The following is a 144179-nucleotide window of genomic DNA, read 5'->3' on the forward strand; positions in this document are numbered from 1 at the left end:
TGCATGGAACATTCTACTACAGAAACATTGAACATTCTACTACACAGAAATATTATGCATGGAACATTCTACTACAGAAACATTGAACATTCTACTACACAGAAATATTTTGCATAGAACATTTCACTACTACTACACAAATGAGCCAAGAGAACCTTGTGGAAGATTCTAAAACAGTAACTGCGCATGATTTGGGTTACCTGGTGCAATGGAGCAATTGGAATAGTCCCCAAAATAAATAAAGCGGGGGAAAACCAGACAGCCAATACTCCTACGGTGAATCAATCAATCAAATTAATTTACAAAGTGCTGTACAGAAACCCAGCCTAAACCTCAAACAGCAAACAATGCAGATGTAGAAGCATGCAGATGTAGAAGCAATGCAGACTCCCAAATGAAAATACATGTACATTTACATTCCATTTTTTGTCTAGTTCTTAAACATGTATTTCTAATTGAAAATGTTCTTATATTGCTTTACTAAGTCAATACATACGTATAGCAAACACAGACACAGTATATAGAGACAACTATTGATTCTAAGTGGGTGAGTTATTTTTCTCCATCAGAAAACCAACCAACCCAGCCCAGACATGTGTCAATCTCAGCCAGACGGCTCCCTGGAAGTGTTGCATAATAGTAGGATGTTTGCTGTGCAGTAGGTTATTGGGCAGGTCTGTGTGAACCACCCAGCACAATGAGATGTTTGAGTTTTATATCACAAACCTCACTTCCGACAAGGAAAATAAACGGTTGCCATCCCAAGGTTTGGCTTAGGTTCCTTGTTTTGAGAGCCAGCGAGTCAAGAATGACCTAATAAGAAACAAGCACTTGAGAAGGAGGAAGACACAGGCACAATTTTACCGTGTGCTTGGCAGGCACAGAACATGAACAGGGCAATATCCGTAGCAGTACAGCATTTTCTACTGTCAATATTTCACACCTCAAAGATGATAGGGCTATTATTCTCAAAGATGATAGGGCTATTATTCTCAAAGATGATAGGGCTATTATTCTCAAAGATGATAGGGCTATTATTCTCAAAGATGATAGGGCTATTATTCTCAAAGATGATAGGGCTATTATTCTCAAAGATGATAGGGCTATTATTCTCAAAGATGATAGGGCTATTATTCTCAAAGATGATAGGGCTATTATTCTCAAAGATGATAGGGCTATTATTCTCAAAGATGATAGGGCTATTATTCTCAAAGATGATAGGGCTATTATTCTCAAAGATGATAGGGCTATTATTCTCAAAGATGATAGGGCTATTATTCTCAAAGATGATAGGGCTATTATTCTCAAAGATGATAGGGCTATTATTCTCAAAGAAACAATCAACAATTGTGAAAAATGTACACTACAAAGTGCTCTGTAAACCCAAATTATGGCCGTGTTTGAGGGCATCAAAACCATGATGTATCATGTGTAAATTGTGACTGACTGATCTAAAAGTAATAATGAGTCGTTATTTATGATGCAAGGTGATTTATAGATTAGTCAGTAGCAGTGGTGATTTTAGCATGTAAAATCTAAGTGGGGCAAAAAACAAAAACATGTTTGCTGCATGCCAGCAAAGCCACGACACAACACTAAACAATATATATTCATTGCACTATAACGGTGACAAACGGTGACAACAAACTGTAAGGGAAAACCTAAAGCCGTCCCAACAGCAGAGCTTTCTTTTCAGCACCATTAAATGAATCCTTACCACTGCTACACTTGGCTGCCAGCAAAGCCTTGTCTGGACGGGAAACAGTTAATTAATCCTCATTTACTGCCTTTTTTAAAAACATAGCTGATATGGCTGACTTACTTAAACAAATGTGGTTTCTAATGACAATTCTGACAATTGAGATGTACAAACTATGGCATAAGGGAACAACGAGCAGATAAAAGGCAATCGTAATTTTGATTAAGATATTAATGAGCAAGCTAGGAAGGACGTAGTCAGTATAACTATTTGTTCAGAACTTTTGAAATGTACAGCTCAGTATTCTCCCTGTACACCAAATCAGAACCGTAGGCTAAATAAAGGGGGCATAGAAGCAGACAATGAAAGCTCTTACAATATTTGATGATTACATTTCTCTAAAACAGGCTATATGTGCACCATCAAGTCAGAACAGTAGGCTAAGTTATGAGGGAGGAAAGAGACCAAATTATTAGGGTGATGCACATGGGCTACTAACAGCTTACTACACAACATACACTTAGTATTACTTTCTTAGAGACAGTATATCCCTGGCATATTACATAATTTATGCAGCAGCATACGATAGATTTTTGGACTCACCTTGTTGTGCTGTGCTCACTTGAACAGGAAGGTAGTGAAGCGGTCCTTCCTGTGGGCTCTAGAAAGAGTCCCACCTTGGAATTCTGAGTTGAATGAGCGCTCAAAATTATTTTACGTATTTTCCCAGTCGGAGCTAGTTTTATCCGAGTTCCCAGTTGTCTTGAACTCACCTCTTGTTTTACCACCTCTTGTTTTACCAGACACCGCTGTTCTATCCTGCCGGTACATCGTATAACCAGCCAGGTATGTTGATATTGTTGTCGTTCAGCAACGAGTCCATGAAGCATAAGATGTTACTGTTTTTAATGTCCGGTTGGTAGTTTAATCTTCCACGTAACTCAGCGATTTTATTCTCCAAGGATTGCACGTTTTCTAGCAGAATGGAGGGAAGGGGGGGTTTATTCGATCGCTTACGAATTCTCAGAAGGCAGCCCTCTCTTCGGCCCCTCTTTCTCCACTTCCTCTTCATGCAGATCACGGGGATCGGGGCCTGTTCCCGAGGAAGCAGTATATCCTTCGCGTCGGGCTCGTCAGAGTTGCAAATAAAACGAAAAAAAAATACAATCACGTAAAACATCTGCCTTCTTCTCCAGCGCTATCTTAACACTGTCGAACTGACAATCGGGGTCAGCTTGCAGGCACCCAGCTCGCCACAATGAGTTGGTAGAGCCCGATGAGATAAGGACATCCCTGCCAGCCAAACCCTCTCCTAACCCCGATGACGCTGGGCTAGCATAGACCTAGGGCTTGTTTGACATTGCAGCCGAGAGTGCATGGGACTGCCGACTGTGGTGACACGTAATTCAGGGCAGGTGTAGCAGAGACTCTGTTGAGCTATTTTTTTAAAATTATTTTAGCTAAACAGGTGGGTCTCAATGACACGTCGCCACTGGTCCGTCGGCAGCTGCAATGCCTAACGTTACTTCTTAGTCCAAGGACATTCATTACATGTTCTGTTTAAAGGGCAAATATGATCTGGAAGCCAAAACAGCCAAATACTCTAAACGTGAATCGATTCTTAATTGCGGTACGGTTCTAGAAATATAAATCCTTCTACTTTCTATCACATCAATGCAAAATAAACACTGTCTTAACAGTTGCAGCAGACAGTATGTTTCAGTGACAACATGTTTGTGCCGTCTGTCTTCCGCAGATAGGTATTAGCACAGGTTGTCTACTCTGTCTTCGGGCTGTTTTCCGTAAACAAGCTCCGTAACATGTAAATATGGCCGCATGGAAACACTAACTCTATAAAGAATGTATCAATTTACAGTTTTGTTTTATTTCTAACCGATATGTTAGATAAGGTCCTTATGCTTCCAAAACCGTAGCGCATGCAATGCGTATTGATGTTCTGACCGAGCCGCGACGGCTCTTAACAAAACTCCCCCTTACAGTAGACGCCTTCGTCCAATGACTTATGTGTCATGTAATGGTACTATGGGCTATGTCTATGATCAAAATAAAACATCATGGCAGAGATGAATACAGAATGGTTTAAAGATATTCCAGGTTATAGAATTTTTGGTAAAATAAAGTAGGCTATGTTTGTGCGAACTGGGCCCAGGCCAACACTGCTATTAGTGGCAAGATGGAGAGGTTGACAGTTCACAAACCAACATGTTTATATTATTTTCATGTTCATATATATATATATATATATATATATATATATATATATATATATATTATACTCACTCAACTCAGCTATTGTGAGCTTATGCTTTGAGGGGATGCAAAGTAGAGTGCGTGATGATATCGTCACTGGTCGTTGCAGGAAGTGGCAACCTGGAAGTTGATTTCGGAAAAGGTTAGCTGGGATTTTTCTTTCAACAGCACTTAATTGTAAGTTACCCTATTTTATCTATGTATTTAACTAAATGTGACACAAATATGAACTATTTGTCATGGTCTTAGTTCGTATCGCTTCAGAGAGAGTTCAGAAGATTGTTTCCATTTCCAGCTAGCTAACGTTAGACAACTCGATAGTTCGCTAACAGTGTCCAGCTTCATATTGAAATACGGTCTCACGTTACTATGTATGTTTGTCTGATGGTTGTTAAGAGTCTATGTATTTTGGCTGACAGCGAACGAACTTGAGAAATGTTTAGCTATTAACGTTAGTTGCCCTAGCTAGCTCATGTGTCAATTGACCTGTCAAAAAAAACAACCCTGCTCATCTTTAACTGTTGACATGCTCATATGAATGTAATCATTAGTCGATTTTGCAAGTAAAACGAGAATTTATATTCGACAAATTGAGATAGGACCCTCCCTGTTTCGTATGCTCCCGAAACAGAGTCGGATTTCGCAGATTTCGCATTCAAGGGGTCATTGACTCATCTACCTGCCTACTGGGAGTGAAAACGTTTGGGAATCCCTGCTCTAACATGTTGGCTTCAGCATTCCCGAACAGTCCAATTACAAGTCAGAATGTTGAATAAACGTAATTTTAACTTACTTTACCTGTCGTCAGCTGTTTTTGTCCTCGTGTCGTGTTATTAACCCGACTTTCAGTACGGCGGTTTGAATTTCCGGTTTTGTGTTTACTATTCTGAAGTGATTCGCATGCGACAAAACACTTGCCCGAGCTTAACCGTACTACAGACCAAACGTTGTTGCATGCAATCAGCTGGCAAATATCACAAGTACTTTCAGCTGATTGCGAGGGAAAGTGCTTTGGTCACAACTTTCGGTTATATTCGACTATTGTTTACATATTGTGCATCACGTGCAATGCGTCAAGAGATTGAATACAAAGATTGATACAAACCGGTGCCGCAAAAACTCAGGTAAACAATACTTTACTGTGGATATTGTATCTCCACTTCCTACCGTCAAAAGGACCAACAGCACAGACAATAGGTAAAGTAAGTGTCAATATCATTTTATTCAACATTCTGGATTGTAGTCTTTTTTAGGGCGACTTCTTTCAGACAGAATTTCCATGGGGTAACCACGGTAACAGTCTGATGTTTATGCATAGGCCTATGTAATGCCAATCTCATGAAATATACACTGTTTGGGCTATACGTGTAAATTTGACTCTGCAGAGGCAGATGTAGAGGAGCTCTGCAGGATAGAATGGAAACAGTGGCTTGTCAAACCAATAGCCATTTCCCCTTGTTGTTTTGTTTTATTGACCTCAATAAGCCATCGGGAGCCCGGCATTGCCACCAGCCATTGAGGGAATGCTTCCTTTGAAATTAATGACAGCTGCTATACTGCTTGCTTTACGCCGAATAATGAGAAATAAAGTTGAATTTGGTGGGTTACTATGTAGCAGATAGAACGTCACATTGATGGCAACGCGTGTAGTGTAGCTGAAGTGTTACTGTTTGTGTGTGTGTTCTCCAAGCTTACTTGTATGATTTGCTATTCATGGAAATGACAACAATAGAAGTATGTTGAGAATGTGAAATTATCATTATAAAAATGTTTGCTTGCATCAGAGTGTAGTTAGGCTGAGCCCACACTGTAGAGCTGTTTGTCTTTCATTATGGCCAGTTACTGCATGATTACACCCCATCAGATAGGGCAGGCGAATCATGTCAGGCTCTTAGGCACTGTCCTGGCCTCTGCACAGCCACCAACCCTGATTGGCATGATTTTAGTGATTGACATTTGGTAGATGATCCTTCTGCACTGATACAGCAGCATATTTCTGTGTTCTCAATCATCCATAATTGGTAGCTAGAAGGTCAGTGTTTTGAAACTATAGCATACAGAGCCTAGCGCTAACATAACAATTATGTCTTTAGTCTCCTTGGATCAATTTTTAACTACTTTAACAGACTTCTGATCTAAATGAGACTTGGCAGAAGCCTACATTTATGTAAGTTACTGGTAAGTTTAAAAAAAAAAGTTTTGTTGTAAGATTTTAAGCTTAGATATCATCTAAATGATGTAGGCCTAAGCGTGTCAAATAGGCAAGCAGCTGCCTTAATATATCAGAGCGCCACATTTTTCATGTTGGATCAGTGTTGAGGGGTCTTCTTATTGGTAGAGGAACATTACCTCTGCTGTGTCACCCTCAGAAATGAAAGGTCAAAGCACAGACCCTTGTTGCTGTGTGTGTGTCCTCGCGTGTTGTACACTGTGTGCTGTTTCAGCTGGAGCATTGGGGGGAGAGAGAGAGAGGGGGAGGGAGGGAGGGAGAGAGACTGCACAGGCAGCTCTTTCCCTTGCTGGTCGACAGCTTAAGGTATCACAAACTTAATGAGACTCAAGCCATGTCCTGTTATCACACCTAGGAATACAGTATGTTTAACATCAACTGGAAAATGAAGACTAACAGTAATATAGGTATGGTATTCTTGTGGTTCTCCTTTCAGCTTTGTTAAAGGATCTGAATTATTGCGTTGTGTGGGTGGGTGTGCAGGCCTCTCAGTTAATGTATTATTTTTGTAATGATTTTTTGAAATTCCCCCAAAATGTAAAACCTTTCTTAGTAATTACTGAATATTTTCTAAACCTTTACGCTGTGTGTGTAACATTCTGTGGTTGACACTAGTGATGCACTGATATTACATTTTTGGCTGATACCGATATTCAATATTTTCATTGCCAAAAATACCTATACAGATTTTAACGGTCTTTTAAGTATTCTAGTACAGTTAAATAATTAACACACACACATGGATGCAGCGGTCTAAGGCACTGCATCTCAGTGCAAGAGGCATCACTACAGTCCCTGGTTCGAATCCAGACTTTATCACATCCAGCTGTGATTAGGAGTCCCATAGGGCGGCGCACAATTGGCCCAGCGTCGTCCGCACCTTCATTGTAAATAAGAATTTGTTCTTAACTGACTTGCCTAGTTAAATAAAGGTTACACCCACACACACCACAATGACCAAAAAGTTATTTTGTTGGCATTTACGTATGTCCCCATTACCAGTAAAACCTAATCAAAACCTATTTCTTTCACTTACTTGCTTTCACTCACTTACTTACTTACTGCAGTTTTGTTGTTCATTTGTTCAGTCGTTTCATTCTCAACCAGGATTATTATGGAACGCCGTTTGGGTCTTTGCGTGTCAAATAACACTATAACGTGTCAAATAAGCTTGTTGATCAATCAGGATCTGACTATGACTGCATGTCAAATAATAAATTAACGCGTTCATACATTTAATGTAGTTGTTACACATTGATTACACTATCACTCGTATTTCATATGCTATGATGCTGGTAAAGTCGTCTCGCGCACCTACAGTGCTGGTCATTAAAAAAGCTAGCTAGCTCATGGATGCAAACAATGTTTTTCTACAAAAATATAGCAAAACGTCATAATCTATTTCAGTTGCTATAGTTAGCTAGCTCACTATCTCGCTAGGTGTCATCATGTAAAATAACCCTAATTTATAAGACAGTTCAATTGTCAATGTCATACTTTTATTTTGAAGGCAAACCGCAAATTCCACTATTGTGCCTAATCCTTATTGTGGCTAGCTTCACAACACATAACCCGGTCCGGTCGAGCCTCACGAGCAGAAGGAAGCTAGCTGGTTGCTTATAACGTTAGCTTTGGGCAACAGGGTTAAGTAGCTGGATAGCTATTTATTTTCATGAACTGAAGGTCAATTTCAATAGGCGAACAACAAGTGGCAACCTAGCTAGTACTTACTCACAAGGATTCCTAAATCATTGCTAAGAATAATGAAAATGACTGCAGTTTCTACTGGTCATGGTTTTCAGGCTGGTTGAATTGGTGCTAGCTAGGTACCAAGCTAAATCTAGCTACCCCTGAAGTTGCAGTCAAACAAATGTATGGTTTATTACCAACGTGATATTGTAAACACATCATTCATGGGCGGTGTTTGCTTGTTTGTAGAAGTTTTGACAGTGCAACTGTATCTTTTTTGACATGCAAAAACCCAAACAGCGTTCTATAGTATGTATGTTGTGAAGCAAATAGCAGTGACGGTATTACTGTGTAACATCTGGAAAAATAGCGCACTTGGTAGTGTGTACCAGTGCTCGACCAGTCTGCGAAAGCCAACATCACCTATGACAGAGAACGGCTGAAATGTTTGTACTCTTTCAAATGACTGCTCGACTTGTTGACTGCTCGATCCACACAGCAGACATTGTGGGCTAGGTTAGGAATGCTGTGTTGCCCGTGTAGCGCTAAATTTTACGTGGCGTCATTACTTCCTGTACCTTCGATATAGGTATGCACTGTAGCTTTGACATTGGTTTTTAACATCGGCGTTAAACTTGACATCGGGCCGATACCGATGTTGTCATTTGTAGCTAATATCGGCCGATTCACCAATATATCGTGCATCCCTAGTTGACACATAGCATGTCACAGGAAATCAGTGCTAAGCTGTCTCTGTCTCTCTGTGGTTGGATAATTTAGGACCCCCGTACCTCACCCTTGACCCCCACCCTGCTCCCTGGGGAGAACACAGGGACGTTTCCTGCCCCCTCACAGGGCTCTAATTGGAAATGTTGGGTGGGCCGGACGGCCCCTGTTTGTTTGTTTTGGTGGAATGCTCGACAGCGGGTTATATTTTTGTGGCATTTTCTCAGCAGTGGTTGCTGCTTTAGGATTAAGCCAGGGGTGGTTGAAGCAGAGCGGTTACAGCAGGGGTGGGTGGGTTGATGGGGGCAATGTTTTTGGAGTGGCACTTCTCTCTCCTCTCTCTCCACTCCCCCCCACCTGCTGGCCAGCCCCTCTCATACAGTCTTTTTGAGTAGTTACGCTGAGTGTGAGTGAAGGGTTATGTTTTTGGAGTCAGTGGCACTTCTGTCTCACCTCTGTCATTCCTTTTCTCCCCCTCTTCCCCACCTGGCTGGTAGCCACTCTTTCCCCTCTTTCAGTCCCCCCTGCTGACAGACTTGTTTGTTGGCCATTGGTTTTCACAGTCCTTGGGTCAGTTCCCAGACCCATTCAGACTACAGGGTAGTCCAGGACAGACCACACTGGATTCTGGGAGAGGGATGGGTGATAACACAGTAATAACCCTTTAAAAACCTCTAAAACAGTAATAACACAGTAATAAGGGATAATAACGAGGGGCTATGCGTTCTATGGAAAATAATTGAATCAAATTGTATTCGTCACATGTGCCGAATACAATAGGTGTAGTAGACCTTACAGTGAAATGCTTACTTACGAGCCCCTAACCAACAATGCAGTTTAAAAAAAATATATGAATAAGAAATAAAAGTAACAAGTAGTTAAAGAGCAGCAGTAAAATAACAATAGTGAGACTATATGCAGGGGGGTACCGGTACAGAGTCAATGTGCGGGGGCACCGGTTAGTTGAGGTAATATGTAGAGGGGAGGGGGAGGGGGGGGGGGGGGGGGCAGCAATGCAAATAGTCTGGGTAGCCATTAGAGGTCGACCGATTATGATTTATAAACGCTGATACCGATTATTGGAGGACCAAAAAAAGCCGATACCGATCGTCCGATTTTTATATATATATATGACAATTACAACAACACTGAATGGACACTTTTATTTGAACTTAATATAATACATCAATTAAATAAATGTAGTCACAAATAAATAATGAAACATGTTCAATTTGGTTTAAATCATGCAATACAAAGTGTTGGAGAAGAAAGTGAAAGTGCAATATTTGCCATGTAAAAAAGCTAACGTTTAAGTTCCTTGCTCAGAACATGAGAACATATGAAAGCTGGTGGTTCCTTTTAACGTGAGTCTTCAATATTCCCAGGTAAGAAGGTTTACGTTGTAGTTATAGGAATTATAGGACTATTTCTCTCTATACCATTTGTATTTCATATACCTTTGACTATTGGATGTTCTTATAGGCACTATAGTTTTGCCAGTCTAATCTCGGGAGTTGATAGGCTTGAAGTCATAAACAGCGCAATGCTTGAAGCACAGCGAAGAGCTGCTGGCAAATGCAGGAAAGTGCTGTTTGAATGAATGCTTACGATCCTGCTGCTGCCTACCACCGCTCAGTCAGATTGCTCTGTCAAATATCAAATCATATACTTAATTATAATATTAGAACACACAGAAATACGAGCCTTAGGTCATTAATATGGTCAAATCCGGAAACTATCATTTCGAAAACAAAACGTTTATTCTTTCAGTGAAATACGGAACTGTTCCGTATTTTATCTAACGGGTGGCATCCCTAAGTCTAAATATTGCTGTTACATTGTACATCCTTCAATGTTATGTCATAATTATGTACAATTCTGGGAAATTAATTACGGTCTTTGTTAGGAAGAAATGGTCTTCACACAGATCGCAACGAGCCAGGCGGCCCAAACTGCTGCATATACCCTGACTCTGCTTGCACGCAAGAGAAGTGACACAATTTCCCTAGTTAGAAGTCATTCATGTTAGCAGGTAATATTAACTAAATATGCAGGTTTAAAAATATATACTTGTGTATTGATTTTAAGAAAGGCATTGATGTTTATGGTTAGGTACATTGGTGCAACGACAGTGCTTTTTTTGCGAATGCACTTGTTAAATCATCACCCGTTTGGTGAAGTAGGCTGTGATTCAATGATAAATTAACAGGCACCGCATCGATTATATGCAACGCAGGACAAGGTAGATAAACTAGTAGTATCATCAACCATGTGTAGTTAACTAGTGATTATGTTAAGATTGTTTTTTAGAAGATACATTTAATGCTAGCTAGCAACTTACCTTGGCTTCTTGCTACACTCGCGTATCAGGTAGTTAGCCTGCCACGCAGTCTCCTCGTGGAGTGCAATGTAATCTGCCATAATCGATGTTCAAAAATGCAGATTACCGATTGTAAAATCGGCCCTAATTAATCGGCCATTCTAATTAATCGGCCATTCTAATTAATCGGTTGACCTCTAGTAGCCATTTGATTCGGTGTTCAGGAGTCTTATGGCTTGGGGGTAGAAGCCTCTTGGGCCTAGACTTGGCGCTCCGGTACCGCTTGCGTGCGGTAGTACAGAGAACAGTCTATGACTAGGGTGGCTGGAGTCTTTAACAATTTTTAGGACCTTCCACTGACACTGCCTGGTATAGATGTCCTGGATGGCAGAGATCTTAGCCCCAGTGATGCACTGGGCCGTTCGCCCTACCCTCTGTAGTGCCTTGCGGTTGGAGGCCGAGCAGTTGCCATACCAGTCAGTGATGCAACCAGTCAGGATGCTCTCGATGGTGCAGTTGTAGAACCTTTTGAGGATCTGAGGACCCATGCCAAATCTTTTCAGTTTCCTGAGAGGGAATAGGTTTTGTTGTGCCCTCTTCACGACTGTCTTGGTGTGTTTGGACTATGGTAGTTTGTTGGTGATGTGGACACCAAGGAACTTGACACTCTCAACCTGCTCCACTGCAGCCCCGTCGATGAGAATGGAGGCATGCTCGGTCCTCTTTTTTTCCTGTAGTCCACAATCATCTCCTTTGTTTTGATCACGTTAAGGGAGAGGTTGTTGTCCTGGCACCACACGGCCAGGTCTCTGACCTCCTCCCTATAGGCTGTCTCGACATTGTCGATGATCAGGCCTACCACTCATCGGCAAACTTAATGATAATAATGAACGACTTGGAAGGTGTGTTCCAGGACAGGTACTAGCGGAGTGGGAATGACCTTTCACGGCGTTGCATTATTTTCTAGAGAACTTATAGAACCTCGAGTTGATTATCCCTTTTATACCATGGCTATAATTTAACACATTTTCCACTAGAATGTGTTCATTTGCCGGTAGAAATGTGTTCAACAAGTAGCTAGCAAGTTTACTATAGCTACAGTAGTTGCTGTGGTAACCAAACAAACAGACTTGCAGTCCTAGCTTGCTATTATAAAAATCTAATTCAACGATCTCAATAATGTTTTCAATTCGACTTTTGCTTTCAAAAGCAGCTCAAACAAAACATGTAAGAATGAACTATAGCCATTGAATTCTACCGTGCCTATTTACCGTGCATTATCGGGAAATAATGCACACTCTAGAATGCCCTTCAAGCCAATCAGAAACAGTGTTTATCAATGCCATGGTACAACTCTGTAACCACCCTGTAATAACCCTTTAATAACATGATACACTAGCAGAAGGAACCACTCAATTCACTGTTTGTTTGCAATTTAGGCTAAAGGAGCTGTTTTGGTATTGTCCAGTTTAATAGGTCTAGTCTGTGGTTTGCTGTGAGGAACATTTTTTTCTCACGCTCATCGTGATGATCCATGTTTTTGTATGTAAACAAAGTTACTGTACTTATGACACTGCATTACCAAGGTTTAAACCCTGTCTCCCCATAGCATCTCATTATGTAGCTTTCTGTCTCCACATCTTAAACCCTCTACAAACATCAGCCTGCATTCATACGCCCACATATCACTGTTCTGTTTATTTATCCATGATTCTGAGAGGAGAAATTGGTGCCTATGCTTAAGTTAGATCTTAAAAATATCATTTCAGACCAACAAACAGACAAACAGAGCCAGCCAAAGGATAACAAACGGGAGAGGAGACAGAGGGGATGGAGAGAGCCAAACCCAGACGCCTGATGGCTCTGGTCTAGTCCTCTCCGGGACCCTCTTACTGTCCTGTGTTGGGATTGGCTGAGAAGTGCTGACTCATTGTGGAAGGCTTGACTGGCCAACATATTCGATAACAAAAAATGTCTGTCTGCCCAAAAACATAAATGGCACTGCAATGACAACATATTACGAGTCAGATTATTTGGTTGTTTGTTTTACACAATAGTGCTGATTTAAAGTTGTCTATTTGTAATCGATTCCTGCCTTATCAAAATGTAACATTTGATTCAAAATAAAACTAGCCTATGTATGAGCCTTGTTGTCAGTCTTCTGAAACTTATTTGATCCCATTATTTTTTTCTTTAATGCACACATCAGAGAGAGTGTAGCCTAACTGATGCTGTCTGTGAAATACTTGGCAGTGTTCTATCTGTCCCCTGCCAGTCTGCCACTGAGGGCCAGTTCAAAGCAATCTGTATGAGTTCTGGTGTGAGTTTTGAGTGAGGAATGGTTTCTTAAATCGCTGGCCTGTCAGATCAGAGATCAGAGCCGGTCATACCAGGGCCAGGATGTTTGGCCAGCTCTGTGCATTCAGACTGAGGGGAATCTTTGATGGAATCTGGTGTTTGTGTAATGTTGGGGGGCTGAGGAGAGTGTTAGTATGGGGTACTGGGGAGGCTTAGTGGTAGCAGCGCTGATGGGGAGGCAGGCAGGGGTGACGGTGTGGTGGGCAGGCATGGCGGTGTGGGGGGCAGACGGAGATGTCTGAAAGGGTTCCTTTGTGCCCCTAGTCCAGACCATCACACAGAACATACACCTAACCCCCTCTCACCTGTCAATCACTCCTACTTGGGGATATGAGAAACAGTACAATACATAGAGCTCAGATCAGAGCGAAGTGGACCACTATACTACATACTATCTGTCTAATTCAGAATAGGCAGGCCAGTTGTGTGTAACATGAGCTAACATCAGGATTTCCTTAACAAGCTCAGTTCGTAAACTCAGCCCATTGCCGTCTCCAGTAGGGATATCACCCCTGACAACCAAGGGGACATCTCTCTGACCACCCTCTCTACCCCCCAGGTTCTTCTCACAGTGACTCAGTCCTTCTGTAGCAGTAGAGAGAGATGAGGAGGGATGAAAGGGACACATGCTGGAAGTAGTAAGTCAAAGTTTAGTAATAAGATGACTTAAATAAACCACTTAAGGTCTACGTTTGGGAGCAGTAAGTGAAATCACCCCCCTGTCAAGCTGCTGCTATCCCCCTCTCGGCCCTCTGCTCTCCCCAGAACCTTTCCTCCTGTCCAGTTCATTAACCTAAACAGCAGGGGAAAATCAGCCAAACCCCTAAAACCCAGACAAACTCTCAGAGGGGGGACCATATGACAGACAGATGATCAACACTCACACTGCCTGGGAAGTGTGTGTGTGGGCATGCTGTGTGTGCTTAAATGCTGGCTTGTGTGTGGGTTTGTTAGTGCATGCATCCTAGGTTGTGTTAAATATATATATATCACAATACACTTATTTGCTCTCCTTAGCGTCTTTCTAAAACAGAACAGTGTCCTGGGATCGTGTGTGGGTGTGGGGTATATTATTTGAAGTGTGCAAATGTCCTAGGGCATAGTCCTATATGGTTTTCATCTGTTCTTAAATATAAATATACCGTATAAAATACTTCCTATGAAAAAAGCTATTTCTCATATTCAGACCATACAACGGTTGTGTCACAAATGGCACCCAACTCACTATATGCTAGTGCACTACCATAGAGATCTGGTCAATAGTAGTCCACTCTATTAGGAATATGGTGCCATTTGGGACATTACTTGGGCTACATGCAGTCTTCCCTAACCAGAGAGCTCCTTTCTCCCTGGGCTTGTTAGCTCTGTTTCTGTTGCTTATCAAGACCTAGTAGGATCTAGTGTGACAGAGCTACCAAATATAGGGGCAGTCACTCTGTTTATAAGTCCCTTTCCAAGTAAAACAAACCTGCCATTTTAGCCCAATTAGAACAACGGCACTGAGGGAGAGAGAGCGAGACGTAGACTGGGAGGTGTTGCCTAGGGCGGCAGGTAGCCTAGCGGTTAAGAGCATTGGGCCAGTAACTGAATGGTTGCTGGTTCTAATCCCTGAGCCGACTAGGTAAAACATCTTTCTATGTGGATTAGAGCATCTGCTATATGACTTAAATGTAAACAATGTCAATGTATAGCGAGACAATGCTTCTGGATCCGTAATGTGGTCAATGAGTAGGAAGATGTTTGATAATTAATTGATGATACCCTAGCAGCCGGTGTTTGGAGGATATTGGGCACGGGTGTTGATTATCACTTAATTATCAAACATCTTCCTACTCATTGGCCACATTATGGATGTTTTACCAACATATTCAAATATTGATTTACATATTTTCATTAACTTTATTTTGATTAATTTATTCATACTATTTCATCCTTCCACAAGATATAGTCCCGACACAAATCTAAGGTTGCTACCCAAGTCAGCTCGTTCGTTTTATCGGTTCTGTATCTATAAACGCGACCCAGTTGTTCATTCTAAATGTTCTATTGCCATACTACTGGCTGGCAACGTTCTTATGCCTTGCTTGCTAGCTAGCCAACTACAGCTAACTTACAGTCACGTCAAACAGTGCAGCCAGAATAACAACAAAGTATCTACATTTGCATTTGTTTAAGCTGTTTTCTAGTGACATTGTAGTTGGCTACATCCATAAATGAGCTAATGATGCGTGATTTCACCTGGCATAGAAAATGTGCTCTTTCATCAGGACACTGTTGTTCAGAGGAGCTAGCCAACAACACAGCTAACACAACACCAACACAGCTAACACAACACCAACACAGTTAACATGGTCACTTCAATCTGAAGTGGGAAAGACTGCAAACTAGCATTTTGTTTCCTTTGACGGGTTTTCTATTGACATTTCTTTTTATATGTCCATAAAAATGATGCTGATTCATGATTTCGACTGTCTGAGAAACGCTGCCTGTCTGTCTCCTCCCGACTCCGTACACGTTCATTACTATGGGACTGCTGGAGATTGTTTCGGTATTGAAATTCAATGTTGCAAATGTCAGAGAGACAGATGGCAAGGTTTATACAAATCTCCGTTATTGAAACCAAATGCTAGTCTAAAAGAAATGGGAGATAATGTCTAGATGCTTTTTACATTAGAGATCACGTTTATAAATTGTCTGGCTGGGCTGCTGAGACAGTGGATTGCGCAGTGAGATGGAACCGAGTAAATAGGCATTTCAACGTAAACTTGTGGAATAGATATCGGTTGGAATGCGTTTTTAACGAATCAGCTTCCAGGATTAGACCCACCCGTTGTATAAACACAGGATAAACCACGAGAATGTTAAGAAGAAACCGGCAGAGAGAACAGGAGAGAGCAGTCCTTAACTGCCTTTTTATATGACTTTAATTGTTATTAATGTACTGTGTGCAGTCTCTAGCCTACTTGATTTTCAGGTGGTTTATTGTAGGCTTTCCAAAGAGGGTCCTTTAGTGCCCCCTAGAGGATTTTTGTAGAACTAATAAACACACAATGCTGTAAAACAATCTGCAGTGCAGTCATGCAAATACTGTTGCTTAGCTTACCTGTTTTTTTTTTCCCCACATTTTTTCAGTAACAGTATGACTCATGGCAATGAACAATAACCTAGTGAAACCTGAATAGGCATTCCTATTCTGGAGTTCATTTTGATACAGCTTAGTTTTGTTTCTGCTCCTGTCATATCTAAGAGCTTGGTCAATATAATGGACGTAGTCCTACATAAAATGTTTATTCAAAATGTAACATCTATGCCTCAATTGTCACTGACAGGGTTGTTCCACTAGCTTGTGACGTGTGGCTCGTGCAAGAGCCTCCGTGCTCTGTCTGTGTGTGTGTGTGTTACAGAGTGGAGGGGTCTGGGCACTGTTCCCGTGTCCATGCATGGCCCCCAGAGTAAAGTAAACACAGCGCTCTTTTCTCATCCCAGCCGTCAGCATGCTCTCCCCAGGCCCGAGCCAGAGACCACACAGCCAGACCACACACACACACACACTGCCCAGACCCCTCCACTCCGCAGCACAGATCCCTCAGCACAGATCTCACACACTCTCTCACATACACAGAGACCACACAGCGCCAGCTCGGGCCCCTCGCATGCAACCGAGCAGAGCTGTCATTCTTCCTAGCCTGTGTGTGTGTGTACACAAGATGGGGATAGAACCACTCCTGTTGAGGAAACACAACAGTTGTAGACATTTTGTGCAGAAGAAGACAGACTAACCCCTATATTCCCCACTGCCCCCTCCATTCAAACTCCCCTTCTAAAGATATGGGCTTGATGAACGACATACGAGGCGCTTGTTTAAGGCCTGTTAGCCTCTTATCTTCTCCATGTCAGATCCCCTGCCCCTAGATAACCTCTGACAAGCACACTGCAGCGGAGGTTAGATTAGGCTGCATGAGTTAGTCCTACATCCCCTTTGAGTTATCAGACCGCCATCTCTGTAGTGTGTGTGTGTGTGTGTGTGAACTCAGATTATAGCCTAGTAGAACTGCTGTTCTATCATTCTGTGTGTGTAGCTAGCTAGGTGCCACCCTGTAGTGTGTGTCAACTCCGATTATAGCCTAGTAGAACTGCTGTTCTATCATTCTGTGTGTGTAGCTAGCTAGGTGCCACTCTGGAGTGGTTGGATGTGTGCTTTTGTGAATGTGCTGATTAATTTTGAAGGAGTGTTTTTAAACATTTTTTACATGTTGTATTTTTTGTAAACTTCGCCTTATTAAACTTGTTGAGTTTATCAAAAAATGTACACTGAGATGATGATGCTGCGTCACCGTTGGTTCCCTTGTTGCTGCTGTGTTCCGTGTGAGCTCCTGCCTTGTTTGTAGAGAACGTGTTTTGGCTTTAGTGTTAGAAAGCAAAGTGGTTACAGAGAGGTAAGGTTGTTCAACCTCAACCAGACCTGGCACCTATTTATTAACACACATCTGTGATGAAAAATGTATTGGACACCACTTGTTCTACAGGCTTTTTAGACCTCCTCAAGTATATTTTCCTCCATTTTAATTTATAAAATTCTAAACAGTTTCACATTTTATGAAGATTTTATTTTTTTAGCTGTTTCTCTTCCACGCTGGCATATCATCTCTACGGTGATGATTGGTGTTTGTTCTGTGAGTGACAGTGGGGGGAAAAGGTTGCGGAGGGGTGTTAAAGGTGGGGGGGATTGAGAAGCTCAGTTCTGGTGACTTTTTAAAGGGACATTCTACTCCAAAATGACTGAAAATATGTATGCTGACACCATCTAATATATAATTTCCAACTCCAGAAATGAGCCCAATAGCACATTGATAAAATTATTTGTTTAAATTATTTTAACAAATTGGGCCATGTATATAGCCTATGCATGGTCCATATGAACAGGTAAGCTTTTAGCAATAAACATTATAACCTGTTGCCCAACTGATGCAGCAAAGTGCAAATAAATAGGCTGGAGCATTGACCCAATTGGGCTAATCATTAGCCAGATCCCAAATGTGATATTGTAACTAGATATTGTCCTATTGATACATTTTATGTCCCCAAAAACTTGCACAGTGATTATAATGTAGGCCTACCTGTTGGTGTAACTTTCCACCCGGGGTAACACGCACCCAGCCTGTACTTCTCACAGAAACCACTTCATGTCACAAGTTTTCCCCCCAACACTTTCTCTGGTTGCCACTACTCTTGATCTACAAAAAATATTATCTAAGTCACTTCCAAAAAATGATTTTGAGGTAGTTGCGTTCTACCCCAAGTTACCCTACAATTGACCGGTGTTACATTCAGCCCCACTCTCCCCTATGCACTCACTGTGAATTGCAGAGCAATAACATGCTTAACCATGTTTAGCAGTTACACTGGTGGGCACCGAAGGCAATCAGTTAATAAAACCTTGGAAGAGTTCAGTGTTGGATAGCCATAGCTAGCTAGCATCCCTCTCTGTTTGAGCCGGGTGTTTGAGTAGGCTAAACTAACTAGCTGCGTTCGCTAGCTAAGTAAATGAAATTGAAAAAAAGACACTGAAATATAGCTAGCTGCCTCTCTGCCTCTTTCCCGCGTCTTCAGGGACGCGGGAAACAAATTCATTTGTTAATTGTTCAACTACTCACCAGATGTTATGCACTGCAGTGCTAGCTAGCTGTAGTTTATGCTTTCAGTACAATATTAATTATTTGATATTTTGATTGGGTGGAAAACATGCCAGTTCATGCTGCAAGAGCTTTGATACGTTGGAGGACGTCCTTCCGGAAGTTATCATAATTACTGTGTAAGAGGGTGAGAACCATGAGCCTCCTAGGTTTTGTATTGAAGAATGTACTCAGAGGAAGACGGAAACGATCTGTCCTCCGGCTACACCATGGTGCTACCCTACAGAGTGCTGTTGAGGGTACTGTAGACCTTCATTGCAAAACATTGTGTTTTAATCAGTTATTTTGTGACGTGAATATACTGAACAAAAAATTTAAATGCATCATGTAAAGTGTTGGTCCAATGTTTCATGAACTGAATTAAAAGATCCATAGGCACTAAGAGCTTATTTCTCTCACATTTTGTGCACATCCTTGTTATGAATATTTCTTCTTTACCAAGATAATCCATCCACCTGACAGGTATGGAATATCAAGAAGCTGATTAAACAGCATGATCATTACACAGGTGCACCTTGTGCTGGGGACAATAAAAGGCCTCTATAAAATGTGCAGCTTTGTCACGTAACACAATGCCACAGATGGCTCAAGATTTGAGGGAGTGTGCAATTGGCATGCTGACTGCAGAAATGTCCACCAGAGCTGTTGTCATAGAATTGAATGTTCATTTCTATACCATAAGCCACTTCCAATGTCGTTTTAGAGGATTTGGCAGTACGTCCAACTGGCCTCAACCGCAGACCATGTGTTACAGCAGCCCAGAACCTCCACATCCAGCTTCTTCATTTGCAGGATCATATGAGGCCAGCCATCCAGACAGCTGATTAAACTGAGTAATATTTCTGTCTGTAATAAAGCCCTTTTGTGGGAAAAAACTCATTCTGATTGGCTGGGCCTGGCTCCACAGTAGGTGGAACTGGCTCCCAAGTGGGTGGGCCTATGCCCTCCCAGGCTGCGTTCCTGCACAGTCATGTGAAATCCATAGATTTGGACCTATTGAATTTATTTCAGTTGACTGATGTCCTTATATGAACTGTAACTCGGTAAAATCATTGAAATTGTTGCGTTTTATATTTTTGTTCAGTAAAGTTTTATCTAAAAATGATTAAATAAATGATTCAAATTCACTGAAGAGGATGGTCCTCCCCTTCGTCCTCTGAGGAGCCTCCACTGCGGTTACATGGCCTACACACACACATGCACCCTCTAGATATATTAGGGTAGGGCTAGCTATTCGGTGTCTTACACAAACACACACGTTGTGTAGGTTAGGCTATGTGGAATCGATGAGGGAGAGCAGCTTTATTTATCCTGCTCTCTGAGGTTTACATTCCTCCTTTCCTCCCCCCCTTTCTCTCTCTCTTAGTCCGGTCAGAGCTCCTACCAGCACCCTCATGTCCTCCTGTGTTTGTAGACATTATAGCCTTCACTGTGAAACTCTTTTAAATATAAGCCTTTTAAGATATTCTAGTCTGCATAATAAAACATTATAAAGGTTCATACATGCTTATAAATAATAACACATGAGCCTATAGCTGTGCTGTACATATTACAGCTGTTTTTATGTCTCTTGGTTTCTGTATTAGACTAATATCCGTGTTACGTGTCCTTCTGTCTTTCCCTTTCCCCTGCCGTGTTCACAGGTTACTGACTGACTTTGTGTTCCTGCACACACGTGACCACCACCATGTCTCGTGCCCACCAGCCCCCCCTGGTGACGGGCATCTCACCCAACGAGGGCACTTCATGGACCAAGGTCACCATCCGAGGAGAGAACCTGGGTACTGGCCCCGCAGACCTCGTTGGTACGAGTATGATACACACATTCACATGCAAGCACAAACTTACACACGCACAGGCACGAATGTACACACACACACTTGTTATTTTGCATTCGACTTCTGACAGTCAATTCACTTCCATTTTTTTTTAATAGATTGCCCACCTTTCTGCAATGTAATTCATTGCTGCGGTTGTTTTTGATACGCACTAAACTGAATAATTTTATGCAAGTGTTTTCACTGGCATTGTCGATAATTGTTTGTGTGTGTTTGTGTATGAGAGAGAGTGTGGTATGGCTCTTCCCAGTGAGGTAGGGTTCATGCCGTTATGACCCTTCATCAGAGTCAGACTGAGTGACTTTTATTAATTTACCCAGAGCCTGGATAGCCTACAGTCTACCACAGAACACACTGGACCTTAGTCAGCCGTGGTCAGGCTCTGCTTACATTACACAGTGTTTGTTGCTGTTTATCAAATGAAAGGTTTTCATTACTTTTTGAAGGGGAAAATACTTTTTTATGATTCTAGATTAAATTACTTTTCGTTTCTTTCAACTGAGTGAAACCTCTGCCTAATTCACAATCTTTTATACCCGGCCAAGATTATGAATTTTAACCCATATTAATTTTGTTTAAAAATAAGACTGTATGTAAAGGTATTAGAACATAATTCAACAATAATTTTAGGCCTACATTTAAAAGATGTGATTTAAATGCTCAAACAAATTATGTCTGAATAATATGTTATTTTAGGTTTTTGGTATGTGTTAATTGAATTTAGACCTAAAATAATATTTTCTAACCTTTGTGGTAAAGATGTATTTGTCAAAATGTTGAATTTAAAATGTAAAGATTATTATAGCATTGATGGGAGTCTTTTATTAATATGGTAGTCAATATGTAGGGATATTAGTTATGATGATTTATTGTTAAAAAGGAGACATTTTGTTACCACAAAAAAATATACATTAGATACTCTAACTAAATACTGTATGTACTGTTTTTATTCAATTTGATCAAAATGTAATTGACCAAAGTTATTCAATTATTTAGAATGATGGGTTAATTGTTTTCACATAATTACAATAATTGTTTTGTTTTAAATATATACAGAATCAGTCAAAAGTTTGGACACACCTACTCATTCAAGGGTTTTTCTTTATTTTACTATTTTCTACATTCAAGAATAATAGTGAAGACGTCAAACACCCAAAAAAGTGTTAAACAAATCAAAATATATTTTATATTTGAGATTCTTCAAAGTAGCCACCCTTTGCCTTGATGACAGCTTTGTACACTCTTGGCATTCTCTCAACCAGCTTCATGAGGCAGTCACCTGGAATGCATTTCCATTAACAGGTGTGCCTTGCTAAAAGTTCATTTGTGGAATGTCTTTCCTTAATGTGTTTGAGTCAATCATTTGTGTTGTGACAAGGTAGGGGTGGTATACAGAAAATAGCCCTATTTGGTAAAATACCAAGTCCTAATTATGGCAAGAACAGCTCCAATAAGCAAAGAGAAATGACAGTCCATTCTTACTTTGACTGACCTTCATGGTCTTAATGTGGAACATTTCAAGAACTTTGAACTTTTCTTCAAGTTCAGTCACAAAAACCATCAAGCGCTATGATGAAACTGGCTCTCATGAGGACCGCTAGAGGAAAGGAAGACCCAGAGTTACCTCTGCTGCAGAGGATAAGTTCAAAACAGTTACCAGCCTCAGAAATTGCAGCTCAAATAAATGCAACAGACACATTTTAACATCAACTGTTCAGAGGAGACTGCGTGAATCAGGCCTTCATGGTCAAATTGCTGCAAATTAACCACTACTAAAGACACCAATGAGAAGAAGAGACTTGCTTGGGCCAAGAAACACGAGCAATGGACATTAGACCGGTGGAAATCTGTCCTTTGGTCTGATGAGTACCAATTTTTTTATTTTTGGTTACAACCGCCATGAGACGCAGAGTAGGTGAACGGATGATCTCCGCATGTGTGGTTTCCACCGTGAAGCATGGAGGAGGAGGTGTGATGGTGTGGGGGTGCTTTGCTGGTGACACTCAGTGATTTATTTAGAATTCAAGGCACACTTAACCAGCATGGCTACCACAGCATTCTGCAGCGATACGCCATCTCATCTGGTGTGCGTTTAGTGGGACTATAATTTGTTTTTCAACAGGAAAATGATCCAAAACACACCTCCAGGCTGTGTAAGGGCTATTTGATCAAGAAGAAGAGTGATGGAGTGCTGCATCAGTTGACCTGGCCTCCACAATCACCCAACCTCAACCCAATTGAGATGGTTTTGGATGGGTTGGATTGCAGAGTGAAGGAAAAGCAGTGCTCAGAATATGTGGGAACTCCTTCAAGACTGTTGGAAAAGCATTCCAGGTGAAGCTGGTTGAGAAAATGCCAAGTGTGTAAAACTGTCATCAAGACAAAGAGTGCTACTTTGAAGAATCTCAAATATATTATAACTTTTTGGGTTGCTACATGATTCCATATGTGTTATTTCATAGTGTTGATGTCTTCACTATCATTCTACAATGTAGAAAATAGTAAAAATAAAGAAACACCCTTGAATGAGTAGGTGTGTCCAAACATTTTTGGTATGACTGGTACTGCATATATATTTTTGGGTTTGACATTTCACATTTTTGGCAAATTTAAGTTGTGCTAATGTAAAGAAAATAACTTGTACTTCCACAATTCCTTTAGCTGCTATTTCAAAATGCCTTATTTTTTTATTTAATTATTTTTATTTTACCTTTATTTAACCAGGTAGGATAGTTGAGAACAAGTTCTCATTTGCAACTGCGACCTGGCCAAGATAAAGCAAAACAGTGTGACACAGACAACACAGTTACACATGGAGTAAACAATAAACAAGCCAATAACACAATAAACAAGTCAATGACACAGTAGAAAAAAGAAAGTTGACATACAGTGTGTGCAAAAGGCATGAGGAAGTAGGCAATAAATAGGCCATAGGAGCGAATAATTACAATTTAGCAGATTAACACTGGAGTGATAAATGAGCAGATGATGTGCAAGTGCAGATACTGGTGTGCAAAAGAGCAGAAAAGTAAATAAAATAAAAACTGTATGGGGATGAGGTTGGTAGATTGGGTGGGCTATTTACAGATGGACTATGTACAGCTGCAGCGATCAGTTAGCTGCTCAGGTAGTTGATGTTTAAGTTGGTGAGGGAAATGAATGTCTCCAACTTCAGCAAAAATTTTTTTTTGCAATTCGTTCCAGTCACTGGCAGCAGAGAACTGGAAGGAAAGGCGGCCAAATGAGGTGTTGGCTTTGGGGATGATCAGTGAGATATGCCTGCTGGAACGTGTGCTACGGGTGGGTGTTGTTATCGTGACCAGTGAACTGAGATAAGGCAGAGCTATACCTAGACTTATAGATGACCTGGAGCCAGTGGGTTGTGAAACATCTGTTGCTTAAAATTAAACTCTGTGGATAGTCTACATTTATTTTGATGTAAATGCCCTGAATTTGTGGCATTGTCAAAATGCCACCACTCATTTCCCTAGAATTTCAGTATTATATACAAAAGTATGTGGACACCCCTTCAAATTAGTGGATCGTAAGTGCTGTTATTGTGAAGTGAAAATGTCTAGGAGCAACAACGGCTCAGCCGCGAAGTGGTAGGCCACACAAGCTCACAGAAGGGGACCGCCACTGAAGCGCATACAAATTGTCTGTCCTCGGTTGCAACACTCACTGCTGAGTTCCAAACTGCCTCTGGAAGCAACGTCAGCAGAACTGTTTGTCGGGAGATTCATGAAATGGGTTCCCATGGATGAGCAGCTCCAGACAAGCCTAAGTTCACCATGCGCAATGCCAAGCATCGGCTGGTGTGCTGTAAAGTTTGGACTCAGTGGAAGCAGTGGAAACACGTTCTCTGGAGTGATGAATCACGCTTCATCATCTGGCGGTCTGACGGACGAATCTGGGTTTGCCGGATGCCAGGAGAACGCTACCTGCCCCAATGCATAGTGCAAACTGTAAAGTTTTGTGGAGAAGGAATAATGGTCTGGGGCTGTTCTTCGTAGTTCGGGCTAGGCTGTTTAGTTCCAGTGAAGGGAAATCTTACCGTGATTCTGTGCTTCCAAAGTTGTGGCAACAGTTTGAGGAAGGCCTGTTTCAGCATGTTGCTCCTGTGCACAAAGTGAGGTCCATAATACAGAAATGGTTTGTCAAAATCTGTGTGGAAGAACTTGACTGGCCTGCACAGAGCCCTGACCTCAACCCCATCGAACACCTTTTGGATGAATTGGAACGCCGACTGCGAAGCCAGGCCTAATCGCCCAACAACAGTGCCCGACCTCGCTAATACTATTGTGGCTGAATTAAATCAAATCCCTGCAGCAATGTTCCAACATCTAGTGGAAAACCTCAGAAGAGTGGAGGCTGTTATAGCAGCAAAGGGGGGACCAACTCCATGTTAATGCCCATGATTTTGGAATGAGATGTTTGACAAACTTTTGGTCATGTAGTGCATTTCTGACCACTAATATCCCTGGAGCCTGAAATTAGCCTATTAGATGTTGGATAGCAACAGGTGTGTGTTAGTTAGTTAGTGCATCTACTGTATATTCAAACAAAACAACCAGTACAGAACAAAGGCAGGAAATGTCCTTTGTTACTGTTTTATTATTTACAGTTTGTTTCAGTGGTTATTTGTTGATCATCTCTCACAGGATTTTATGATGTTTAAGTGCAGTCATCTGTAGCTCTCTGTTCAGTTCCCTTTGGTCAGATAAATCAAATGGGGGGGGGTTTCACTTTCTCTCTTTTTAGTCACTCTCTTTCTTTTCTCTCGATCACTTTCTTTCTCTCTAAACTTCTCTTTACTCCATGAGAAGGGTCAGATAGAAAGATAAATAAAAGAGAAAGTGTAGAAGTAGAGTAAATAGATCTGTAATGAGCCACTTAACAGTGAAGTGACAGCACTCTCAGTGTGGAGAGAATGATGAAGCTGTGGCAGACTTGCCAGGGCTACACAGGACTGACTGGACCCTGGGCTGAACTTTGACCCCCTAATGACAGGTTTATTAAACTGCTGTTTGTGTCATGCCTCTTCTCTCAATGTGTCTCTGTGTTATTACTTGTCCTGTTGCTGTAAGCGTGCCTATATATTTCTCTCTCTCTAAGGTCTCTTCATCTGTGGTCACAACTGCCTGCTGACGGCTGAGTGGATGTCAGCCAGTAAGATAGTGTGTCATGTGGGCCCAGCCAAAGACGATAAGGGAGAGATCATCGTCAGCACCAAGTCAGGAGGACACGGCACCTCCACCGTCTCCTTCAAGCTGCTCAAGGCTGAGAAGATCGGTAAGATGGCTGCTGTCTGTAAGCACTCCAGTTCTAATACAAGTCTCTCTGTCAATCATCAGAGGAACTCTAGAATGACTACTCAGTGGCACAAGTACAGACAATCTTCCTCGGTATTACCAAGCAGAGGCAGCGGGGAACTACAGTATGGATACTCATACTGTTTTGTCCTGTGTTGCTGTACAAACTGTATAGTAGCTCTGTCAGGTACTATTATTGTGTGTGTGTGTGTGTGATCTTGGTGGTCCCTCAGTGATGATGTGTGTCTGTGCTCTAGGTATCCTGGACCAGTCTGCTGTGTGGGTGGATGAGATGAACTATTACGACATGAGAACCGACCGCAACAAGGGCATCTCTCCCCTCTCCCTACGCCCCAGCAATCCATTGGGCATCGACGTAGACAAGTAGGGACATACACACGCACGCACGCACGCACACTACACATACACACACGCGCGCATGCTACACACACACAAGACACGCATGCATGCACACACTACACACACACCACACACACATACATAAACACACAGGTTCTAGTCTTTGAGTCATGGTTTAGGTCTGTAAACAGAAACAAAGGATCCCCATGTGGAGGTGTTTGAAATGTTATGCCAACACAGCAATGGCTCAACTGGATTTAACCGCTGAACAATGCACTGGAGACAAAATCATTGTGTTTAAAGGAGAGAGAAGAAAAGAAGAAGGGAAATAGTTGAAAAGAAAGAGTGCAGCCCACCACACATGGTCATAGGAGGCGTGTGGTGTGGTCTCAGCCTCCCACGCGCCTGGCAGAGAAAGCACAGCCTGTAATGTATAGTTGAGTTTGTATAGTTCTGGTATGTCTGTGCTCTAGGCCCTCTGGTGTTTGTTTGGTTTAGAGGGGGCAGGGGCCAAGTGACCACTCGTGGCCAGGGAGGTTAGCCCCTGACTGAGCCGCAAACCCTCCATGTCCAGGGTCACTTTCCTGGGCCTACTGGTAGGCTGCAACCCATAGAACGAGTTATCCCGAACTGAGAAACCACGGTTTCTTCTCTTCATGTTATTAGCCACATTAAAGACTTTCTCTGGTACTTTGGCGACTAGTAAGTTTGTTTTTTTAAACCTCCCAATTTGGGCTGGATGTGTCTATGTGTAGTTCACACATGCATAATCTTTGAGCAAAGTTGCTCTCTTACCTTAATTAGCTATGAAATCCCTAGTTTGAAAGCAACTGCTTTCTGGAAGCTGTGCGGCGCCATTTCCCCCCACTTGGGCCAGCCCCCTAGCAATTCGAGTTTCAGCCAATGAGCTTCAGCCCTTCGCCATTTTAGTGACTGTTAGCAAGACGTACACACAGTAGAGAGCGATCAATGACGTAACGTAGTAAGCAATTTTTGTGGATCGCTTTTGGCTCATGGATGCTACTTTCAGAGCTGCTGGCTAAAAAGTATGCAAAAAGATGGGAGAATATCTAGTAAAAACACTCGTCCATTAAAATGGACACACACACACTGCACAGTACACACACACACACACTGCACAGTACACACACACACTGCACAGTACACACACACACACACACACACACACACACACACTGCACAGTACACACACACACACACACACACATCACATGAATGAATGTAGCCAATGCTGTTTATTGAAGAGACAGTGGCTAGCTGTCCAACCAGACACAGTTGACCAGGAGAAGTGGAGTGGACGGAGTCGGACAGCCTTTTAGTGAATCGTTTAGTAATTCAATAACTTTCAACCCATGATTATCATTACGAGGTCTTGAACCAGTTTGAACAAGTTTGTCTGGTGGTGATGTCACTGGCTGGTTATTATTGCCGAGAGGTCAGACAGGAAGTCATCTTGTCGGTCTGCAAAACACTTCCTGGGGATGTCATCATCAACCTGTTCCTTTTTATTTTGGTCCACACGCTACAGAGTAACAAACCTCGTCCGAGCCGCAATGCTCCAGTAATAATGTCCCAACTGTAACTGCTTGTTTTGAGTTCGCCTACTGAACTGCATGAATAGTAAGAGCAAAGTTTCTCTCAGCGTATACGTATGTGCTTCCTGTCTGTAGAGCAAAGCAGCGGATCTGTAACATGTGAGAGCAGGCTTTGATAACGTGCCAGGTATGGAGATGAGGGAATAACTTAACGGACTGAGAAAGTTGTTTCTCTCTCTTTTGCTTCCTGACTCTCTCTCTGTCTCTGTCTCTTTCGAGATACATGTGTAAATTGAATATGCCACTTTGTAGAAGCTTTGTAAAGTGACCTACAGTGCATCCGTTTTTAGTATGTTCACTTGATCTTTGCGCAAATTCAATCTGTAAACTTTGTTGTTCACGCCACACTCTTACCAACTGAGCAATAAAGTTACACGGTCGTTAGAAGAGCATGGGTACTTTGAATGGAAAGTGTGGGGAGTTCTATGGTGATCAAACCCCCTCTCTCTCCCACTTCTTTCCCATGACAACCCATCGTTACATCTTTTCTGAGATAATTCTGCTCTATGATGTTTGTGTGTGTGCATGCATGCGTGTGTGTGTAATCACTCCCTGAAGGCTCAGTGGGCTCCAGTACATTACAGTGGAGGCTGGATGGGGGGGGGGGGTTAGGGTTTAGTTTGTGTAGCCCACGGGTCATTACCACAGATCAAACCTTCCTAATGAGCTCTAGGTCCTCAAGGGGCACCCAGGCGTCACACACTGCTCTTCCCACGCCCGGGCCTCCCTCCTTGGGCACAGCCTGGCCTCACACTGACCCCTGCTGGATGACTTTATACAAACACCCCAACTCACCTTTCACCTCATTACATTATAAGAAGGACATTCTTGTTATTTTGTACAATGTCATGGATATGTTATTTCTTATTTGTGAAACTATGTACAGTTGTAAGCATTACCTATTATGTGTTGTTTGTGTAGGGGCGGCAGGGTAGCCTAGTGGTTAGAGCGTTGGACTAGTAACCGGAAGGTTGCGAGTTCAAACCCCCGAGCTGACAAGGTACAAATCTGTCGTTCTGCCCCTGAACAGGCAGTTAACCCACTGTTCCCAGGCCGTCATTGAAAATAAGAATTTGTTCTTAACTGACTTGCCTGGTTAAATAAAGGTAAAATAAAAATAAAAAAAAATAAAAAAAAGATTGTGTTCAATTTTCAACTTCATTGTCAAAGAGAGAAATGGGCTAAGCAGTATAATCTATTCTATGTTTGCTTTTAACCAAATGTGCCTGAATACATTATCCGTATGGGTGATCAAGAGAAATCCAACCCACAATCACTCTACCAACTGACCCAAACAGGACCACAGCATGACCGTACAGGACCACAGCATGACCGTACAGGACCACAGCATGACCGTACAGTACCACAGCATGACCGTACAGGACCACAGCATGACCGTACAGGACCACAGCATGACCGTACAGGACCACAGCATGACCGTACAGGACCACAGCATGACCGTACAGGACCACAGCATGACCGTACAGGACCACAGCATGACCGTACAGGACCACAGCATGACCGTACAGGACCACAGCATGACCGTACAGGACCACAGCATGACCGTACAGGACCACAGCATGACCGTACAGGACCACAACATGACCGTACAGGACCACAGCATGACCGTCCATAGAAGATATAAAACATAAATTTCACAGGGTTTCTTAGTAATCCATTTTCTCCCCCAGGGGTAAGGTCCCTCTGAAAGATCTGGAGGCCATGTTCCCAGGGGTGAGTGGGGATTTCACCAGCGAGAACTTCTCAGCCACCTGGTACCTAATCGAGAACCACTCTGTCACCAGGTAGGTCAGGCCGACCTACCTATCTATTTTCTACGACCTCTGGGTCAGACACACAGCCAATCACAAGGGTATTTCTCCTGTACCAGCCAGCGCACCATCCCAACTAATATGTTGATGAACGTCAGCCCTCTAGCCAAGCGATCAGTCAGAAACACTGTTGGAAGTAATGCAGTGACTTGGCACAAAACTTTTGAATGTTGTCTTTATCATCAAATCACAATTTATTTCAAATGCATTTAACAAAAGCTTCAATACAGTTTACAAAAAAAAACATTTTTATTTTTAATTTTTTTACGTGGTTCTCAGTCCATCCAATCAATCCACTGACCCAGAAACAGAGCTAGTCTGTAAATAAATACAATCTAGCTCCAATCCCTGTTGATCCCTGACCCCTGACTTGGCACAAGAAAACTTTGGACATGTGGAGGAATTGTCCTTTCTCTTGTTGACTTCTGACCCCTGGTCTCTGTCATACTAGGACAGTGTTTGTCAGCATGTCTGTCAGGTTATTATTAGTCTCTCCTGGTTTCCTCCCTGTCATCCATCATGGTTCCCCTCCATCTAACCCCCCAGTCTAGCGGATGGATCCTGTCTGCTCCTGGCCAGCAACTGCAGGGCTGCAGACTCCACTGGGTTGGGCTGTTTTGGGTTGACAGGGCCTGTGTTTCTTCCTCCAGAGGAAACTTACATTCACTCCCAAAGTACACACACGCATGCTTGTGCGGACTCTCACTTGTGTGCCTTACACATAGAAAATCGTACGCACACACACACTCCTCTGACTGATGGGATGGTGTCACACTTGGAAGTAAACAGAGTTTTTAACTTTCACATCCCACTTTTCTTTCTCATCTCGCTCTCTCTTTCCCTCCCTCCCCCTCTCAGTTTTGACCAGTTGCGTATGGCAGCCAGTAACCTGAAGAAGCAGGCCACTAGGAAGAACGAGGGCAGTCTGGCCTACGTGAAGGGAGGCCTCAGCACTTTCTTTGAGGCACAGGACGCTCTCGCAGGTAAAGATACAGTACACGTTACACACAGACTATACACAGAGTATGTGTTTTTTACACTGTACATCAATACTACACAGAGAGTGTGTGGTATACACATTATATGTGTGTTATTACACAGGTAGATGATAACCGTATAAAGACAATGAATGTAAACATGTTTCAGGGTTGACGGTACTTGGCTCTCATGATGCAAGTAAGAGTTTGTGAGGCTCTGGTCTATTGCAGTGTGTGTTTGACTAATATCCTTTACAGACATAGAACACTTCTACAGTAACGCGTCGATAGCGACAGTAGATAACCTTTCAGAAATTCTTTAAAAGTGCCGCATCAGGAGCATCTGTACCTTTTCTGACAGTAGAATTCTGCTCTGGCATATAATGAAATGTATTGTGTCCCTGACAACAATAAACCTTACTGATTGATGTGCTGCTGTGTTTTTTTAAATGGCGTTTTATTTTATGATAGTTTTCTTTCTACTAAATTTCTTGGTAAGTCAGTGTTTAATGAACTTTTTTTAGGAGAGAGTGGGCTGCTGGCAGGCAGGGCGCAGGCAGCTCGAGATTATTTGATTGACAGTTCTTGTCCCATAGTGATGGACGTCAATCCTGCTTCAGAGGAGGTATTCCATTATAGACAAGTAAAATGCCTGTTCAGTGTTAGAATAAGACAGGTATGATTTGGGATATCATTAGTGTGGTGTTTAACAGTGGGAGTTAGAATAAGACAGGTATGGTTTGAGATATCATTAGTGTGGTGTTTTACAGTGGGAGTTAGAATAAGACAGGTATGGTTTGAGATATCATTAGTGTGGTGTTTTATAGTGAGAGTTAGAATAAGACAGGTATGGTTTGGGATATCATTAGTGTGGTGTATTACAGTGGGAGTTAGAATAAGACAGGTATGGTTTGGGATATCATTAGTGTGGTGTATTACAGTGGGAGTTAGAATAAGACAGGTATGGTTTGGTATATCATTAGTGTGGTGTATTACAGTGGGAGTTAGAATAAGACAGGAGTTAGAATAAGACAGGTATGGTTTGGGATATCATTAGTGTGGTGTTTAACAGTGGGAGTTAGAATAAGACAGGTATGGTTTGAGATATCATTAGTGTGGTGTATTACAGTGGGAGTTAGAATAAGACAGGTATGGTTTGAGATATCATTAGTGTGGTGTTTTACAGTGGGAGTTAGAATAAGACAGGAGTTAGAATAAGACAGGTATGGTTTGAGATATCATTAGTGTGGTGTTTTATAGTGGGAGTTAGAATAAGACAGGAGTTAGAATAAGACAGGTATAGTTTGGGATATCATTAGTGTGGTGTATTACAGTGGGAGTTAGAATAAGACAGGTATGGTTTGAGATATCATTAGTGTGGTGTATTACAGTGGGAGTTAGAATAAGACAGGTATGGTTTGAGATATCATTAGTGTGGTGTATTACAGTGGGAGTTAGAATAAGACAGGTATGGTTTGAGATATCATTAGTGTGGTGTATTACAGTGGGAGTTAGAATAAGACAGGTATGGTTTGAGATATCATTAGTGTGGTGTATTACAGTGGGAGTTAGAATAAGACAGGTATGGTTTGAGATATCATTAGTGTGGTGTTTTATAGTGGGAGTTAGAATAAGACAGGTATGGTTTGGGATATCATTAGTGTGGTGTATTACAGTGGGAGTTAGAATAAGACAGGTATGGTTTGAGATATCATTAGTGTGGTGTATTACAGTGGGAGTTAGAATAAGACAGGAGTTAGAATAAGACAGGTATGGTTTGGGATATCATTAGTGTGGTGTATTACAGTGGGAGTTAGAATAAGACAGGTATGGTTTGAGATATCATTAGTGTGGTGTATTACAGTGGGAGTTAGAATAAGACAGGTATGGTTTGGGATATCATTAGTGTGGTGTATTACAGTGGGAGTTAGAATAAGACAGGTATGGTTTGAGATATCATTAGTGTGGTGTATTACAGTGGGAGTTAGAATAAGACAGGTATGGTTTGAGATATCATTAGTGTGGTGTATTACAGTGGGAGTTAGAATAAGACAGGTATGGTTTGGGATATCATTAGTGTGGTGTTTTATAGTGGGAGTTAGAATAAGACAGGTATGGTTTGAGATATCATTAGTGTGGTGTTTTACAGTGGGAGTTAGAATAAGACAGGTGTGGTTTGGGATATCATTAGTGTGGTGTATTATAGTGGGAGTTAGAATAAGACAGGAGTTAGAATAAGACCGGTATGGTTTGAGATATCATTAGTGTGGTGTATTACATTGGGAGTTAGAATAAGACAGGTATGGTTTGGGATATCATTAGTGTGGTGTATTACAGTGGGAGTTAGAATAAGACAGGTATGGTTTGGGATATCATTAGTGTGGTGTATTACAGTGGGAGTTAGAATAAGACAGGTATGGTTTGGGATATCATTAGTGTGGTGTATTACAGTGGGAGTTAGAATAAGACAGGTATGGTTTGGGATATCATTAGTGTGGTGTATTACAGTGGGAGTTAGAATAAGACAGGTATGGTTTGGGATATCATTAGTGTGGTGTATTACAGTGGGAGTTAGAATAAGACAGGTATGGTTTGGGATATCATTAGTGTGGTGTATTACAGTGGGAGTTAGAATAAGACAGGTATGGTTTGGGATATCATTAGTGTGGTGTTTTACAGTGGGAGTTAGAATAAGACAGGTATGGTTTGGGATATCATTAGTGTGGTGTATTACAGTGGGAGTTAGAATAAGACAGGTATGGTTTGGGATATCATTAGTGTGGTGTATTACAGTGGGAGTTAGAATAAGACAGGAGTTAGAATAAGACAGATATGGTTTGGGATATCATTAGTGTGGTGTTTTACAGTGGGAGTTAGAATAAGACAGGTATGGTTTGAGATATCATTAGTGTGGTGTATTACAGTGGGAGTTAGAATAAGACAGGTATGGTTTGAGATATCATTAGTGTGGTGTATTACAGTGGGAGTTAGAATAAGACCGGTATGGTTTGAGATATCATTAGTGTGGTGTATTACAGTGGGAGTTAGAATAAGACAGGTATGGTTTGAGATATCATTAGTGTGGTGTATTACAGTGGGAGTTAGAATAAGACAGGTATGGTTTGGGATATCATTAGTGTGGTGTTTTATAGTGGGAGTTAGAATAAGACAGGTATGGTTTGAGATATCATTAGTGTGGTGTTTTACAGTGGGAGTTAGAATAAGACAGGTGTGGTTTGGGATATCATTAGTGTGGTGTATTATAGTGGGAGTTAGAATAAGACAGGAGTTAGAATAAGACCGGTATGGTTTGAGATATCATTAGTGTGGTGTATTACATTGGGAGTTAGAATAAGACAGGTATGGTTTGGGATATCATTAGTGTGGTGTATTACAGTGGGAGTTAGAATAAGACAGGAGTTAGAATAAGACAGGTATGGTTTGGGATATCATTAGTGTGGTGTTTTACAGTGGGAGTTAGAATAAGACAGGTATGGTTTGGGATATCATTAGTGTGGTGTATTACAGTGGGAGTTAGAATAAGACAGGTATGGTTTGGGATATCATTAGTGTGGTGTATTACAGTGGGAGTTAGAATAAGACAGGTATGGTTTGAGATATCATTAGTGTGGTGTTTTACAGTGGGAGTTAGAATAAGACAGGTATGGTTTGGGATATCATTAGTGTGGTGTATTACAGTGGGAGTTAGAATAAGACAGGTATGGTTTGGGATATCATTAGTGTGGTGTATTACAGTGGGAGTTAGAATAAGACAGGTATGGTTTGGGATATCATTAGTGTGGTGTATTACAGTGGGAGTTAGAATAAGACAGGTATGGTTTGGGATATCATTAGTGTGGTGTATTACAGTGGGAGTTAGAATAAGACAGGTATAGTTTGGGATATCATTAGTGTGGTGTATTACAGTGGGAGTTAGAATAAGACAGGTATGGTTTGGGATATCATTAGTGTGGTGTATTACAGTGGGAGTTAGAATAAGACAGGTATGGTTTGAGATATCATTAGTGTGGTGTATTACAGTGGGAGTTAGAATAAGACAGGTATGGTTTGGGATATCATTAGTGTGGTGTTTTACAGTGGGAGTTAGAATAAGACAGGTATGGTTTGGGATATCATTAGTGTGGTGTATTACAGTGGGAGTTAGAATAAGACAGGTATGGTTTGGGATATCATTAGTGTGGTGTATTACAGTGGGAGTTAGAATAAGACAGGTATGGTTTGGGATATCATTAGTGTGGTGTATTACAGTGGGAGTTAGAATAAGACAGGTATGGTTTGAGATATCATTAGTGTGGTGTTTTACAGTGGGAGTTAGAATAAGACAGGAGTTAGAATAAGACAGGTATGGTTTGAGATATCATTAGTGTGGTGTTTTATAGTGGGAGTTAGAATAAGACAGGTGTGGTTTGGGATATCATTAGTGTGGTGTATTATAGTGGGAGTTAGAATAAGACAGGAGTTAGAATAAGACCGGTATGGTTTGAGATATCATTAGTGTGGTGTATTACAGTGGGAGTTAGAATAAGACAGGTATGGTTTGGGATATCATTAGTGTGGTGTATTACAGTGGGAGTTAGAATAAGACAGGTATGGTTTGGTATATCATTAGTGTGGTGTATTACAGTGGGAGTTAGAATAAGACAGGTATGGTTTGGGATATCATTAGTCTGGTGTTTTATAGTGGGAGTTAGAATAAGACAGGTATGGTTTGGGATATCATTAGTGTGGTGTATTACAGTGGGAGTTAGAATAAGACAGGTATGGTTTGGTATATCATTAGTGTGGTGTATTACAGTGGGAGTTAGAATAAGACAGGTATGGTTTGGGATATCATTAGTGTGGTGTTTTACAGTGGGAGTTAGAATAAGACAGGTATGGTTTGGGATATCATTAGTGTGGTGTATTACAGTGGAGTTAGAATAAGACAGGTATGATTTGAGATATCATTAGTGTGGTGTTTTACAGTGGGAGTTAGAATAAGACAGGTGTGGTTTGGGATATCATTAGTGTGGTGTATTATAGTGGGAGTTAGAATAAGACAGGAGTTAGAATAAGACCGGTATGGTTTGAGATATCATTAGTGTGGTGTATTACAGTGGGAGTTAGAATAAGACAGGTATGGTTTGGTATATCATTAGTGTGGTGTATTACAGTGGGAGTTAGAATAAGACAGGAGTTAGAATAAGACAGGTATGGTTTGGTATATCATTAGTGTGGTGTTTTATAGTGGGAGTTAGAATAAGACAGGTATGGTTTGGGATATCATTAGTGTGGTGTATTACAGTGGGAGTTAGAATAAGACAGGTATGGTTTGGGATATCATTAGTGTGGTGTATTACAGTGGGAGTTAGAATAAGACAGGTATGGTTTGGGATATCATTAGTGTGGTGTTTTACAGTGGGAGTTAGAATAAGACAGGTATGGTTTGAGATATCATTAGTGTGGTGTATTACAGTGGGAGTTAGAATAAGACAGGTATGGTTTGAGATATCATTAGTGTGGTGTATTACAGTGGGAGTTAGAATAAGACAGGTATGGTTTGGGATATCATTAGTGTGGTGTATTACAGTGGGAGTTAGAATAAGACAGGTGTGGTTTGGGATATCATTAGTGTGGTGTATTATAGTGGGAGTTAGAATAAGACAGGAGTTAGAATAAGACCGGTATGGTTTGAGATATCATTAGTGTGGTGTATTACAGTGGGAGTTAGAATAAGACAGGTATGGTTTGGTATATCATTAGTGTGGTGTATTACAGTGGGAGTTAGAATAAGACAGGTGTGGTTTGGGATATCATTAGTGTGGTGTTTTACAGTGGGAGTTAGAATAAGACAGGTATGGTTTGAGATATCATTAGTGTGGTGTTTAACAGTGGGAGTTAGAATAAGACAGGTATGGTTTGGGATATCATTAGTGTGGTGTTTTACAGTGGGAGTTAGAATAAGACAGGTATGGTTTGAGATATCATTAGTGTGGTGTATTACAGTGGGAGTTAGAATAAGACAGGAGTTAGAATAAGACCGGTATGGTTTGAGATATCATTAGTGTGGTGTATTACAGTGGGAGTTAGAATAAGACAGGTATGGTTTGGGATATCATTAGTGTGGTGTATTACAGTGGGAGTTAGAATAAGACAGGTATGGTTTGGGATATCATTAGTGTGGTGTATTACAGTGGGAGTTAGAATAAGACAGGTATGGTTTGGGATATCATTAGTGTGGTGTATTACAGTGGGAGTTAGAATAAGACAGGTATGGTTTGGGATATCATTAGTGTGGTGTATTACAGTGGGAGTTAGAATAAGACAGGTATGGTTTGGGATATCATTAGTGTGGTGTATTACAGTGGGAGTTAGAATAAGACAGGTATGGTTTGAGATATCATTAGTGTGGTGTATTACAGTGGGAGTTAGAATAAGACAGGTATGGTTTGGGATATCATTAGTGTGGTGTATTACAGTGGGAGTTAGGATAAGACAGGTATGGTTTGGGATATCATTAGTGTGGTGTTTTACAGTGGGAGTTAGAATAAGACAGGTATGGTTTGGGATATCATTAGTCTGGTGTTTTATAGTGGGAGTTAGAATAAGACAGGTATGGTTTGGGATATCATTAGTGTGGTGTATTACAGTGGGAGTTAGAATAAGACAGGAGTTAGAATAAGACAGGTATGGTTTGGTATATCATTAGTGTGGTGTTTTATAGTGGGAGTTAGAATAAGATAGGTATGGTTTGGGATATCATTAGTGTGGTGTATTACAGTGGGAGTTAGAATAAGACAGGTATGGTTTGGTATATCATTAGTGTGGTGTATTACAGTGGGAGTTAGAATAAGACAGGAGTTAGAATAAGACAGGTATGGTTTGGGATATCATTAGTGTGGTGTATTACAGTGGGAGTTAGAATAAGACAGGTATGGTTTGGGATATCATTAGTGTGGTGTATTACAGTGGGAGTTAGAATAAGACAGGTATGGTTTGGGATATCATTAGTGTGGTGTTTTACAGTGGGAGTTAGAATAAGACAGGTATGGTTTGGGATATCATTAGTGTGGTGTATTACAGTGGGAGTTAGAATAAGACAGGAGTTAGAATAAGACAGGTATGGTTTGAGATATCATTAGTGTGGTGTATTACAGTGGGAGTTAGAATAAGACAGGAGTTAGAATAAGACAGGTATGGTTTGGGATATCATTAGTGTGGTGTTTTACAGTGGGAGTTAGAATAAGACAGGAGTTAGAATAAGACAGGTATGGTTTGGGATATCATTAGTGTGGTGTATTACAGTGGGAGTTAGAATAAGACAGGAGTTAGAATAAGACAGGTATGGTTTGGGATATCATTAGTGTGGTGTATTACAGTGGGAGTTAGAATAAGACAGGTATGGTTTGAGATATCATTAGTGTGGTGTATTACAGTGGGAGTTAGAATAAGACAGGTATGGTTTGAGATATCATTAGTGTGGTGTTTTACAGTGGGAGTTAGAATAAGACAGGAGTTAGAATAAGACAGGTATGGTTTGGGATATCATTAGTGTGGTGTATTACAGTGGGAGTTAGAATAAGACAGGAGTTAGAATAAGACAGGTATGGTTTGGGATATCATTAGTGTGGTGTATTACAGTGGGAGTTAGAATAAGACAGGAGTTAGAATAAGACAGGTATGGTTTGGGATATCATTAGTGTGGTGTATTACAGTGGGAGTTAGAATAAGACAGGTATGGTTTGAGATATCATTAGTGTGGTGTATTACAGTGGGAGTTAGAATAAGACAGGTATGGTTTGGGATATCATTAGTGTGGTGTATTATAGTGGGAGTTAGAATAAGACATGTATGGTTTGAGATATCATTAGTGTGGTGTTTTACAGTGTGAGTTAGAATAAGACAGGTATGGTTTGGGATATCATTAGTGTGGTGTATTACAGTGGGAGTTAGAATAAGACAGGTATGGTTTGGGATATCATTAGTGTGGTGTATTACAGTGGGAGTTAGAATAAGACAGGTATGGTTTGGGATATCATTAGTGTGGTGTTTAACAGTGAGCATGTAATCTAAGGACTTCCTGACCATTCCTCAGAACTCTGATGGACGTGTGGAAGCTGGCCTCTAGGTTTGTGTGTATGTGGGTGTTTATTGCCTGGTGTGTTTTCTGAAAAGTGTGTGTGATTCTGGGGTGTGTTTGTGTGCCTATGACCACGTCTCTGCAGCTCCTGGGTTTTCCTGTTGTGTGTGTAAATCAAATCCAATTTTATTTGTCACATATGCCGAACACAGCAGGGAAATGCTTACTTATACAAGCCCTTAACCAACAATGCAGTTTTAAGAAAAATAAGTGTTAATGTATTTGCTTAAATAAAATATTACAAATAGAAAATAGAAAAATATCAAATAATGAAAGTTAACAGTAAAATAACAGTAATGAGGCTATATGCAGGGGATACCGGTGCAGAGTCAATGTGCTGGGGCACAGGATTTGGGCATGCACACGGTCACGCAGTGTGGTCTAGCAGTGGTTGATTAAAGAGGCATGTGTGTGTGAGCAGAGCACCACTCCACCACAGTGTACCACAGTTGCGCTAGCCAACCACAACATCTTCATTAAAACGGCATCAGCTCTCACATGTCAATCACAGTGCTGCCTGTAGCAGGGCCATCTAGTTCTGTACTGCTTTCCTATTAGAACCGTTCATTACACAAATACACACACACCAACTAACATACACACTGAGACATATGCACACGCATACACACACATGTATACCCAAACAGACGCACACACACTCCCATGGCCTTTCTGATTCACTCTCTGATAACTCTGAGGTAACATTTTGACTGCTGTCGCTCTGCCAGGTAGCTCAGTCAAATCAATTGTTCAACTTTATCAGTCATATTTTTGTCTGTTTACTCTAATTCCCCTCATAGCCACTCAGTTACTTCCCCTGACTATTTATATGTTTCAGTCATTATTATGATTGCTTTCCGTATGTAATGTTTGTGCCCGGGTGGAGCAGGGGGGTCCGAATCCGAGGCAATGTTTTCATTGTTAGCGTCTGAATCTAAATAAACGGAGCAGGGCAACACAATGCAGGCCAGAGCAATAGGGATGATAACGGCCCTAATATGACCGAGGGGAACAATACAGTCCCTTTCTCACGTTCACTCTGCTGAGCGTGCCCATTATGAGCCAAAATGGGAAGAGCAGGTGTCCTCAGTGACCCAGGAAATAATGCACCCTCAGATGGACTCATGGCCTGTGAACCAGGAAGCAATAGACCATAAGATGACAAGTCAATTGACCTGTGTCATTAGGCTGTACTTCACTGTAAAGGTTTGAGAGTATATTCTGCCTCCTTACAGCACGGCTGTCAAGCTCATTCCACGGAGGGCCGAGTGTCTGCAGGTTTTACATTTTTACTTTCAATTAAGACCTAGACAACCAGGTAAGGGGAGTTCCTTACTAATTAGTGACCTTAATTCATCAATCAAGTACGAGGGTGGAGCGAAAACCCGCAGAACCTCGGCCCTCCGTGGAATGAGTATGACGTACCTTACAGCACATAGTCCTGTGATTATGTCTGTTTTTAGGGAGATGAATCTGAGGCCCTTGTTTGTTTTGGTTATTGAGAATGTCTCAGTGCTAGTTCTGGTATGGATAGTAAGCTTGATGTATGGTTCAAGTTACATACAATAGTCAGGTATGGTCAGGGTAAGCTTTAGTAATGTGCCAGCCATCTTGTTCTGAACCAGACGGCACTTGGCGGCTCCAGCAGTTGCTCACTGCCAGGTCCAGTTAGCACAGCTGTCCGCAAAACTGTGAATCCTTTCTTTGTCTGTCTCTCTCCATGTTTGGCAAGTCGTCTGAGTCATTCTAAATTAGCTCTACTTCAGGTGTTGCTGTACACATTTAAAGGAAATTAAAAATGAAGGGTCTGTGTGTCTGAGCGTGTGTGTGTGTGTGTGTCTGTGTCTGTGTCTGTGCTTCTGAGCGTGTGTGTCTGCGTCTGAGCGTGTGTGCTCTGTGTTCAGCATGTGTTACATTAAAAGTGGCACGGTACTAATAGCTGTTTAGCCTGTGGTGCTTCCAGCTCACTTAATCACCATTTAATGGCTTTTATTTTTAGTCTCCTCAGTTTATTTTCTCTTCTGGCTGCATGTGAGAATTTTATTGATGGCTCTCGTAAAAGCCACTGGTGTTTTATTATTAAGAGAGAGCAGGGGAGTGGGGATCGCAGTGTGGAAATAAGGAAGGAATGTCTCTGCATGGACCAAATCTGGAAAATGAAATTAGTTCTGTTCTACCAGAAATGTTTTAAACAAGTGGTGTGTTTTGAGAATCCATGAGGTTCTTCTCTTTCTCCTCTTCTCTCTCCTGTTATCATCACTCTCTACTTTGTCTCTTTTGTCTTGCCCTCTTCATTCCTTCCTCTCTTCTCATTTCATCTCCTCCAACAGAAATGTGTGTGTGCGCGTGTGCACTTGCCTCTGACGTCTCAGTAATAATGTCGGTGTGTGTTTCCCTGCTGGGTTTAAACACACAGTTTAGCACCAGGCACTAACTGGCTAACCCCACCCATCCTCATCCCACAGCACTATTTATGGCTAGTTTGGTTAGTGCAGTGGCTAGGCCAAATGCTAACCTCAGTGCGTGTAGTGTTGTGGACAGTGATAAGCTCTCTCCATTTAGGGAATGGAAACTACAGCCAACTGTTGCTCCCTAAACATGCTTACTACACCCTTCCTACACGGCTCCCCTTCTCTATTAGACTGAGACTTGTAGATACATAGTGACAGAGAAGAGGAGGGTAGATCGAGGGGTTACTTGAGGTCAAAGGTCAGACGACCTCGGTGTCTAGGGTCACCCACCCAGTGGACCAGGGACTGGGTAAAACAGGAAGTGAAGGAATAGTTCTCTAAACTCTCTGTTTGACCCTGAGCAGACAGGCTGTTGAAAGGCATGAGGGGGTTCATAGTTCATAGTCATAGTTGGGAACTGTTTGGTTAGGCTGATCCGCTGACAAACTGAACCATGTTTCACAGGGGTCTTCTGAGACCTGGCTGACTGACTAACTGGCTCACTGATTGACAGAGAGGCCGGGTTCCTTCTTTTTGCAGGGGGGCCTCAGAAGAATTATGAAATTTGATGTCTTTCATTGTTGTGTGAAAAGGAAGTGGCCCTGCGATACAGGAAACGGACCACCGCTACCGTGTTCCAAAATCCCATATTTCCCAGGGCCGTATTCCCGACGCTCTGAACCTCCAACTCCGGTGCATAGTCAGGAGTCAAAACATCTCCAACTTCAGAACCCAGGGAGGCTGTATTTTTATTTTGGATCCATTCTTTTCAATGGGTTCCAGGAAGCTGAGTGGGGGCTGCCTGTGTCTCTTCCTCCGCTCGCGTGTGTGTGTGTGTGGTGTGTGTTATCTGGAGGCTGTTGGGGTGTTTAGGTTAGCCGTGACGTCATGACCGCGGCAGCGAGTATGTGTGACAGACAGAGAGGACACACAGCTGGCAGGGGGCACGGGGGTCTCCGCAGAGACAAAAACCAGGACCCTGGGGGTGTGTGTTTGTACAATACACTAGACTTCCCTCTACTCTATACTTTTCAGAGCAGATGGCATTATTCTTCCATAAAACCTCTGGTCTCCCTGTTTCTGTCTGTAGGCTAAGTAATTATATGGTTCCTGCCCTGGCTCTCTGAATGTCCTCTGGCCATTCTGCTTGCGTTGGTTCAGTGATGTCCGTGTCAATTTAGGCAGCCATGATATGATGGCATGTTTGATTAGTGAGGTTCAGGAATACCTCAGCCTCTCTGCCTCAAGGCTCCCGTCTTTCAGAACAGGACCCACATTTATTTACAGAACTCTCTCTCCCCTTTCTCTTTTTCCTTCCTTCGTTCCTTTTCTCTCGCTTTGTTCTGTTTTAGCTGACAGTCGTTGTGTTCAGTGGAGCGAATGAGGGTGAGTGGTGAAAAGCAGAGAATAAGGAAAGGGGGCTTGAAAGGGGGATGACATCCCTTTTCTCTTGTGTCAGTGTTTCTCGTCTCGTACCCTAGCCTCCCCTCTTTCTTCTCTCCCCCTCCATCCTGTCCTCTAATCCTACTCCCCCCCCCCTCCATCCTCTCCTCTCAACCTACTCTCTCCCCAACTCCTCTCCTCTATCTTCTCTCCCACCCTCCATCTTCTCCTCTTCTCTCTCCCCCTCTCCATCTCCCCCCCCCCCCCTCGCCATCTTCTCTCTGCCCCTCTCCTCTCCCCCCTCAATCAACGCTCACTGCCCCTCTCAGCACCCAGCTGCCCCACTACAGTCATTTGAGCAGCTCTGATACTCACTCACTCTCACACACACACATGAATTACTCCAGACCAATTCTCTCTTCTATCTCCTTTTCTTCTCCTTTTCTCACCTTTTACACTCTACCTTTCATCTACTTCTCCTTGCCTTACCACACCAGCACTATTTCCTACTCAGTGTTGATGTTGGACTGTGGACCCCCCCAGATCTTTATTCATTAGTGTTGTATAGTCAACCTGACACAAGCAGCATCCCTCTCAGCAGTAGAAATAGTGCCTTTCAGTCAGCTCTCCTCACCCAAATATTATTCCCCCAACTGATAAAACATTTTGATTTACATTTCCTCTGGGAGTCTCTTGGTCTTTGGGTGCACAGTATCTACAGTCTATGTTCAAAATGGATCACCTAGATTATTTTCCAGGCATGTTACAAAGGCCCCCAATGGAACATCAAATGCTGATCTGGAGTGGATGTTGATTGGGGGTACCAATTCAGTCAGGTTAGGTCAAGTGGATCAGTTACAGTAGCTGTGGTCAGGTCAGTGGTTGGCGTGGGAACGGTTGAGAGGGGCGTGGTCAGAGTCCGACAGAAGCCACTGGGGCAGAGAGGCTGTTTATTGTTTTAACTTCAGTTCCTCAAATTGGAATCTCATAATTACGCATGTTAGATTGAGCAGTAGAGGCACTCTGGGATTACAGAACACACAGAGACCTTAAAATAAGTTGAATAACTCTATCTCTCTTTATCTTTCTCAATGTGTCTCTATATCTGAGTCTGTGCTGCTTTAATTCAGTGATTTGATACTGAATTCAGAGCTCAGATTTTTTTCTTGTCTCCTTTGATTGAACAGAATAATTGTAGCATTCATGACAGCTAGTCACGGTGTTGAATAAAACACTATTGTTATTTTACAGCGATCCACCAGAGATTGGAGTCTGATGGGACAGAGAAGGTGGAGGGCTCCATGACACAGCGCCTGGAGAATGTCCTCAACAGTAAGCCTTCCATCTTTCTATCCATCCATACATCTTCAATATGCATCCGTCCACCCATCTGTTCATTCATCCATCATCCATCCATCTATTCACTCTCTGTTAATATCTCTACCTCTCAGTTGGAACATACACCAATTCATAGGTCAAGTCAAATCAGTAGTATGTATTGTAATCTGAAGGCAGACATCATCCCAGCTGACATTGTTTAGACTACCTTCTATCTCTATAGGAAGTCCACTTAGCAGGAAGTTTCTTCAGAAAACACCACCTACTTAACTATCAATCTGTTTCGCCTCCTCGCCACCCACCAATTATCTCACACACACCACGTTGTGTGTGTTCGTTTTTCCCTTTCTGTAGAGCGTCTCTTCCAGCTAGATCCTCTGTCCCTGTCTCCCATCTCATACATGATAATGTGACTCTTATAATGGAGCATCAATAAACATGTCCTCAGGGTTGAAGGTAAATATACCTCCCTCCCGGACGCTGCTTTCATCCCCACAGCCTCAGACAGACATACATGTGGGCCCACAACCCCAGACAGACACGCATGTGGGCCCACAGCCCCAGACAGACACGCATGTGGGCCCACAGCCCCAGACAGACACGCATGTGGGCCCACAGCCCCAGACAGACACGCATGTGGGCCCACAGCCCCAGACAGACATACATGTGGGCCCACAGCCCCAGACAGACATACATGTGGGCCCACAGCCCCAGACAGACATACATGTGGGCCCACAGCCCCAGACAGACATACATGTGGGCCCACAGCCCCAGACAGACATACATGTGGGCCCACAGCCCCAGACAGACATACATGTGGGCCCACAGCCCCAGACAGACATACATGTGGGCCCACAGCCCCAGACAGACATACATGTGGGCCCACAGCCCCAGACAGACATACATGTGGGCCCACAGCCCCAGACAGACATACATGTGGGCCCACAGCCGAGAGCTCAGCAACCGCACACCTCCATAACTCCCTACATGTGGGCCTTCAGCCCGAGAGTAACCGAGCCACCCCTCCCCCACCCTCCAGTCACCACACACACCAGTGGGTCTACACAATCACAAACATCCCCCCGAAATATCAAAACAGCATGACAACTCGTCAGTCAGAGCCCAGAGTGGGGAGTGAAAAATGTGAAATATTTCTCTGTTCGCTGTTTCAATGTTTTTCCTTTTGAGATTTGGTGTGGTGGGGGCGAGAGGGCTAACCCCTTTTTCTGATTAAAATCATTTTAGCGAGTCCTTGTTTTTTCTTTTTTTGCCGGCACATCCGAGGCCACCCACAAAGCCGGAGAGTAGTGTGTGAATGGCCCTGGGAGGGAGAGAGAAGGAAAGACTGAGAGATAGCTGTCATGCTCTCCTTACTGACTCTCTCTCTCTACCTCTGCCTAGTTCAGGTAGCTTCCTGGCACACAGCTTCCTGGCACACAGCTTCCTGGCACACAGGCCACAGAGGGAAATCAGATTCTCGCCTGAAAGATAATATGTATTAGTAGAAAAAAAAATCTTGATTTTTTTTTTGATACTCGCCCTTTCTCTCTCTTTCCTTCCTTCTCTCTACCCCCCTCCCCCCATCTCAGGAGCCAGTGATACAGCAGACACTCTGTTCCAGGAGGTTTTGGGGAGGAAGGATAAAGCTGACTCAACACGTAACGCCCTCAATGTTCTGCAGCGCTTCAAGTTCCTCTTTAACCTGCCGCTCAACATTGAACGAAACACACACAAGGTATACAGAACAGACACACACACACACCTGCCCCTCAACAAAGAGTGCAACATACACAAGGTGCCCATCATACACACACAGATAGACAGATACACTAACACACACACACACACACATTTCTATGTACACACACAGCATACACACCTCTCTCTATCTGTCGCTCATCATTAAGTACAGTATCCAGAAGGTGGTGCTACAGAGGCCTGAATGTGTGTATGGTGTATTCAGTTTACAATGCTAGAGTCTCATCTTGACATGTTCTTGTCCACTGTAGCTTTTTCTCTGTGTTACAAAATTCAACAAATGTGATATTGTTACAGTGAGAGTTTAATGTTGTTGTGTTCTCTCTACATGTTATAATCATAAAGTATTATGTTGTTGTGTTCTCTACATGTTATAATCATAAAGTATTATGTTGTTGTGTTCTCTCTACATGTTATAATCATAAAGTATTATGTTGTTGTTCTCTACATGTTATAATCATAAAGTATTATGTTGTTGTGTTCTCTACATGTTATAATCATAAAGTATTATGTTGTTTTGTTCTCTACATGTTATAATCATAAAGTATTATGTTGTTGTGTTCTCTCTACATGTTATAATCATAAAGTATTATGTTGTTGTGTTCTCTACATGTTATAATCATAAAGTATTATGTTGTTGTGTTCTCTACATGTTATAATCATAAAGTATTATGTTGTTGTGTTCTCTACATGTTATAATCATAAAGTATTATGTTGTTGTGTTCTCTACATGTTATAATCATAAAGTATTATGTTGTTGTGTTCTCTACATGTTATAATCATAAAGTATTATGTTGTTTTGTTCTCTACATGTTATAATCATAAAGTATTATGTTGTTGTGTTCTCTACATGTTATAATCATAAAGTATTATGTTGTTGTGTTCTCTACATGTTATAATCATAAAGTATTATGTTGTTGTGTTCTCTCTACATGTTATAATCATAAAGTATTATGTTGTTGTGTTCTCTACATGTTATAATCATAAAGTATTATGTTGTTGTGTTCTCTACATGTTATAATCATAAAGTATTATGTTGTTCTGTTCTCTACATGTTATAATCATAAAGTATTATGTTGTTGTGTTCTCTACATGTTATAATCATAAAGTATTATGTTGTTGTGTTCTCTACATGTTATAATCATAAAGTATTATGTTGTTGTGTTCTCTACATGTTATATTCATAAAGTATTATGTTGTTGTGTTCTCTCTACATGTTATAATCATAAAGTATTATGTTGTTGTTCTCTACATGTTATAATCATAAAGTATTATGTTGTTGTGTTCTCTCTACATGTTATAATCATAAAGTATTATGTTGTTGTGTTCTCTCTACATGTTATAATCATAAAGTATTATGTTGTTGTGTTCTCTACATGTTATAATCATAAAGTATTATGTTGTTGTGTTCTCTACATGTTATAATCATAAAGTATTATGTTGTTGTGTTCTCTCTACATGTTATAATCATAAAGTATTATGTTGTTTTGTTCTCTACATGTTATATTCATAAAGTATTATGTTGTTGTGTTCTTTCTACATGTTATAATCATAAAGTATTATGTTGTTGTGTTCTCTACATGTTATAATCATAAAGTATTATGTTGTTGTGTTCTCTACATGTTATAATCATAAAGTATTATGTTGTTGTGTTCTCTACATGTTATAATCATAAAGTATTATGTTGTTGTGTTCTCTCTACATGTTATAATCATAAAGTATTATGTTGTTGTGTTCTCTCTACATGTTATAATCATAAAGTATTATGTTGTTGTGTTCTCTACATGTTATAATCATAAAGTATTATGTTGTTGTGTTCTCTACATGTTATAATCATAAAGTATTATGTTGTTGTGTTCTCTCTACATGTTATAATCATAAAGTATTATGTTGTTGTGTTCTCTCTACATGTTATAATCATAAAGTATTATGTTGTTGTGTTCTCTCTACATGTTATAATCATAAAGTATTATGTTGTTGTGTTCTCTACATGTTATAATCATAAAGTATTATGTTGTTGTGTTCTCTACATGTTATAATCATAAAGTATTATGTTGTTGTGTTCTCTACATGTTATAATCATAAAGTATTATGTTGTTGTGTTCTCTCTACATGTTATAATCATAAAGTATTATGTTGTTGTGTTCTCTCTACATGTTATAATCATAAAGTATTATGTTGTTGTTCTCTACATGTTATAATCATAAAGTATTATGTTGTTGTGTTCTCTACATGTTATAATCATAAAGTATTATGTTGTTGTGTTCTCTACATGTTATAATCATAAAGTATTATGTTGTTGTGTTCTCTACATGTTATAATCATAAAGTATTATGTTGTTGTGTTCTCTCTACATGTTATAATCATAAAGTATTATGTTGTTGTGTTCTCTACATGTTATAATCATAAAGTATTATGTTGTTGTGTTCTCTACATGTTATAATCATAAAGTATTATGTTGTTGTGTTCTCTACATGTTATAATCATAAAGTATTATGTTGTTGTGTTCTCTACATGTTATAATCATAAAGTATTATGTTGTTGTGTTCTCTACATGTTATAATCATAAAGTATTATGTTGTTGTGTTCTCTACATGTTATAATCATAAAGTATTATGTTGTTGTGTTCTCTACATGTTATATTCATAAAGTATTATGTTGTTGTGTTCTCTACATGTTATAATCATAAAGTATTATGTTGTTGTGTTCTCTACATGTTATAATCATAAAGTATTATGTTGTTGTGTTCTCTACATGTTATAATCATAAAGTATTATGTTGTTGTGTTCTCTACATGTTATAATCATAAAGTATTATGTTGTTGTGTTCTCTACATGTTATAATCATAAAGTATTATGTTGTTGTGTTCTCTACATGTTATAATCATAAAGTATTATGTTGTTGTGTTCTCTACATGTTATATTCATAAAGTATTATGTTGTTGTGTTCTCTACATGTTATAATCATAAAGTATTATGTTGTTGTGTTCTCTACATGTTATAATCATAAAGTATTATGTTGTTGTGTTCTTTCTACATGTTATAATCATAAAGTATTATGTTGTTGTGTTCTCTACATGTTATAATCATAAAGTATTATGTTGTTGTGTTCTCTCTACATGTTATAATCATAAAGTATTATGTTGTTGTGTTCTCTCTACATGTTATAATCATAAAGTATTATGTTGTTGTGTTCTCTACATGTTATAATCATAAAGTATTATGTTGTTGTGTTCTCTACATGTTATAATCATAAAGTATTATGTTGTTGTGTTCTCTACATGTTATAATCATAAAGTATTATGTTGTTGTGTTCTCTACATGTTATAATCATAAAGTATTATGTTGTTGTGTTCTCTACATGTTATAATCATAAAGTATTATGTTGTTGTTCTCTACATGTTATAATCATAAAGTATTATGTTGTTGTGTTCTCTACATGTTATATTCATAAAGTATTATGTTGTTGTGTTCTCTCTACATGTTATAATCATAAAGTATTATGTTGTTGTGTTCTCTACATGTTATAATCATAAAGTATTATGTTGTTGTGTTCTCTACATGTTATATTCATAAAGTATTATGTTGTTGTTCTCTACATGTTATAATCATAAAGTATTATGTTGTTGTGTTCTCTACATGTTATAATCATAAACTATTATGTTGTTGTGTTCTCTCTACATGTTATAATCATAAAGTATTATGTTGTTGTGTTCTCTCTACATGTTATAATCATAAAGTCTTATGTTGTTGTGTTCTCTACATGTTATAATCATAAAGTATTATGTTGTTGTGTTCTCTACATGTTATAATCATAAAGTATTATGTTGTTGTGTTCTCTCTACATGTTATAATCATAAAGTATTATGTTGTTGTGTTCTCTACATGTTATAATCATAAAGTATTATGTTGTTGTGTTCTCTACATGTTATAATCATAAAGTATTATGTTGTTGTGTTCTCTACATGTTATATTCATAAAGTATTATGTTGTTGTGTTCTCTCTACATGTTATAATCATAAAGTATTATGTTGTTGTGTTCTCTACATGTTATAATCATAAAGTATTATGTTGTTGTGTTCTCTACATGTTATAATCATAAAGTATTATGTTGTTGTGTTCTCTACATGTTATAATCATAAAGTATTATGTTGTTGTGTTCTCTACATGTTATAATCATAAAGTATTATGTTGTTGTGTTCTCTACATGTTATAATCATAAAGTATTATGTTGTTGTGTTCTCTCTCAGGGAGATTATGATGTGGTGATCAACGACTATGAGAAAGCCAAGTCTCTGTTTGGGAACACTGAGGTCCCCGTCTTTAAAAAAGGTAGGATAAAGTGAAGAGATCGGTGAATTTTTTTTTTAACCTTTATTTAACCAGGTAGGCTAGTTGAGAACAAGTTCTCATTTGCAATTGCGACCTGGCCAAGATAAAGCGAAGCAGTTCGACACAAACAACAACACAGTTACACATGGAATAAACAAACATACAGTCAATAATACAGTAGAAAAGGTCTATGTACAAATGAGGAAAGATAAGGGAGGTAAGGCAATAAATAGGCCATAGTGGCAAAGTAGTTCCAATATAGCAATTAAACACTGGAATGGTAGATGTGCAGAAGATGAATGTGCAAGTAGAGATACTGAGGTGCAAAGGTGCAAGATAATTAAATAAATACAGTATGGAGATGAGGTAGTTGGATGGGCTATTTACAGGAGCAGTGATCTGTGATCTGTGCTTAAAGCTAGTGAGGGAGATATGAGTCTCCAGCTTCAGTGATTTTTGCAGTTTGTTCCAGTCATTGGCAGCAGAGAACTGGAAGGAAAGGCGGCCAAAGGAGGAATTGGCTTTGGTGGGTGGGTGCTGCTATGGTGACCAGTGAGCTGAGATAAGGCTGGGCTTTACCTAGCAGAGACTTGTAGATGACCTGGAGCCAGTGGGTCATATACTGTACTGCAACCGAGTAAGTGTGATCCTCTCCTCCTGTGTGTCTGTCTATAGTGTATGCCGAGGTGGAGACTAGGATCGGGGCTCTGAGGAGTCTGCTACTGGACAAACTACTGGAGACGCCATCTACCTTGCATGACCAGAAGAGATACATCAGGTGTCAGTAAACTTCATGTATATGTACTGTAGCCAGGAAGACGGTGTGTTACATTCTCCCCATTCTCACTGCCTCTCTCCCTTTCTATATGTTTATCTCTCGTTGTATACCTGTCTACAAAGCCTTGCTTGCTCTTTCGCTTTCTCTCTTACTTCCCTGTCTCTCCTTAAATACCATCTGTCTGTCGCTCTTTCTCTCCTTATTACTCTATTTCCCTCTCCCTCGCTCTCCTTTTTCCTCTTTTCCGCTCTCCATCTTTCTCTCTTCCCCCTTCTACTGCTCCCTCGTTCTCTTCTACTCCTCTCCCTCCTCTCCCTCCATCCTCATAGTTGTGGTCTGTGATAGTTTATTATTACTCAGAACGACCCGTCAGAACCAGAGAGAGCAGCTCACGATCACAGCAGCCATCTTTCATCCTGCTACATTACATTAGAGCTAGCTGGCTTTAAACATCCACCATGCCAAACCTCCTGTTTACCTTACACCCATTAGGGGGAACCTAGGGGGTCTCTGGTGGGGGTTGTGGTGGAGTAAAGTCAGACATGGTTTCAAATAGTTTCATACAGTATTTGTTTCCCTTCAAATATTTTAGTTGCTCTTGATAGAAATTGCCTGATTTAAAAATGGAACCAACAGAATAGTCCCAAATGGGCAAACCGTGCCCATCTGGAAATCCAGGCTGACTTAATCGAATGCTAAAAACTATTTGAAAGGAAAAGAATAATGTTTGAATCCAAATAGTTGGCTTGTTGTGTCTTGTAGGGGTTTGGGGGCTGGAGGTTCCCTTGTAATGAGGAACAAATGATTCTAGTCTGGTCGGGTCTGCCTGTTATGTGATGGTGTCAGCCCACAATGAGAGAGTAGAGAGTATCTCACTCATTTGAGATTATCCCACACAGTACTGAGTGATGTACAGGGAATGTAGTGGGGAAGAGGACTGTGGGTAGGGGATGAGGGTTTTGGGGATGAGTTGGGGAGGGGATGCGGGTTTTGGGGATGAGTTGGGGAGGGGATGAGGGTTTTGGGGATGAGTTGGGGAGGGGATGAGTTGGGGAGGGGATGAGGGTTTTGGGGATGAGTTTGGGAGAGGATGAGGGTTTTGGGGATGAGTTTGGGAGGGGATGAGGGTTTTGGGGATGAGTTTGGGAGGGTTTGGGGGATGAGTTGGGGCGGGGATGAGGGTTTGGGGATGTTTTGGAGATGAGGTTAAGGCAAAGGCTACAGGAGATGGAGGTTGCTGGGTTTAGACTTAAATCTGAAGTGTCATGTTGAAGTGTTTGTTTTAAATCCATTTCTTACCTGAGTGTGTCAGCATTGACAACATCACCTGTGAAGTGCTGTGCCCACATTCTAATTCTTACCTGTGTGTGTTCCTTCCAGGTATCTGTCTGACCTGCATGCACCAGGGGACCCTGCCTGGCAGTGTATCTACGCCCAGCACAAGTGGATCCTCGGACTGATGCAGAACTGCAAGGAGGAGTTTATCAATGACCAGAGAGGTGAGTTACAGACACACACACACACACACACACACACACACACACACACACACACACACATAGTCACACACACACGCAATACAGAAAGAAAAGCCCTTATTTCCCCATTTCAGTCAGACTGGTTAGGTTGACTAAGAGAATTCTTGCATTCTCTTTGCCATATCCCGACACACTCCCCCTTTCCTCTCTTGCTCTTTTTCTCCACGTCCCTCTCTCCCCTTTTCCATCTCTCATTCTGACAGAGTCAGTGTGTTTATTTTTTCATGAGCGTATGAAACAGATGAAAGAGGGGGACTCTTGGTGTTGGACTTGGGTTTCAGGGCCCGAGACACACCGCGTGCGGCCGCACAGATGGATTGGAACAATTAACCCCAATTAAGCTGTTTCTCTGTTAAATCAGCCAGCAGGAAAATGTGGATGTGAAACCATCCTCTCAGGAAGAATAGTACAGCAACGCATGAACACACACACACACACACACACACACACACACACACACACACACACACACACTCAAAACACACATGCTAACCTCTCACCATTACAATAAAGAGAGGTTAACATGTCTTGGGGTATGATATTTTTGCATCTGTAACTTTCTCACTCATTATTCATGATTCATTCAGGACTACACTCTTAGAAAGGTGCAATCTAGGACCTAAATGGGATCTTCGGCTGTCCCCATAGGATTACCCTTTGAAGAACCCTTTTGGGTTCCATGTAAAACCCTTACCACAGAGGGTTCTACATGGAACCCAAAAGAGTTCTCCACAAGACATTATTTACCATTCATTTCTATTGGGCATAAAATAATCGGAAACACAACCAAAGCAAATACATCCAACAAGCTTGATGTAGTCATTGCATGCTATGAATATGGGACCAAATACTAAACTTTTGACTACTTTAATACACATATAAGGGAATTTGTCCTAATACTTTTGGTTCCCTAAAATAGGGGGAACTATGAACATAAAGTGCTTTAATTTCTAAACGGTTTACCAGATATGGATGAAAATACCGTCAAAGCTGACAGTCTGAACTTTAACCTCATAGTCATTCTATCATTTCAAATGCAAGGTGTTGTATGTAGTACAGAGCCAAAACAACAACAAAATGTCACTGTCCCAATACTTTTGGAGCTCACTGTTTACACACAGTATGCTCATAGACAGACGCTCACACGTACTATGCTCATATTCACAAGCCCAGACACACACATACACAGAACACTGCGTGGGTGGTGACTGCCGTACGCAGTGGAGTCCGAGTATAAACAGGGCTAATGATAAGGGGAACAGTGGTTTCCGGGGCTCAGGGTGATGAATATGGGGGCTCTACCACTCCGCTCACACGGAGCTGCTTCTCTCATATCTGGGATGGAGTTAGTTACACATCACAACAGACATGGACACCTGTCAGTCAGCTGTTAGTCTACACAGAGTCAGGAAGTCAGATGTGTGAATTTAGTGAGGGCTCAGAGTATATAGGCCTACTGTATGTAAGTACATGGATGACACCAGTCACTCAGTTTCATTTAGGGAATTATTTAAAGAAAACATTGAATATCAAAAGCACACACAGACACACACTATGCAGCAGCAGCTGTCTCCTGGCCCCCTGTCTTGTCTTGTGAGCTCAGCCACTCTACATATACCTGGCAGCCATTTACACCTGTAGACCACATCCCTGCTTCCCTCACCCTCACCATCCAACCCCAGCCCCCGAAACCAGTGCTTCCCAAAAACAACCCCTCCCACCCGCGGCCAGTATCTCTCAAACCTTTCCTCCACCAGCTCCACTCTCACTTCTGACATCCATCATCACACACACACACACCCTATTGTCAGAGTCACACCTGGCAGGGCAGGCCTATTAACTCTGTGATTGATTGGTTGTGTCTACAGTAACTGATGTAATTTTCCTCTTTCATTCCTGGGGTAGCGGAATGCTCCGGAATGTTCCGGTCTAGAACGTGACGGTTCCGAAGCCCATTCTAGGGTGTTATAATTAGCTCAGAAAATGATCCTAAAACGTGAATTAGCTGTATTTTCCCTTGGTTGAAACTAATTAATCACATGTTGATGTGTGGTTAGTTGGTTTGTAAGCACAGCAGCGATCAGTGCAGCGCTGGCAGTCAAATCAAATCAAATTTTATTGGTCACATACACGTGTTTAGTAGATGTTTAGTAGATGTAGTGAAATGCTTGTGTTTCTATCTCCGACAGTGCAGTAATATCTAACAAGTAATATCTAAAAATTTCACAACATATACCCAATACACACAAATCTAAAGAAAGGAATTAAGAATATATAAATATATGGACGACCAATGTCAGAGCGGCATAGACTAAGATACAGTAGAATAGTATAGAATACAGTATATACATATGAGATGAGTAATGCAAGATATGTAAAGTTTATTAAAGTGACTAGTGTTCCATTTATTAAAGTGGCCTCTAATGTGTTAGTGATGTCTATTTAACAGTCTGATGACCTTGAGATAGAAGCTGTTTTTCAGTCTCTCAGTTCCAGCTTTGATGCACCTGTACTGACCTGACAATGAGACCTATACAATCGCAATGGCCAATGCGCAATTCTCTCACTCCGTACCTCAAATCCATATGAAATATCCTTGTAAAATAGTTGCTGTGGAACTTATAATTGAGAGTTGAGAAATACCTACAGAAAGCTGAGAACATCCTCTCTCCATCTGTGACAACAAGATAACTGTGTTTTCCCAGCAATACGATTTTAAAATGTTATACAATCAGAAAACTTTCTTTCTCCCAGAGCATTTTTTCACCCCGGGAAAGGGAGAGTGGCTCGCTCGACACAAAAACAGGACCCAGCAAAACAGGTACAGGGGCCGGCAGACACTTTCATTACAGGAATCATGAGGATAATGTAGCCTACTTTAATGTTTGACCAACATAGGAAGTTTTTAGTGAGGTGAATAATTGTGCAGCCAACACCGACGCGACCAATACATATTTTTTAACTCGCACAGCAAAGTCAAAGGGTCACAAAAGGCAACTAAAAGGTTGCAGTCTGGAGCCCTGCCTTGTAGGGCGTTTCGCTATAGGCATACTCTCTAACTTTTGTTTTACTTCAATGAAAAAGGCCTCCATCTTCGCAATCAACAGTAGCCTAGGTCAAGGCTCCTCTTTCACTTTCTCTCTCTCCTCAGCAGCAGGGCAGCCCCGAACAATTTGGCTACAAATTAATTTATCAGCTTTAAAAAATATATATATATGTTTTTTATTTTTATTAACCCATCCACCACCCCCCTTCTTCAGAGGACACATCTTGTTTGGTTTTTACAGCTTTTCTGCTACATTTTACAAATACATTTTACGTACACATATTGCATACTTTTATATAAAGCAAACGCATAACAATAATACATGACCAAACATGAGCTCTTTAATCCCGCCCCTCAGCCACTCACAGCCCATCCACCTATCACCATAGACCTCAGCTCTTTAATCTCAACCCTCAGCCACTCTCAGCCCATCCCACCTATCACCATAGACCTCAGCTCTTTAATCCCGCCCCTCAGCCACTCACAGCCCATCCACCTATCACCATAGACCTCAGCTCTTTAATCTCAACCCTCAGCCACTCTCAGCCCATCCCACCTATCACCATAGACCTCAGCTCTTTAATCCCGCCCCTCAGCCACTCACAGCCCATCCCACCTATCACCATAGACCTCAGCTCTTTAATCTCAACCCTCAGCCACTCTCAGCCCATCCCACCTATCACCATAGACCTCAGCTCTTTAATCTCAACCCTCAGCCACTCTCAGCCCATCCCACCTATCACCATAGACCTCAGCTCTTTAATCTCAACCCTCAGCCACTCTCAGCCCATCCCACCTATCACTATAGACCATCATCGTTTTGTTTCCATGTGCCATATATTTTTCAATTTTGTGATGTTTTACGTACATTTTGAACCTTTCTAATCATATAGAATCGCTCAACACTGCTATTTGTAGAGTTCATTTTAAGTGAATGTTGTAATTTTTTAACCATTCCCGAACCTGTGACCAGAAACATGCTACATATGGCCAATACCAGAATAAATAGCAGCAAAATCTACAGTGCTGAGATTGTTGTATGCCCCGTATATATAGCATTCTGTTGGTGACATGAATTTTGTATAATCATTTAAATGTAAAAACTCAGTGTTGAATCAAGTGTTGTTTTTTGTACTAGTTCATAAACCATGTGCCATGGAATTGGTACATCAAAATTCTCTTCCCATTTATTTTGCAACCTGTACGGCGCAGAAACTGTATCAACATTTTTGTCCTCAAATGAAACTGGTATATTTTTCTATTTATGCCAGTTCCTTTCAGCCAATTTGTATCTTTAATACAGTGGGGCAAAAAAGTATTTAGTCAGCCACCAATTGTGCAAGTTCTCCCACTTAAAAAGATGAGAGGCCTAATTTTCATCATAGGTACACTTCAACTATGACAGACAAAATGAGAGAAAAAAAAATCCAGAAAATGACATTGTAGGATTTTTAATGAATTTATTTGCAAATTATGGTGGAAAATAAGTATTTGGTCAATAACAGAAGTTTATCTCAATACTTTGTTATATACCCTTTGTTGGCAATGACCGAGGTCAAAAGTCTTCACAAGGTTTTCACACACTGTTGCTGGTATTTTGGCCCATTCCTCCATGCAGATCTCCTGTAGAGCAGTGATGTTTTGGGGCTGTTGCTGGGCAACACGGACTTTCAACTCCCTCCAAAGATTTTCTTTGGGGTTGAGATCTGGAGACTGGCTAGGCCACTTCAGGACCTTGAAATGCTTCTTACGAAGCCACTCCTTCATTGCCCGGGCGGTGTGTTTGGGATCATTGTCATGCTGGAAGACCCAGCCACGTTTCATCTTCAATGCCCTTGCTGATGGAAGGAGGTTTTCACTCAAAATCTCACGATACATGGCCCCATTCATTCTTTCCTTTACACGGATCAGTCGTCCTGGTCCCTTTGCAGAAAAACAGTCCCAAAGCATGATGTTTCCACCCCCATGCTTCACAGTAGGTATGGTGTTCTTTGGATGCAACTCAGCATTCTTTGTCCTCCAAACATGACCAGTTGAGTTTTTACCAAAAAGTTATATTTTGGTTGCATCTGACCATATGACATCCTCCCAATCTTCTTCTGGATCATCCAAATGCTCTCTAGCAAACTTCAGATGGGCCTGGACATGTACTGGTTTAAGCAGGGGGACACGTCTGGCACTGCAGGATTTGAGTCCCTGGCGGCGTAGTGTATTACTGATGGTAGGCTTTGTTACTTTGGTCCCAGCTCTCTGCAGGTCATTCACTAGGTCCCCCCGTGTGGTTCTGGGATTTTTGCTTACTGTTCTTGTGATCATTTTGACCCCACGGGGTGAGATCTTGCGTGGAGCCCCAGATCGAGGGAGATTATCAGTGGTCTTGTATGTCTTCCATTTCCTAATAATTGCTCCCACAGTTGATTTCTTCAAACCAAGCTGCTTACCTATTGCAGATTCAGTCTTCCCAGCCTGGTGCAGGTCTACAATTTTGTTTCTGGTGTCCTTTGACAGATCTTTGGTCTTGGCCATAGTGGAGTTTGGAGTGTGACTGTTTGAGGTTGTGGACAGGTGTCTTTTATACTGATAACAAGTTCAAACAGGTGCCATTAATACAGGTAATGAGTGGAGGACAGAGGAGCCTCTGAAAGAAGAAGTTTACAGGTCTGTGAGAGCCAGAAATCTTGCTTGTTTGTAGGTGATCAAATACTTGTTTTCCACCATAATTTGCAAATAAATAAATAAAAAATCCTACAATGTGATTTTCTGGATTTTTTTTCTCATTTTGTCTGTCATAGTTGAAGTGTACCTATGATGAAAATTACAGGCCTCTCTCATCTTTTTAAGTGGGAGAACTTGCACAGTTGGTGGCTGACTAAATACTTTTTTGCCCCACTGTATATGGCAGTTCCTTACCTTCTCCCTTTTCTACTTGCCTCCATTTTTGTGGTAATGCTACAATCAGTTGGTTCTAAGTTTCTTTTGAGCAGACATTCTCATATATTTTCGATAGCTGCATATGTGAAAAGTCCACCGTTTATATTCATTATATTGTTAATAAATATTATAAAAATGTTCCATACGGAATGTGTTTTTATTAATGAGTATATTTGAGTTTAACCATAACATTTGTTGTAGTATTTGTTCTATCTTTTCTGGAGGGTAAAATTGTAACCAGATTTGTATGGCTTGTTCAAGAAAGGGCGATCATTAAAACAAAATTAAATGTTCAATTAGAGAGAAGTTGTAATCTGTATAAAGGCAAAAATGTAGTTTTTGAACAACAGATGAGCCTTTCTTAATAATGTACTGGAGAACCATTTGGGGTTTAAGTATAATTTATGTATGAGTGAGGCTTTTAGTGAGAGGTTTAAAGCTTTAATGTTTCGTCATTTTAGCCCCCCCAAACTCATATTCATTATATAAGTAGGCACACCCACACACTGGACACCATGGGAAAGGGTTCACCCAACACCTGTATCAACAGCAACAGCTCTGATCCCTCTTTCTAAGAGAGAGAGAGAGAGAGAGAGAGAGAGAGAGAGAGAGAGAGAGAGAGAGAGAGAGAGAGAGAGAGAGAGAGAGAGAGAGAGAGAGAGAGAGAGAGAGAGAGAGAGAGAGAGAGAGAGAGAGAGAGAGAGAGAGAGAGAGAGAGAGAGAGAGAGAGAGAGAGAGAGAGAGAGAGAGAGAGAGAGAGAGAGAGAGAGAGAGAGAGAGAGAGAGAGACTCCATATGTGCAGAATCTCTGTCTGTGTGCCCATTGCTTTGCGTCTTTGTGCGTGTGGGTTGTGTGCATGCTTAAATATGTACTTCCAAACATACAGTGCCTTCAGAAAGTAATCACCTCTCTCCACCTTTTTCCAGATGTTGTTGTATTACAAATTGGGATTAAAATGGATTTGTCATCTTTTGTCAACGATCTACACAAAATATTATGTAATGCCAAAGTGGAAGAAAATTCCCGAGCAGACTAGATGAAAAATCTGTTGATGTGCCCTTGAGCAAGGTACTTAACCTTAATTGCTCTGCATAAGAGCGTCTGCTAAATCAGTTATGCGCTGGGTATTTGAATCAGCGGTGTAGTACTAGGACGAAAACTAAAACGTACACCCAGGGTGGCCCCAGGACCGAGTTTGGCAAATGCTGTGCTAAATGACTGAAGAGTAAAAATGCAAGTTGGTTGTTCATCATTGCTAGACAGCTATTTTCAAGTCTTTCCATAGATTTTCAAGCCGATTTAAGTCAAAACTCCCTAGTCCTTGCCGATGACAAGCGTACCCATACCATAATACAGCCACCACCATGCTTGAAAATATGAAGAGTGTGTTATGTTACTATTGTGGAGTAACTACAATGTTGTTTAGTCCATCCTCAGTTATCTCCTCTGACAGCCATTAAACTCTGTTACTGTTCTAAAGTTACCATTGGCCTCATGGTGAAATCCCTGAGCGGTTTCCTTCCTCTCCGGCAACTGAGTCCACCTGTATCTTTGTAGTGACTGGGTGTATTGATACACCATCCAAAGTGTAATTAATAACTTCACCATGCTCTAAGGGATATTCAATGCCATCTACCAGTAGGTCTCCTTCTTTGCGAAACATTGGAAAACCTCCCTGGTCTTTGAGGTTGAATTTGTACTTGAAATTCACTGCTCGACAGAGAGACCTTATAGCTAATTGTTTGTGTGGAGTACAGAGATGGGGTAGTAATTTAAAACAGGTTAAACACTACTATTGCACACAGAGTCCATGCAACTTATTCTGTGACTTGTTAAGCACATTTTTACTCCTGAACTAATTTAGGCTTGCCATAACAAGTGTTGAATACTTATTGACTGAAGACATTTTAGCTTTTCATTTTTTATTAATTCATTTCTAAAAAACATAATTCCACTTTGACGTTATGGGGTATTTTGTGTAGATCATTGACACAAAATCTAAATGTAATCCATTTTAAATTCGGCTGTAACACAACAAAATGTGCAAAAGTACAGGGTGAATACTTTCTGAAGGCCCTGTATGTGTGTATAAATGTGTGTGTATGAAAGATTGTGTGCTTCTCTGAAGGGTGCTTATGGTCTCTTTCCTGGTTTATCTGACTCACCTTGTAGTTTACTAACATTTGTAGATGGAAGGGTTTGGTTAGTGCTTGTGCACAGTCAGCCTGCAGCCCTTCAATCTGGGGGATTCACCAAGCTCACTGACCACAACAGAGCGAGTGTGTCATGTTTTGGAAATAAGTCAGCTCTTTTTCTTACTGCATTTACAGTAAAGGATCTGTAGGCGTTCTAGTGGTGTTGTTTCTATCAGTACTTTACCCTGACTTTCATTTTGTCTACTCCCTTCACAGAACAGCGCAAACTGGCTCTAACCAGTATAGAAAGAGGAGTGGGAGGCCCCGGTGCACAACTGAGCAAGTAGACAAGTACATTAGGTGACTCCGGGATGCTGGCCTTCTAGGCAAAGTTGCAAAGAAAAAACATATCTCAGACTGGCCAATAAAAAAGACTAAGATGGGTTAAAGAACACAGACACTGGACAGAGGAACTCTGCCTAAAAGGCCAGCTTCCCGGGGTGGCCTCTTCACTGTTGACGTTGAGGCTGGTGTTTTGTGGGTACTATATAATGAAGCTGCCAGTTGAGGACTTGTGAGGCATCTGCTTCTCAAACTAGACACTCTAATGTACTTGTCCTCTTGCTCAGTTGTGCACCGGGGCCTCCCACTCCTCTTTCTATTCTGTTTAGAGCCAGTTTTCTCTGATCTGTGAAGGGAGTAGTACACAGCGTTGTATGGGATCTTCAGTTTCTGGGCAATTTCTCGCAAGGAATAGCTTTCATTTCTCAGAACAAGAATAGACTGACGAGTTTCAGAAGAAAGTACTTTTGTTTCTGGACATTTTGAGCCTGTCATCGAACCCACAAATGCTGAGAGACCTCGCTACTGTTATTTTTCACTGTATTTTTACTGTTGTTTTTATTTCGTTACTTATATTGTTCACCTAATACCTTTTTTTACACTGTTGGTTAGAGCCTGTAAGTAAGCATTCCACTGTAAGGTCTACCTACACCTGTTGTATTCGGCGCACGTAACAAATAAACTTTGATGCTCCAGATACTCAACTAGTTTAAAGGTCAGTTTTATAGCTTCTTTAATCAGAACAACAGTTTTCAGCTGTGCTAAAATAATTGCAAAAGGGTTTTCTAATGATCAATTAGCCTTTTAAAATGATAAACTTGAATTAGCTAACACAACGTGCCATTAGATCACAGGAGAGATGGTTGCTGATAATTGGCCTCTGTACGCCTATGTAGATGTTCCATTAAAATCAGCCGTTTCCAGCTACAATAGTAATTTACAACATTAACAATGTCTACGCTGTATTTCTGATCAAATTAATGTTATTTTAATGGACAAAAAAAATTGCTTTTCTTTCAAAAACGAGGACATTTCTAAGTGACCCCAAACTTTTGAACGGTAGTGTGTGTGTGTATATACAGTGCCTTGCGAAAGTATTCGGCCCCCTTGAACTTTGCGACCTTTTGCCACATTTCAGGCTTCAAACATAAAGATATAAAACTGTATTTTTTTTGTGAAGAATCAACAACAAGTGGGACACAATCATGAAGTGGAATGACATTTATTGGATATTTCAAACTTTTTTAACAAATCAAAAACTGAAGAATTGGCCGTGCAAAATTATTCAGCCCCTTTACTTTCAGTGCAGCAAACTCTCTCCAGAAGTTCAGTGAGGATCTCTGAATGATCCAATGTTGACCTAAATGACTAATGATGATAAATACAATCCACCTGTGTGTAATCAAGTCTCTGTATAAATGCACCTGCACTGTGATAGTCTCAGAGGTCCGTTAAAAGCGCAGAGAGCATCATGAAGAACAAGGAACACACCAGGCAGGTCCGAGATACTGTTGTGAAGAAGTTTAAAGCCGGATTTGGATACAAAAAGATTCCCCAAGCTTTAAACATCCCAAGGAGCACTGTGCAAGCGATAATATTGAAATGGAAGGAGTATCAGACCACTGCAAATCTACCAAGACCTGGCCGTCCCTCTAAACTTTCAGCTCATACAAGGAGAAGACTGATCAGAGATGCAGCCAAGAGGCCCATGATCACTCTGGATGAACTGCAGAGATCTACAGCTGAGGTGGGAGACTCTGTCCATAGGACAACAATCAGTCGTATATTGCACAAATCTGGCCTTTATGGAAGAGTGGCAAGAAGAAAGCCATTTCTTAAAGATATCCATAAAAAGTGTTGTTTAAAGTTTGCCACAAGCCACCTGGGAGACACACCAAACATGTGGAAGAAGGTGCTCTGGTCAGATGAAACCAAAATTGAACTTTTTGGCAACAATGCAAAACGTTATGTTTGGCGTAAAAGCAACACAGCTGAACACACCATCCCCACTGTCAAACATGGTGGTGGCAGCATCATGGTTTGGGCCTGCTTTTCTTCAGCAGGGACAGGGAAGATGGTTACAATTGATGGGAAGATGGATGGAGCCAAATACAGGACCATTCTGGAAGAAAACCTGATGGAGTCTGCAAAAGACCTGAGACTGGGACGGAGATTTGTCTTCCAACAAGACAATGATCCAAAACATAAAGCAAAATCTACAATGGAATGGTTTAAAAATAAACATATCCAGGTGTTAGAATGGCCAAGTCAAAGTCCAGACCTGAATCCAATCGAGAATCTGTGGAAAGAACTGAAAACTGCTGTTCACAAATGCTCTCCATCCAACCTCACTGAGCTCGAGCTGTTTTGCAAGGAGGAATGGGAAAAAATGTCAGTCTCTCGATGTGCAAAACTGATAGAGACATACCCCAAGCGACTTACAGCTGTAATCGCAGCAAAAGGTGGCGCTACAAAGTATTAACATAAGGGGGCTGAATAATTTTGCACGCCCAATTTTTCAGTTTTTGATTTGTTAAAAAAGTTTGAAATATCCAATAAATGTCGTTCCACTTCATAATTGTGTCCCACTTGTTGTTGATTCTTCACAAAAAAAATCAGTTTAATATCTTTATGTTTGAAGCCTGAAATGTGGCAAAAGGTCGCAAAGTTCAAGGGGTTCGAATACTTTCGCAAGGCACTGTGTATATATATATATATATATATATATATATATATATATATACACACACACAGTACCAGTCATAAGTTTGGACACAAATACTCATTCAAGGGTTTTTCTTTATTTGTACTATTTCCTACATTGTAGAATAATAGTGAAGACATCAAAACTATGAAATAACACATATGGAGTCATATAGTAACCCGAAAAGTGTCAATGGAAGCAAGTCCCTGCAGCAATGTTCCAACTTCTAGTGAAAAGCCTTCCCAGAAGAGTGGAGGCTGTTATAGCAGCAAAGGGAGGACCAACTCCATATTAGTGCACAGGATTTTGGAATGAGATATTCGATGAACATGTGTCCACATACTAATGGTCATATAGTGTATTTTTCTATTTGGTCCTCAAACTTGAACTCGACTCTTAGGCGAAAATGAAGCCTTTTCCGCAATCCGGAATACGCAACGTCACTCTCCCTCATCTGATTGGTCAGGTAGGCGGGCTTTCTGAGCCAGCATACACTGCCTCATCTGATTGATTGAGTTGGCGGGCTTTCTGACTTTGTGGCTGTGGTAACTAGTAATGTCCCATCTCGTGGAGAGCAGCACTGTAGCTCTCTTTCCCCATCTAGTGGAGACTGGAGCGCAGTAAGTGGCCTGATCAGGCCAGCGTAATCTGTCCCAGATCCAACAGACATCACTCTGCCCAGCTAAACTGAATTCACCTCTGCCTTGTACAAACCCACTGCCCTCTCTTCAGCTCCCCTTTGCTCCCTTCTCCTCCTCCTCTCTCGCTCATCACTCTGAAACAACGGGGCATTCTCTGCATCGCCGGCAAGGGGAGAGATGGATCAGAAGACAAATAAAGAAAGGAGGAGGGGATTGTTTGGTGTGAAAGCCTGCTGAGATTATTGAGGAATGTGGAGTTATTATGAAAACGGTTGATTTAATCTCTCAAGTATTTGATCCTGTGGGTTCTCTCTCACTCTCTCTCTCTCTTTCTCTCTCTCTCTCTGTCTCTCCCTACCCCTCTCCCTCTATTTCGCCATCTCAGTGGGGTTGGGGGCCATAGCCCTGGATCTAGAGGGGGACCCTCGCCCGTCGGCCCTCAGCAGGATCAGGGACACAGCTTCTCTGAAGAGGGGGTGCAGTCTGCGTACCCCCCGCCCCAGCAGTGAGTAACACTAGCTACACTATATAAACTGAGCAAAAAAAGAAATGTCCTCTCACTGTCAACTGCGTTTATTTTCAGCAAACGTAATGTGTAAATATTTGTATGAAAAAAACATGATTCAACAACTGAGGCATTAACTGAACAAGTTCCACAGACATGTGACTAACAGAAATTGAATAATGTGTCCCTGAACAAAAAAGGGGGGTCAAAATCAAAAGTAACAGTCAATATCTGGTGTGGCCACCAGCTGCATTAAGTACTGCAGTGCATCTCCTCCTCATGGACTGCGCCAGATTTGCCAGTTCTTGCTGTGAGATGTTACCCCACTCTTCCACCAAGGCACCTGCAAGTTCCCAGACATTTCTGGGGGGAATGGCCCTAGCCCTCACCCTCCGATCCAACAGGTCCCAGACGTGCTCAATGGGATTGAGATCCGGGCTCTTTGCTGGCCATGGCAGAACACTGACATTCCTGTCTTGCAGGAAATCACGCACAGAACAAGCAGTATGGCTGGTGGCATTGTCATGCTGGAGGGTCATGTCAGGATCATCCTGCAGGAAGGGTACCACATGAGGGAGGAGGATGTCTTCCCTGTAAATGCACAGCGTTGAGATTACCTGCAATTACAACAAGCTCAGTCCGATGATGCTGTGACACACCGCCCCAGACCATGACGGACCCTCCACCTCCAAATCGATCCCGCTCCAGAGTAAAGGCCTCGGTGTAATGCACTTTCCTTCGACGATAAACGCAAATCCGACCATCACCCCTGGTGAGACAAAACTGCGACTCGTCAGTGAAGAGCACTTTTTGCCAGTCCTGTCTGGTCCAGCGACGGTGGGTATGTGCCCATAGGCGACTTTGTTGCCATTGATGTCTGGTGAGGACCTGCCTTACAACAGGCCTACAAGCCCTCAGTCCAGCCTCTCTCAGCCTACAGTCTGAGCACTGATGGAGGGATTGTGCGTTCCTGGTGTAACTCAGGCAGTTGTTGTTGCCATCCTGTAACTGTCCCACAGGTTTGATTTTCAGATGTACCGATCCTGTGCAGGTGTTATTACACGTGGTGTGCCACTGCGAGAACGATCAGCTGTCTGTCCTGTCTCCCTGTTGCGCTGTCTTAGGCGTCTCACATCTGCAGTCCTCATGCCTCCTTGCAGCATGCCTAAGGCACATTCACGCAGATTAGCAGGGACCCTGGGCATCTTTCTTTTGGTATTTTTCCATCAGTAGAAAGGCCTCTTTAGTGTCCTAACTTTCATAACTGTAACCTAAATTGCCTACCGTCTGTAAGCTGTTAGTGTCTTAATGACCGTTCCACAGGTGCATGTTCATTAAATGTTTGTTTCATTGAACAAGCATGGGAAACAGTGTTTAAACCCTTTACAATGAAGATCTGTGAAGTTATTTGGATTTTTACGAATTATCTTTGAAAGACAGGGTCCTGAAAAAGGGCCGTTTATTTTTTTGCTGAGTTTATATATATATATATATATATATAGATAGGTGTTTTTATTTAACCTTTATTTAACTAGGCAAGTCAGTGAAGAACAAATTCTTATTTACAATGACGGCCTACACCGGCAAAACCCTGGACGACGCTGGGATTGGGAGTCCTATGGGCCTCCCAATCACGGTCGGTTGTGATACAGCCTTAGAATGCTGCGCCACTCGGGAGCTCAATTTGTCTAGGATCAAAAGGCTCCTTAACAGCTTCTACCCCAAGCCATAAGACTGCTGAACAATTAATCAAATGGCCACCGGAATATTTACATTGAACCCCCCCCCCCCCCCATTTGTTTTGTACACTGCTGCTACTCGCAGTTTATTATCTATGCATAGTCACTTCACCCCTACCTATATGTACAAATTACCTCGACTAACCTGTACCCCCGCAAATTGACTCGGTACCGGTACCCTGTGTATATAGCCTCGTTATTGTTATTTTATTGTGTCACTTACATTTTTTTAAACTTTAGTTTATTTGGTCAATATTTTCTCAACTCTTCTTGAACTGCGCTGTTGGTTAAGGGCTTGTAAGTAAGCATTTCACGGTAAGGTCTACACTTGTTGTATTCTGCACACGTGTCAAATAAAGTTTGATTTGATTACAGTACAGTATAACAATATATCAAGTCAAATGTGTCACATACACATTTTTAGCAGATGTTATTGCGGTTGTAGCGAAATGCTTGTGTTTCTAGCTCCAACAGTGCAGTAATATCTAACAATTCACAACAATACATACAAAGTAAAATAATGGAATTAAGGAATATTTAAATATTAGGATGAGCAATGTCAGAGTGGCATAGACTAAAATACAGTAGAACAGAATACATTATATGAGATGAGTATAAAGGCAAAATATGCAAACATTATTAAAGTGACTAGTGTTCCATTATTAAGTGGCTGGTGATTTCAAGTCTATGTAAGTGGGGAAGCAGCCCCTAAGGTGCAGGGTTACGTAACCGTGTGGAAGCCGCCTAGTGATGGCTATTTCACAGTCTGCTGGCCTTGAGATAGAAGCTGTCTGTCGGTCCCAGCTTTGATGTACCTGTACTGATCTCGCCTTCTGGATGATGGCTCGGGTGGTTGTTGTCCTTGTTGATTTTTGTTGGCCTTCCTGTGACATCGGGTGCTGTAGGTGTCATGGAGGGCAGGTAGTTTACGCCCAGTGATACGTTGGGCAGAACGCACTACCGCCTGGAGAGCCCTGCGGTTGCGGGCGGTGCAGTTGCCGTACCAGGCGGTAATACAGCCCGAGGGTGTGCTCTCAATTGTGCATCTGTAAAGGTTTGTGAGGGTTTTAGGTGCCAAGCCAAATTTCTTCAGCCTCCTGATGTTGAAGAGGCCCTGTTGCGCCTTCTTCGCCACACTGTCTGTGTGGGTGGACCATTTCAGATCGTCAGTGATGTGTACGCCAAGGAACTTGAAGCTTTCCACCTGCTACACTGCGGTCCCGTCCCACTGCTGGCCCGTATGACAGTGTGCAGTGCGATGGCGATTGCATCGTCTGTGGATCTATTGGGGTGGTAAGCAAATTGAAGTGGGTCTAGGGTGTCCGGTAAGGTAGATATTAACCTTAACTAGCCCCTCAAAGCACTTCATGATGACATAAGTGAATGCTACGGGGCGATAGTAATTTAATTCAGTTACCTTTGCTTTCTTGGGTACAGGAACAATGTTAGACATCTTGAAGCAAGTGGGGACAGCAGACTGGATAGGGAGAGATTGAATATGTCCGTAAACACTCCAGCCAGCTGGTCTGTGTATACTCTGAGGACGTGGCGAGGGATGCCGTCTATACACACACTACCAGCGATTCTCAACCTGTGTTGTGGACAATGTAGATTTGTAACGCTTCATCGTGAACTATACTTTATGTACAACACTATATTACTCCACTCCATTCTCTTGTCCCTCTGTAACCTGTCTGCCTGTAACCTGTCTACCTGTGGTCTGTCTCCTGTTTGTGTTGTAGCCTGGCGTTATGAGACGCCCCAGCAGGTGCAGTTTGTGGAGAAGCTGTCGGACGTGGTGATTGGCCAGCTGCCCAACTTCTGGAAGCTCTGGATCTCTTACGTCAATGGCAGCCTCTTCAGCGAGGTACACACACACAAACATATACACATACTCTCTGTACACACCTATATCAGTCCTCAAGCACTGTGTCTGTTGTTTTTTAAACAGACTGGTGAGAAATCTGGCCAGGTGGAGAAATCGAAGAAGAATGCCAGACAGAGACAGAACGACTTTAAGGTACGTTTTGTTGAGTTAGATATACTTTTGGTAAACCTCAGAAGACTCTCTTTCTGTGTGTAGTTTTACTTCCTGAAATGGTTTGTGTTATATATTTGATATGTCTGTAGAAAATGATTGAGGAGGTGACCCATCGCCTGGTGAAGCTGGTGAGAGGTGCTCTCCTCCCCTCTACTCTGACTGAGCTGGAGCTGAGGCTGTATGGTGGCTGGGAGAGTAAGACTGAACTCACTGGACCCTGGCTCACACAGGTCATACACACTGTCAGGTACACCTCGCTCTAGTGTATTGACAATGGCGCCAGAGAGAATGGCTGCAGTTTTAAGGTCTCCTAACCAATTGTGCTATTGTGTGTGTTTTTTCATATTATTTGTAACTTTTTTTGAACATATTGTTTCTGCCACCGTCTCTTATGACCAAAAAAAGTTTATAGAAATCAGGACAGCGATTACTCACCTCGTATTGAAAGACGATTTGTTCTTTAACTAGTCGGACGAGAGGTATTTACTCCAGACACCCGACAAGTCCCTCATCCCCGTCATTCGCTGGAGAAAGAGTCAGGGATATCGAGGATGAAGGTCGGGGTGCCTTGTAAGGGTCCGGCAGCGAATGGGTAATTTGCATTTACCATTGGTCCTATCAGCCAACGTACATTGGATAATAAAATAGACAAACTACAAGCACGTATATCCTACCAACAGGACATTAAAAACTGCAATATCCTATGTTTCATTGAGTCGTGACTGAACGACAACATGAATAACATACAGCTGGCGGGACACACTGAACTTGCACAATTGGTGGCTGACTAAATACTCTTTTGCCCCACTGTATACTAAGTTGACTGTGCCTTTAAACAGCTTGGAAAATTCCAGAAAAGGATGTCATGGCTTTAGAAGCTTCTGATAGGCTAATTGACATAACTTGAGTCAATTGGAGGTGTACCTGTGGATGTGTTTCAAGGCCTACCTTCAAACTCAGTGCCTCTTTGCTTGACATCATGAGAAATTAAAAATAAATCAGCCAAAACCTCAGGAAAAAAAATGGTAGATCTCCACAAGTCTGGTTCATCCTTGGGAACAATTTTAAAATGCATGAAGGTACCACGTTCATCTGTACAAACAATAGTGCGCAAGTATAAACACCATGGGACCACGCAGCCATCATACCACTCAGGAAGGTGACATGTTCTGTCTCCTAGAGATGAACGTACTTTGGTGCGAAAAACGCAAATCAATCCCAGAACAACAGCAAAGGACCTTGTGAAGATGCTGGAGAAAACATGTACAAAAGTATCTATATCCACAGTAAAACAAGTCCTATATCGATATAACCTGAAAGGCCGCTCAGCAAGGAAGACGCCACTCCTCCAAAACCGCCATAAAAAAGCCAGACTGCGGTTTGCAACTGCACATGGGGACAACGATCGTACTTTTTTTTAGAAATGTCCTCTGGTCTGATGTAACAAAAATAGAAATGTTTGGCCATAATGACCATTGTTATGTTTGGAGGAAAAAGGGGGAGGCTTGCAAGCTGAAGAACACCATCCCAACTGTGAAGCACAGGGGTGGCAGCATCATATTGTGTGGGTGCTTTGCTGCAGGAGGAACTGGTGCACTTCACAAAATAGATGGCATCATGAGGCGGAAAATTATGTGGATATATTGAAGCAACATCTCAAGACATCAGTCAAGAAATTACGCTTGGTCGCAAATGGGTCTTCCAAATGGACAATGACCCCAAGCATACTTCCAAAGCTGTGGCAAAATGGCTTAAGGACAACAAAGTCAAGGTATTTGTGTGGCCATCACAAAGCCCTGACCTCAATCCCATAGAAAATGTGTGGGCAGAACTGAAAAAGCATGTGCGAGCAAGGAGGCCTGACTCAGTTACACCAGCTCTGTCAGGAGGAATGGGCCAAAATTCACCCAACTTATTGTGGGAAGCTTGTGGAAGGTTACCCAAAACGTTTCACCCAAGTTAAACAATTTAAAGGCAATGCTACGAAATACTAATTAAGTGTATGTAAACTTCTGACCCACTGGGAATGTGATGTCAGAATAATAGTAGAGAGAATGATTTATTTCAGCTTTTATTTCTTTCATTTCCCATTCTTAAAATGATGTGGTGATCCTAACTGACCTAAGACAGGTACTTTTTACTGGAGTTAAATATCAGGAATTGTGAAACTAAGTTTAAATGTATTTGGCTAAGGTGTATGTATACTTCCGACTTCAACTTGTTATCTCGACTAATAGGTGCACATTGACTCTGTAACGGTAGCCCCTGTATATAGCCTTGCTATTGTTATTTTACTGCTGCTCTACAATTATTTGTTGTTTTTATTTCTTATTTTTTTACTCTTCTATTTTTTTTTTTTTTGCACTGTTGGTCAAGGGCTTGTAAGAAAGCATTTCACTGTAAGGTCTACACCTTGTATTGTATTCGGCGCATTTGACAAATACATTTTTATTTTATTTGATACACGCTGTCAGGTATGCACACCTCACTCTAGTGTCGTACACACTGTCAGATATGGACACCTCACTCTTGTGTCGTACACACTGTCAGATATGGACACCTCACTCTTGTGTCGTACACACTGTCAGGTATGGACACCTCACTCTTGTGTCGTACACACTGTCAGGTATGGACACCTCACTCTAATGTGTGTTTGTGCGAGCATGTGTGTGTCAATGACTTTATCCCCCATATTCTAGACCCTCAATCCCTCCTCCACTAAAACTTTCTCGCTCTTGCCTCTCTCCTCTCTCGTCTCTCCTCTCTCTCGTCTCTCTCGTCTCTCAGAATCATTTTTGAAGCTCTGGTTGCTCTGGAGATCCCTAATGATCTGCTGCAGGTGATCCAGGATCTACTGTTGGAGCTGAGACATCACTGTCTACTGGTCACCCTGCACCACACCGCAGGGGGTGAGGGAGGAGGGGAGGGAGGGGAGGGAGGGGATGGGAACTGAGACATCACTGTCTACAGGTCTCCCTGCACCACACCGCAAAGAGTAAGAGAGAAGGAGATATGGGAGGGAGGGAGGAGATCGGAGGAAGGAAGGAAGAGGAAAGGGGACCTGAGACATCACTGTCTGGAAGAAAGGGGCAGAAGGAGGAAAGAGATGGAGAAAGGGGCAGAGGTGGGTTAGGTAAGGTGAGGTTAGTGAAAGAAAGTGAAAGAAAGTGTTTGTGAAAGGGGGTTTTGTGGTTAAACTCTGTTGGTCATTCTGACTGTGGCCCTAGATCTATAGAAACTCAGGTTGATAGTAACAGCTCATGTGGTTTTGAAGGTAGTCATTCACTAGTTTAGAGGGTCATTTCACTTTCTTTTGTGGTCTTCTACCAAACAGTTCTATTTAAAATGTCATGTGAACTGATCATGGCTCTTCACTTGTTCATGAGTATGTAATATCATTATTTAATTTGATAGTGATCAAAAATAATGGGAAATGGCAAAAGCACACATTTGTTGCCCCTACAGTGATTTATGTTGGTGTGTGCATTTTGTCAGATGTCAAAAGGCTTGCAGAGAAAGAGGACTGGGTTGTAGACAATGAAGGAATCACCAGCTTGGTAAAGTTATATTTACTATACTTTGTGATATATCATTATTTATTTTATAGTAAGATATGATGAAAAATATGACATGGTAAAATCTATATATCTGATTTGTGTGTTGTGTCGTGTGCAGCCAGCCCAGTTTGAGCAGTGCATGGTGCAGATGCTGCAGTCACTCAAAGAACCCATGGAGACCAAACCTGGAGAGGTCAATGTAAGGAACACACACTATAACAGAACCTCATTCATCTATGTGAACTACTCTTTTTATGTATGTGAATTGCACTGAACAATCATATAAATGCAACATGCAACAATTTCAAAGATTTTACTGAGTTACAGTTCATATAAGGACATGAATACATTCATTAGGCTCTAATATATGGATTTCACATGACTGGGATTACAGATATGCATCTGGTGGTCACGAATACCTTAATAAATATGGTAGGGGCGTGGATCAGAGAACCAGTCCGTATCTGGTGTGAACACCTTTTGCCTCATGCAGCACGACACGTCTCCTTTGCGTGGAGTTGATCAGGCTGTTGATTGTGGCCTGTGGATTGTGGGAACTGGAACACGCTGTCGTGCACATCGATCCAGAGCATCCAAAACATGCTCAATGTCTGGTGAGAATGCAGGCCATGGAAGAACTGGGAGATGTTCAACTTCCAGGAATTGTGTAGAGATCCTTGCGACATGGGGCCGTGCATTATCATGCTGATAATGCACGGTTGATGGCAGTGGATGAATGACAAGACAATGGGCCTCAGGATCTCATCACGGTATCTTTGTGCATTCAAATTGCCATCGATAAAATGCAATTGTGTTCATTGTCCATAGCTTATGTCTGCACATACCATAACCCAACCACCACCATGGGGCACTCTGTTCACAACATTGACATCAGCAAACCGCTCGCCCACACGACACCATACACACTGTCTGCCATCTGCCCGGTACAGTTGAAACCGGATTAATCCGCGAAGAGCACACTTCTCCAGCATGCCAGTGGCAAGGTGAGCATTTGCCCACTGAAGTCGGTTATGACGCCAAACTGCAGTCAAGTCAAGACCCTGGTGAGGACGACGAACATGCAGATGAGCTTCCCTGAGACAGTTTCTGACAGTTTGTGCAGATATGATTCGGTTGTACAAACCAACAATTTCATCAGCTGTCCTGGTGGCTGGTCTCAGACGAACCCGCAGATGAAGAAGCCATATGTGGAGGTACTATGCTGGCGTGGTTACACGTGGTCTGCGGTTGTGAGGCCTGTTGGATGTACTGACAAATTCTTTAAAACGATGTTGGAGGCGGCTTATGGTAGAGAAATTAACATGAAATTCTCTGGCAACAGCTCGGGTGGACATTCCTGCAGTCAGCATGCCAATTGCATGCTCCCTCAACTTGAGACATCTGTGACAAAACTGCATATTTTAGAGTGGCCTTTTATTGTCCACATCACAAGGTGTGTGTAATGATCATGCTGTTTATTCAGCTTCTTGATATGCCACACCTGTCAGGTGGATAGATTATCTTGGCAAAGGAGAAATGCTCATTAACAGGGATGTAAACAAATTTGTGCACAAAATTGGAGAGAAATAAGCTTTTTGTGCGCAAGGGACATTTTTGGGGATTTTGTTTTTTCAGCTCATGAAACGTGGGACCAACACCTTACATGTTGTATTTATATTTTTGTTCAGTATGAATGGTGGTGTATTGGACCACAATACTGCGTGATAATTGGTTGTGTGCAGTGTGCTGTCTCACCTTCCCCTCCTGTCTTCAGATCCTCCAGTTGGATCAGGCCCAAGATCAAGCCTCAGAGCTCTGTGTGCACATCATGAGGGTACTGTACAGTCACTACAGACTAGGTTTACACAATATTTCACCACAATAATACAGAGTAGAGATTAAGATTACAGTATAGTTCAACATAGGTATCCCTTCAGTTTACTGGTACTGTAGTTAGCATGAATTTATGGTACTACTGTCACAAGAGAATAGGTTTACAGTATATTTCACTCTAGTGAAGGGTCACAGATAGTTTATTGCTACAATGCTCAAATTCAGTAGGCATTTAGGAATGGTTTCCAGGACACAGATTAAGACTAGTCCTGGACTGAAAAGGCACCTTCAATGGAGAATCTCCATTAAGAATGCTTTTTAGTACTGGATTAGGCTTCATCTATGTCCGGGACACCGGCCCTTAGATTATTGTAGCCTTTTACATTTGTAGCAGGAATGGACCCGGAAGCACTGTGAGAGGATCATGAAGGTATAGTACTATAGAGTAAAGATAAGGATTACATCATATTTCGCCATAGGAATATCTACAGTTTACTAGTAGTTTACTGTAGGTCTACAGTGCACAAATTCAGTTGAAATGTATTAATTATTGTAGACTTGTACTTTCTGAGCAGGTTCAAGAGCAGGTGAAAAAGCTCTAAGGATAAGGTACTTTATGGTACAGAGTAGATACGCGACTAGGATTACACCATAGGAATCCCTACAGATTATAGGTCAGGGGTAGACAACTACATTCAGCCGCGTGCTGATTTTTGACTGAGTGGATGGTCAGCGGGATAGAATATAATTCAAATCATTTGAACACTGAAAATTGACCACAACTAAGCCCAAAAATAGATTGTATTTAAAATGAAAAATATAATTTTATACCTTGATTACATTGAGGCATGATCACATGACTATTTTTTTTACAACAAACCATTTCTTTGCAGGGTGGTTTTGGCCCACAGGCCTGTTTCCGACACGTTATATGTAGTTTACTGTAGGTTTACAGTGCAGTCCATTCACCCCACTCCTTTTTAATATAGTCGACTGTTACTGTTGTCTGAGTGACTGACCTGTCTCTGTGACGCCGACCTGTCTCTGTGACGCCGACCTGTCTCTGTGACGCCGACCTGTCTCTGTGACGCTGACCTGTCTCTGTGACGCTGACCTGTCTCTGTGACGCTGACCTGTCTCTGTGACACTGACCTGTCTCTGTGATGCTGACCTGTAACATCTATTCCAGGTGTTTGTCAACTGCCTGGAGCAGCTGAGCAATAAAACAGATGGAGACATCAACACTTCACAGTGAGTACAGGCAGGGACTTTACATCCAGTGTCATTTTGTGTGTGTCTGCCTTAGTGTGTTTTTGAACTCCTTATGTGTGTGTATTCTTAGTATATCAGTGGACCTTGCCTCTCCAGACCCATTCAGTGGCCTTCAGGAAGACTTCTGTGCAACACCGGTAAGAAGATCTGAATTTTCTCAGACTGAGACTACAGGCCTCAATTGAACTCAATCTACCTCAATCTCACGCTACAGGATTGCCAATGTCAATGAGCATTCTCAATTAAGGTTATTTTTCTTACAATCTAACCCCCCTACACACCCACACACACACGTGTATCTCCTTCACTGGTAAACCAAACCAATCTGTTATGATACTGTTTCCTGGTTGTGGACAGGAAGCAGACACAACCTAATTTATTGTATATGTGTCCAGATGAGAGTGAATGGGCCTGGGTGTGTAGTGAAGGGGAGAGGAGGAAGAGGAAGGGGAGTTTTTGGTAAAGGGAAATAGAGCAGGGTGCAGATGGGGTTTCCCCTGATCTCTGATCTCTAGCAGGGCTGAGTCGATGAGACAGCCAGACAATATTCAGGGCACATGCCAGAGTTCAGGCCTACAGAACCACCTTAAGACATTATCATATGGAGTAGCAGACATCTCACTGAAATACAGTAAGGCCTCAGAGAAACGGTGGGCTGGTAGGCCATAGATTGACATGGTCTACAGAGACTGGAAGTGTTGAAAAATAATAGAAGAAGACTAGAATTCTTATAATAAAAGGAGTTGCCAAAGTAACCAAATTATTTGAGATTGTCTATTAAGACCAGGACCTCTCCTCTTTTAGGAGTGAACACTACCTGTTACACTAATCCTGTCAGTGAGGTTGTCAGTGAGGTAACTGTTATAATTGACCTTGTATCATTGAAGAAAACCCGGTGTGTAGTGTGGCGTCAAACAGCATTTTAGTCAATTCCAGTAAAACAGGGATGGAGTCGATGATGAGATTAACTGACAGATGCTCAGAAACAATCGCTCAACATAACAAATCCAACATCCTGAACTTTCTACGGGTGTGTGTGGGTGTGTGTGCATCTCTTTCTCTCTATAGGAGCAGCGTCTGCTGATAATCCTGAGTAACTGTCAGTACCTGGAGAAACACACCTTCCTTAACATGGCTGAACACTTTGAGAAACACGGTTTCACCGGGACTGACAAGATCACACAGGTTAGTCGAGAGGACACACACAAACACAGACACAAACAGACACACACACAGTTAACTGTCAGAAACAGCAAACAGTTAACTGGCTCCTTAGATGTTTTGGTGTTTAGTTTTTGGTGTTCTTTGAAGAAGAAGATTTGTCACCAAAGAACTGATGAGAAATGATGTTTTGGGGCAGAACTATTACTCGCTCTTTCTCTTTAAACAGCTAAAGGTCAGATCTCTGAGTCAAGTCTCCTTCTCTCTCACACACACACTCATACAGACAGATATTGGTTGGCTGTTCCTGTAAAAACAGGTAAACGGCTTGTGTTTTTTAGAAACATGGCCTGTAAGCAGTTGGTTCAAAACCAGGATCTATATTGTGACTATAAGAACATAAATCAAGTTCCTGTAAAAGCAATTTGTGACAGCTGCTGATGTAAGAATAGATTTCTAAGTACTTTTCATTGAAATTTGATTGATGTCTCTCTCCTCTGCTCCCAGGTGTTGATTAGGTTTGTCTCTACCTCTGTTTCCAGGTGAGTGTCCATGCAGTGAAGGAGCTGGATGAGAGTCTGTTTGATGCCTACATCGAGAGGAAGTCAGATCCCATCGTAGGATCCCTAGAACCAGGCATCTACGCTGGATACTTCGACTGGAGGGACTGTAGTACACCTACAGGTACACACACACACACACATACACACACACACACACACAGATATACGCTGCTACTTTGAGTTATTTTATATAACCTTTATTTAACTAGGCAAGTCAGTTAAGAACAAACTCGTATTTACAGTACACCAGCAGGTACACAGAAATGTATTTCTAGAATTTTTATAATTTTCTCTCTGCATTGTTGGGAAGGGCCCGTAAGTAAGCGTTTCACTGTTAGTCTACACCTGTTGTTTACCAAGCATGTGACAAATGTGATTTGATTTGATCTGCCCTGTCTACGTCCATTGGCGCGACTGCACACCTTTTACATACCTTAATCACAGGACATTATGGACTGAGGCCAGTATTCAAACCAACACAGATTAACCACCTGTACACGGCGATAGACTTTTAAATGCAATTTCCCAAACGTTTGTGGAGATTGTATTCGCAATGTCGAGTTCTTCCACCAAGCAGAGAGAGTGGGGTTTACCCATAATAACCCTTGGCCTATCTAGCCTCTTGGGCTTATCTCCAAAAGCAATAAACCTTACGGCTGTCTGGGGAACATTATGGCAGAGGTTTTCAAACTGGGGTCTGCAGCCCCCTAAGGTTCCATAGAGGCACTGCAGGGGTTCTGCCAAATTATTTTATGAATATCGCTAGCTTCAACAGCATACCATATGTCTCTGCCCCCAGTATGAAGGAAGTTAGTGGTAGTTTCACGAGCCAATGCTAAAGGTTCAAGTTTGATTAGTCGTATGTACGTACAGTGCCTTGCGAAAGTATTCGGCCCCCTTGAACTTTGCGACCTTTTGCCACATTTCAGGCTTCAAACATAAAGATATAAAACTGTATTTTTTTGTGAAGAATCAACAACAAGTGGGACACAATCATGAAGTGGAACGACATTTATTGGATATTTCAAACTTTTTTAACAAATCACAAACTGAAAAATTGGGCGTGCAAAATTATTCAGCCCCTTTACTTTCAGTGCAGCAAACTCTCTCCAGAAGTTCAGTGAGGATCTCTGAATGATCCAATGCTGACCTAAATGACTAATGATGATAAATACAATCCACCTGTGTGTAATCAAGTCTTCGTATAAATGCACCTGCACTGTGATAGTCTCAGAGGTCCGTTAAAAGCGCAGAGAGCATCATGAAGAACAAGGAACACACCAGGCAGGTCCGAGATACTGTTGTGAAGAAGTTTAAAGCCGGATTTGGATACAAAAAGATTTCCCAAGCTTTAAACATCCCAAGGAGCACTGTGCAAGCGATAATATTGAAATGGAAGGAGTATCAGACCACTGCAAATCTACCAAGACCTGGCCGTCCCTCTAAACTTTCAGCTCATACAAGGAGAAGACTGATCAGAGATGCAGCCAAGAGGCCCATGATCACTCTGGATGAACTGCAGAGATCTACAGCTGAGGTGGGAGACTCTGTCCATAGGACAACAATCAGTCGTATATTGCACAAATCTGGCCTTTATGGAAGAGTGGCAAGAAGAAAGCCATTTCTTAAAGATATCCATAAAAAGTGTTGTTTAAAGTTTGCCACAAGCCACCTGGGAGACACACCAAACATGTGGAAGAAGGTGCTCTGGTCAGATGAAACCAAAATTGAACTTTTTGGCAACAATGCAAAACGTTATGTTTGGCGTAAAAGCAACACAGCTGAACACACCATCCCCACTGTCATACATGGTGGTGGCAGCATCATGGTTTGGGCCTGCTTTTCTTCAGCAGGGACAGGGAAGATGGTTAAAATTGATGGGAAGATGGATGGAGCCAAATACAGGACCATTCTGGAAGAAAACCTGATGGAGTCTGCAACATACCTGAGACTGGGATGGAGATTTGTCTTCCAACAAGACAATGATCCAAAACATAAAGCAAAATCTACAATGGAATGGTTCAAAAATAAACATATCCAGGTGTTAGAATGGCCAAGTCAAAGTCCAGACCTGAATCCAATCGAGAATCTGTGGAAAGAACTGAAAACTGCTGTTCACAAATGCTCTCCATCCAACCTCACTGAGCTCGAGCTGTTTTGCAAGGAGGAATGGGAAAAAATGTCAGTCTCTCGATGTGCAAAACTGATAGAGACATACCCCAAGCGACTTACAGCTGTAATCGCAGCAAAAGGTGGCGCTACAAAGTATTAACTTAAGGGGGCTGAATAATTTTGCACGCCCAATTTTTCAGTTTTTGATTTGTTAAAAAAGTTTGAAATATCCAATAAATGTCGTTCCACTTCATGATTGTGTCCCACTTGTTGTTGATTCTTCACAAAAAAATACAGTTTTATATCTTTATGTTTGAAGCCTGAAATGTGGCAAAAGGTCGCAAAGTTCAAGGGGGCCAAATACTTTCGCAAGGCACTGTATACACATGGTATACACAGTCCAATGAAATACTTACTTGCAGGTTCCAACAACAATAAGAAATGATAAAAGATAAGAATATGAACATAAAATAAATGGCTCAGTAGAATATAATAACATTTTAGCATCAGTATAATACATGAAGGCACAATTCATAGTCCAGGATTTACACTTGTTTTGGAAAAGCTGGGATTGTTTAAATTGTGCAGTATTTAGCAATCATAATAAGAGTTTGGCAGCAGCAGTTGTGATGTGTGTGTTGCGTGAATGTACAGTACCAGTCAAAAGTGTGGACAACCTACTCATTCAAAGGTTTTTCTTTATTTGTACTATTTCCTACATTGTAGAATAATAGTGAAGACATCAAAACTATGAAATAACACATATGGAATCATATACAAACCAAAAAAGTGTTAAACAATTCTTCAAAGTAGCCACCTTTTGCATTGATGACAGCTTTGTACACTCTTGGCATTCTCTGAACCAGCTTCATGAGGTAGTCACCTGAAATGTAGTTCCATTAACATGTGTGCCTTATTAAAAGTTAATTTGTAGAATTTATTTCCTTAATGTGTTTGAGCCAATCAGTTGTGTTGTGACAAGGTGTGGGGGGGGGGGGGGGGGGGGGGTACAGAAGATAGCCCAATTGGTAAAAGGCCAAGTCCATATTATGGCAAGAACAGCTCAAATAAGCATAGAGAAGTGACGATAGTCCATCATTACTTTAAGACATGAAGGTCAGTCAATCCGGAAAATTTCAAAAACTTTGAAAGTTTCTTCAGTCGCAAAAACCATCAAGCACTATGATGAAACTGGCTCTCATGAGGACCACCACAGGACAGGAAGACCCAGAGTTACCTCTGCTGCAGAGGATAAGTTCATTAGAGGTAACTAAAAACCAAATAAATGCTTCACAGAGTTCAAGTAACAGACACATCTCAACATCAACTTTTCAGAAGAGACTGCGTGAATCAGGCCTTCATGATCTAAGTGCTGCAAAGAAACCACTACTAAAGGACATGAAATAAGAATAAGAGACTTACTTGAGCCAAAAAACACGAGCAATGGACATTAGACCGGTGAAAATCTGTCCTTTCGAGTCCAAATTTGAGATTTTTGGTTCCAACCGCTTTGTCTTTGTGAGATGCAGAGTAGGTGAACAGATGATATCCAAACAGTGCTCAGCATATGTGGGAACTCATTCAAGACTGTTGGAAAAGCATTCCTCATGAAACTGGTTGAGAGAATGCCAAGTATGCAAAACTGTCAAGGCAAAGGGTGGCTAATTTGAATAATCTAAAATATGTTTAGATTTGTTTATCATTTTTTGTTACTTATGTGTTATTGATTCCATATGTATTATTTCATAGTTTGGATGTTTTCCCTATTATTCTACAATATAGAAAATAGTAAAAAAATCTGAAAAACACTTGAATGAGCAGGTGTGTCCAAACTTTTGACCGGTAGTGTATATGTATGTGTGTGAGTGAGTGGATGAGTTAGCAAGTTAGCGAGTGAGCGCACGTGTGCTAAGGTGCGGAGAATCCGAGCAGGTGGTCAGTCCAGTTCAAGTGTTCAGCAGTCTGATGGCTTGTAGATACCAACAGACTCAGAGACTGTTTCTATCAGACCTCATGCTCCGATGCCTGCCCGACAGACAGTAAGGGAGTGAACTGCTCATGGCTGGGGTGTATGGGGTCATTGATGATGCTGAGGGACTTCCTCATGCACCGTTTCAAGTAGATGTCCCAGATGGATGGGAGCATGGTCCCAGTGATGCATTGGACCTTCTTCACCACACACTGGACGGACTTGTGGTCGTGGACAGAGCGATTCCTGTACCAGGCTGTGATGCAACCGGTCAGGACGCTCTCGATGGTGCAGAGGTAGTATTTGGAGAAGACCCAGGGTGACTTGCCCGATTTTCTTCAGCTGCCTTAGGAAGTAGAGACGCTGTTGCACCCTCTTGACAAGAGTGGTGGTGTTGTTGGTCCATGACAAATCCTCTGTGATGTGGGTGCAGTGAAACTTAAAACTGCTGACTCTCTCTACTGCAGTCCCCTTGATGTGGATCAGGGCATGTTCCCTCCTCTGCTTCCTGAAGTCAACAACTCCTTTGCTTTGCTGATGTTGACGGAGAGTTTGTTGTCCTGGCACCACAATACCAGTTCACTTACCTCCTCCCTGGGGTCTGCCCGTCAGTATAATAGTAAAATAGTGATTTAGTCAGACATCATAGGCAGAAGCTCTATAGAGATGGCGACTTGGAATGAAATAGTAAAGTCATCAAATAAAACAAATATTTTATTAAAGTAAATTAATGTGAATAAATTATGGTTAATAAGCGATTAACAGAAATGGGCAGTCACTACCATCATGACATTCAACCCACATAATCCATAGTGCATTTAATGAAAAAAATAATAATTAAGGAAATTGAAAACTGTGATTTTATTTTTTCATAATCGAACCGAAACTGAACCAACCTCAAAAAGCACTAATCTCTCGGCACTAACTACATTTCTGTGTGTCCTGAAGTTTTACGATGAACAGTGCTTGGATGTGCTTAGCCTGATGTTCACAACTTCACATACAGTCTACTCTTAGTCTACTCTGTATTAGGGCAGTGACGATACCAGTATCACAATATTTTTACCTTGGCAAATTAAATCACGAAGCAGATCAAACTTTTTTGTCCTTTAAAAATCTGCTGTATGTAAAATATAGTGTGCTATAGCTGGGAGAATAAATACATGTCACTCTGGATGACAACATGTTTGTTTCCAACATTAGGGCTGTTTTGATAAAGAAGTTAAATCCGCTTCCTGTTTTCTTTCATTGCCACGATACTGACGAGTATCGCAGTACTGGTATCGCCCCGGCCCTGTTGTTGTGGGTGGGGGAGCTCCTTGTAGGAAATGTCAAACCCTGAATCTTCAGGGAATTCTTCATACAATCATACACACACACTCTAAATTGAAGTGATGTTAGCAGTGACATGGACATATATCATTCTGGTCTGTGGTTTTGTGTGTATGCGCACACACACACACATACACACAGATGTGCTATGAGGCTGTGCACAGGTGACACTTGTGTGTGTTTTACGTACCTTAAAACAGGGAGTGTGTGTGTGCGCTCAGAGGAGAATAGCCCCACTCCCCTATGCTCCTCAATGTTCCAAGGAGAAAAGGTGGTGCCTTTTATGATTTTGTGTGTTTCCGCTAATAGTGAAACAGGAACATTTGGGCTTTTTAACCACAGCTATAAGGAATAGGATATGATACCTTCACTGGCTAAACATGTGGGTAATTGGTGTGTGTATGCTGAGGCCTGCATTGCCAGCGGAAACAGAGAAAGACAACCTTCACTGGTTTTGGTCTTTTGTTTTCTCGTGGTAACACTCTTGCCCCCTGGAAGTATTAATCTTTAAAGCACCAGACACCAGACAATCATCTCATTTATATTTATTATATTGTCTTCTCAACATGACATTGGGGATATGACAAGTGGAAAAGTTTTCTTAACATTTAAACGGCCATTTGTTAAAATGCTAAGAATTTTTACTAAAATTCCATGTGAATTCACAATGCAGCTGTGCTGCTGCCAGCAACGGTGTGGGTATTATAGTGCATCCCTTTCAGATGGTTACGCATTGCACCTGTACTACCATTAAGGTACCTCAATTCCACCTTGCAAAGTTTGCATTTTACTTCTCATTTAACTTCTCAAAGTATTGCCATACAGGACTTCACTGCTGTTGCTTGCCTTTCTCTGAAATGTTTCCAACTGTTAACCATGATGACGTAGTGGTAGAGAGTCGACTCCAAAATGATTTCTCCACTCGTTGCATGTCGACTCCAGTGTTAACTCTCATTTCTAAGTGTCAAGATTTAATATTTTTGGAACGGAGGAGACTGACTTGTTACTGTACTTCCGAGAATACAAACAGTCACATCTTTCATAGCGAGGGACAGAGACAGAATTTAATTGAATTGACAGAGGAGATGGACACAGTATAGGCAGTATAGACTATAACATGGAAACTGGGATTCAAATGTTGTTGTTAGGGATTTTTCTTAACGTCAAGGATCCCAACTTTGTTTATACATTTAAATGTTCACACTCCTACTTAGGGGTGCCAATACACGTTATACACCCACCATGGAGAATACATACATTATATGGCTCATCTCAACCTCTACCAATAGAAATATCTACTTTCAATCTTTCCTCGCCCACTGCATTTCAGTCTAGTCTTATAGTAAAAGAGAACTGATAAATGTGTTAGGTCTGGGATCAGTTTCATATGATCGGTTTCGGGTTTTGACGTTATTTTGGAACTACCTTCTTTCCAAGGTGTGAGGAACTACCTGAAAGAAGCCTTGGTCAACATCATCACTGTTCATGCTGAGGTAAGGCATTGGCTTTTCTGTATAATGAAGAGATGCATGACAAAAATTATTGGGCCTTCTGTAATGAGTAGAGCAGTCAGTCAGTAGTCACAGAGAGAGTTTGATCTCTCTCGTTATCCCCCTGCCCCTCTCTCTCTCTCCACCTCTTTCTCTCTCAGGTCTTCACAGTGTCAAAGGAGCTAGTTCCCAGGGTTCTGACTAGAATCGTTGATGGTGTGGCGGAGGAGATGAGCCGTCTCATGCAGTGTGTGTCATCCTTCAGCATGAACGGAGCCATACAGGTACACCACACACGCGCGCACGCGCGCACACACACACACTTTCAGATGCCACTCTCTCGAGTGAGTCAAATGAAGAGCCACCAACTGGGGGGATTTACCCTCTTTTACTGATGATTCTAAACCCCAGCACCTCTATCAGACCAGCTACTGGTATACTACACTCTACAGCCCAAACTGAGGATACTTTAAATTACCCTAAAGTACTCTATTAAATGCCCAGTGCAGTCACTGTTTTATACAGTATATTTTTCCACACTATAAAGTTGGAATTACACTGAAATTATGAAAATGATGATAACTGCTCTTTTAGTGTAAGAGCTGTTTGAAAAGACTGCCAGAAATGTCAGCTTGTTTTGGTGGGATGGAGTTTTGACCTGCCTGGTGACATCATCAGGCCAATAACAGGTAGTGTTGTTCAGTTTTCCTTTCCCCACTCAGACCACTCCCAGACAGTCGGAGCAAAATTCTTGCTTGAGAAAGTGCTCTTTGCGAAGAAGCTTTTGTTTCTTTTTTTACCATTTTTAATTACAGTAAGGTACTTAATTGTTACCTTGAAAAAGATTTGATATTGAAATAAAAACTGCTGCACTGGACCTTTTAACCTCATTTACCCATTATTTATTTTTTCTTTATCCATCTCACTCACTCACTCACTCACTCACTCACTCACTCACTCACTCACTCACTCAATTTCAATTTAAGGGCTTTTTTAAATTAATTTTTATTTAACCTTTATTTAACCAGGTAAGCTAGTTGAGAACAAGTTCTCATTTACAACTGCGACCTGGCCAAGATAAAGCAAAGCAGTGCGACACAAACAACAACAGAGATACATGGAATAAACAAGCGTACAGTCAATAACACAATAGGGAAAAAATTAAGTCTATATACAGTGTGTGCAAATGCCATGAGCAGGTATGGTAGGGAGGGTGCGGGGAGCGAACTGTTAAAAAGCATTCATTTGGTTTTGCTAGCGTTTAAGAGCAGTTGGAGGCCACGGAAGGAGTGTTGTATGGCATTGAAGCTCGTTTGGAAGTTAGTTAACACAGTGTCCAAGAAAGGGTCAGATGTATACAGAATGGTGTCGTCTGCGTAGGTGGATCAGGGAATCACCCGCAGAAAGAGCGACATCGTTGATTTATACAGAGAAAAGAGTCGGCAGGAGAATTGAACCCTGTGGCACCCCCATAGAGACTGCCAGAGGTCCGGACAACAGGCTCTCCTATTTTACACACTGAACTATATCTGCGAAGTAGCTGGGGAACCAGGCGAGGCAGTCATTTGAGAAACCTATTTGACGCTATTGCGTCTGCCAATAAGAATACGTTGATTGACCGAGTCGAAAGCCTTGGTCAGGTCGATGAAGACGGCTGCACAGTACTGTCTTTTATCGATGGTGGTTATGATATCGTTTAGTACCTTGAGCTTGGCTGAGGTGCACCCGTGACCAGCTCGGAAACCGGAGAAGGTACGGTGAGATTCGAAATGGTCAGTGATATGTTTATTAACTTGGCTTTCGAAGACTTTAGAAAGGCAGGGTAGGATAGAAATAGGTCTGTAACAGTTTGGGTCTAGAGTGTCACCCCCTTTGAAGAGGGGGATGACCGCGGCAGCTTTCCAATCTTTAGGCATCTTGGACGAAATGAAAGAGAGGTTGAACAGACTGGTAATAGGGGCTGCAACAATGGCGGCAGATAATTTTAGAAAGAGAGGGTCCAGATTGTCTAGCCCAGCTGATTTGTACAGGTCCAGGTTTTGCAGCTCTGTCAGAACATCTGCGATCTGGATTTGGGTGAAGGGGAAGCTAGTGAGGCTTGGGCAAGTAGCTGCGAGTGGTGCGGAGCTGTTGGTTTGGGTTGGGGTAGCCAGGAAGAAAGTTTGGCCAGCCGTAGAGAAATGCCTTTTGAAATGTTCAATTATCATAGATTTATCGGTGGTGACCTTGTCGCCAAGCCTCAGTGCAGTGGGCAGCTGGGAGGAGATGCTCTTGTTCTCCATGGACTTTACAGTGTCCCAAAACTTTTGGGAGTTAGAGCTACAGGATGCAAATTTCTGTTTGAAAAAGCTAGCCTTTGCTTTCCTGACTGACTGTGTATTGGTTCCTGACTTCCCTGAACAGTTGCATATCGCGGGGACTATTCGATGCTATTGCAGTCCGCCACAGGATGTTTTTGTGCTGGTCAAGGGCAGCCAGGTCTGGAGTGAACCAAGGGTTATATCTGTTCTTAGTTCTACATTTTTTGAAAGGGGCATGCTTATTTAAGATGGTTAGGAAATTACTTTTAAAGAACGACCAGGCATCCTCGACTGACGGGATGAGGTCAATATCCTTCCAGGATACCCGGGCCAGATTGATTAGAAAGGCCTGCTCGCAGCAGTGTTTTAGGGAGCGTTTGACAGTGATGAGGGGTGGTCGTTTGACCGGGGACCCATAGCGGATACAGGCAATGAGGCAGTGATCGCTGAGATCCTGATTGAAAACAGCAGAGGGGTATTTGGAGGGCATGTTGGTCAGGATAATATCTATGAGGGTGACCATGTTTACAGATTTAGGGTTGTACCTGGTGGTTTCCTTGATTATTTGTGTGAGATTGAGGGCATCTAGCTTAGATTGTAGGTCTGCTGGGGTGTTAAGCATATCCCAGTTTAGGTCACCTACCAGAATGAACTCTGAAGATAGATGGGGGGCAATCAATTCACATATGGTGTCCAGGGCACAGCTATATATGTATCCAGGGCACAGCTATATATGTGTCCAGGGCACAGCTATATATGTGTCCAGGGCAAGACGGTATATGTCTATATACAGTGTTGTAATGATGTGCAAATAGTTAAAGTACAAAAGCTAAAATAAATAAAACATAAATATGGGTTGTATTTACAATGGGGTTTGTTATTCACTGGTTGCCCTTTTCTTGTGGCAACAGGTCACACATATTACTGCTGTGATTGTACACTGTGGTATTTCACCCAATAGATTTTGGAGTTTATCAAAATTGGATTTGTTTTCGAATTCTTTGTGGGTCTGTGTAATCTGAGGGAAATATGTGTCTCCTATATGGTCATACATTTGGCAGGGGGTTAGGAAGTGCAGCTGTTTCCACCTCATTTCACTCTCTCTCTCTCACTCTCTCCAGGCCCGTTTGGAGATCAATGCTCTGAGAGATGTTGTAGCCTCCTACCTGTCATCTGAGAGCCAGTAAGACCCCAAAAACACTCCCTGATACTGTACTGTACTACATCACTACACACCTATGTATCACACGCACACCTACACTTCACACACACACTGTGCATACTACTGTATACATGTACATATGTTACAGAAACTACACAGTACTCTCACTGTCATTCCTGTAAGTCACATTAATCTTACCCACGCCTTCTACCAGCCACTCTAGTCTACATTACCTGGGGGTACTGTATATTGAAAAGGAAGCGAAAGCAGCACTCCAGCTAGTTTAATCTGTTTTTGTGTGATGGTATGTCTCCTCCTTTGTGTAGTAGAATGTTGGTGTGTGTTGTGTGGTGTGGTGTCAACTGTTTGTATCTTGTTTCAGCGCCAACTTCAAGCAGGCTCTGGAGGCCCTCCCCCAGTTACACAGTGGAGCAGACCAAAAGTAAGTCATTCATCAAGGGTAATACCGGTTCCATTTAAAATATGGAGCGAATTCAGTGCCAACTTCAAGCAGGCTCTGGAGGCCCTCCCCCAGTTACACAGTGGAGCAGACCAAAAGTAAGTCATTCATCAAGGGTAATACCTGTTCCATTTAAAATATGGAGAGATTTCAGTTCCATTTAAAATATGGAGAGATTTCAGTTCCATTTAAAATATGGAGAGATTTCAGTTCCATTTAAAATATGGAGAGATTTCACTTCCATTTAAAATATGGAGAGATTTCAGTTCCATTTAAAATATGGAGAGATTTCACTTCCATTTAAAATATGGAGAGATTTCACTTCCATTTAAAATATGGAGAGATTTCACTTCCATTTAAAATATGGAGAGATTTCACTTCCATTTAAAATATGGAGAGATTTCACTTCCATTTAAAATATGGAGAGATTTCACTGCCATTTAAAATATGGAGAGATTTCAGTTCCATTTAAAATATGGAGAGATTTCAGTTCCATTTAAAATATGGAGAGATTTCAGTTCCATTTAAAATATGGAGAGATTTCAGTTCCATTTAAAATATGGAGAGATTTCAGTTCCATTTAAAATATGGAGAGATTTCAGTTCCATTTAAAATATGGAGAGATTTCACTTCCATTTAAAATATGGAGAGATTTCACTTCCATTTAAAATATGGAGAGATTTCACTTCCATTTAAAATATGGAGAGATTTCACTTCCATTTAAAATATGGAGAGATTTCACTTCCATTTAAAATATGGAGAGATTTCACTTCCATTTAAAATATGGAGAGATTTCACTTCCATTTAAAATATGGAGAGATTTCACTTCCATTTAAAATATGGAGAGATTTCACTTCCATTTAAAATATGGAGAGAATTCAGTGTCAGCAGAAACTGTATTTGATTTCATTATTTTTGGATTTGTATTTAGATATTGAATTCATTATTTTTGAGTTTGTAATGGACAAATTGAGTCATTGAAATTCATAAATTGAACTTGAAACCGATTTAATTAATATTGCATTCAGTTTTAAAATTCAATTTAATTGAATATTAAAATTCTATATTTATATATTCAGTTTCAATATGGTAAATATTACATTCATTGCCCTGGTATCAAGTTTATAAACTAATTTCAAGTGTACCAAAGTTTCAAACATTCAACTTCTTAAATGCGTTTGGATTCAGTCTTCAAATTCAGTTCTCTACATTCAGATTCAAAACCAGAGATAACATCCTGGTCAGCAAGGAATGGTAGAAGAGAACAGATAGAATCTTTGTGTTAAACAGATTTCTGAAGTCAATGTGGCATTTTGAATACATTTTCTTCCTATGATTTTGGCTCTAGCGTTTGAACCGTTTGGGCTATGAGATATTATGACCCAATTCCTGAAAGCTCTCTGGAACACGGTTGTGTATTGCGTTCCCCTCTATGATGCTCAAAGGACTCGTTAGAAGGGAGTGTGACAAAAAATGCAATTTGGCCACAATAACAATATAATTGAATAGCCATGTCATAGCCCTTTGAAGTATAGCTTTTTCACTTTCTAATTAATCTTGCTCTTGTGACTGACTGGATTCGAACCGGGTCTCCTGCATGTCAAAAGACTGTGTTAGCTCACTTACACCAACATCTAATAGGCTAATTTCAGGCTCCAGGGATATTAGTGGTCAGAAATGCACTACATGACCAAAAGTCATGCTCTTCAAACATCTCATTCCAAAATCATGGGCATTAACATGGCGTTGGTCCCCCCTTTGCTGCTATAACAGCTTTCACTCTTCTGGCTCGCAGTCGCCGTTCCAATTCATCCCAAAGGTGTTCGTTGGGGTTGAGGGCAGGGCTCTGTGTAGGCCAGTCAAGTTTTTACACAACGATCTCGACAAGACATTTCTGTATGGACCTCGCTTTGTGCACAGGAACATTTTCATGCTGAAGCAGGAAAGGGTTTTCCCCAAACTGTTGCCACAAAGTTGGAAGCACATAATCATCTAGAATGTCATTGTATACTGTAGCGTTAAGATTTCTCTTCACTGGAACTAAGGGGCCTATCCCGAACTATGAAAAACAGCCATATACTATTATTCTTCCTCTACCAAACTTCACAGTTCGCACCATGCATTGGGGCAGGTAGCATTCTCCTGGAATCCGCCAAACCCAGATTTGTCCACTGGACTGCCAGATGGTGAAGCGTGATTCATCACAAAAGAGAACACATTTCCACTGCTCCAGAGTCCAATGGCGGCGAGCTTTACACCACTCCAGCCGATGCCTGGCTGCTCGGCCTTGGAAACCCATTTCATGAAGCTCCAGATGAACAGTTCCTGTGCTGACGTTGCTTCCAGAGGCAGTTTGGAATTCGGTAGTGAGTGTTGCAACTGAGGACAGACTATTTTTGTGCGCTACCCGCTTCAGCACTCAGTACAACGTAACTTTCAGGTCTCTTGAGAAGGTACTCATCATGCAAGAATGCTCCCCAAACCACCTGTTACACTTCACCCTCCCTTTGACCTCCTCGAAGAGACCCATTCAAGTCACATAACCAATACCTAGGTTTGCCAGAGACTTGAAACTAACAAGCTGTCATTGTAAATAAGATTGTGTTCTTAACTGACTTGCCTAGTTAAATAAAGGTAATGTAATGTAATATATATATATATATTACCTCTATTTAACTATATATATATATATATAAATATAATTTATATTTAAATAAACACAAACTAACACATGTCAAATTAACACGTCTTCAGGTCTCAGGCAAGTTTCTTATCCCATAAGCATGGATCGACAAACCACACTATTTTGATGAGTAACCTAGCTGGATCTTGAAGAGTTGTATTAGTGTAGCAGATGGGATCTGTGAAACTCACTCCTCAGCCAAAAGTGTCGCCCCGTGCGATATAGAATTTTTTTTTTTTCACCTTTATTTAATCAGGTAGGCCAGTTGAGAACAAGTTCTCATTTACAACTGCTACCTGGCCAAGATAAAGCAAAGTAGTGCGACAAAAACAACAACACAAAGTTACTCATGGGATAAACAAACACACAGTCAATAACATAATAGAAAAATCTATGTGCAGTGTGTGCAAATGTAGTAAGGTTAGGTAGGTAAGGTAATAAATAGACCATAGTGGCGAAATAATTACAATTTAGCATTAACACTGGAGTGATAGATGTTTCAGATGATGATGTGCAAGTAGAGATAATGGGGTGCAAAAGAGCAAATAAAAAAATAACAGTATGGGGATGAGGTAATTGGGTGTGCTATTTACAGATGGGGTGTGTACAGATGCAATCGGTAAGCTGCTTTGACAGCTGATGCTTAAAGTTAGTGAGGAAGATATAAGTCTCCAGCTTCAGTGATTTTTGCAATTCGTTCCAGTCATTAGCAGCAGAGAACTGGAAGGGAAGGCGGCCAGAGGAGGTGTTGGCTTTGGGGATGACCAGTGAAATATAGCTGCTGGAGCGCGTGCTACGGGTGGGTGCTGCTATGGTGACCAGTGAGCTGAGATAAGGCGGGGCTTTACCTAGCAGAGACTTGTAGATGACCTGGAGCCAGTGGGTTTGGCGATGAAAATGTAGCGAGGGCCAGCCAACGAGAGCATACAGGTCACAGTGATGGGTAGTATATGGTGCTTTGGTGACAAAACAGATGGCACTGTGATCGACTCCATCCAATTTGCTGAGTAGAGTGTTGGAGGCTATTTTATAAATGACATCACCGAAGTCAAGGATCGGTAGGATAGTCAGTTTTATGAGGGTATGTTTGGCAGCATGAGTGAAGGAGGCTTTGTTGCGAAATAGGAAGCCAATTCTAGATTACATTTTTGATTGGAGATGCTTAATGTGAGTCTGGAAGGAGAGTTTACAGTCTAACCAGACACCTAGGTATTTGTAGTTGTCCCCATATTCTAAGCCAGATCCGTCCAGAGTAGGTATGCTAGGCAGGCGGGAAGGTACAGGCCGCAATCGGTTGAAGAGCATGCATTTAGTTTTGCTAGCATTTAAGAGCAGTTGGAGGCCACGGAAGGAGTGTTGTATGACATTGAAGCTCGTTTGGAAGTTTGTTAACACAGTGTCCAAGGAAGGGCCAGATGTATACAGAATGGTGTCGTCTGCGTAGAGGTCGATCAGAGAGTCACCAGCAGCAAGAGCAACATCATTGATATATACAGAGAAAAGAGTCAGCCCGAGAATTGAACCCTGTGGCACCCCCATAGAGACTGCCAGAGGTCCGGACAACAGGCCCTCCAATTTTACACACTGAACTCTATCTGAGAAGTAGCTGGTGAACCAGGCGAAGCAGTCATTTGAGAAACCAAGGCTATTGAGTCTGCCGATAAGAATGCAGTGATTGTCAGAGTCGAAAGCCTTGGCAAGGTCGATGAAGACGGCTGCACAGTGCTGTCTTTTATCTATGGTGGTTATGATATTGTTTAGGACCTTGAGCGTGGCTGAGGTGCACCCATGACCAGCTCGGAAACCAGATGGCATAGCGGAGATGGTACGGTGGGATTCGAAATGCTCGGTGATCTGTTTATTAACTTGGCTTTCGAAGACTTTAGAAAGGCAGGGCAGGATGGATATAGGTCTGTAACAGTTTGGGTCTAGACTGTCTCCCCCTTTGAAGAGGGGGATGACTGCGGCCGTTTCCATACTTTAGGAATCTCAGACGATACGGAAGAGAGGTTGAACAGGCTAGTAATTGGGGTTGCAATAATGGCGGCAGATACTTTTAGGAAGAGGGTCCAGATTGTCAGATTTTGCAGCTCCTTCAGAACATCAGCTATCTGGATTTGGGTGAAGGAGAAGCGGGTTGGGGGGGGAGCTTGGGCAAGTTGCTGCAGGGGGTGCTGAGATGTTGGCCGGGGTAGGGGTAGCCAGGTGGAAAGCATGGCCAGCCGTAGAAAAATGCTTATTGAAATTCTCGATTATCATAGATTTATTGGTGGTGACAGCGTTTCCTAGCCTCAGTGCAATGGCCAGCTGGGAGGAGGTTCTCCATGGACTTTACAGTGTCCCAAAACCTTTTGGAATTAGTGCTACAGGATGTAAATTTATGTTTGAAAAAGCTAGCCATAGCTTTCCGAACTGACTTTGTATATTGTTTCCTGACTTCCCTGAAAAGTTGTGTGTCGCGGGGGCTATTCGATGTTAATGCAGTACGCTACAGGATGTTTTTGTGCTGGTCAAGGGCAGTCAAGTCTGGAGTGAACCAAGGGCTGTATCTGTTCTCAGTTCTACATTTTTTGAATGGGCATGCTTATTTAAGATGATGAGGAAAGCACTTTTAAAGAACAACCAGGCATCCTCTACTGACTTGAAGTGAAGTGTTTTAGGGAGCGTTTGACAGTGATGAGGAGTGGTCGTTTGACTGCTGGCCCATTGCGGACGCAGGCAATGAGGCAGTGATCGCTGAGATCCTGGTTGAAGACAACAGAGCTGCATTTGGAGGGCAGGTTGTTTAGGATGATATCTATGAGGGTGCCCATGTTTACGGGTTTAGGGTTGTACCTGGTAGGTTCCTTGATAATTTGTTTGAGATAGAGGACATCTAGCTTAGATAGTAGGATGGCCGGGGTGCTAAACATTTCCCAGTTTAGGTCACCTAACAGTACGAACTCTGAAGATATATGGGGGGCAATCCATTCACATATGGTGTCCAGAGCACATCTGGGGGCTGAGGGGGGTCTATAACACGCGGCAACAATGAGAGACTTATTTCTGGAAAGGTGGATTTTTAAAAGTAGAAGCTTGAATTGTTTGGGCACAGACCTGGATAGCATGACAGAACGCTGCAGGCTATCTCTGCAGTAGATTGCAATTCTGTACAAACAAGTATATGGTAGGATGAGAGTACAGTGGGGGTAAACCTAGGCATTGAGTGACTATGAGAGAGTTTTCATCTCTAGAGACATCAGCTCAGCCAGGTGAGGTCTCCCCATTTGTGGGGATATGTGACAAAAGAGCTATCTAAGGCATGTTGAGCGGGACTGGGGGCTCTACAGTGAAATAAAATAATAACTATCCAAAACAGCAGAAGACAAGGCATATTGACATTAGAGAGAGGCAAGTGTAGCGAAGTGACCATAGGGTCCAATGAGCAGCAATAGGTGAGTCCGGGAGCCGTTTGGTAGTCGCTACTATGCTAGGCGAGCGGGAGGCACGGCATTTAGAAAGCTAGCGTGCCGTTGCTAGCAGATGGGTGTTTCGGCGACATCGCAACGGAAAAGCCTGTTGAAACCACATCGGACGATTACGTCGGCAGACCAGTCGTGAAGGACCAGTGGGGCTCCGTGTCATCAATAAAGGGTCCAGGCCAATTGGCAGAAGAGGTATTGTAGCCCACGAATTAGCGAGTATACCTATTCGGCTAGCCAGGAGATGGGCCTAGCTCGAGGCTAGTTCAAGGATAGCTCAAGGCTAACTGGTGCTTGCTTCGGGACAGAGGCGTTAGCCAGCAATAGCCACTTGGTTGTAGCTAGCTAGCTGCGATGATCCAGTGTAATGGCCCAGAGCTTGCGGCAGGAATCTGGTGATGTGGTGGAGAAAAGCAGTCTGATATGCTCTGGGTTGATATCGCGCTGTGCAGACTGGCAGGTATTGACCGAGCTAAAGCTGGCTGGTGTCCGGGCTAAAGGTGAAGGGCTAGCCGTGGCCAACAGTGACTAGTAGCTAGTTAGCTGGCTAGCTTCTGATTGAGGTTCCAGTTATAATGTCTAAAAATAGCAGATCTGTAACACACTGGGTGAGGCGGGTTGCAGGAAAGTATATTTAGATCGTAGGCGGAACGTGAGATTAAAATATATACAAAAAATAACTGATAAAATGACTATTTACATGTGACAAGACAAACACACATCCGATTGCTACGCCATCTTGGATACATAGCGCGATGGGTTGGTATGCTACAGGAAGGTGGTCGTGTGTGTTTTCGAGGTCGAAGTCCTGAGTTTGAGTTTCCTTATGAGCTGAATCAGGGGGACGTGGTACTCGCTAATCAAGCTAGACTGTGATCTACAGTTGCGCTTAGCCCAACCGCTCAGCCCAACTGCAGTTGAAGAAGGCCTTTTTCAATAGTGCGGTGGGTTGGAATGCTTCAGGAGGGCGGTCACGTGTGTTTGCGAGGCAGAGGTCCTGAGTTCAAGTCTCTGTATAAGCTGAATCAGGGGGAATCAGTACTTGCTAAGCAAGCGGCCTCTACATTAACTTCCTGATCGCTTCCCTAAGGGCTTAAGCACATTTTTGTATTGTTTTATTTAACCTTGATTTAAGCAGGGAAATCTCATTGAGACCAAGGCCTCTTTTCCAAGGAAGCCCTGCATGTACACAATCCGACTGATTTGCAATATTTACAAATACAAAATACTCTATCATCAACTTACAAATCGCAATTATAAAAAACAAGGCTGTGGCCATTGATCTGACTTTTTCAGGTTCTGACTTCAAGGATCACGTTCTGCGCATGTGTAAAATGCAGGGCACCCTTTTACCTGCAGAGAACAGGCTACCCAGACGAAAGGTGCTCGTTTGATTCAGTTAGATCAAGTAGAATCAATGTCTGCAAGATCACAATGTTCACAGTATTCTACATAACAGAACCAAATATAATAGTATAGTTTAATGTTACTGTAAGACGAAAACACCAATTGTGAATTATAATTCTTCAAGTTTTACCCATAGTAGCCATTTGATCTCATCAGTTTCATGGGGATATGCTTTTAGATCTTGCGTTATACAGTGTTGGTTCAAAGTAATCTACACTGTTGTTTTGAATGATGTACCGTGAGCGAATTTAACCTCTAGTGACTCCCCATCCCGCATGAGGGAGCGTAATCATCGACTGACACTAATTAGCATAACGCAACGGACATAAATATTCCTAGAAAATATTCCTATTCATGAAAATCACAAGTGAAATATATTGAGACACAGCTTAGCCTTTTGTTAATCACCCTGTCATCTCAGATTTTCAAAATATGCTTTACAGCCAAAGCTAGACAAGCATTTGTGTAAGTTTATCGATAGCCTAGCATAGCATTTTGTCCAGCTAGCAGCAGGTAACTTGGTAACGGAAATCAGAAAAGCAATCAAATTAAATCGTTTACCTTTGATGAGCTTCGGATGTTTTCACTCATGAGACTCCCAGTTAGATAGCCAATGTTCCTTTTTTCCAAAAATATTATTTTTGTAGGCGAAATAGCTCCATTTGTTCTTCACGTTGGGCTGAGAAATCGCCCGGAAATTGCAGTCACGAAAACGGCGAAAAAATATTCCAAATTAGCTCCATAATATCGATAGAAACATGGCAAACTGTGTTTTTCAAATATCTATTTGATAATATATCCACCGGGACAATTCGTTTTTCAGTAGGACCGATTGGAATAATGGCTACCTATTTTACGCGAGAATCACTCTGGGAGCATCAGGTGACCACTTGCGCAATGTAGCTGCTTACGGGTATTCTTCAACATAAATGCGTAAAACTACGTCACAATGCTGTAGACACCTTGGGGAATACGGAGAAAAAGTAATCTGGTTGATAGCCCATTCACTGCTCAATAGGGACGCAATGGAACGCAGCGCTTTCAAAACATGAGGAACTTCCGGATTGGATTTTTCTCAGGCTTTCGCCTGCAACATCAGTTCTGTTATACTCACAGACAATATTTTTACAGTTTTGGAAACTTTAGAGTGTTTTCTATCCTAAGCTGTCAATTATATGCATATTTTATCATCTTGTCCTGACAAAATATCCCGTTTACTACGGGAACGTTATTTTTCCAAAAATGAAAATACTGCCCCCTAGTCACAAATTAAGAGCAGATGTGTTAGTAACAAAGTAGCCTACCTTTGTACTCTAGAAGTCGGAAGTTTACATAGACTTAGGTTGGAGTCATTAAAACTTGTTTTTCAACCAATCCACAAATGTCTTGTTAACAAACTTTAGTTTTGGCAAGTCGGTTAGGACATCTACTTTGTGCATGACACAAGTAATTTTTCCAACAATTGTTTACACACAAATTATTTCACTTATAATTCACTGTATCACAATTCCAGTGGGTCAGAAGTTTACATACACTAAGTGCCTTTAAACAGCTTGGATAAAAAGATTGGGGGGGGCTGTTTTGTTAGACTTTAGTGTGGCTTTTGACATTATCGATCATCATCTGCTGCTGGAAAAATGTATGTGTTATGGCTTTACACCCCCTACTATATTGTGGGTAAAGAGTTACCAGTCTAACAGAACACAGAGGGTGTTCTTTAATGGAAGCCTCCCCAACATAATCCAGGTTAAATCAGAAATTCCCCAGGGCAGCTGTTTAGGCCCCTTACTTTTTTCAATCTTGGCTAATGACATGCCACTGCTTTGAATAAAGCCAGTGTGTCTATGTATGCGGATGACTCAACACTATACACATCAGCTACCACAGTGACTGAAATTACTGCAACACTTAACAAAGAGCTGCAGTTAGTTTCAGAATGGGTGGCAAGGAATACGTTTCAACCTAAATCTTTCAAAAACTAAAAGCATTGTATTTGGAACAAATATAGAAGTACACCTTATGGAATGGCAGGGACTGTGAAGGCAGGGACTGTGAAGTGACACAGACACGCATACACATACACGTACATTGTAATATTGTTGTGTAGTGGTATCATACATTTTGTGTTGTGGATATGTGGTGGTGTGACAGTGTTATATGATGTACTGTTTTAACGTTTGTTTAATGTGTAATACAAGTCTTAATGTGTTTGGAGTAGCTGTTGCCTTGGAAGCAGCTAATGGGGATCCCTAATAAAATACAAATACAAATAGTTTATTAATTTGATACACAGATAATGACTGCAATATTTACCATATTGAAGCAGAATGCATAAATATTAAAGATGCACTATGCAGATATCGCTCTGACATTTCCTGGATGCTGAAATACTAATAGTTCGCCTAATTTCAGTTTGACAAAACAAGCAAGTATAGTGTAGAGAGTCATTGTACCATCTAAAGCGCTGTGAAATATCTTTTCCATAACCAACAATATTGTATTTTCAACTGTTTGAAGCTGGTGCACAAAACCATAAGTAAAATACGCAAAAATGAAACAGGAAGCATAGAAAAAACGCACATGAAACCGATCTACCGCTTCTTAGACTTGCTTTGAATGAGAATGATCTATAACTCACATGTCTATGTAAATTTGGTCGGGTCGCCTAAAAAGATCGCCCAAATACAAAAGTTTGAAATAACACATATGGAATCATGTAGTAACCAAAAAAGTGTTAAACAAATCAAAATATATTTTATATTTGAAATTCTTCAAAGTAGCCACCCTTTGCATTGATGACCGCTTTGCTCACTCCTGGCATTCTCTCAACCAGCTCTATGAGGTAGAATGCATTTCAATTAACAGGTGTGCCTTGTTAAAAGTTAATTTCCTTCTTAATGCGTTTGAGCCAATCAGTTGTGTTGTGATGAGGTAGGGGAGGTATACAGAAGGTAGCCCTATTTGGTAAAAGACCAAGACCATATTATGGCAAGAACAGAGCAAATAAGCAAAGAGAAATGACAGTCCATCATTACTTTAAGACATGAAGGTCAGTCAATCCAGAACATTTCAAGAACTTTAAAAGAACCCATCAAGCGCTGTGATGAAACTGGCTCTCATGAGGACTGCCACAGGAAAGGAAGACCCAGTGTTACCTTTGTTGCAAAGGATACGTTCAGCCTCAGAAATTGCAGCCCAAATAAATGCTTCACAGAGGTCAAGTAACAGACATCTCAACATCAACTGTTCAGGGGGAGACTGCGTGAATCAGGCCTTCATGGTAGAATTGCTGCCAAGAAACCATTACTAAAGGACACCAATAATAAGAAGAGACTGGCTTGGGCCAAAAACACGAGCAATGGACATTAGACTGGTGGAAATTTGTCCTTTTGGTCTGAGTCCAAATTTGAGATTTTTGGTTCCAACCACCGTGTCTTTGTGAGACGCAGAGAAGGTGAACGGATTATCTCCACATGTGTGGTTCCCACCGTGAAGCATGGAGGGGGAGGTGTGATGGTGTGGGCCTGCTTTGCTGGTGACACTGTTTGGGATTTATTTAGAATTCAAGGCACACTTAACCAGCATGGCTACCACAGAATTCTGCAATGATGCCCATTCCATGTGGTTTGGCTTAGTGGGTCTATCATTTGTTTTTCAACAGGAAAATGACCCAACACACCTCCAGGCTGTGTAAGGATGTTTTGACCAACAAGGAGTGTGATGGAGTGCGGCATCACCCGACCTCAACCTAATTGAGATGGTTTGGGATGAGTGGGACCGCAGAGTGAAGGAAAAGCAGCCAACAAGTGCTCAGCATATGTGGGAACTCCTGTTGGAAAAGCATTCCAGGTGAAGCTGGTTGAGAGAATGCCAAGCGTGTGCAAATCTGTCATCAAGGCAAAGGGTGGCTACTTTGAAGAATCTAAAATGTTAAATATATTTAGATTTGTTGAACACTTTGGTGACTACATGATTCCATATGTGTTATTTAATAATTTTGATATCTTCATTATTATTCTACAATGTAGAAAATAGTTTAAAAAACTTGAATGAATAGGTGTGTCCAAACTTTTGACTGGTACTGTACATATTGCAGCTTTAAATTTGAATATTCAATCAAATTGAAATATAATTTTAAAACCGAATGCAATTTTCAGTCAATTCAGTTTCAGATCCTGAAATAGAAGTTTAATTTATGAATTCAATTATGCAATTTGTGCATTACAAATTCAAAAATATTGAATTCAAAAACAGTTTTGGTTGGTACTGAAATCTCTCCAGTTACACCCTCATTTAATATCATGATTCTACCTCTTTCTTTCGTTGCTTCCATCTCTTTTTTTTTCGTTCTTTCTCTCTGTCTCTCTCTGTCTCTGTAGGTTTCTCGAGGAGTTGCTAAATAGGTTTAAGAGCAGTATGCAGCTCCAACTCACCTGTTTCCAGCCCTCTAATGTCCAGCCTGTCAAGAGATGAGCCAAATGTATTTTTGATGGGAAGACCCAGAGTAATTACATGGTTAATGTGGGCAGCCCCTCTACTGTAGAATCATGCTAATTATAATATTGTTACAGGGCCGCTCATCTAGCAATCAGCATCCAGTCCCTTTTGGCTAGTCTGGTTTTAGAGGCAGGACTGTCTCTACTCTCTCCTGCTAAGAAATATGTCAGAGCCAGCCAACAGCTCTCTGAATGTTCATAAAGAAACTGCAGGTGTGTCATTATGTGTTATATGTGGAATTTGTGTGAAAATGTTTCAGTGCTGTTCTGTCCTCAAATTAAAAGACCTGCCAATTAAAATACACATTTAAATTGATTCTGTTCTTGTGACCTGTCACTTTTCACCTTATCACTGTAACATACTAGCTTATTGAATGGTTTATTACACATTGCTGCCATTGTCATATCTACTCACACCCTACCCAACCCCTCATTCAGACCATACAGTGTCCTTGACCTTGATTAGGCTTGTCCCATAGAAGGTTGTGCAGAGACAGTGAATGAGTGAACGTTAGAGAGACATCTCTGTCCCATAGACGGTAGAACCCCAGCCATAGATTTGCCACTGCACATAGTCTAGCACTAGTATAGGGTAGGGCCAGTTAGACAGGGATGGGGTGTTAGTAGAGTGGGGTAGGGTAGGAAGTTGTGAACCGTTCTGCAAGATAGACAGCAAGAGGAGTGGTCTATGCTAACTCCATACTGGCTGTAAAAAATATAGGACAGATTTGGTTGTAGGTGGATGGTTGCGGTTTTGCAGTATTTATGTGGTCGTATGTTTTAACCTTTATTTAACTAAGCAAGTCAGTTGAGAACAAATTCTTATTTACAATGACGGCCTACACCGGCCAAACTCAGACGACGCTGGGCCAATTGTGCGCCGCCCTATGTGACTCCCAATCACGACTAGTTGTTATACAGCTTGAATGTCAGACATTGTAGTAGTAGATACAGTGGGGCAAAAAAGTATTTAGTCAGCCACCAATGGTGCAAGTTCTCCCACTTAAAAAGATGAGAGAGGCCTGTAATTTTCATCATAGGTACACTTCAACTATGACAGACAAATTAGAAAAAAAATCCAGAAAATCACATTGTAGGATTTTTAATGAATTTATTAGCAAATTATGGTGGAAAATAAGTATTTGGTCACCTACAAACAAGTATTTCTGGCTCTCACACACCTGTAACTTCTTCTTTCAGAGGCTCCTCTGTCCTCCACTCGTTACCTGTATTAATGGCACCTGTTTGAACTTGTTATCAGTATAAAAGACACCTGTCCACAACCTCAAACAGTCACACTCCAAACTCCACTATGGCCAAGACCAAAGAGCTGTCAAAGGACACCAGAAACAAAATTGTAGACCTGCACCAGGCTGTGAAGACTGAATCTACAATAGGTAAGCAGCTTGGTTTGAAGAAATCAACTGTGGGAGCAATTATTAGGAAATGGAAGACATACAAGACCACTGATAATCTCCCTCGATCTGGGGCTCCACGCAAGATCTCACCCCGTGGGGTCAAATGATGGTGGAAAATAAGTATTTGGTCAATAACAAAAGTTTATCTCAATACTTTGTTATATACCCTTTGTTGGCAATGACAGAGGTCAAACGTTTTCTGTAAGTCTTCACAAGGTTTTCACACACTGTTGCTGGTATTTTGGCCCATTCCTCCATGCAGATCTCCTCTAGAGCAGTGATGTTTTGGGGCTGTTGCTGGGCAACACGGACTTTCAACTCCCTCCAAAGATTTTCTATGGGGTTGAGATCTGGAGACTGGCTAGGCCACTTCAGGACCTTGAAATGCTTCTTACGAAGCCACTCCTTCATTGCCCGGGCGGTGTGTTTGGGATCATTGTCATGCTGGAAGACCCAGCCACGTTTCATCTTCAATGCCCTTGCTGATGGAAGGAGGTTTTCACTCAAAATCTCACGATACATGGCCCCATTCATTCTTTCCTTTACCTGGATCAGTCGTCCTGGTCCCTTTGCAGAAAAACAGCCCCAAAGCATGATGTTACCACCCCCATGCTTCACAGTAGGTATGGTGTTCTTTGGATGCAACTCAGCATTCTTTGTCCTCCAAACACGACGAGTTGAGTTTTTACCAAAAAGTTATATTTTGGTTTCATCTGACCATATGACATTCTCCCAATCTTCTGGATCATCCAAATGCTCTCTAGCAAACTTCAGACGGGCCTGGACATGTACTGGCTTAAGCAGGGGGACACGTCTGGCACTGCAGGATTTGAGTCCCTGGCGGCGTAGTGTGTTACTGATGGTAGGCTTTGTTACTTTGGTCCCAGCTCTCTGCAGGTCATTCACTAGGTCCCCCCGTGTGGTTCTAGGATTTTTGCTCACCGTTCTTGTGATCATTTTGACCCCACGGGGTGAGATCTTGCGTGGAGCCCCAGATCGAGGGAGATTATCAGTGGTCTTGTATGTCTTCCATTTCCTAATAATTGCTCCCACAGTTGATTTCTTCAAACCAAGCTGCTTACCTATTGTAGATTCAGTCTTCACAGCCTGGTGCAGGTCTACAATTTTGTTTCTGGTGTCCTTTGACAGCTCTTTGGTCTTGGCCATAGTGGAGTTTGGAGTGTGACTGTTTGAGGTTGTGGACAGGTGTCTTTTATACTGATAACAAGTTCAAACAGGTGCCATTAATACAGGTAACGAGTGGAGGACAGAGGAGCCTCTGAAAGAAGAAGTTACAGGTGTGTGAGAGCCAGAAATACTTGTTTGTAGGTGACCAAATACTTATTTTCCACCATAATTTGCTAATAAATTAATTAAAAATCCTACAATGTGATTTTCTGGATTTTTTTTCTCATTTTGTCTGTCATAGTTGAAGTGTACCTATGATGAAAATTACAGGCCTCTCTCATCTTTTTAAGTGGGAGAACTTGCACAATTGGTGGCTGACTAAATACTTTTTTGCCCCACTGTACATGCTGCCACACCCTTGACTCTCATGAGTTGTGCCATGGGGTTAGCTCAGGGGGTTTTACCACAACAGATAGTATCATTTTACACACATTCACGAGTGATTATGAAAACATCACTCATTACCAGACAACTCAGCACAAAACTCAATCGGGACTTGAATAGCCTACCAGCAATAACCTACACTACAAAAGAATGCGGACACCTGCTTGTCGAACATCTCATTCCAAAATCATGGGCATTAATATGGAGTTGGTCCCCCTTTGCTGCTGTAAACGCCTCCGCTCTTCTGGGAGGCTTTCTACTAGATGTTGGAACATTGCTGTGGGAACTGGCTTCCATTCAGCCACGAGCATTAGTGAGGTCGGGCACTGATGTTGGGTGATTAAGCCTGGCTCGCAAAAACATTTCTGTATGGACCTTGCTTTGCGCCCTGGAGCATTGTCATACGGAAACAGGAAAGGACCTTCCCCAAACTGTTGCCACAAAGTTTGAACTAAGGGGCCTAGCCTGAACCATGAAAAACATCCCCAGACCATTATTTCTCCTCCATCAAACTTTACAGTTGGCACTTCACTGGGGCAGGTAGCGTTCTCCTGGCATCCGCCAAACACAGATTCGTCTGTCGGACTGCCAGATGGTGAAGCGTGATTCATCACTCCAGAGAACACGTTTCCACTGCTCCAGAGTCCAATAGCGGCAAGCTTGGCATTGCGCATGGTGATCTTAGGCTTGTGTCTGGCTGCTCAGCCATGATAACCCATTTCATGAAGCTCCCGACGAACAGTTATTCTACTGAATTTGCTTCCAGAGACAGTTTGGAACTCGATAGTGAGTGTTGCAACCAAGGACAGATGATTTTGACAAGCTTCAGCACTTGCTGGTACCGTTCTGTGAGCTTGTGTGGCCTACCACTTTGCAGCTGAGCCGTTATTACTCCTAGACTTTTTCACTTTTTCACAATAACAGCACTTACAGTTGACCAGGGCAGCTCTAGCAGGGCAGACATGTTACGAACTGACTTGTTGGAAAAGTAGCATCCTATGACGGTGCCACATTGAAAGTCAATGAGCTCTTCAGTACAGGCCAATCTCCTGTAGTGTTTGTCTACGGAGATTGCATGGCTCTGCACTCATTTTTATACACCTGTCAGCATGGGTGTGGCTGAAATAGCCGAATCCAAGAATTTAGCCACTAATCTAACCAAAAATTATAATAAAATATGAGATTGAAATGTTCTTATCGACAAAACAAACCCAAAAATGTGCTAATCTTCTCATTGCCACTATCAACTGATCGAGAAAAAGCAAAGCCAAATTGCATCATGTGAGCTACATTATCAACAGCAGCACCATAACCCCATGCCAGGCAGGGGAAATTTCATCAGCACCATAACCCCAGGCCAGGCAGGGGACATTTCATCAGCAGAACCATAACCCCAGGCAGGGGACATGATCATCAGCAGCACCATACACCCAGGCTGGGGACATTATCATCAGCAGAACCATAACCCCAGGCAGGGGACATGATCATCAGCAGCACCATACACCCAGGCCAGGCAGGGGACATTATCATCAGCAGAACTATAACCCCAGGCCAGGCAGGGGACATTATCATCAGCAGAACCATAACCCCAGGCCAGTCAGGGGACATTTCATCAGCAGCACCATAACCCCAGGCAGGGGACATTATCATCAGCAGAACCATAACCCCAGGCCAGGCAGGGGACATTTCATCAGCAGCACCATAACCCCAGGCAGGGGACATGATCATCAGCAGCACTATAACCCCAGGCCAGGCAGGGGACATTATCATCAGCAGAACCATAACCCCAGGCCAGGCAGGGGACATTATCATCAGCAGAACCATAACCCCAGGCCAGGCAGGGGACATTATCATCAGCAGAACCATAACCCCAGGCCAGGCAGGGGACATTATCATCAGCAGAACCATAACCCCAGGCCAGGCAGGGGACATTATCATCAGCAGAACCATAACCCCAGGCCAGGCAGGGGACATTATCATCAGCAGAACCATAACCCCAGGCCAGGCAGGGGACATTATCATCAGCAGAACCATAACCCCAGGCCAGGCAGGGGACATTATCATCAGCAGAACCATAACCTCAGGCGAGGCAGGGGACATTATCATCAGCAGAACCATAACCCCAGGCCAGGCAGGGGACATTATCATCAGCAGAACCATAACCTCAGGCGAGGCAGGGGACATTATCATCAGCAGAACCATAACCTCAGGCGAGGCAGGGGACATTATCATCAGCAGAACCATAACCTCAGGCGAGGCAGGGGACATTATCATCAGCAGAACCATAACCTCAGGCGAGGCAGGGGACATTATCATCAGCAGAACCATAACCTCAGGCGAGGCAGGGGACATTATCATCAGCAGAACCATAACCTCAGGCGAGGCAGGGGACATTATCATCAGCAGAACCATAACCTCAGGCGAGGCAGGGGACATTATCATCAGCAGAACCATAACCTCAGGCGAGGCAGGGGACATTATCATCAGCAGAACCATAACCTCAGGCGAGGCAGGGGACATTATCATCAGCAGAACCATAACCTCAGGCGAGGCAGGGGAAAAGCCATTTAGACTGCGGTTGTTTTGATTCTCTCTTCTTTCTGGTCTGTTCTAAACTTAGCTCTCTATGTGGAGTGTCCACCCACGGATTCATTCACATCAGCAGTATGTTCAAAGCCCTCAGGTCTCATCCTTCCACAACCGGTACTGTTTACAGCCAGAGACGCGAGGTGGGGAGGGGAGTTTTTACACCACACTTCTGTTCCATTTTGGACGCAGGTGAAAACATGTTTACATCAATCAAGGTGGATTCTTTGAAATAGGTGTTTTTGGTAATAAGGCTGTAATGGGAAGAACACAGGTTACATAGGGATTGTGTAGGTAGGTGGTGTAACAAATGGTCAGACAAGTTCATTTATTTTCTTTGATCATTCTTATCAGACATCTTATAAACCTGTTGTATGGTGTCTCATCCTTAAGGGTGGTTCAACTCTGTCCTTCTTTACAATGGTACACCTGTTCACTAATGGTTGTTTTACATATCAGTGTAATTTAGAATACTTTTTAATCTATAACCGTTTCCCCCAAAAAATATAATACATTGTTACTATTACATATATTACAGCATATTACAATTGAAAGTACTACCCAGTCTTATTTACTTTATCAGTACTACCCAGTCTTGTTTACTCTATCAGTCAGCCAGTGATTGAGAATTCTACTCAGGGTTTTTCACTGTTCTTCCATGGAAATTGAAATGTAGTCAGCGCATGTAGAGGCACCCCAGGAAACACTTGTATCAGTTCTAAACGCTAAGGCTCTTAGGGCCCCGTTGGGGTGGAAAGAGTGGCCAACCTCTTCCTCTTCCCCTGGTGATGTCATCACACATTGTTTATGACAGCGTTCTCCTGTGAGTGTGTTTGATTAACCAGCGTCATCCTGCATCTGAACCAGGCTTCCTGTAAACAGACGCACAAAAGCACACACACACACACGTAAACACATGCACACATCCGAAGGATGTCACTTCACCACAAATCCCTTGTCTAACATGAGCCCTCTAGCTATTTGATTGAGTGTCTATGTATGTCTCCAAAAATGCACAATTTTTGCGTTGGTACAATTTTTTATTTTTCTATTACAGAACATGTTCCGTATGTATGACAGACTGAGCTTATTGAAGGGTTCAGCATGCTAGTCAGTGTTTCAGTGTGGTCCAATCTCACTGAGTTTATCGAAGATTCAGCATGCTAGTCAGTGTTTCAGTGTGGTCCAATCTCACTGAGTTTATCGAAGATTCAGCATGCTAGTCAGTGTTTCAGTGTGGTCCAATCTCACTGAGTTTATCGAAGATTCAGCATGCTAGTCAGTGTTTCAGTGTGGTCCAATCTCACTGAGTTTATCGAAGATTCAGCATGCTAGTCAGTGTTTCAGTGTGGTCCAATCTCACTGAGTTTATCGAAGATTCAGCATGCTAGTCAGTGTTTCAGTGTGGTCCAATCTCACTGAGTTTATCGAAGATTCAGCATGCTAGTCAGTGTTTCAGTGTGGTCCAATCTCACTGAGTTTATCGAAGATTCAGCATGCTAGTCAGTGTTTCAGTGTGGTCCAATCTCACTGAGTTTATCGAAGATTCAGCATGCTAGTCAGTGTTTCAGTGTGGTCCAATCTCACTGAGTTTATCGAAGATTCAGCATGCTAGTCAGTGTTTCAGTGTGGTCCAATCTCACTGAGTTTATCGAAGATTCAGCATGCTAGTCAGTGTTTCAGTGTGGTCCAATCTCACTGAGTTTATCGAAGATTCAGCATGCTAGTCAGTGTTTCAGTGTGGTTCAATCTCACTGAGTTTATCGAAGATTCAGCATGCTAGTCAGTGTTTCAGTGTGGTCCAATCTCACTGAGTTTATCGAAGATTCAGCATGCTAGTCAGTGTTTCAGTGTGGTTCAATCTCACTGAGTTTATCGAAGATTCAGCATGCTAGTCAGTGTTTCAGTGTGGTCCAATCTCACTGAGTTTATCGAAGATTCAGCATGCTAGTCAGTGTTTCAGTGTGGTTCAATCTCACTGAGTTTATCGAAGATTCAGCAAGCTAGTCAGTGTTTCAGTGTGGTTCAATCTCACTGAGTTTATCGAAGATTCAGCATGCTAGTCAGTGTTTCAGTGTGGTTCAATCTCAGAGGCCGACTTTGGTCATCTCTATTACAGTATTCCCTATTATTCAGTATTGATGCTGGGAAATCTACATACAGTAGTAGCAACAGTAGTCAGGTAAAATGTCTAACATAGTTACAGAAGAAATTGAGCAAACACAATTAAGCACATAAAAAAACATGTCAATACAATCACTACAGCTGTCAGTTCTTTTGCTGTCAGAAAGTGGACGTTGAAACACAAAATGTCAATAAAGTTTGAGTCTCTACGGCCAAAGGACGGCTCCCTGAGTTGTTAAAATCAAGTTTGTTCCAAATAAAATTTGGAACATTGATTCCTTGAGTCCTTACAACACACAAACACATCTACAATATACAACTATCTGTTACAATCTCTTCAGTGGTCCCGGGGTATGTTCCTCCATAGCCTGGCTTGGTTCAATTCAGTCTGGCCTGGCTTGGTTCAGTTCAACCTGGCTTGGTTCAGTTTGTCTTGGATTGGAGTGGCATAGTTCTGCTTCGGCTTTGAGTGAAATCTGGGATCCAGAGTACAGGGAAACGACTCTCCTCCTCTCCCCAGGCTTTCTCCCATCTCCTCCTCTCCCCATATCCTGCACCGCAGTCTGACTGTGATCAGAGCTGGCCAAATATGTCAGTCCTGCAGGGTGTTGCTATGGTGATGCGTGATGACCCTCTGGTAGTCCTCGGTTAAAGCAGGTGTCATGCTGTGTTCCGTGACCCCTGGGAGGGAGAGGTCGTAGCTGCGGTAGTAGTGTCCGCTGGTCTGCTGGTGCTGGGTGTAGTATAGGAGTTGCCTGGCAAACATGGGCTCCACCTGCAGGGGCGGAGGGGAAAAGCAGGGATCAGTACTGGTGTCACTGGGAGCCGGTGGTAATGAGGCATAGCCACGGGACGTAGGGGCGCTGAGGGAGCTGCAGCAACCCCTGATAAATACCCCCCCGAAAAATGTTTTTTACTAAATTTATACATTACCATTCAAAAGTTGAACAACAGTTTTCAGCTGTGCTAACATAATTTCAAAAGGGTTTTCTCATGATCAACTAGCCTTTTAAAATGACAAACTTGGATTAGCTAACACAACATGCCATTGGAACACAGGAGTGATGGTTGCTGATAATGGGCCTCTGTATGCCTATGTAGATATTCCATTAAAATCAGCCGTTTCCAGCTTCAATAGTCATTTACAACATTAACAATGTCTACACTGTATTTCTGATCAATTTCGTGTTATTTTAATGGACAAAAATGTCCCTTTCTTTCAAAAACAAGGACATTTCGAAGTGACCCCAACTTTTGAACGGTAGTGTATTTACAGTACCAGTCAAAGTTTGGACACACCTACTCATTCAACGGTTTTTATTTGTACTATTTACTACATTGTAGAATAATAGTGAAGACATCAAAACTATGAAATAACACATATAACACTGTACATGATTCCATATGTGTTATTTCATAGTTTTGATGTCTTCACTATTATTCTACAATGTAGAAAACAGTACAAATAAAGAAAAACCCTTGAATGAGTAGGTTGTCCACACTTTTGACTGGTACTGTATATTTAACAAAAAAATGGTGCACTAGGCCTTTATTACTCCTGTATTAGGGTAGACAATTACCTGTCATCAGAGCAGTGAAAATGACACCTTTCTTCTCTCTGCATTGTTGGGAAGGGCCCGTAAGTAAGTGTTTCCCTGTTAGTCTACACCAGTGGTGGAAAAAGTACCCAACTGTCATACTTGAGTAAAAGTATAGATCTCTTAATAGAAAGTTCCTCAAGTAAAAGTGAAAGTCACCCAGTAAAATACTACTTTAGTAAAAGTCCAAAAGTATTTGGTTCTAAATATACTTAAGTATCAAAAGTAAATGTCAGCTCTAAAATATACTTAAGTATCAAAGTAGAAATATAAATCATTTCAAAATCCTTATATTAAGCAAAGCAGACGACACCATTTTCTTGTTTTGTGCACAGCCCAACACTCAGACATCATTTACAGATAGCCAGGGGCACACCCCAACACTCAGACATAATTTACAGATAACCAGGGGAACACCCCAACACTCAGACATAATTTACAGATAGCCAGGGGCACACCCCAACACTCAGATATAATTTACAGATAGCCAGGGGCACACCCCAACACTCAGACATCATTTACAGATAGCCAGAGGCACACCCCAACACTCAGACATCATTTACAGATAGCCAGGGGCACACCCCAACACTCAGACATCATTTACAGATAGCCAGGGGCACACCCCAACACTCAGACATCATTTACAGATAGCCAGGGGCACACCCCAACACTCAGACATCATTTACAGATAGCCAGGGGCACACCCCAACACTCAGACATAATTTACAGATAGCCAGGGGAACACCCCAACACTCAGACATAATTTACAGATAGCCAGGGGCACACCCCAACACTCAGATATAATTTACAGATAGCCAGGGGCACACCCCAACACTCAGACATCATTTACAGATAGCCAGAGGCACACCCCAACACTCAGACATCATTTACAGATAGCCAGGGGCACACCCCAACACTCAGACATCATTTACAGAGAGCCAGGGGCACACCCCAACACTCAGACATCATTTACAGATAGCCAGGGGCACACCCCAACACTCAGACATCATTTACAGAGAGCCAGGGGCACACCCCAACACTCAGACATCATTTACAGATAGCCAGGGGCACACCCCAACACTCAGACATCATTTACAGATAGCCAGAGGCACACCCCAACACTCAGACATCATTTACAGATAGCCAGGGGCACACCCCAACACTCAGATATCATTTACAGATAGCCAGGGGCACACCCCAACACTCAGACATCATTTACAGATAGCCAGAGGCACACCCCAACACTCAGACATCATTTACAGATAGCCAGGGGCACACCCCAACACTCAGACATAATTTACAGATAGCCAGAGGCACACCCCAACACTCAGACATCATTTACAGATAGCCAGAGGCACACCCCAACACTCAGACATCATTTACAGAGAGCCAGGGGCACACCCCAACACTCAGACATCATTTACAGATAGCCAGGGGCACACCTCAACACTCAGACATCATTTACAGATAGCCAGAGGCACACCCCAACACTCAGACATCATTTACAGATAGCCAGAGGCACACCCCAACACTCAGACATAATTTACAAATGATGCATTTGTGTTTAGTGAGTCAGAGTCAGTAGGGATGCCACGTGTTATCTTGATAAGTGCGTCCATTGGACCATTTTCCTGTCCTGCTAAGCATTCATCATGTAACGAGTACTTTTGAGTGTCAGGGAAATGTATGCTGTAAAAAGTACATTATTTTCTTTAGGAATGTAGTGAAGTAAAAGTGAAAGTTGTCAAAAAATATAAAAAGTAAAGTACAGATACCCCCCAAAAACGACGTACTTTAAAGTATTTTTACTTATGTACTTTACACCACTGGTCTACACCTATTGTTTACGAAGCATGTGACAAATACAGTTTGATTTTAGTAGAATGGAGGGATGTTAGGGGGTGGAGAGAGGGCCAGGATTAGGGGATGGGGTTTGGATAAAGTAGAGAGAGTGGCTGAATACAGGTAGTAGAGGTCATATTAATATTAGGTGATAGTTAAATACCGTACCTGTACAGTGAGGGTCCTCCTCTGTCTCTGTGGGTCCAGACATTCGTCTCCAAAACTCAGCAGCACCTGGAGACGTGGAGGCGGCCGGCCATGGAGGGCATAGCCCTGCAGCTCTGGTAGACAGCGAGAAATAAGTGGTTAATAGGGTCTAGATAGGTAAAGAGGAAAGGCATGGATTGCATAGCCCTGCAGCTCTGAGACAAACAGGGAGGGAGGGAGGTGAGGTGGAAATGGTTAGATTAGATACAGAGGAGAGACATGGAGGGGATAGCCCTGCAGCTCTGAGACAAACAGGGAGGGAGGTGAGGTGGAAATGGTTAGATTAGGTACAGAGGAGAAACGTGGTGGGCATAGCCCCGCAGCTCTGAGACAAACAGGGAGGGAGGGAGGTGAGGTGGAAATGGTTCGATTAGATACAGAGGAGAGACATGGAGGAAATAGCCCTGTAGCTCTGAGACAAACAGGGAGGGAGGGAGGTGGAAATGGTTAGATTAGATACAGAGGAGAGACATGGAGGAAATAGCCCTGTAGCTCTGAGACAAACAGGGAGGGAGGGAGGTGGAAATGGTTAGATTAGATACAGAGGAGAGACATGGAGGGAATAGCCCTGCAGCTCTGAGACAAACAGGGAGGGAGGAAGGTGAGGTGGAAATGGTTAGATTAGATACAGAGGAGAGACATGGAGGGAATAGCCCTGTAGCTCTGAGACAAACAGGGAGGGAGGTGAGGTGGAAATGGTTAGATTAGATACAGAGGAGAGACATGGAGGGAATAGCCCTGTAGCTCTGAGACAAACAGGGAGGGAGGTGAGGTGGAAATGGTTCGATTAGATACAGAGGAGAGACATGGAGGAAATAGCCCTGTAGCTCTGAGACAAACAGGGAGGGAGGGAGGTGAGGTGGAAATGGTTAGATTAGATACAGAGGAGAGACATGGAGGGAATAGCCCTGTAGCTCTGAGACAAACAGGGAGGGAGGTGAGGTGGAGATGGTTAGATTAGGTACAGAGGAGAGACGTGGTGGGCATAGCCCCGCAGCTCTGAGACAAACAGGGAGGGAGGTGAGGTGAGGTGGAGATGGTTAGGTACAGAGGAGAGACGTGGTGGGCATAGCCCCGCAGCTCTGAGACAAACAGGGAGGGAGGGAGGTGAGGTGGAAATGGTTAGATTAGATACAGAGGAGAGACATGGAGGGAATAGCCCTGCAGCTCTGAGACAAACAGGGAGGGAGGTGAGGTGGAGATGGTTAGATTAGGTACAGAGGAGAAACGTGGTGGGCATAGCCCCGCAGCTCTGAGACAAACAGGGAGGGAGGAAGGTGAGGTGGAAATGCTTAGATTAGATACAGAGGAGAGACATGGAGGGAATAGCCCTGCAGCTCTGAGACAAACAGGGAGGGAGGTGAGGTGGAGATGGTTAGATTAGGTACAGAGGAGAAACGTGGTGGGCATAGCCCCGCAGCTCTGAGACAAACAGGGAGGGAGGAAGGTGAGGTGGAAATGGTTCGATTAGATACAGAGGAGAGACATGGAGGGAATAGCCCTGCAGCTCTGAGACAAACAGGGAGGGAGGGAGATGAGGTGGAAATGGTTAGATTAGATACAGAGGAGAGACATGGAGGGAATAGCCCTGCAGCTCTGAGACAAACAGGGAGGGAGGGAGGTGAGGTGGAAATGGTTAGATTAGATACAGAGGAGAGACATGGAGGGAATAGCCCTGTAGCTCTGAGACAAACAGGGAGGGAGGGAGGTGAGGTGGAAATGGTTAGATTAGATACAGAGGAGAGACATGGAGGGAATAGCCCTGCAGCTCTGAGACAAACAGGGAGGGAGTTGAGGTGGAGATGGTTAGATTAGGTACAGAGGAGAAACGTGGTGGGCATAGCCCCGCAGCTCTGAGACAAACAGGGAGGGAGGAAGGTGAGGTGGAAATGGTTAGATTAGATACAGAGGAGAGACATGGAGGGAATAGCCCTGCAGCTCTGAGACAAACAGGGAAGGAGTTGAGGTGGAGATGGTTAGATTAGGTACAGAGGAGAAACGTGGTGGGCATAGCCCCGCAGCTCTGAGACAAACAGGGAGGGAGGAAGGTGAGGTGAGGTGGAGATGGTTAAGTACAGAGGAGAGGTGTGGAGGGGGCCTACTGTGGAGGTCATAGCCCTGCAGCTCCGAGACAAACAGGGAGGGAGAGAGGTGAGGTAGAGAGGACAGATTGCAGGGAGGGAGATATAGGATTCGATCTAGAGGGTAGGGTTGTGTATATAGATAGGTTCGCAGGGAGGGGACATTGGGTCGATAAAGGGTTAATACATTTTGGTCAAAGGGAATTCTTATGAGCTGGTGTGGTGGTGACTTTAGAGGTTGTGTGACTGGATGGAAACCCCTGGTTCTATATGCAAATTAGACCAATCAGGCTGAACACATCTGTGGTAGGTGGGTGGGGATGAGGTCACTACTATGTGTCATGTGTCATTCTTAAAAGTGTGTGTTGGGGATTATGGAGGCAATCTCATCATATTTCAAGGAAATGAGGACGTATCTGCTTCCTGTTCATGACCAGGAAACAGCATGACAACAGAGAGTGGTTTGGTTTGCCAGTGAATGTGACACGTGTGTGGGTGCATGCCCGCCTGCCTGCTTGCAGTGTACGTTAACTCACCTGCAAAGTAGTCCTGTGTGTGCAGTAGTTTACAGGTGTGTTCTCTCTCCAGCTTGTTGGGTTTATCTCCGTAGGGCGATAACCCTCCCTCCCAGAACACTCTCTCCTGGCACAGCCGCCGAGCGTAGAGACCATCTGGGGCCATCCATAGCAGCACGCCCCTCTCCAGGGTACCACCAGGGGGGCTGGGGGGGCACTCCTCCCCCCTCCCCAGGGCTGGGAGGCTGTCCAGGGGTAGGGGCACCAGGTCTGGACCTCCAGTGGGGGAATAGAGCTTGTCGTCTGGGGAGCAGGGAGTTATGCGACAGCCCTCTGGACTAGAGGTGGTCACCTCCCTCCACAATGAGTCCCGGTAGAACACTGACACATGTAACCGCATATCTGGGGTGGAGGAGGGAGTAATGGTCAGAGCTAACACAATATAATACCAATTACGTGGAACAAAATATATTATTGGCAAGTCATACGTGAAGCAAATAAGGGTGTGTACACTGTATATTGTACCTGAGAGGGCCTCGGCTGATCTCATGCTGGTGTCCAGTGTGAAGGGGGAGGGCTGGCCATCAGTAGGGTAGGTGTAGAAGGACCCTGTGATCTGGTACCCTGCAAACACAGAGAGACAGTACCTGAATAAAGGCACTTATTCCAACACACAACAGAACAGCATACACACAAATATCATGGGTCGAATCGACAATCACGTGAAAAGCAAGTTATTTGAGCAATGTCAAGTTAGTATGTAGGCCCATGTGAACATAACTCCCACCGCCTGAATAGTTCATATGTAGGCCCATGTGAACATAACTCCCACCGCCTGAATAGTTAGTATGTAGGCCCATGTGAACATAACTCCCACCGCCTGAATAGTTAGTATGTAGGCCCATGTGAACATAACTCCCACCGCCTGAATAGTTAGTATGTAGGCCCATGTGAACATAACTCCCACCGCCTGAATAGTTAGTATGTAGGCCCATGTGAACATAACTCCCACCGCCTGAATAGTTAGTATGTAGGCCCATGTGAACATAACTCCCACCGCCTGAATAGTTAGTATGTAGGCCCATGTGAACATAACTCCCACCACCTGAATAGTTAGTATGTAGGCCCATGTGAACATAACTCCCACCACCTGAATAGTTAGTATGTAGGCCCATGTGAACATAACTCCCACCGCCTGAATAGTTAGTATGTAGGCCCATGTGAACATAACTCCCACCGCCTGAATAGTTAATATGTAGACCCATGTGAACATAACTCCCACCGCCTGAATAGTTAATATGTAGGCCCATGTGAACATAACTCCCACCGCCTGAATAGTTAGTATGTAGGCCCATGTGAACATAACTCCCACCACCTGAATAGTTAGTATGTAGGCCCATGTGAACATAACTCCCACCGCCTGAATAGTTAATATGTAGGCCCATGTGAACATAACTCCCACCGCCTGAATAGTTAGTATGTAGGCCCATGTGAACATAACTCCCACCGCCTGAATAGCTGGTTGACCCTCACCAACAGGGCCACCTGGTCCACGATACATTTTCTAATTCATAGTGCATAGTCTATCGTCCTAGAACGGAAAATTGCTCTTTACACTCTCTGCACACACTCATATCCAGACTCTTTAATTTACATATTTCCCCCACCGCACATCATCCTGTAAAAAAAAGAGTTTATTTATTTATACATCTCTACATACATCATTTATAATGTAACTTAGTGTTTATAGTGTAGCTTGTAGTTCTTAGCGTACATAGTGCATAGTGTGTACAGTACATAGTGTACATACCACATGGATTTGTGTACACTCTGCTTCTACATACAGTATGTTGTCTGTATATCCTGTTTATTGTGGCTGCACCAATTCACCAAGTCAAATTCCTGTACATGCAAATGTATTTGGTGAATAAAGGTGATTCTGACTACACATCTACACACCCTAAATTACATTCTCTCATACAAACAAACATGGATGCTGTGGTATTGGGCCTACCGTTGTCCATGCTGGGGCCCTGGGCCCAGGGTAGGCTGCGTGAGGGGTAGGAACACTGGGCATAGGGCAGCTCAGGGAGCGAGGTCTGCTCTGGAAGATAGTCCCTCATCCAGCCTCGCTCTGCACTGGACATGTACCCAGACATCTACACACATAGAGACAGGGAGATACCTCTCAGTCAACCATCACATCTGCACACATAGAGACAGAGATTTGTGCAGCTGTCTCGCTCTCTCTCTCTTTCGCACACACACACACACACACACACACACACACACACACACACACACACACACACACACACACACACACACACACACACACACACACACACACACACACACACACACACACACACACACACACACACACACACACACACACACACACACACACACACACACGCAGTGTTGGGAGTAGTGAACTACATGTAGTTCAACTAGTAATTTATCTAGTAGTAGCTTGGTGGTAGTTGAACTATATTCAAATCTAGATAGTGTTTTTAGTAGTTAACTACTTTTTTTGCCATGTAGCTAACTACTGGAACTACACACAACTTGTTTTGCCATGTAGCTAACTACTGGAACTACACACTACTTTTTTGCCATGTAGCTAACTACTGGAACTACACACTACTTGTTTTGCCATGTAGCTAACTACTGGAACTACACACTACTTTTTTGCCATGTAGCTAACTACTGGAACTACACACTACTTTTTTTGCAAAAAGAAAAGATGAGTGAAGTAGAGAATTTCCTTTCTTTTTTGGCATCAGACATGGCTAACTCTCACTTTAAACCCAGTTTGTGTTAAATAGGCTAAATGACACATTCTGTTAATATCTGTCTCCAGAGTGATCTGTCTTGCAATCTGTATTCTATGCCATTTGACATGTAGTTTTGATGTAGTGAACTACTTTTTCACAGTAACTTTAGTTAAACTATATGTTTCTTAAGGGGAGCTTTAGTGTAGCTTAACTTCTTCCAGTGTGAAGTAAGTGGTTAACTATATTTCTGAATATCTTCCCCAACACTGCACACACGCACACGCGCACACACGCGCACACGCGCACACACACACACACACACACACCTTTGTAATAGTTACCTGAGTCTGTGGGGCGGGGTAGGAGGGGTGCATGGGATAGCTCGGGGGAGTCTGCGGGCTGCCACCATCCTCCTGTTTGGATCCTGATAGCAAGAAATCTGTTACACAGGAGGAATAATTTAAACAAAACACAGACACACACACATTCATTGCGCTCTCAAAGTTCATGAGAGAATAATACCTTCATTATTACACATGCACAAGTATAATCAGGACTTTATCCTACAGTTGGCTGTAACTAATTCACAGTGTCTTGTGGTTTGGCAGCCTGATTATCCAGCATACTGATGTGTATTTGTACAGAACTCACTGGCCCCTATCAAACCCTATCAAAACCCTACCCCCCCCCCCCCCCCCCCCCCCCCTTACAAAAAACCCATCTGGGCATTCAGTGAGTGGGTGGCATCTCTGTTTCCTACTGAATGGTGGTGTACAGTATATGATAAAAACAAGAAGTTGATTTTATAACTTTGATAACCTGTTTTCATCATTTTCATTCATACAACTACCGTTTATTGCATGTATTGGAATGCCACTTAAATGTATAGAATACTGGGTAGAATTGATAGAATTTTCTAGAATTTATAGAATATAATTATACTGACGTCTCTTGGCGCCCTCGGGTATGATGCGGTAGACTTTGTAGGGGTCTGAGATGTCCAGTTGACTCTTTTCCACGAGCTCTTCGAAGTCGTTACTTTTGTTGAGTGCGCACCGCAGGCGCGTCTTCCACGTTGGCGGGTCAGGTTTGTCGATGCCCTCACGAAACTTGCCCTTAAACAGCGCCCAAGCCTGCAGGAATGTCACACAAAACTGAGCCGTGAGATATGGGTAACGAATCACCGATGCAGTTGTGAATGAGTTGAAGACAAGTCCTGTGCTTCTGGGATTTGGCACAACCTACCCAAAGCGCACGAACTGAACTCATCATTAGTCTAATAGTTCTGTTTGCAACCAACACAACTAAATGTCCAATATTTTGGTCAAGTGTATAATACACATCTCTAACACATGCAGTGCGTAAATGCAACAGTTGAGAGACATTCCGTTGAGGCCCCGTATCATACAGTACCTTGAAGAGAGCGGCATCCTCGTCCCGGTTGTAGTCCTGCTTGCCTGCGTGCTTCCACGGTATCCTGAAGATGCTCTTGTCGTCGTTCTCCCACACGAGGCCTGCGTACTTCCCGGTGTCAACCTGCTCGATCAGCCACGAGCGGAGCTTCCCGTTTCCACAGCTCACTGTAGACATGCCGTAGTCCGAATCCGGATTCATCTCTAGCCAAGAGACACTGTAGACAAGCACTCAGATATTTAGTCTCCAAATGATCCAGCACACATACATGTTCCTAAAAATGCAAAAATATTATGGCAAGATTTTTTTAATGTCAAATTGCTTGCGTAAACTTGCAGATCAATTATGTACATTTTATTAAAATAATTAAAGAATAGGCTACATTCACTTTTGAAAAAGTTTAATTGGATGTGAACTTATCTTTTGCTGCAGGTAGCCTATATGTTTTAGAGGGAGCAGAGCAAGTGTCCATGACTTACCTCTGAAACTCGAAACCCCTTTGAGTTTTGAAATCAATCAGTCTCGAAAGATCATAATGCAGCGTGACAACTTAACTTAAATCATAGTTGTGGAGTGGGCGGGGCGAGTAGAGAGATGTGCACCTGCTACGTTCTGTGAACCTTATCTGCGCAAGCCTCCCGTAAACAGCAGGGGGAAGTCCTCACCCGACACCCGCAATCCTGGAAAGTGGGAAAATCTATTCACCGTAGTAGAGAGCAAAACAATTCTTTGAAGTTATATAAACCCATGTAATGGGCTAAATATAAGCATACATCCTGCCAGTGATATTTTATGTTCATGATACAAATCAAGCATACATCCTGCCACTGATATTTTATGCTCATGATACAAATCGGTTGGCCTAATTCCCTGTCCAAGAAGTGCAATTGATATAGCCTCAAGGATTGGGAAAACTTGATCTTAAATAAGCCTGAATATGTAAGAAGCATACTGGGTGCCTAATTCTTCAACTAAGGCATATTGTAAAAAAAGTAAGTAGCCTAGGTATAATCGTTGTAAATACTAAAGTCATGGGCTTGTGATTGTGATAAAGAATATTGCCTTCCTGTGGAGAACAAATTGAAATGTAGCTGAGCTTGCAAAGTCATATACCACTTGAAAACAGTAGACACGTTTTGTTTCTTTTTAAATAATATGTCAGAATGGTCAATAAAAAACTATCTTGAATATACATACAATGTTGGTCTATAAAGATGCAGTGCTGAGTTTCATATAATAATTACCCACAAAGCACACACACAAACCCACACAACACTCACAGAAAGAGGAGTGTGTGTATGGAGAGGGGTGAAAGAGATGATCAACTGAGAGGAGTACCTGTGTCTTGGTGTGGATTACATTTAGCCTGTAGTAAAGTATGTTTGCTGTGCTGTCAGATTGATTGCTCTTCCATGTTGCTGTGACAGTTAGGGGGAAAGGAGCCCATGTCGAAGAAGACCCCAATCACACACAGGGACCACTGAGAAATCCCCTTGTGACATCATTCACATTTGCAAACATATGACCCATATCATATTTTTGACAACTTGGAATTTTGCACATTTGCCTCCAGCAAAGTTGGTCGATTTAAAGTTGGTTGACTGTGAATATGGAACTCAAGTCCAGCTCATATCTATGCAGTGAGACAAAGGGATTGGCTGGGCGTTGCGTAAGTGACAGGTGTCTAGCTGGAGACATGGGGTCATGTGTTGCTGGTGCCGTGGCCGTTGCTATGGAGTCACTGATGGTCTGAGACTTTGGCAACAGAAGGGCTCCAATCTCCTCTTCGTCGTTGAAAGGGTTCTTCTCGTACCTGTCCTTAAACCATAACCTACACCGCATCCGGAAAGTATTCAGACCCCTTGACTTTTTCCACATTTTGTTCAATTACAGCCTTATGGATTAAATACATTTTTGTTCCTCATCAATCTACACACAATACCCCAGGATGACAAAGCGAAAACAGATTTTTTTTTTAATGTTTGCACATTTATTAAAAATAAAAACAGAAATAACTTATTTACATAAGTATTCAGACCCTTGCTATGAGTCTCAAAATTGAGCTCAGGTGCATTTCCATTGATCATCCTTGAGATGTTTCTACAAATTGATTGGTGTCCACCTGTGGTAAATTCAATTGATTGGACATGATTTGGAAAACCTGCTCCAGAGCACTCAGTACATCAGACTGGGGTGAATGTTCACCTTCCAACAGGACAACGACCCTAAGCACACAGCCAAGACAACGCAGAAGTGGCTTCAGGACAAGTCTCTGAATGTCCTTGAGTGGCCCAGCCAGAGCCCGGACTTAAACCCTGTAGACTGTAATCGCTGCCGAAGGTTCTTCAACAAAGTACTGAGTAAAGTACCTTTTGCTTCGTTATTATGGGGTATTGTTTGTAGATTAATTGTCACGGTCGTCATATGGAGGAGACCAAGGCGCAGCGTGGTAAGTGTACATACTTCTTTAATAAAAGAAAGAAAACTGAACATACAAAACAACAAAACAAACCGTGAAGCTAATATGTCTAGTGCAGACAGGCAACTAAACATAGAATAAGAACCCACAAAATACCCAAGGAATATGGCTACCTAAATATGGTCCACAATCAGAGACATCGATAAACAGCTGCCTCTGATTGAGAACCAATCTAGGCAACCATAGACATATAAACACCTAGACTAGGCAACCCCTAGACATACAAAAAAAAACCTAGACAATACAAAAACCCCTAGACATACAAAAACCAAACAAACCACCCTCGTCACACCCTGACCTAACCAAATAATAAAGAAAACAAACATAACTAAGGTCAGGGTGCGACATTAATGAGGGGGGGAAACAATTGAATCCATTTTAAAATAACTTCATAACGTAACAAAATGTGGAAAAAGTCAAGGGGTCTGAATACTTTCTTAAGGCACTGTACACTGAGAACAGAGAGAGAGACAGAAGGAAAGAGTGTCACAAGAAAGGACGAGTCTCAAGAGATGGATAGTTGAAAGGAATCAGAGAGAGACCACGAGGTGGAGATTGATAGAGAGAAGAACCAGGGAGAGTGGAGGACAGTCAACACTCGGGAAGGTGAGAGAGAGATAAAGATGAGAGGAGGAGAGCGAAGGCTCAATAGAAAGAGAGAAGAAAGAGAGAAAAGACCTGTTGACTCTGACTAGCTGGTGTAGGAACACAATGTCAAATAAAATGTTATTTGTCACATACACGTGTTTCGTAGATGTTATTGCGGGTGTAGTGAAATGCTTGTGTTTCTAGCGCCAACAGTGCAGTAATAACTAACAAGTAATATCTAACAATACACACAAAGCACACGGCTGCACCACGCTCACCGCAGATAACGATGCCACCCAGCCCCGCCCAGTAACAGTCATGATGTACACCACCACCAATGCAACACTACAGGAAACACCTGCCACACTGGGAACACATCAGTCAATCAATGAATGATCAAGTCATCAATACAGTACATCAATCATCATTCATATATTAAAATACCAGCGAACCAGGCATCGCTTCCCTTTGAGGCTGCACTCGTGGATGAATATGATGCGGTCCTTAAAGAACTGGTTTCTGGGGACGGAAAGGAGATAGAAACCCAAACTTTGAGTTTGGTTTAATGTAAACCGTTTAGGGGTTATACTGTAATAAACGTAATGTATATGTAAACCACCCACGCACATTATGCACACACGAGCGTGAGCACACACACACAGAACACACACTTACAGGCTTTGTTTGGAGGCATCAGCAGCAGGAAGAAGGAGGAGAATGACGAGCTGAACAACACAAGTCAACAATAGACCCAATTATACATTTAGCTATAAGCAATGTGTCAGAATGTTAGCCAACCTGCCTAGTGATAAGGCTCTTCATCATAGTTAGAACTCTGTGTGTGTGTGTGTGTGTGTGTGTGTGTGTGTGTGTGTGTGTGTGTGTGTGTGTGTGTGTGTGTGTGTGTGTGTGTGTGTGTGTGTGTGTGTGTGTGTGTGTGGTGAATGTGCACCTGACAGCTGATGGTGTGCCCATGGCCCCAGCGGGCAGAAACTACTCTGTCCCGATATGACTGCACCTCCGCAAAAACCCCTCGGCCCTCTGGGACAGACTGAGCCGCAGGAGTCCTCCAACAGGACAGTTCAGTCAGTCGCATGTGCACACACCACCGACGGACAGAAGGACGCATGCATTTAGCTATAGTATCTATGGAACTGGGAACTGTCTAATGTTATAGAAGATGTCCTACCATGTATACTGTATATGCATACAACTGATGACTGATGGGACTGCTTTCTGCTAACATTAATTCAGAAATATCCTTATGACATTTTCTAATTAACCTTCTCAACTGGTCATCACAATAATGAGTCATCATAATCAGCATAGTTAACTACAATACAACACAGTCAACACCAATCATCACCATAGCAACTGCTGATATCCTGGTCATAACCACAAGTTACCACACAATCCTAACCAAAACTGTGTGCAGTGAATTAAAGGGTGGCGAAAAACACACTGCAATGAGAAAAGATCAGATTCATATTTATATTGATAAGCGTAATCAATTTCTTCTAAAATTGCCGATGTAAACTTGACCAGGTTGCGATCTAACCTCTACCCTATCCAAAACCACAGAGCCATCTTCCCAGAAATCAATCAGTCAGTCTACCCGTTGACTGTTGAGTATGCAAATAAACCCCCCAGCTGACTGGCTATTAGCCTGCAGGACGACAAACAGACATCTGAGTCATTACGCTATTGCTTCTCGACTGTTCATCAGTTGATTGATAGGTACAATGATAAAGTATTTTATAATAGTGTGATGACTTGCCAACGATTTATAGTTGATGGTTGTAATTATCGTTATATTTATTGGCCCAAGTGGGATTGGGACGTTAGCTGTGTTATAGCTGTCATAAACCATTCATAGTTCTGTTGTAACTATATCATAAGCCATTCTTAGTTCTGTTGTAACTATATCATAAGCCATTCTTAGTTCTGTTGTAACTATATCATAAGCCATTCTTAGTTCTGTTGTAACTATATCATAAGCCATTCATAGTTCTGTTGTAACTATATCATAAGCCATTCTTAGTTCTGTTGTAACTATATCATAAGCCATTCTTAGTTCTGTTGTAACTATATCATAAGCCATTCTTAGTTCTGTTGTAACTATATCATAAGCCATTCTTAGTTCTGTTGTAACTATATCTTAAGCCATTCTTAGTTCTGTTGTAACTATATCATAAGCCATTCTTAGTTCTGTTGTAACTATATCATAAGCCATTCTTAGTTCTGTTGTAACTATGTCATAAGCCATTCTTAGCCCATCAACTATGGATGAGAAAGGGTTAGTAAAAAGTGATAGCAGCATTGTTTTGAGTCTTTGTGTTTAACATGTGCTTTTAATATAAGTTGTTGGCTGATCAGACTGGGTCGTGATACTGTATTAGAAGTTCTCTCTTCAGCGTAATAGTAGTGAAAGCACACTAGTGTACACACAACAACTAACTGACATGCTGTCACAGACTGAGAAAGTGTACAGAGATCGGGACGTGGTTTTCATGCTGGCTTTCAATGAGAAAAGATGAAAGTTCTGAGGCAATAGGGAAAGGGGGATACCTTGTCAATTGTACAACTGAATGTCATGTGTACGTGTGTTTGTACACAAATATGTTATAGTCTGTGCAACTTAAACAGCTGCAGTCAACAGCACTGAATGAAAACTAGTTGCTAACCACACAGCTCATTTTGGCATTCTCAGTTTGAGATTGGTCCTCTCTCTATCTTTTTTTTCTCACACACACGCACACACACATTTCCCGCTCTTTCGTATACATATTTGAACATCTGAATTTAGCCCTATCTGAAAAACCAGAGTAACATTTAATAGAGTTACTCTTTCATGTCATGAATAAATATAGAAAATAAGAAAATGCAGATAACAATATACCTAACTGACCACATTCAGCTGCAAATGAAATGACATATATTTAGTTGAAAAGCTGTTAAATAATTAACATGCAGTATCAAATCAAACAGAAATCCACAGTGTTTTGGCAGCTGCACCTTCAATTACATAACTTTTTGTAGAACCCCGTTGTCTTGTGAGTGATACCAGAAGTCGGTACTACTTTCCATATAACAATTGAAAATGGGGATAAGAAAGTTTGACTTTCACAACAATTTCAGTTTTCTATTTTAGGAGTCGTAACAGAGAAGTGTGTGTTGTTGACATGATCCGTTCATAAATACTATACCATGTAAGTTGCGTTTGACTCAAAGTTTATTTACGTATTATTATTTACGTATTGTTTTCTTCCACAGATGTCGTAAAATCTCTATTGTATATAGTATACACACAAAAGTTTACATAATCCTACTGTTTAATTATGCGATAAGACATGGGGGGGTGTGGTATAAGGCCAACACGGAGTGCCTTGATAGAGCCGTGGTATATTGGCCATATACCACAAAATGATTACCAAAGTAATTAAAACAGTAAAAAGTATTGTTTTTGTCATACTCATAGTATATGGCCTGATATACCACAGCTTTCAGCCAATCAGCATTCAGGGCTTAAACCACCCAGTTTATAATGTAGAATAACCTTTTCCCTGTTAAAGTAACCATTTTACTCATGGTTATATCAAGTTGAGAGAGATAGATCATGGCTGGCCTACGACTGGGATCAAGTGACTATTTGTTGTTCAAGATCAAGGACAGTCTGAGAAGGTCACGATATAAGCAGAGTAGGATCTAGATTGCTCTCTACTACTTCTCATTGCATTAGCCTGCTGAAACCACATATTCTTCCATACCAACATAACACACAGTGAGGCGGTAGCATCTAGATTGACCAAGTAACACTGCTGATCTAGCCTATCACACAGCACGAGGCCGTGAACCTAGAAGCTTTAACTGCAGGGCCACGTTCAGTTAACATACGTTCTTGAATGTTCTAGATAGAAATGCCATGAGTAGAGCTGATGTGATTCCTTATTCTACATGTTAGAGATACGGGTTTGTTCTACATAGTCTAATTCTATCTGAACGTTCCAAAACTTTGCGTCCTGCTGAACATGCCCTGGGTCAGGGGTCTGGTCACCATGGTAACAGGGTGAGGCGTGACAGATGTGGTCTCCTCTTTAGGATGGGTGCAGCTGTTTCATGGATGGACAGGATGTGGGTGATATTGAGTTTCTCCAACAGCTCCCTGTCCCACACATCTGCAGAGGATAGAAACTACAGAAAATAACATAAGAAAAATATACTTTTATCCAAAGAGACTTACAGTACAGGAAGTGATAACATTTTGAGTATATGTACATGATCCCCGAAGGGAATCTAACCCATGGCCACGACCCTAGAGTTGCTAGCGCCATGCACTTACCAACTGAGAAAAATCACATAGGCCCTGTCCTCCAATCACAAAGACCCCATGTACTCCAGTCCTAAATGAAGAGTTTTCTGCTCAACAACAACAACCAACTCCCCAAGGATCTCCAAGCAAACAAGCTCTCACAAACAGGCTTTTCTTAATTTGAACTGAAAGAAAAACCGGAAAACCAATGTTTCTAAAACAGGCCAACACCTTGGCCCAAAAGCAAGAAACAGTAAATGTTCTAATCAAATTCAGTCTTTAAAAGGAAGCTTAAGGTTCTCTACCTAGGACAGATGTGCCCAGAGCATGTTTTCTCACACTGGGGAGGTCTGATGGGCCATGAGCTGATATATAGAAGGACTACATAGGACTAAACTCACTCTGAGAGAATTAGGCCCAAGCCTGATTATGACATGGGGCCCAAACCAAACCATGCACATTGTAGGAGTCAGTCAATTGATATTGGCTGCTGTAATCAATTATATAATATTGATCATCAAACAAATTATTTAGAAGCAAAATATGTTCACAGGGACATTCCTTAAAATAAAAATAACAGACATATTACATGAAGACACCCTTATAACTGTGCTTTAGCTGGTCTATGGAAAGAGCTGGTGAACTGAAGTGTGTGTATGTAAGGGACACCCCCATAAAGGGACACCCCCTGCTACACACATGCCTACGCCACACACACACACACAGTGAGGGGAATGACTTTCCTCTGAAGTTTTCCAGCTAGGCATCAGGAAGTACCTAGAATGCACCAAGAGTGTGGTTACATTTTTATTCTCAAATTATTCTATAGCCTATAATAAAGAGATTCCGTTAATTGTAGTCTATTTATTACAGTAGACTATCTCTTGATCATTGCAATAGCAGGCTATTTAACTGAATTCCATGTAGCCAATTTTCTGCCAATCAAAGGCAGATGACACACGTGCTCCAATCACATTACCGCTACCTTGTTGATTCCATTTCTCACTTCCTGGGAAGGAAATCTCCCGCTGCCAGGTGCGTCATTCAAAGACATCAGGTTGGGCAAAACTAAACATGGCGGTGTTCGCCTTAGCAATCTCACTGGAATAAAGAACTCCTCCATTCCGGCCATAATTGAAAGAGATTGTGATACCTCAAAATAGGGCTACTTAATGTTAGATCCCTCACTTCCAAGGATCTTCATGTCTTTCCTCATAATCCTGGACTATCGGATCACCGTTTTATTACGTTTGCAATCGCAACAAATAATCTGTTCTTATTTTCAATGATGGCCTAGGAACAGTGGGTTAACTGCCTAGTTCGGGGCAGAACGACAGATTCTTACCTTGTCAGCTCGGGGATTCGATCTTGCAACCTTTCGTTACTAGTCCAACGCTCTAACAACTAGGCTACCTGTCGCCCGGTACACAAAAAATACCCGAGCTCTGAAACAAGCTTCCAGAAAATTGGAGCAATGGCGCTACACCAAACTGGAAGTCTTCCGACTAGCTTGGAAAGACAGTACCGTGCAGTATCGAAGAGCCCTTACTGCTGCTACACCAAACTGGAAGTCTTCCGACTAGCTTGGAAAGACAGTACCGTGCAGTATCAAAGAGCCCTTACTGCTGCTACACCAAACTGGAAGTCTTCCGACTAGCTTGGAAAGACAGTACCGTGCAGTATCGAAGAGCCCTTACTGCTGCTACACCAAACTGGAAGTCTTCCGACTAGCTTGGAAAGACAGTACCGTGCAGTATCGAAGAGCCCTTACTGCTGCTACACCAAACTGGAAGTCTTCCGACTAGCTTGGAAAGACAGTACCGTGCAGTATCGAAAACCTTCACTGATCATCCTATTTTTCCAATTTAATTTAGGAAAATAATAGAGCAGCATTCCCCAAGAGAGGATGGCTTTCACTTCAGCAGTGATAAATTTATGAACTAATTTGAGGAAAAGATCATGATCATTAGAAAGCAAATTACGGAATCTGCTTATTCCTCCAAAGCTCAGTTGTCCTGAGTCTGCACAACTCTGCCAGGACCTAGGATCAAGGGAGACACTCAAGTTTTTGAAGTACTATATCTCTTGACACATTGATGAAAATAATCATGGCCTCTAAACCTTCAAGCTGCATACTGGACCCTATTCCAACTAGATTATGCTACTTGTTTGGCCCTGTCCGAGAGTATCGTTGGAGGGGACCACAGTGTCTCCTGACCCTTCCTGTCTCAGTCTCTAGTATTTATGCTGCAGTAGTTTTTGTGTTGGGGGGCTAGGTTCAGTCTGTTATATCCGGAGTATTTCTCCTGTCTTATCCGGTGTCCTGTGTGAATTTAAGTATTGGTTCCTCTCTAGGTTTCTTCCTAGGTTCTGTCCTTTCTAGGGAGTTTTTCCTAGTCACCGTGCTTCTACACCTTGGGGTTTTAGGCTGGGTTTCTGTGCAGCACTTTGTGACATCAGCTGATGTAAGAAGGGCTTTATAAATACATTTGATTGATTGATCAATGTATTATATACTGATAAAAAAATATAAAGCAACAATTTTACTGAGTTGCAGTTCATATATAGAAATAAGTCAATTGAAATTAATTAATTAGGCCCTAATCATGTGTGGGCCTGGAGGGGGGGGGGGATAGGCCCACCCACTTGGGGGCCAGGCCCACCCACTGGGGACTGGACCAGCCAATCAGAATTAGTTTTTCCCCACAAAAGGCATTTAATTGCAGACAGAAATACTCCTCACTTCCATCAGCTGTCCAGGTGGTTGGTCTCAGATGATACAAGTGAAGAAGCCAGATGTGGAGGTTCGTTTTTTTTTATTTACACAGACAGGGGCATGGTCCAACACAGACATCATTTACAAATGCAGTATTTGTGTAGAGTGAATCCTCCAGATCAGAGGTAGTAGGGTTGGCAATGAGTTACAGTATAATGATTGGTGGGTGAATTGGACTGTAATCCTGTCCTGCATGAGCATTCAACATGCAATGAATAGGAGTAAAAAGTACATATTTTCTTAAGGAATGTAGTGGAGTAAAAGTAAAAGTTGTCAAAAATAGAAATAATAAAGTAAAGTACAGATACCCCCAAAAACGACATAAGTAGTACTTTAAAGTATTCTTACTTAAGTACTTCACACTACTGCTAATTTTAGTGTCCCGGATTTACATTTACTATGTTACGTTTTGTCTATGAGACCAGTCTGGATAGACAGAGAGATCCACCCGGATCCACCGGGACTCCAACAAAGGCCCAATAATCCATATCCTTCCTCAATTGTGCTGAATTTTTAACCATCTGCTGCATACATTTACATAAGTGAAGGCTACAAGTGTAACAAAGAATGAATCCTGACCAGATGGAGGATTTACTACAAGTAGCCTACAAAACAAATGGATCATATTTTGTGATGTCCAGTATGGTTTGGGCATTCATTGGGGTTGAGATAACTAGAGATTATTTTCTGCTGTTGCTGTTGTTATTGTTGTACACTATTCTAGGGAAGTCATAGTCGTGTCATTTACAGTAACCTAACCTTTGCCTTCAATGTTGTTACACCTCCACTGTTCTGTGATGTATTTTTAGCAGGGCTTTGTGTCTAGCCTCAATGTGTTCCTGTGTGTGGTTACTGTGTACGGCATGCGTTGGAGGGCTACCGAGAGCGGAGGCGTTTACAATAAGAGAGAGAGTTTCTTAAAGAGGAATGGCCTTTATAGAGATGTGTGCGAGAGAGAGAAAGAGAGCGAGAGATAGAAATTATGTGTGTGTTGGATTCAGTGGTACTTGGGGAGAAGAAACGCACTGTGTGCAGGAGTATGTAGGCCTGGCCTACACTGCTGAAAGTAAGAGGGAGGGGGTTTGAGGGAGGTCACAGAGGTGAGTAGGCAGAAACGGGTAGTGGATATTATTTGAGGAAATGGCTCTGAAACAAGGAAGAGGGGGGATTTTCTCTAAAAGGTGGAGGGGAATGGAGAAAGGAGGTAAATAACCTAGGAGTGCGTTTCAGAGAGCTCAAAATACATATACAGAAAAGCAAGTGAGAGAGGAGTGTATGACAGATCTATAGGCTACTAGTCTTATATGAAGGTCCTGTGGTGAAGGCCCATTGACACTAATGGTGTGGCTTGACTAACATTTAATGTTAAAAATACATTAAAATAATTTGTTATATTTTTTCAAGCAATATAAACATACACAGACAATAGACAGCAGACAGACGCACACAAACAACGACAACACCCCTGCCTTGCTCCCACCTCCTCCATGGCCTGCAAGACTCTACTACACATGAACTCAAACTGCCTTCATGGCCTGCAAGACTCTATTACACATGAACTTAAACTGCCTTCATGGCCTGCAAGGCTCTATTACACGTGAACTCAAACTGCCTTCATGGCCTGCAAGACTCTACTACATGTGAACTCAAACTGCCTTCATGGCCTGCAAGACTCTACTACACATGAACTCAAACTGCCTTCATGGCCTGCAAGACTCTACTACACATGAACTCAAACTGCCTTCATGGCCTGCAAGACTTTATTACACGTGAACTCAAACTGCCTTCCTGGCCTGCAAGACTCTATTACACATGAACTCAAACTGCCTTCATGGCCTGCAAGACTCTACTTCACGTGAACTCAAACTGCCTTCCTGGCCTGCAAGACTCTACTACATGTGAACTCAAACTGCCTTCATGGCCTGCAAGACTCTATTACACATTAACTCAAATTGCACCACTCTGCGCTTTTTTGTCACTCACACTGTTTCAATATTCAATTAATAATACATTTCATTCTTCCACTGTCCCAACGATGGAGGATCACTTGATTTACAGTTTTTAAGCAAAACCTTTTTCAGAATGATTAACGAGAAAAGTACGATACACACACTCATATGCCATGGCTTGAAATATGCAGATAGATGGATTAAAAGTCGATTTATATTGTAACACTTTTGACAGACAACTTTCTGACTGCGCCCATAACTTTCAGACTTTTTAGCACTCCCAGAAGGCATGAATCATTGAGTCACAGTTAGTTTTGTACTTTAGACATGACTCATTCTGTACATTAGTAATACTGGATTAAGTGTATATTTTAGTTAACAGTAATTTAGTTGGTTATGTTCCAACATTCCCTCCATCTTGTGCCAACATCAGTTATTTTCAGGTCTTGGTTCCAATAGTTAATATTTGTTTTCTAAGAGATTGTCAGTTGAATAGGCTCTCTGCAAGGTTTTGTATATCTTACCCATCATATGACCTATCATTTTCTGACTCAAATAGAATTCCCTCAATTTTGCTCTGATGTCCAAAAGATTTCAGATTGAAATTTCATGATATAAAACTTTTAAATTGCATGTATTTGAAAATGTCTACGTTGGCCAGTCCAAAATGTATTTTTAATTATGTAATGGAAATAATTGTATTTCCTATTACCAAGTAATTTAGTCACTATGCCTTTCATTTGAAATCTGGGCCAATTTACCAGGTGAATTCTAAAAAGCTACGGATTGTTCCATAGGAGTGTGATATTGGTTCTTGTAGAATCCGTTTAATGTTCTTCCATATTGTTATGGTGTTGTTAACTATGAAGTTGTTAATGTTCTTCCATATTGTTATGGTGTTGTTAACTATGAAGTTGTTAATGTTCTTCCATATTGTTATGGTGTTGTTAACTATGAAGTTGTTAATGTTCTTCCATATTGTTATGGTGTTGTTAACTATGAAGTTGTTAATGTTCTTCCATATTGTTATGGTGTTCTTAACTATGAAATTGTTAATGTTCTTCCATATTGTGTTTACTTCCGGCGCCGACAGAGATGGCCGCCTCGCTTCGCGTTCCTAGGAAACTATGCAGTTTTTAGTTTTTTACGTGTTATTTCTTACATTGGTACCCCAGGTCATCTTAGGTTTCATTACATACAGTCGAGAAGAACTACTGAACATAAGAGCAGTGTCAACTCACCATCAGTACGACCAAGAATATGACTTTCGCGAAGCGGATCCTGTGTTCTGCCTTTCACCCAGGACAACGGAATGGATCCCAGCCGGCGACCCAAAAAAACGACTTCGTAAAAGGGGGAAACGGAGCGGTCTTCTGGTCAGACTCCGGAGACGGGCACATCGTGCACCACTCCCTAGCATTCTTCTCGCCAATGTCCAGTCTCTTGACAACAAGGTTGATGAAATCCGAGCAAGGGTAGCATTCCAGAGGGACATCAGAGACTGTAACGTTCTTTGCTTCACGGAAACATGGCTCACTGGAGAGACGCTATCGGAGTCGGTGCAGCCAGCTGGTTTCTCCACGCATCGCGCAGACAGAAACAAACATCTTTCTGGTAAGAAGAGGGGCGGGGGCGTATGCTTCATGGTTAACGTGACGTGGTATGATCATAACAACATACAGGAACTCAAGTCTTTCTGTTCACCTGATTTAGAATTCCTCACAATCAAATGTCGACCGCATTATCTACCAAGGGAATTCTCTTCTAATCACAGCCGTATATATTCCCCCCCAATGGCTCTGAACAAACTTTATTTGACTCTTTGCAAACTGGAATCCATTTATCCGGGATTTTAACAAGGCTAATCTGAAAACAAGACTCCCTAAATTTGATCAGCATATCGATTGCGCAACCAGGGCTGGAAAAACCTTGGATCATTGCTATTCTAACTTCCACGACGCATATAAGGCCCTGCCCCGCTCTCCTTTCGGAAAAGCTGACCACGACTCCATTTTGTTGATCCCTGCCTACAGACAGGAACTAAAACAAGAAGCTCCCGCGCTGAGGTCTGTTCAACGCTGGTCCGACCAATCTGATTCCACACTCCAAGACTGCTTCCATCACGTGGACTGGGATATGTTTCGTATTGCGTCAGACAACAACATTGACAAATATTCGGTGAGCGAGTTCATTAGAACGTGCGTTGAAGATGTCGTTCCCATAGCAACGGTTAAAACATTCCCAAACCAGAAACCGTGGATTGATGGCAGCATTCGCGTGAAACTGAAAGCCCGAACCACTGCTTTTAATCAGGGCAAGGTGACCGGAAACATGACCGAATACAAACAGTGTAACTATTCCCTACGCAAGGCAATCAAACAAGCTAAGCGTCAGTATAGAGACAAAGTAGAATCTCAATTCAACGGCTCAGACACAGGAGGTATGTGGCAGGGTCTACAGTCAATCACGGATTACAAAAAGAAAACCAGCCCCGTCACGGACCAGGATGTCTTGCTCCCAGGTAGACTAAATAACTTTTTTGCCCGCTTTGAGGACAATACAGTGCCACTGACACGGCCCGCAACTAAAACATGCGGACTCTCCTTCACTGCAGCCGACGTGAGGAAAACATTTAAACGTGTCAACCCTCGCAAGGCTGCAGGCCCAGACGGCATCCCCAGCCGCACCCTCAGAGCATGCGCAGACCAGCTGGCTGGTGTGTTTACGGACATATTCAATCAATCCCTATCCCAGTCTGTTGTTCCCACATGCTTCAAGAGGGCCACCATTGTTCCTGTTCCCAAGAAAGCTAAGGTAACTGAGCTAAACGACTACCGCCCCGTAGCACTCACTTCCGTCATCATGAAGTGCTTTGAGAGACTAGTCAAGGACCATATCACCTCCACCCTACCTGACACCCTAGACCCACTCCAATTTGCTTACCGCCCAAATAGGTCCACAGACGATGCAATCTCAACCACACTGCACACTGCCCTAACCTATCTGGACAAGAGGAATACCTATGTGAGAATGCTGTTCATCGACTACAGCTCGGCATTTAAAACCATAGTGCCCTCCAAGCTCGTCATCAAGCTCGAGACCCTGGGTCTCGACCCCGCCCTGTGCAACTGGGTACTGGACTTCCTGACGGGCCGCCCCCAGGTGGTGAGGGTAGGCAACAACATTTCCACCCCGCTGATCCTCAACACTGGGGCCCCACAAGGGTGCGTTCTGAGCCCTCTCCTGTACTCCCTGTTCACCCACGACTGCGTGGCCACGCACGCCTCCAACTCAATCATCAAGTTTGCGGACGACACAACAGTGGTAGGCTTGATTACCAACAACGACGAGACGGCCTACAGGGAGGAGGTGAGGGCCCTCTGAGTGTGGTGTCAGGAAAATAACCTCACACTCAACGTCAACAAAACTAAGGAGATGATTGTGGACTTCAGGAAACAGCAGAGGGAACACCCCCCACATCGATGGAACAGTAGTGGAGAGGGTAGTAAGTTTTAAGTTCCTTGGCGTACACATCACAGACAAACTGAATTGGTCCACCCACACAGACAGCATCGTGAAGAAGGCGCAGCAGCGCCTCTTCAACCTCAGGAGGCTGAAGAAATTTGGCTTGTCAACAAAAGCACTCACAAACTGCTACAGATGCACAATCGAGAGCATCCTGTCGAGCTGTATCACCGCCTGGTACGGCAACTGCTCCGCCCACAACCGTAAGGCTCTCCAGAGGGTAGTGAGGTCTGCACAACGCATCACCGGGGGCAAACTACCTGCCCTCCAGGACACCTACACCACCCGATGTCACAGGAAGGCCATAAAGATCATCAAGGACAACAACCACCCGAGCCACTGCCTGTTCACCCCGCTATCATCCAGAAGGCGAGGTCAGTACAGGTGCATCAAAGCTGGGACCGAGAGACTGAAAAAAAGCTTCTATCTCAAGGCCATCAGACTGTTAAACAGCCACCACTAACATTGAGTGGCTGCTGCCAACACACTGACTCAACTCCAACCACTTTAATAATGGGAATTGATGGGAAATGATGTAAAATATATCACTAGCCACTTTAAACAATGCTACCTAATATAATGTTTACATACCCTACATTATTCATCTCATATGTATATGTATATACTGTACTCTATATCATCTACTGCATCTTTATGTAATACATGTATCACTAGCCACTTTAACTATGCCACTTTGTTTACATACTCATCTCATATGTATATACTGCACTCAATACCATCTACTGTATCTTGCCTATGCCGCTCTGTACCATCACTCATTCATATATCTTTATGTACATATTCTTTATCCCCTTACACTTGTGTCTATAAGATAGTAGTTTTGGAATTGTTAGCTAGATTACTTGTTGGTTATTACTGCATTGTCGGAACTAGAAGCACAAGCATTTCGCTACACTCGCATTTACATCTGCTAACCATGTGTATGTGACAAATAAAATTTGATTTGATTTGATATTGTTATGGTGTTGTTAACTATGAAGTTGTTAATGTTCTTCCATATTGTTATGGTGTTGTTAACTATGAAGTTGTTAATGTTCTTCCATATTGTTATGGTGTTGTTAACTATGAAGTTGTTAATGTTCTTCCATATTGTTATGGTGTTGTTAACTATGAAGTTGTTAATGTTCTTCCATATTGTTATGGTGTTGTTAACTATGAAGTTGTTAATGTTCTTCCATATTGTTATGGTGTTGTTAACTATGAAGTTGTTAATGTTCTTCCATATTGTTATGGTGTTGTTAACTATGAAGTTGTTAATGTTCTTCCATATTGTTATGGTGTTGTTAACTATGAAGTTGTTAATGTTCTTCCATATTGTTATGGTGTTGTTAACTATGAAGTTGTTAATGTTCTTCCATATTGTTATGGTGTTGTTAACTATGAAGTTGTTAATGTTCTTCCATATTGTTATGGTGTTGTTAACTATGAAGTTGTTAATGTTCTTCCATATTGTTATGGTGTTGTTAACTATGAAGTTGTTAATGTTCTTCCATATTGTTATGGTGTTCTTAACTATGAAGTTGTTAATGTTCTTCCATATTGTTATGGTGTTGTTAACTATGAAGTTGTTAATGTTCTTCCATATTGTTATGGTGTTGTTAACTATGAAGTTGTTAATGTTCTTCCATGTTGTTATAGTGTTGTTAAGTATGAAGTTGTTAATGTTCTTCCATATTGTTATGGTGTTGTTAACTATGAAGTTGTTAATGTTCTTCCATATTGTTATGGTGTTGTTAACTATGAAGTTGTTAATGTTCTTCCATATTGTTATGGTGTTGTTAACTATGAAGTTGTTAATGTTCTTCCATATTGTTATGGTGTTCTTAACTATGAAGTTGTTAATGTTCTTCCATATTGTTATGGTGTTCTTAACTATGAAGTTGTTAATGTTCTTCCATATTGTTATGGTGTTCTTAACTATGAAGTTGTTAATGTTCTTCCATATTGTTATGGTGTTCTTAACTATGAAGTTGTTAATGTTCTTCCATATTGTTATGGTGTTGTTAACTATGAAGTTGTTAATGTTCTTCCATATTGTTATGGTGTTGTTAAGTATGAAGTTGTTAATGTTCTTCCATATTGTTATGGTGTTCTTAACTATGAAGTTGTTAATGTTCTTAGCTTAATCTTTTGAAAATAAACACGTAAAACGATTCTGAGGATGAGCATCTTCAATATATACCCATTGTTCCTCTTTAGTGCATTTAACAATTCCAAGTCTGGATGTTTTAAATCACCCTCAGACTTAGGAACATGTAAAACTTTCCTGTTTATTCTATGAGTTTTATTTGTCCATATAAAGTCTGTTATGGCCACGTCTACTTTATTAAAGAATGTCTTCAGTACCCCAATTGGTATTACCGAGAATAAATACAAACTTTGGGAGGAGTCATGTCATTCTGAAGAGGTTTATTCTACCTGTTAGATTTATGGGAATAAGTATTTAATATTTTTTGTGGTCCACTTAAAGGATGGCTGTAGATCATTAGTTATGTTTTATTTCAGTTTTTTCCACATTCTGAGATTTTAGAGTATTCTGAAAATATTTTTTAACAACAGGGGCATTGAGTTTTCAATATTAGTCAGGTATGTCAGGCTAAATTATTTTAGCTGGAAAGTTGAAGGCTTCCAAAGTTTTGAAAATAAAAGGCCATGCCTTTTCGGCATTAACAGCAGTTATTCATAAATCTAAATAATGTATTTTAGCAGTATTGAATTATACTGAAACATTTTCTTGTATTTGTTTGTAAGTGTGTATTTTGAATAAAACCTGTTTGATTAACATGTCTCAAGTCTGGTAAGACTTTTACCATTGTGTTACATATGAGTTTTATTATTATTTTATTGTCACAAATTATGGGTCTGTAATCTGCAGGGGACTCTCCAGATTTTAATATAACTTAAATAACTTTTTGGAAGCACTGAATTGAGTGACGTGTGTTGTCATTTGAGTAAATAGAGGCACTACTTTGTCCCAGAATGTCAAACAAAAATCTATGTGAAAACCGTCCCACAGCTGGTACTTTTCTCCACGGTAATGTTTTAACAGTGAATATTGATTTTTGATTGATTCTATTTGTAGTGATGATTTTTTGTCTGCTGATAGTTGCTTTAGGGTTTTTGAGTCTAAGAAGGATGTAGGATCAGTCCAATTGCAAAAAGTATTAGGACAGTGACAATTTGACAATTGTTTTGGGCTCTGTACTCAGAATTATACATTGCTGAAATTATACAATGACTATTAGGTTACAGTCCAGTCTGTCAGCTTTAATTTTAGTGTATTTTCATCCATATCGGGTGAACCGCTTAGAAATTACAGCACTTTTTGAACATAGTCCCCCAATTTTAGGGGACAAAAAGTACAGTGCATTCGTAAAGTATGCAGAACCCTTGACTTTTTCCACATTTTGTCATGTTACAACCTTATTCTATTCCTCATTTTTTCCCTCATCAATCTCCACACAATACCCCATAATGACAAAGCAAAAACTGTTTTTTAGAAATGTTTGTACATAAGTATTCATACCCTTTACTCAGCACTTTGCTTAAGCACTTTTGGCAGCAATTACAGCTTCCAGTCTTCCTGGGTATGATGCTACAAGCTTGGCACACATGTATTTGGGGACTTTCTCCCAATCTTCTCTGCAGATCTTCTCAAGCTCTGTCAGGTTGGATGGGGAGCGTCACTGCACAGATATGTTCAAGTTTCTCTAGAGATGTTCGATCGAGCTCAGGTCCGGGCTCTGGCTGAGCCACTCAAGGACATTCACAAACTTGTCCCGAAGCCACTCCTGTGTTGTCTTGGCTGTGTGCTTAGGGTCGTTGTCCTGTTGGAAGGTGAACCTTCACCCCAGTCTGAGGTCCTGAGTGCTCTGGAGCAGGTTTTCATCAAGGATCTCTCTGTACTTTGCTCCATTCATCTTTGCCTCGATCTGACTAGTCTCCCAGTCCCTGCCACTGAAATATATCCCCACAGTATAATGCTGCCACCACCATGCTTCGCCGTAGGGATGGTGCCAGGTTACCTCCAGGCATTCAGGCCAAAGAGTTCAATCTTGGTTTCATCAGACCAGAGAATCTTGTTTCTCATGGTCTGAGAGTACTTTAGGTGCCTTTTGGCAAACTCCAAGCGGGCTGTCATATGCCTTTTACTGAGGAGTGACTTCCGTCAGGCCACTCTACCATGAAGGCCTGATTGGTGGAGTGCTGCAGAGATGGTTGTCCTTCCAGAAGGTTATCCCATCTCCATAGAGGAACTCTTGAGCTCTCTCAGTGTGACCATCGGGTTCTTAGTCACCTCCCTGACCAAGGCCTTTCACCCGCAATTGCTCAGTTTGGCTGGGCGGCCAGCTCTAGGAAGAGTCTTGGTGGTTCCAAACTTCTTTATTTTAAGAATGATGGAGGCCACGGTGTTCATGGGAACCTTCAATTCTGCAGACATTTTTGGTACCCTTCCCCAGATTTGTGCCTCGACACAATCCTGTCTCGGAGCTCTACGGACAATTCCTTCTAAATCATTGCTTGGTTTTTCTCTGACATACACTGTCATCTGTGGGACCTTATATAGACAGGTGTGTGCCTTTCCAAATCATGTCCAATCAATTGAATTTACCACAAGTGGACTCCAATCAAGTTGTAGAAACATCTCAAGGATGACCAAAGAAACAGGATGCACCTGAGCTCAATTTTGAGTCTCATAGAAAAGGGTCTGAATACTTATGTAAATAAGGTATTTCCGTTTTTTATTTGTAAGACATTTTCAAAAATTTCTAAAAACCTGTTTTCTTTTAGTCGTTATGAGGTATTATGTGTGGATTGATGAGGAAAGAAATGTGTTTCATCCATTTTAGAATAAGGCTCGAACATAGCAAAATGTGGAAAAAGTCAAGGGGTCGGAATACTTTCTGAATACACTGATTAGGTGAATCCAGGAAAAAGCTATGATCCCTTATTGGTGTCACTTTGACCCCTTATTAAATCCACTTCAATCAGTGTAGAATGAATGGGAGGAGACAGTGGGAGGAGATTTTTAAGCCTTGAAACAATTGCAACATGGACTGTGTATGCGTGCCATTCAGAGAGTGAATGGGCAAGGCAAAATATTTAAGTGCCTTTGAACAGGGTATAGTAGTAGGTGCCAGGTGCACTGGTTTGTGTTAATAACTACAACACTCCTGTGTTTTTCATGCTACAACTACAACGCTCCATGTGTATCAAAAATGATCCACCACCCAAAGGACATCTAGACAACTTGACACAACTGTGGGAAGTATTGGAGTCAACATGAGCCAGCATCCCTGTGGAACGCTTTCGATGCCATGTAGAGTCCACGCCCTGACAAATTGAGGCTGTTCTGAGGTAAAAAGAGGAGGTGCAACTCAATATTAGGAAGGTGTTCTTAAATGTTTTGTATACTCAGTGTGTATGTTGTTGAGGGTGGGGCTCAAGCCAATTTTAACGGCACACTTGTTAGTGTACATTGATTTAATAAATGTCATATGTTTTTCCCCCAACACCACTTTCCATCAATTTGTACAGCAGACCCTCACGCCAAATTGAGTGCAAAGTTTTTTTGAAATCAACAAAGCATGAGAAGACTTTGCTTTTGTTTGTCAGTTAGCGTGTGCAGGGTGTATATGTGGTCTGTCATACGGGATTTTGATAAGAAGACCATTTTACTTTTGCTCAGGGCATTGTTTTCACTGAGGAAGTCTGCTGTTGATGATACTGCGGAGGGTTTTTCCGAGATTGCTGTTGGCGCAGATTCCACTATAATTATTGGGGTGAAATTTGTTTGTGTATTGGGTTGATCAGTCCTTGGTTCCAAATATTGGGGAATATGCCAGAGCTGAGGATGATGTTAAAGAGTTTAAGTATAGTCAATTGGAATTTGTGGTCGGTATGTTTTATAATTTTTGCTTAGGATACCATCAACACCACAGGCCTTTTTGGGTAGGAGGGGTTGTACTTTTTCCTGTAGTTCATTCAATGTAATTGAAGAATCCAGTGCGTTCTGGTAATCTTTAATAGCTGATTTGTAGTTGATCATGTACACTGAACAAAAATATAAACGCAACATGCAACAATTTCAAAGATTTTACTGAGTTAAGTCAATTGAATTCATTAGACCCTAATCTATAGATTTCACATGACTGGGAATACTGATGCAGCATGACAAACATGCTCAATGGGTGACATGTCTGGTGAGTATGCAGGCCATGGAAGAACTGGGACATTTTCAGCTTCCAGGAATTGTGTACAGATCCTTTGAGAATGGGGCCGTGTATTATCATGCTGAAACATGAGGTGATGGTGGAGGATGAATGGCATGACAATGGGCCTCAGGATCTCGCCACGGTATCTCTGTGCATTCAAATTGCCATCAATAAAATGCATTTGTGTTTGTTGTCCGTAGCTTATGCCTGCCCATACAATAACCCCACTGAAACCATGGGGCACTCTGTTCATTGTTGACATCATCACCCCCTGACACATCTGCCAACTGCCCAGCACACTTCTCCGGCGTGCCAGTGGCCATTGAAGGTGAGCATACGACTCCGAACTGCAGTCAGGTCAAGACCCTGTCGAGGACGACAGGCACCAGATGAGCTTCCCAGTTTCTGACAGTTTGTGCAGAAATTCTTTGATTGTGCAAAACCAAAGTTTCATCAGCTGTCCGAGGGGCTGGTCTCAGACAATCCTGCAGGTGAAGAAGCTGGATGTGGAGGTCCTGGGCTGGTGTGGTTACACCTGGTCTGCGGTTGTGATGTCAGTTGGACGTACTGCCAAATTCTCCAAAATTATGTTGGAGGCAGATTATGGTAGATAAATAAACATTAAATTCAGTTCTGATGGACATTCCTGCAGTCAGCATGCCAATTGCATGCTCCTTCAAAACATGAGACATCTGTGGAATTGTGTGGTGTGACAAAATTGCACATTTTAGAGTGGCCTTTCTATTGTCCCCAGCACAAGGTGCACCTGTGTAATTAGCATGCTGATTAGTCAGCTTTTTGATATCCAACACCTGTGGGTGGATTATCTTGGCAAAGGAGAAATGCTCACCAACAGGGATGTAAACAAATTTGTGTGCAAAGTTTGAGATAAATAAGCTTTTTGTGTATATGGAACATTTCTGGGATCTTTTATTTCAGCTCATGAAACATGGTTTTGTGTGTTCCAATATTCCCAGAAGTGGTTAGATTCAATCGATTCTTCAATTGCCTTGAGCTGATTTGTGATGTGTTGTTCCTTATTTTTTCTTAGTGTATTTCTGTAATGTTTTAGTGTTTCACCATAGTGAAGAAGTAGGCTCAGGTTTTCTGGGTCTCTGGGTTTTTGGTTGGATATGTTACTACATTTCTTTATTAGGGTTTTGTATTCATAAACATGTTTTCATTGTTGTTAATTCTCTCTCCCTCCCTGCTGCCATCTATATGTCACAGGAGGAACTAATGTCTTACACTCAGTCCTGTAATGTACACTGTTGTAATATACACTGTAGTAATATATCTGTCTTTTCTTCTGCCTCGCAGTCCATTTGGCATAAGCAAAACAATCTCGATATAATCAAATGATTTAGACACGGAATAGGGCAGTTTTACATGCACACACACAGACAGAGAGATCAATAGACACCCCGCCCAGACCAGTGGGACCCCGACCCCAACCAATCAACACTCCCCCAAGTCAACACCCCATTTAGGCCCCCTCAGATCAGACCTATGCCCCTCCTGCCCACCCCGTGCCACCCACTCCCGCAAAGAAGGCCTCAACATGGAAGTCACACATACGCCCAGGCCGTGAGCAGGCAAACAGGCCCAACCCCCACTCTTACACTAACCCAAGCCAATAGCATGTACCAGATGCTCAGCAGGCTCTGCTCACACTTACTGGCCTGAGGCCAAACCACACGACCAACAACATTGGACACTTTATGGAACACAAAGCCTTCACTATCTCATCCTGCAATATCCAATGTCATCTGCATTTGGCCTAAAGAGCAGGAACCTGGACTTCACCAAAGAAATCAGAATACAGACATTGTCATCCTGCAAGAAACATGGTATAGAGGAGACGGACCCACTGGTTGCCCTCTAGGTTACAGAGATCTGGTAGTCCCATCCTGTCACATGTGCTCCCTCTCCGGCCTCTAGGTCACCAGGCTGCTCGTGATGGCGCACACCTGTCACCATCATTATGTGCAGCTGCACGTCATCACTCACCTTGACTCCATCACTTCCCTGATTACCTTCCCTATATATGTCACTCCCTTTAGTTCCTTCCCTATATATGTCACTCTCTTTGGTTCCTTCCCTATATATGTCACTCCCTTTGGTTCCTTCCCTATATATGTCACTCCCTTTGGTTCCTTCCCTATATATGTCACTCTCTTTGGTTCCTTCCCTATATATGTCACTCTCTTTGGTTCCTTCCCTATATATGTCACTCCCTTTGGTTCCTTCCCTATATATGTCACTTCCTTTGGTTCCTTCCCTATATATGTCACTTCCTTTGGTTCCTTCCCTATATATGTCACTTCCTTTGGTTCCTTCCTTATATATGTCACTCCCTTTGGTTCCTTCCCTATATATGTCACTTCCTTTGGTTCCTTCCCTATATATGTCACTCTCTTTGGTTCCTTCCCTATATATGTCACTCCCTTTGGTTCCTTCCCTATATATGTCACTCCCTTTGGTTCCTTCCCTATACATGTCACTTCCTTTGGTTCCTTCCCTATATATGTCCCTCCCTTTGGTTCCTTCCCTATATATGTCACTCCCTTTGGTTCCTTCCCCAGGCGTCATTGTTTCTGTTTCTGTGTCATGTCTGTGTGTTGTCCGTGTTTCTTATTTTGTATTATGTTGTGTTTATTTATTAAAACATTCACTCCCTGAACTTGCTTCCCGACTCTCAGTGCACATCGTTACACATCCACCAAACTACCAGGTGTGCAACAGGGAAGGGACTCAGGGGTATGCTAATTTGGAATAGAGCAGACCTAACTCACTCTATTAAATAAATCAAAACAGGAACATTTTACATTTGGTTAGAAATTATAAAGGAAATTGTCTTAACAGAGAAAAATGTTCTTCTGTGTGCTACCTACAGTTGAAGACGGAAGTTTACATACACCTTAACCAAGTACATTTCAACTCAGTTTTTCACAAATCATGACATTTAATCATAGTGAAAATTCCCAGTTTTAGGTCAGTTAGGATCACCACTTTATTTTAAGAATGTGAAATGTCAGAATAATAGTATAGAATAATTTATTTCAGCTTTATTTCTTTCATCACATTCCCAGTGGGTCAGAAGTTTACATACACTCAATTAGTATTTGGTAGCATTGCCTTTAAATGTATTAACTTGGGTCAAACGTTTAGGGTAGCCTTCCACATGCTTCCCACAGTAAGTTGGGTGAATTTTGGCACATTCCTCCTGACAGAGCTGGTGTAACTCAGTCAGGTTTGTAGACCTCCTTGCTCGCACACACTTTTTCCAGTTCTGCCCACAAATTGTCTATAGGATTGAGGTCAGGGCTTTGTGATGGCCACTCCAATACCTTGACGTTGTTGTCCTTAAGCCATTTTGCCACAACTTTGGAAGTATGCTTGGGGTCATTGTCCATTTGGAAGACCCATTTGCGACCAAGCTTTAACATCCTGACTGATGTCTTGAGATGTTGCTTCAATATATCCACATAATTTTCCTTTCTCTTGATGCCATCTATTTTGTGAAGTGCACCAGTCCCTCCTGCAGCAAAGCACCCCCACAACATGATGCTGCCACGCCCGTGCTTTACGGACGGAATGGTGTTCTTCGGCTTGCAAGCGTCCCCCTTTTTCCTCCAAATATAACGATGGCCATTATGGCCAAACAGTTCTATTTTTGTTTCATCAGACCAGAGGACATTTCTCCAAAAAGTACGATCTTTGTACCCATGTGCAGTTGCAAACCGTAGTATGATTTTTTTAATGGCGGTTTTGGAGCAGTGGCTTCTTCCTTTCTGAGCAGCCTTTCAAGATATGTTGATATAGGACTCGTTTTACTGTGGATATAGATACTTTTGTACCAGTTTCCTCTAGCATCTTCACAATGTCCTTTGCTGTTGTTCTGGGATTGTTTTGCACTTTTCGCACCAAAGTACGTTCATCTCAAAGAGACAGAACGTGTCTCCTTCCTGAGCGGTATGACGGCTGCGTGGTCCCATGGTGTTTATACTTGCGCACTATTGTTTGTACAAATGAACTTGCCACCTTCAGGCATTTGGAAATTGCTCCCAAGGATAAACCAGACTTGTGGAGGTCTACAATTTTTTTCTGAGGTCTTGGCTGATTTCTTTTGATTTTCCCATGATGTCAAGCAAAGAGGCACTGAGTTTGAAGGTAGGCCTTGAAATACATCCACAGGTAC

The 144179-nt window shown here is 42.0% G+C and overlaps 2 protein-coding genes across 6 annotated transcripts; one reads left to right on the plus strand and one right to left on the minus strand.

Moving 5' to 3' along the window:
* Positions 1-4065: 4065 nt before the first annotated feature.
* On the plus strand, positions 4066-100296 carry LOC139409418 (exocyst complex component 2-like). 5 transcript variants are annotated; one of them, XM_071154558.1, is made up of 29 exons: positions 4069-4147; positions 13853-13935; positions 20630-20791; positions 25940-26116; positions 26394-26520; positions 29804-29917; positions 30803-30927; positions 44146-44226; positions 45822-45967; positions 50240-50321; positions 50997-51099; positions 52480-52598; positions 64823-64942; positions 68424-68548; positions 68633-68701; positions 68812-68969; positions 71510-71631; positions 72218-72279; positions 72398-72478; positions 74054-74113; positions 75302-75363; positions 75455-75521; positions 76453-76569; positions 77088-77229; positions 83959-84014; positions 84173-84295; positions 87433-87494; positions 87856-87915; positions 99864-100296. In XM_071154558.1, the coding sequence occupies exons 3-29, from the start codon at positions 20674-20676 to the stop codon at positions 99955-99957; spliced, it is 2772 nt and encodes a 923-aa protein (XP_071010659.1). In that variant the 5' UTR covers positions 4069-4147; positions 13853-13935; positions 20630-20673; the 3' UTR covers positions 99958-100296. The 5 variants fall into 5 exon arrangements, with proteins under 5 accessions (XP_071010657.1, XP_071010659.1, XP_071010658.1 ...); XM_071154557.1 differs by having other exon boundaries at positions 4073-4147; positions 13853-13931; XM_071154556.1 differs by lacking the exon at positions 13853-13935 and having other exon boundaries at positions 4066-4147.
* Positions 100297-108150: 7854 nt separating this feature from the next.
* LOC139410243 (interferon regulatory factor 4-like) lies at positions 108151-118619 on the minus strand. Its single transcript, XM_071155716.1, has 9 exons — positions 118596-118619; positions 118117-118333; positions 117650-117836; positions 117045-117142; positions 115938-116082; positions 114449-114547; positions 113945-114325; positions 111289-111401; positions 108151-108455 (listed from the first exon to the last, which is right to left on the minus strand). The coding sequence occupies exons 2-9, from the start codon at positions 118315-118317 to the stop codon at positions 108273-108275; spliced, it is 1407 nt and encodes a 468-aa protein (XP_071011817.1). The 5' UTR covers positions 118318-118333; positions 118596-118619; the 3' UTR covers positions 108151-108272.
* Positions 118620-144179: the final 25560 nt, after the last annotated feature.

The sequence above is a fragment of the Oncorhynchus clarkii genome, chromosome 5 (genome assembly GCF_045791955.1).
Source record: "Oncorhynchus clarkii lewisi isolate Uvic-CL-2024 chromosome 5, UVic_Ocla_1.0, whole genome shotgun sequence".
NCBI classification, from domain to species: domain Eukaryota; kingdom Metazoa; phylum Chordata; class Actinopteri; order Salmoniformes; family Salmonidae; genus Oncorhynchus; species Oncorhynchus clarkii.

What these genes read in the sequence shown, in the direction of transcription:
- LOC139409418 (XM_071154556.1), top strand. Translation starts at nt 20,674, where the DNA reads ATGTCTCGTGCCCACCAGCCCCCCCTGGTGACGGGCATCTCACCCAAC. An exon ending in GGTCCCCGTCTTTAAAAAAG is followed by an intron (nt 50,322 to 50,996) that starts GTAGGATAAAGT and finishes GTCTGTCTATAG; the next exon opens with TGTATGCCGAGGTGGAGACT. An exon ending in GTTTATCAATGACCAGAGAG is followed by an intron (nt 52,599 to 64,822) that starts GTGAGTTACAGA and finishes TCGCCATCTCAG; the next exon opens with TGGGGTTGGGGGCCATAGCC.
- LOC139410243 (XM_071155716.1), bottom strand. Translation starts at nt 118,317, where the DNA reads ATGAATCCGGATTCGGACTACGGCATGTCTACAGTGAGCTGTGGAAAC. An exon ending in GGGCCCCAGCATGGACAACG is followed by an intron (nt 114,548 to 115,937) that starts GTAGGCCCAATA and finishes CTGTGTTTGCAG; the next exon opens with GGTACCAGATCACAGGGTCC. An exon ending in CACACAGGACTACTTTGCAG is followed by an intron (nt 111,402 to 113,944) that starts GTGAGTTAACGT and finishes GCTGTCTACCAG; the next exon opens with AGCTGCAGGGCTATGCCCTC.